Below are 144,179 nucleotides of genomic sequence, written 5' to 3'. Positions count from 1 at the left end.
CAAACCACACCTTTCAATCAGAATTCAATTCACTTTTTTCCCTTGTCAAATGTGTTACATTCACCTGTGTTTATTTTGTTTCCATGGGTTTGGGGTTTTTTTAATAATTTTTAAAAATATATTCTAAAATATATGTATGACAATTACTTCATTCAACAAGAAGAAAAAAAATCCAATCAGTTGTTGGACTGCCTGGCAAACATATGAAATTTTAAATACAAATCCCATTGCTCTTTTTTTCAGTTAACCTTAATGGATATCGTTTGACTTACTAGAGAATCAGGCATCAATAATTTCATGCTTTTCAGAACCACATCCCTGTCACTGGTTTAAGGGGAGTGTGAATGTAATTTTAAGCCTGCTTTATCTGAGAGGATTGTGTAGTGTCCTAGATCTGATGAGTTATTTTTTACAAGAAAAGGGTATTCAGTTCATATATTTGACTTCTGACAGTCCACATCAAGCTTCTCCCTGCTGTTAGCATGTAATCAGTGCAAAACATTACTCTGCAGTTCCCCACAGGGTAGTGTTTATTGCTTGTACTATCTAAAGGATTTCCAGGAGTGGCAGGCAGGAAGCTGCTGGTAGCTTCAGGGCTCCCACAATTCCATCAGATGCCAAACAAAGCCAGTTTGCAGGAACTTTTTCAATAGCATCTCCTTTTATGGAGTCTCAATGACCTGACTATCAATGAGGAATCTATTTTTATCCAGGCAACTTTTCTCAAATAACTGAACCCTTTGAATAGCATTACAGAGGGCAGATTTCTAATAATTCTTCTTTCAGGGATTTTTTTTTTTCTTTTTCCCTTTCCTTGTAACCCTGGTAATGATCACCAGGCAATAGGAAACCAGAATTCAATCTGATTTATGCTGACTTACAAGATATGAGAATGATGGCTGTAACCCTTGCTGCATGGAAGTGTCCTATTGACTTCACTGAAAGCAGTGATGTACCTACAGAGGAACTCACACTCTGGGGTTAAACTCATGGATTTATGATTTATGGATTTATTACCCTATGTAATTAAAGGGCCAAGGAGAAACTTCAGCACTAAATCCCTTCCTGTCCCCAGTACTGGGAGCTGCTCTGTCGCATGAAGGATACCACAAAATGAATATATTTAAAGAAGGAGGTTGGTGAGATTTGTTGTGTACAGTGCTGCCTACATTGTGCCCCCCTTCTTTCAAGGGATCTAGAAAATAATTTTTGGAAAAGGACAAGGAAAGAAAGTCGAAAGGGTTGGGAGCAATGGTAGTAAATGTATTACAGAAAATCTTAATCAAACAGAAAATTAGGGAAATTCCCATCTTTGTCAAAACTGCTGGAAATCCTGTGTCAAAAACATCTTATGAATCTAGACTGCCATCTAGGCTTTATGAAGATCCAACTTTCTTGCAGCTTCAAGAAAAAAATGGCCTAGAAGGCCTTTACTATTCTACTATTCTATAATAGAGTCCAATCCATTAATGGCTTTAAATAGAGATCATTCCTGAGTTAAGTTATGGAAGACAAATGGCACCTTAAAAGTGTCCTTTCATTTTTTGATCTACAAACACAGAAGTGGATGGCAAATAGTGTCCATTTTAGTATAAGGGTTTTTTGAAGCTATTTTGCATACTTCCCATACTGTTAATATTTCCTCTGATAAGCCTTCAGCCTTTTTACTAGAAATACTCTATATCCTCTGAGCAGCATTTAAGTTAGAAATTTTACTTTGTGAAGTTGCAAAATACCTTAAAGGAAAAAGATATATTATCTGCATGTTTAAGTCAATCCAAATTCAGGTGGACAGCTGAGATTCCCAAGTAGGAATGCAGCTGTTCAATGCTTTACTAACTGTCATTAGAAAAAGACAAGCATGTAACTGAGATTTAGTTCACCAAAGTACTGAATTCCCCTATTAAGCACCATGATGACAACCTTGGCAAGGTGTGTGAGTTTGAGATAGGCATCCAAGTCCCTGAACCCCTATGAATCACAGTGAAATGTAGCCTGTTTCATTTTATTTAGGGAAGATGGGATGCAGAATGCCTCTGCAATCAGTGTCACTTCAAGTGCTCACATGAAAGATAGGCGTGATTACTCATGCTTCTACATTATACCATCCTGAAAATTACTCTTACTTGAAACTGAATATTATGAATTTGAAATGTAATTGTTTATAACAAACAAAGGATCATACTCTTTCAGGCCTAAAGAAAGCTGAATTACTATGTTAAGTAATATTGTCACCATATCACTTCATATTAAAAATAATTACTCTAGCTGAGGTAGGAACAAAAGAACATTAAATACTATGACTATATAATCATACCACACTTTTTGGAAAAAATGTGTGCTGTCATAAGTTTTAGAGGCTGAACTCTTTTCATAACGTTGAGATACCTACAAGACACAAAAAGCCCATACCCCCAAAAAATTACTACATTTGAGCATTTTGATTATGCAAAAAATATAAATATAGTTACAATTGTCAACTGAAGCAAGAAAATTAGTAAATTTTGATCAGATTTTCAACAATTTAAGTAAAGGATGAGATTCTTATTAAAATGAGACATCATAATGTTGTATTGACCTTTCTACCTTTCTGTAATTGAGCCTTATTCAATGTGTCGTGAATAAATATTCCAATTTTTTACTAGCCATCAAGTCATGAGGTAAGAAAGGAGATACTTTGCATAAAGAAATGCTTGTGGGTGGATTGTGCCATTTATATTTTTCTGTAGAACCATAATGTTCCTGGGTTGACTTAGTGCAATAGCAGAAGTGCAATGAGATTAATGTCCAGTGAGTTACAAAAACAGAAAATCATTTCCAAACACCAGAAGAAGATGAGAAGACCAGGAGAAAATCAAAAATCATCTAAAAGCTGTGTCACTTCATGCAGTTAGTCAGAAATCTCTTAAATTACTCTGAATTATTCTCAGCCTGTGCCCAGCTGCCATAACAACAAAACAATCTCTTCATTAAGAAACTTACTGTGATTGATAGAGGATGACAGAGATATTTTGATTTTCTCAAAAGCTAATACCATTTCCCTAAGTTAAAAAAAAAAAAAGCCTGAAGAAAGCTACCTCCAAATTTCCTGAACTGAGCAGAGGATGCAAAGAGAAGGTGAATCCTCAAAAAACGTTTCTGAAGTTATACTTAGAAGATTATTATCATATGTATGAGGTTAAACAAAAACTCCACACTATAAACAGATGCAAAGTTAACCTGAAGTCAAAGAGATGGTTCAATTGATCACACAGACACTTAGCAGTTCAGGGACCTAATTTAGGAGTCTCCCTAGGATCTTTATGGAGTTAGTAGAGGCATCTTCAGAGGGTGACCCAGATATTAAGTCAGCTGAGTGAGACAAGTTCTGTGTTCGCCTGTACCTCTCTTTCAGCTACAAAGGACCCTTTCAGGCTCACCTACCTTCTAAGACTCTGTGGTTCTGCTGAGATCTCTGCTTGACATAATTTCATTTGCAACGCCTCTCATTCTACGTGCACTGTGTAACATTCTTATCAACAAATGTCATTGCCTGTTAGCCAGGCAATGGTGACTCACTCATGTTGGAAGGAGCATAAAATTCCCACTGAAAGGATGATGTTCCAGACTAACCCTTTCTGGGCCAGAGCTCAAAGAGATGACAATATATCCAAAAAGGTAATTAATTCAGGGCATGCAGAGAGAGTTCAATATGATTTCCCATCCCTTGTCAGTTCCAAAACCTGTATCTCTAGAAAACACTCTGACACACACTGTTTTTACTTACCCTTTCCTGCAGACTGACACTCTGGGAGCAGCCTCTCTGCTAACCAAGTCATTCCTCACTTCTACACAACCCCCAAGATTCCACATCCACTGCCCTTTCTGAGTTTCCTTACAAATGTCCAGGCTGACAAGCAAGAAAAAGAACTTTACATGGAATTTGTTAACCACTGGAATTTTAGCCCTTGAGGAAATGTAAGACAGGGTTTTGTTTAGTTTTTCAAATAGCACAGCCCATAATAACATACTCTTTCTGAGTATCAAAGCACCATCTCTCTGTGCATCTAACATTTTGTCAAACCAATGGTAATTGCATCAATGTTCATCCCTTCCCTATGTCATACCTTTCTGACCCTTGGCATGTTGCCTCCTTGGAAATGAGCCAGCTGCAGCTTCCCTTGATCTCTGACCCTTGGAACATGTCTCTCAACACGTTTTTGTCTTTTACATTGATGGGCAAAAAACTGGAAGTCAGGCATTAACTGGCCAATGACAGTTCATTCAAAATTTTCCAGAGCTGGTCCACAAACTAACTAAGCATTTTGGCAGGGCTTTTTGTTCCAACATTGAACACAGCCCCTACAAGATTAGAATGCATCCTCCTCAGTTACAGCTGGCAGAAGTCTACTTGCATTGTGTATCTTTGGCAGTCTTATCATTTATTACCTTCAAAAATCACATTTTTTCTTTTGATTTAATAAAATTCCTCAAGATCAGCTTTGTCTCTGTTTTGATTTCTCATTGTAGGAGAAGGCCAAACTATAATAATTCCTTCTTTCTGATTTCTATAAAACTCAGTTTATGTTTTGTAGGGTTTGTTTTATATTTTAGCAAGTATATCTTGAAGCTAAAATGGCTAAAGAATGATAAAACAATCATTGCATCACATGTCATTTTTCAGTGTACATTAATCTTTCCAATACTATCTCTTTTCAAATATTTTTTTATAAATTAAATGTTCTATCAAAATGGTTTCTATAAGAACTGCTACTCTTCTGTCAATTAAGCCCTGTACATAAATGTGCTAATGAAATTGTGCAAGTGAGACAGGAATAGTAACTATTTTAAGCGCCATGCACACTGTGAAGCTATTTTTGACATCGCACACTGTATACATTTAGTTATCCTTTACTAAAAATGGGAAAAATAAGCTTTCTATTTTCACTGTTCATGCAAACATCTTGCTTACACTATGAGTAAAACCAGAAACAAATTGCTCTATCAGTACATCATCCTACAGCCAAATTTCTTGCGATTATAAAACCATTATTACATATTCCTCCTACGGTCCAAAAACACCTACAAGCAGATGAAAATGAAACTTCTGCTGAATTGATTCCCACATATGCTCTGTCTATTCCTGATGTTTATGAATGTCCATGACTTCTGGAAAGGAATCCTCCATTTTTCTTCTGACTTTCATGCATTTCTTTCGCCGTGCTGATTCAACGACATCATTCTTTGTCAAGCATAGGGTGGGAAAGGGGTTTGAAAGAAGGTAACATAGGCAGTCTCTGGTGCTGCTCCAGATAGTACCTTTTGTAGCTTTAGGTTAGTTCCAAATGTACACGCAGATACAAGGAGAAACACTGATATTATTTCATACTACTGACATTCAGACTCAGAAGTCAGTTATAAAAATGGGAGTTGACCTGTAACTGGCCTAAGCTCTTTGAAAATTTTACCTAATATCCTTACAAGTTAGCTATAGCCCCTGACTGTTACACAAGGGACCCCTCCAATCATTCTTTCTTCTGTTTCCCACTTCCAAACAGCTATGCAAAACTGACCCAGTGGTTGACTTGCCTTGGACCGCTGAATGATTCTCCTAAAAAGAAAAAAATTTCAACTGAATAAATTCTCTTCCCAATTTCATGCACTTCTGTACTGGCAAATAGCATCAGGGCAGATCTGGAATTTACATAGGACTTCAAAGGGGTAAACAGTCAGGCTGCAGGAAAAATAAGTATGTCCAAACTGAAGGCAAATTTATGGTCTGAGATAAATATATGTATTTGTATAATGTTGTCCACAAGCTTTGTGATCTGGTATACCTGAGGGCAGAACATGACCCTGAATTTTAAGCAGGACTCAGCTGTATGCTTCTTGAATGTTTTTTTGTGCAGTATCATCTTATTTTTCCTTAGCTTCTTCCTGGGGGGAAAAATTGTATTTTATTTGTTAGAATAATTTAATGTCAGGTTTTTCAGCAGAATTGTAATTCAGTGCCATTTTGAAAATATGAGCATGAGGTACAGCTTCTGCTCTCTATCTCAACAGCTCACCTGCCTGGAACAGAGCAGTTGTGGTACAAGCAACTTAGAGAAGCAAAGCTTGAAGGCAGTGGTATCTTTTTCAGTGACTTACCTAAAATACAACTAGGCAGGGCCCTACTCATGTTGGTTCCTCTCTGATTCTTTAGAGGAAAAGAAAGAAAGAAAAGTGATGTGGGAAATACTGGTCCAGCCCTTGCAACAGAAGGGTGTGAGGAAGGTAAGCCTGCTAGAAATAGATAATGTTGTTTATGAATTTTTATAAGAAAAAATCTTCAGACATCTGTCCCACCTGCCTAAAATCATCATCAGGACATGCTTCTCCTTATGACCAGCATGGATAAACCAGCACAGAACCTGCCACATCGTAGAATTAATGCTCCTGTAACAGTACCATGAGAATCTCCAGCTCCTCTATTTGCAGGAAGATCCAGTGCACCAGATGCCCGCATGTGAACCCTATAGCTGAACCTAAGGTGCCACTGCACACCAAAAAGAGCACACACAGACAATGGACAAAGGATCAAAATACCCAGTTAACCAGAAAGAAAACATTTCTCACCATATGGGTCCTTGGGTACCAACTTCCCTGCTCTCAACACCAAGGGAGATGTCTCTCCTGTTTACTAAGTGCCTCCAAAAGATGGTCTTGGGAACTAAAATTACTAAATATTAGAAATCATGACTCTTGCAGAAACCCAATCTATTTTTCTCACATTCCATTTCTCACATACCACCATTTTTGACAAGTAATAAATTAACAACTTTTCTTCTTCACATTGGCTACAACTACTTTATCACATAATTCTATAAAATTTTATAGTTTTGTTCAGGGTAGTTGTTCTCAGCCTGTGTTTAAAGTTTTCTGTTTCCATGTCATATATAAATAAGGGATTACACGTCTGAAAGCCTGTCTGGTTTCCCACTTCTAAAAGCATTTTCTCTCCCTACAAACTTTGACTCATTCATCCAGGGATGTTGCCAAAGCAGCAACATTCCATGGTTTTGGGGCAAGCAACTCTTCCAACTCTTCCTTCTCCTTTGAACCTTTGTTTTTTTTCACATGAACTTACAATTACGCAGTGCTTGAGTGCTTCCATTTTTTCTAACATAGGATTTATAGGCAGTAAAAATCTTGACCTGTTTCTGTACATGGCTGCATGCCTTCCCAGATCAACCCTTTTACTCTGTTTCAGTGAAAATTTCCATATATGCTAAATTGTGTGCAGAGAGAAGATTTTACGTCAGGCTTTTGGGAGGACACAGCAAGCAGCATTTCCCAACTATGTGCTCTGAAGTGCTGGTAAATTCAGGGCATCAAACAAGACTTTGTGAAAGAGGATGCACAGATCTGGTCCATTTATTTTTAGCTTCAATTTTTTTTAGCTTCACTGAGTTTGCCTGAGTGAGACCCATACGCCAAACAAATCAAGTCTCATAGACCAGTGAGGCTGTTTTGATTTTCACTCCTGCATTAGCAATGCTGATATCAATGCTAATCAACCTGTAATTTTACAAATGAAATGTTATAAACCTCAGTAATAAACTAAAGGAACCTCAAAGTTTTGCTTTCTTCCTGATCCTTCCTCTCCCCATGCTAGTCTGTAGACAACATGAATCTCAGCAGTACTAAGAGAGTGGGAGTTGTCTCCTTTGCTCACAATCATGGTTTCAATTCTCAAGGTCCTTGCTGCAAGACTCTGCAGCAAACAGTTGTTCTACTAGACCTCCACTGTATTTGGACCTTTTGTTTTTCAAATGTTTATCTGCATGGTTCCCTGGCATCTGTGATGTGCCTGGCAATCTCCAACCGTTTTTATTTTCCTCCTTTTTCAAGGTAATAACAAATTACCTAAAGTCAGTTCTGTTAGACATTTTGGACACAAGACTACTCTCTTGACAAATTTTAAATTTCTGTTTCAACACATGGTGGTTTTAGATCAATGAAGACATCATCCAAATGGTGGGCTGTCACAAAGTATTTTTCTTTATGTTCATTTCTAGATGTAAATCACTGGGTGGCAACTGACACCAAGGAATTGAAAGAAGAGTCTGTTTAGCTGTCAGCTTGATGCATCTGGCTGGCTGTGTGGTTATAATGGTATCACAGTGACTTGGGGAACTACTGAATCACCCTATAACAGAAGGTTGTCTACTTCTCTTGTGTGCAAAGTAATAAAGCAGTACACAGAAGAAAATATTAGACAGCTATACTCCTTAGGCCAATTTGTCTCACAGCTATACTGCAGTAAATCAGAAATAATTCCTCAAACCTCTGCAGAGCTATTCCAGATTTATGTTTGCAGAGCTAAGAGCATAGTCTAGTTCTTTTAATCTCATTCTATCATTTTACATAGCCAGTACTGAAATAGTGACTATATGCAGAAGTTTTTGCAAAAATATCCATTGTAAAACAACTTTTATTTTCATAGTATTTCTAACATCCAAAGCTAAAATATGATGGAATAGAAATATTGGCCACTTTTGAACTCTTTGCTGGCTGTGTGTGAGATATATGTAAACTTTCTCCATGCATTTGATGTGTACCTTAAGCAGTAGTCTCCCTACTGATATCTACCCTGCCACTGTGCACACCCTGTGCATTTTCAGAAGTAACATTAGCTCTTTCTTTCTTTTTCTTCTGGGTCTCCCACAGGAAGGGTGTCAGAAAAAAAAAAACAAAAAAAAAACAGAAGTTCATATAAAAAGCATAGCCCTTTCCAGTTCTTCCCCACTTGGGCATGAGCTCAGTTCTTCTGGCCTTTCCAGAGAGCCAATGAACTACAAAGGTCCTTTTCCAAAAGTCATATAAGATAGCCATGGCCCCTGGAAATCTGTTAGGAAAGTCCAACCTGTGTTCTAATATGACAAATTTCAGAAGAAAGAACAACTTCTAAATGTTACCTGAAGTTACTATTGATTTTATATAAACCTAACCACAAACATTTGAAATTTGTTTCAGGACAGTGTATAGTGTGGTAGGAGGAAAAAAAAAAAAAAAGCCTGGTTTCTAGTTCAGAGTCATTGCACTGCAACCATAACAAGCTAACTTTAGTGCATGCCTTTGTACCTGGCATACCACTAAGACAGCAATCCTAATAGCTGTCACTGCCATAGATGTACCAGAGTCACTGAGATGCTTTATTTTCCAATTATTTTTCCATCAAGATTTAGCTGCTTTTTTTTTTAAACAACTATTGTAGGTGAAGATAATTTAGACTGAATACTGACAGGCAGAAGATAATTGTATGTCTGTGGGTGAGTGGGTGATCATCTGAAAGTGAACTTTTGAACTCATAAGCAAGCACGAGCTGTGAGTATGCAGCCTGCTAGCTGCAAATGGCATGGGGATTTGATAACACTGGGACTAAATAACTGTGGCATGTCCTGATTCCTCCAATTAATAATAAGATGTAAGACAGAACCACCAATTAGGAGCTGATCATGCATTTCCTTCTGCATTTAGATGGGGAAATCTGGGGGCTGCAAAAGAAGGCGGTGAAGATCACGACTGGAGAAAAGATCCTGGAAGTTGCAGGAGACCCTGGAGATCAGATCACTGCCTGGTGACAAGTGCTGGGGGATGAGCAGACACTCTGGATCAGAGACCTCTCACATCTGAGACTGGTACCTGTGAGCAGTGGCACAGCATCATCTGACTGGGCTTTCTGCCTGTCCTTCCCTGGCCAGCAAAAACACCTCCCTGTGCAGAGGGACACTGAGACCTGGGGAACACGGTGCTGGTGGGGAGGGAGAGTTTGAGTGCATGAGGAAATAAGGCAGAGCAAAAGCTTAAATCTCAGGGGATCCTAAATAAACCCCAATATCCAGATCCACCATGCATTGTTGTTTGCTCCATCTCACCTGTGACAATTTAAGACATAACTTGCACAACTGTATAATTCGATCCCCGCCAACCTGCATTGCCATGCATGCAAAAGGCAGTGGATGTATTCACAACAGAAGACCATGCTTCTTGTGCAGTGATCAATGACTCACCAGCAGTGTAGTCTTCTAAATTTAGCTCTGTGCCCTACTGAGGAGTTACTCTGACAATTTACCATGGTGATGCCACCCTTATGAGCTTATTATCACTGTGTTTGTCTTCTCTCTCTTACTGCTGCTGGAAAATAGGCACAAATACGCTACCATTGTCACCTCTTTTTCTTTCAAACTATAACTTCTAAATTGCACAGAAAGAATGGAAGGAGAGAAACTGAACAAAGATCACCTAATCTTGTTAAACATGGCAGGAAATCACATTTGTGTCAGAGTGGAGCAACAAAATAAAAGACACATCCCAATACCAACTCCTGTAAATCCACTACTGAATTATTTTCAAATGTGGTAAATCAAATTTAAATGCCAATATGTCTGTATGTGAAAGATCAGTCTCATTGAGAAAACAAGAAAATAGTACAGACTCATGTGAGCTGTATTTGAAGTGAGTCTTGTTTATAATGAAGTCATCCTTGTTTGCTTGGTTTTTTTAAAAAAATTTAAGAAAGGAACTGAAAACATAAGTTATTAATAAGTATTTTCATGTAATTAGTCTGTGGAAGTAGAAATTTCTGTAGAAATACTGGAAGCTCATTTAAATGCTCAAAGAGGCATTTGAAAAAAAGTGGGCAAAACACCACAGAAAAGTCTGCATAATGTTAGTTATGCTAGTAAGTAACTCAAAATGGCTGATGCCCTTTTTCAGACTTTTATCATAAAGCATGGGCTGACATTAAACTAGAGTCTGTTTTCTCATAAAGGAGGTACAAATATCTACTAATACCGGTAGTGATTATTGAATTTCCTTCTGCAAGTATGACATGATGCAGCCAGCACAGGAGATGCTAAAAAAAAAAACAAAGATAAGTGAGGTCAAAACACTGAACCGATGTCAAATATCATTTCCTCACCTCATCTGCTCTCCAAACAAACTGTTACTGCCTTCCTTTCAATCAGTACCTACCCACTGGCTGTTATCATTTCTCTATCAGCTCCTGGCCAGGCACAAAGCTTAGCTCTGTCAAGATAATTTTGGTGTCCTCAGGCTGACTTGATGTTTTCATCTGTCTGAATCCAGTGGTCTGAATCTGTATGGATTGTAAAGCCATTTTCTGCTTCAATTCTAGCCTTCTCCTTTTAGCTCCCCTTTTCTGGTTTTCCTATATATAAATCTTGTGTAATTGTTTTACTATTAGTTCTCCTTGGTTCAAGCAACTTGACAGAATTGGGCATTTATACATTTGTCCATCTGCCTTGTTGCTTGAAAATTTCTCTTGAACAACACCTTCTCTACTGGTACCAGTTTTTATTATTCTGACTTCTTAGCTAATATTATGCCATGCTCATTTTTTACAATAGGTATTTAAATATTCTAGACATTTTGTGGTTCAGCTAAATAAAATAAGCCTATACAGCTTAAGGATTCAGCCTGCAACACTGGCCTCATCTTTTTCTTTTCCATATAAATCAGCTTATTTCTTTCTAAGTACTTTCAAAAGCTTATTTAAATGTGCCAAAGTACTCACTGAATCTCATCTCTCATCTCTTTGGATTGGTGTATGGACAGAGAAAAAACCATTGCTCTTCACTGGAGTGAAGTGTGAAATTGTGGATGGTTGTACTGTACAATCACAGGGTAAGACCCTTTCTTAAAGAAGGTAAAAGTATTTCAGATGAAAGCAATTTTATAAAAGAGACCAAAATCCATAGGTGGGCCAGTTTTGTGAAATCCAGAGGACTGGATTCAAAGGCACTGGAGTGTTTAGGCCTTTTTTCTCCCCTTATCAGAAAACTCTTCTGGCAAAAACCTCAATAGCAAGAAATTAAACCAGCTGGAGCATGAAGAAGCAAGTCAGGAAATGTGATTAAGGACAGACACATCATGGAATATATGAAATATCAGGAATATTACAGGTATGCCAGGGAAGTGGGCTGAGAGGGAAGGCATTAAGCATGTCAGACAGCATTCAAGGGCTGAATATCTCTGTGGAGGGCTGGAAAGTTTGGGAAGGGAAGATAGATAACAGCAGCAGGTGGATCCATCAAACTGATCACTTAGAGACTGCAGTCCTTTGAAATAGAGAGATGGATCCTGACAGAAGACTAGCAAGACCCACGGAACACACAGCCAAGAGGAATAGTATTAAACTTAGTTATTTCCCAGGATTTAGTATAGTCTAGGACTGCTGTTTTCCTTTTTACTATCTGCAAACAGCTTTTCTGTATTCAATTTCTAAGATGCAATTTTCCAGCAGCTGCCAGTTTATTGGGTTTCTGGCATGTATGGTTGTTAAAATGTATAAATAATTTGAGACCTGCTAACCTGCCATTCCTGCTGGGGTCAGTTTTCATTCTGTGTGACAATAGTTGCAATTATTTGTGCTCTTTTTTGTTTTTTCTGGCAAGTTTTCAAACACCAGTTAGTTGGTGAGCAGAAAATGATAGCTTTTACTCTGTAAAGAATTATAAGCAGAAGTCTACAGAGCTTAGCTCTAGGATGTCTATTACATTACCAACATCCTCAGAGCAAGCTATGACAACAAGGATGTCTCATCTGGAAAACAATCCAGGATAAAGGAACAGAAAGGAATATGTTGATATATAATGTCATGACATCTCTGAGGAGTTTGAGTTTTTAATAAGTGAGGCTAGAGCTATTCAAAATGACCTAATGTAGTTTTGCTTTTAATTGGTTTCTTTGCCCTGATAGGCCATCCAGCTCATCATCTCATTGGTTTTTTGTTGCTGATGCATTTGAATTTTGGAGAGGCTTAAAGCTCATTACACTTTCTTCCTTAAAACAGAGAATAATGCAGAGACCACCACTGTCCCTTAGTCTTTCAAAGGGGACAGTTATTAGGTGCACTGTGATGCAGACAGCCTCCTCTATAATCACATAAAAATCCCAAATATAGATGTTTACATGGTGCCCATGATTGCATGGCTAAGATGGGTGATTACCTCTGGAAGGCAGGAGCTTGTGGCAAGTCAGTTGCCATATGTGAGGAAGATCTAGAAGGAAAAATCCTATTCAAGATGTTTGACTCCTTTTGACTCCAGGAATTTATTTGCTACCGTACACTGCCTAATCCCCAGAGCAACTTATTTCAGGAACCAGTGCACAAACAGGCATAGACTGTAGGTAAATTTAGTTCATTTCCATGAGAAGACTGAACCCCAGGAGAGTGAGGATGTATAGGTGGAGCAGATATTGAGTAGGTCTGAGTGAACAACTGCCTACAGAAAAGTAAAAGCTTCATTTAAAACCTCTTGTAGCATCTCAGATGAGTTTGAGAGCGCATAGGAATTAAGTCTGTCATACTATTATTAGACTTCATATTTATAGAAAGTATTTTTTAGGCTGCAAATTACTGATTGGGTCATTTTAACAAAATAAATTATCTGACCCTCATAGATGCAGTGTTAGAGTGCATAAACTGTTTGCATCTTACTTTATATTTCTCTTTATGTGATAGTTTTGTTTCTCATTTCTGCTGCTAAAGCTGACCTCAAAGTTGGAAGTGATCTGTGTAGGTGTGTTGATCAGAGCACATTCCTGGGATCCTGTGCTCATAATATGCAGCAGGATGTGAAGGATGTCTTCCTTTTAATACCAAACTGTTGTGTTGTTGAGTACATTGTTTGCATATAATCTGAAGAAAGAAGGTGTGTGAAAGAAATGTATTCAATCAGGCCTTTAAATTGTAAGTTTTTGTTTTCTCTCACACTACCTGAGGACAGAAACACTTTGTACCAGCAAAACAGGGTCAGATTGTCCCAGGAATTGCTGGACATCTGCATTCAGCAGATTCATGAACACCAGTACCTGATTTCCTATGGTGATCCTAGGAGCATCTCAGTGATGCACCAAACATCTCAATCTGCTCCAAAAAGGACTGAAGATTGAGCCTTGTATGTCATGGCTGAGCTGAAAAGTCAAAGTTCCCATAGTGTCTCAGAAAAAAAAAAAAAAAAAAAAAGGCAAAATATATTCTTGGAAATTAACTTGGAAACTTTGACCAGCATTTTTTTCTTTGGGGTTTGCTTGCTCACACAGGACCACTGATGGCAGCTACCATAGCACACACCCTTTCTGTTGCCCCATCGTTAACTGACTCCTTTGCTGCTCAGGTGTCTTTTCTTCTCATCTCCCTATTCCTAAGTTGAATGGGAGATTCACCAAGTAAACAAGCCTTTTAGTTACAATAACAAGCCTTTTAGTTACAATAACAATGACTAGGGGGGAAAAAGGTGTTAAGAGTTGGAACCAGTAAAAATGCATACACACTGAACATCAATGAATTAATTCCTCTCTTTAGTCTACAGAGTCAATTTTCTTCAGGCTTCACATTACAGAGCAGGCAACAAAATGGTGTCAAGTGTCCCCTCATTTACCTTTCTTAATACCACATCATGTTACCAACAATTGTGAATAGGTGTGGAGGAGATGAACTCTCATTTTATCCCTCCAGAAGCACATATATAAACCTCTAGCCACCTGCCCCCTCAGCAAATAGTTACACTACATGAAATGCCAGCAAAGCTTAAAACAGAGGGAGCAAGTGAGCACTTCCATCAAAATGCTCTGCAGTGAAATAGTTGGTGATGATGAAAGTTAAATTGCCAGGGCTAGGCAAATAGTTTCTACATATCTGCAGTGTTTTCACCATGCCTCCATTGATTTGGAGTTTGGGGCACTAGTAAATCACAAAAAATCAATTGTGGCAATCTGTGCAAAATGAAGTTGGTTTGAATGAACAGCTCTATGTTAGTATAAATGCATCCATATTGCATATTTGGATTAAATGAGCACCATTTCTCAGAAAGTATGTGAAATGAGAACACTAATGTAGAAAATTTTTCAATGTGAATTCAAAACTGGGGATGGAAAAAGCTTTAATGTTCTCACATAGTTCTGTGGTGAGTTGTAAAGTCTATGTGTCAAAGTGGCAGCATTTACAGGCTCTTCCTGCATGTGAACTCAGCCCCAGCACAAGTAGTCCTCTGACTTTTGGCATCTGTGTGGGCTGGGTGAGGATGTTGCTGAAGAGATCAATTTCCACCAGCAGGACTCTTGGGAGGCCCTTGTTCACTGGACACATTGTGCAAACAGAGTAGTGAAGAAAAATTTTTGCTCATTCTGCCAGTCCTACAGAGAAATTAATGCCTGTCATTTGTTCTGCTCTTTCCTCCATGATGCACAAGCAAGACCAGCCACCCAAGCTCCAGCAGAAGGTCAGCAGGGGATGGGGATGGTCCCTGCAGGACGACTGTGGCTTTGGCCCTGCTAAGTCCTCTCAGCACTACCTGTCCCAGCTCTGAGAGCTTCTGCCTACTGTGTCCACAGGTTGAAAGTGACCCAGGGCTCCCATCAGCATCTTGAAGGCAGTGCTGGGCATCTGGAGCTGGTATCTCCAGCACCTGGGGCTGTGAAGGCACTATAGCTGACATTTGTATATTGAGGCTGCTGTTAAGCACTGCTTCCAGCTGGGCTTTGGGGTGGGTTTCCACACAGACACACACAGGGTCTTCTCAGCCCCTAAACCATATTCAGCCTCTTGGCACTACCCCAGGAGACTGCAAAACTGGGAACTGGAGAAGAGAGAAGGGTTCTCAGCCCCCAGCTGGGAGACAGCAACTGAAGCCTAAGGAAAACAGTGAGCTATTACAACCATGAACAAGAGACTAACTTGTGAGATGTTTGTCCTTTCTGTAGCTACTTAGCACTACTGCCTGCAGACATTACTTTTTGTGCACAGCGGGATTTATCCTTCCCTTTCCTCACCATATCAGCTCATCCTTCTTTCTTCCTGATTAAGTTTCAATATTAAACCTGGTGAAAAAGAAGACAATCTGTTTTAAGTTATCAGTTACAAATGAATCTACAAATGCAGAACAGAAACACAAAATGTGAGGGTAGGAGGGAAAATAAGAGAAAAGGACCCTAAAGAAAACCTGCACAAGAAGAGCTTGTGCTGAATGATAGCATGCAAAAGCAAAATAAAATAATCATTGTTGCAATGGTACAGGAAATAAAAAGCAATAATTGAATTTAGAAACTTTTTAGTAGATCACACTCCTATTTATAAACACTGCTGGCCAGAGCTGTGCAAGACTGCAGCCAGAATTAGGTTAAGCCCCTGCAGGAGGATGTCTGACAGCAGCACAGAAACAGACTCACACCCGCTGTACCCTTTCACTCTATTGCCATACTTTTTCAGGCATCGTCACAACCTGCCCAGACTGCCAGAGACCCTGAATTATATGAAGACTGGCGTCCCAGCTATTGCATGGCATGGTAGCCAACACAGCAAAACTAATCTGGGGTCCTCAGCACAAAACTCTGACATCTTATGTACAGAGCTGTATTGCCTTCATGCCCTTAGAGTGTTGAGGGTGTGACCTTATGTTCATAATGTAAGCAAGAACCATTGTCTCACATGAATTAAGATTTTCTCTGTATTCAGATGCAGTTTATTCCCATTGAGAGGAACAAGAGCCAAACCACATAAACTTTTCCTTTGAAAAAAGGCTTTTTATGAAAAATCATTTGAACTGGAAGCATTTTCCTTTGGACAAAAATTATCTAAATTGCTAACTTGCTGTCACTTTGTTTGTTTAAGAGAGTGACATTGGCCCAGAAAGCCAAACAAGTGCTTGGGAACAGAGTGCAAAAATATCTCAGAGAAACTGGCTGAGTTTAACTGCTGATGTAAAAGGGTGTGAGACTGTTGAGCCCAGCTGAGCTGTAGTTCCTTATGAGAGCTGTAAATTTGGACTAATATCTTTAGTGAGTGAAGCTGGTTCACTGCATTGTGCAATTTGCCCCTTATTTAATATGAGTGCAATAGCTTTAATTTATCCCAGATGTCATCAAATGGTGGGACCAGCACTTTTGCTACTTTAGTATGAAATGCACTAACAGTGTCATTAGAGGAAGCAAATCAGCATGCTATTGCTCTTCTAGAAGACAGTTTCCTTCTGTTTCAGCCACTGTATATACCTACATTCCAGGTGCTCTGGCTTACAGCCTTCTCACTTGGAAGGTGTTTCAAAGTCCTCTTCTGTTCAGTAGGAGGGCATTTTGTACAATGATGCACATACTTCACCAGTTCTTTTAGCAAAAGTTGTTTCTGACAAAGCTCTTGGTGAATGATGACTTAATGCAATACAGCCTGATTACTTGAAATTTTCCCACTGGCTCACAAAAACCATTTGACTGGATAGGAATTTGTTGGGGATGGCTCAGGACATCAAAAATGCTTCTGAACCTCCATGCACTGTAAATTATTTGATTGTGTCATCGAGTCTTCAGATTTTAAAGAGGTTTGAGGGATGATATGATTGCTGGTTTTGAGTGGATATTTGTTGTCAAGATGATTTTGAGACACTTGTTCAAAACCACTACTGTTCATGTAATCATTTGAGTCCAGCAGATGTACACAAGCCTATTGCAACAGTAGCTAAAGGAAGAACAATGAATGAAGGAAGATGCTACTTACCATCTGATAGACAAGCACTGTCAGAGAGCATGGCAGATGAAATTCTCTACTTGGTCACATCTTAAACTCCTCTCAAATGCACTTAAGTCCTTCATTTTTCAAGCCTTCCATTTCTTCCATGTTTTGCTTCATTCCACATCTAGACAGAGCTACCAACCAAATGTGGATAACCTAAGACTTCATTTTGGAAAGCAAATGTCATTCCAACTCTTCTTGGAGTTCTTAATGTCTAAACATGTACAGGGATATAGACTTAGAAAAAGCCCCTTTTTACATACACCCAGGCTTAGGACCACAGGTAAATTATTCCTACCTTCCAAGTGAAGTAACTGAAACCATTGGAACAGTTATAAATTCCTGCACTATCACAGGATTGTATGGTGAGTTTCACTTCCTTGAAATCCTTTTCCAAAAATAGGAGATTCAGAGGAACAGGAACCAAAGACACCAAGTCCTACAAACAGGTTTCTATTTTCAGTTAATAGCTAGTTTAACTAGAAATATATATTTTATCACAAAACAGACCTCCATCCAGTTTATACATTATCTTTAAAGCCTTTGGCTTAAGGGAGTGTCCCCTACCCTGCAGCTCAGGAGGTGTTTCTTCAGCTGCCACCATCCTTCAGGCCCCAGTCTCATCTCACAGCCACACACATCAAGACGTGGCCTTGTAAAAGAAGCTCCATGGGATCTGGCTTCTAACACATCAGGATTTGAAATGGAAGGATTTTCCCAACAGAGTTTAACAGGAAGCTGTTATTTTGATTACAGAATGGCTTAGTGGTGCACAGAGTAAAGCCAATTTAAAACTTCCTAAACCTTCCTGAGGACAGTTTCTTTTAGATAACTTCTCTTGGAAGTGGCCTTTGCCACCCATAAATTTCAAAAAGTAAGCAAGCTTATACTGGGCCTAGTTCAATTTCCAAAACAAGACTGGTCACTGTTACTACAGTGGGGAAGAACTTCCAGAGGGAGGATGTATTCTCCCCTCTCAGCAAGACCCTCAGGACAGAGCTCTGAAGATATTGTAACCTCATCAGTGTGGAGTCTGCAGATACTGCTTGGTTTGCCTTGTCCTAGACTGGGAGGCAGCTGAATGTTGACATTTACTGGTGCAGAAGTGGCATCACAGTGAAGCAGCTGTATTACTTTTGAGACCTGTGACTCTCTTTCTTCATTACTCTTGCACAATGTTGTTGGCTCTTCTCACTATTAGGTTTTGACTTTATAAGGAAGGACATTACTGTGCTTTGATCCTTGAGCGGCCTGCCAAAGAACATGTATTTTACAAGACTTGAAGGAGGAACTTGGTAGCATTTCCTGATAGGGAGATTACTAAACCAAGCTTGTATGGGAGTTGATGTGAGTGAAAGGACTCAGAAGCCCATGGAATTTTTGTATGTGCTCTAGAAAGAGAGTTCAGGCAGTGGGGCCGCATTCATTGCACAATGTGCAGGGTACAGAAAGCAAACTTTATAGCATAGGGCATCCCTGTACCTCACTTTTAAGTTTATGCTATTGGCAGCCATGTCCAGCTGAAGCAAGATTCAGAAAAGAGGCCTTAGATTATTTAGAAATTTTCTACTCCATTTTCCATTCCTATTGCTTTGGCAAAGAAATACTTCTTCCATATTCAGCACAATAATGGCTTTCTTTTAGATACATTCTGCTTCTCCCCACCCTGCAAAGCCCCACTTCCTCCCTCCCCCTCCCAAAAATAAAAAAGAAAATACTTGCTTTATTATCACAAAGCAAGCAATATTCACATATCAAAACCAAACAGTGTAATTGGTTTATGAAATAGGTTATTTGGCAAAATAGACTGCATTTGCTAGAGATGGGATTTAGTGGTACAAAAGAAGCCCATTCAATTTGGTTTATAAGGTTTTCATACATTTTGGCTGCCACAAATCTGCTCTGCAGTCAAAGATACTGCTTTAATATATACTGATTGAGAATTTACACTGGTGTTTTAATATAAAACCTGTTCAAGGAATACCTAGAAACAGACTTTTTTTTTCTTTTTGTAGAGCTGATATGTGAGGGGAGCTGAAACTTTCTGGCAGGTGAAAAGAAAGAGGTGAAAAGAGGTGAAAAGAGGTCTCTATTCAATAAAGAGCAGGAAGTCAGCTTTCTTTTCCTCTTATACCAAGACATATTGACAGTGATTCTATTGCAGGTAACAAAGTAAAACCTTCATAAAAAATATGTAGGTGTGACCCTCCATTCAGGCTGGAATGAAACCCCAGCAAAGGCCATGCTCTGGCACAGCATTTTAGAGGAGTGGTAAAAGGTGTCTTGGCACCATCACATAAGGCTGAACCAGATAGATTATTAGATTACTATGGTTTTTTGGATTTTTTTAACATGGCATTCTTGTATCACCTCCATTTATTATTTTACTCTACCATTTATTCTCTTAGATTTTCCCACAGATGAAGGGAGCAATCATAAAGGCCAGCTGTGGCCAAGGGATGCTCTTTCCATCTACAGAAGCAGTGAAGAGCAAGGTCTGCTGTGCATGGAGGGTGAGGCAGAGAGGAAAAATGGACAAACACCACTATCAGGGCTTCTTTTAACCTAGGTCTTCATCATGAATGGAGAAAAGTCAAAGTCTGGCAAGCAAGGGTTGGTCTTTGGGCTCTAGTAACAGAATAGGAAAATTCAGAAAGAAACTTGCAGAAGAGGAGTTTTGGACAATAAAGAGAAGTAAGTGGGCTCCAGAAGGGCAACATGAGCAACTTTCCATAAAAGAAGATTAAGTTAGGTGCAGAAGAGGCTGTGGTGAACCTCTTGAGTTTGTTGGCTCTGACAACGACCCATAATTTCCATGCTGTGTCATTTTGAACCCAAGCCAATGCTTAAGTTGTATGACAGAAGCAATTTCAGTAGTGGAGCACTACAGTCATTGCTGCACCATCAGTGGAAGAAAAAGTTGGAGGGAATTTCAAGGACGCCCTAGATATTTCACAGCTTTTAGGAAGGTAATTTCCATACTGTCATCTGGGACAGAACATCTACAATGCATTACTTGAATTACCTGGTAGGGAACACCAGTTGTTTAGTTCCTCTTCCTGATGGAGGAAAACAAATTGATTTCTTCTTCATGCCACCGTTTGCTGAAGTGGGTTTAATAAATTAGATCCCAGAGAGTGTCTATGATGTGTTTTTAAACAAACATAGTGAAGTGTAGCTTTACTTCAGTGATCATTTATGCTATGTTTATTGAGCGTGACAGTAGACTAGATAATTACAGCCAAGGACTTCCTCATTTCACCAGAATTGTTTGCATTAAATTTGGGGTTTATTAAAAGGCATTCTTCATGGGGAATATGAAATCCCATTCCTTAAAGTTTGAATTTTGCTGGGTTTTTTTACGTTTTAAGACTAGCTATAGCAAACAATCTTCATTTAAGCCTCTTACAGTGTTCACTTTTAAAATTTTATTCAGCTCTGTACGTGGGAGCAGAGATGGTAATGAATAAAAGGTGTGGAGTAATGGGGGGGGACAGGACAGTGAGCAGAAGTCACATGAGCAGTAAAATAAGGAGAAACCTAATAATACCTAGCAACCTAATGGGGAAAAAATTGTGCATGGCAACAGAAAGGAAGGACTTAGCTGCAAAGAGAACACTTGTTAGGAGAGGCAGACAAAGAGAAAGAAAATTCATAACCTAACAAGCCTCAGAAATGGGAAGGAGCAAGAATGAATTGTTTAGAAACTTGGAAAAGCAAGCCAGCTAAAACTTGTCCTGCACAAAAACAGCAAAGAGCTTTACCACTTTACATCAGTAAGGATGTGCATTGACTTTCTATGATCAAAAACAAGAGACATAACAAATGTGTGGTCAACCTTGTCATTATACTTGGACTTTCAAAAGGAAAATTGAGCTCAAATAATTCTGTTACAAAAACATGAGGCCCATTACCTGAGTTAGAAGAATATATGCATTTCTGTTCCTCATAGAGCAGGACCTACCTTGCCTTACCAAGCACTCCAGGCTTCTGAGTATAGACAAAATTCAGCTAGTTAACAGCAGCAATGCACTATCAGAAAGTGGAGATTTAGATCAGCTGGCAGCAGAGGAGCATGAGCAAATTCATCCTGCCAATCAGGTGTCCTTGTGGGGCAGCTTAGCTGGGGGTTTAACTTGCTGTCAGCATCATGTTGTTGGAAGCAGGACAAGGTGCTGACCACCACAGCACAAGAGGGGACATTTGCCCCCAGTCCCATTTAGAGCAACAGGATTGAAAAACTTTTGGAAAGGAGAAGTTCTTTGATAGCCTCACTGATGGAATAGTTATATGCAGATGAATTTTTAGCTATGCTAATCTTGGCAGCAAATGCCATGCAATCGCAAACCTTTTCAAAATTCTACTCATTGCAGCAAAGGTAAGAGAGGTTAGCATAAGAGAATTGAAAATAAAACATCACAAAATGAAAAAGAAATTTATACTGCCCTGGGACTTCAGGCTGAGAAGCTTTAATCACAATCACAATCTTAATCATATGGCTATTGCACCATGGGACTATGGGGCAGAGCCAAGATTGTTTCAGTGGCCTAACTATATGCATGTGGAGATTCTTCACTATTTGGGATAACTGAAACAGAGATGATGTACAAGACAGTCAATTATCATGTGCTATTTTGGACATCTTGACTTTTTTGAAATCCTGTTTTAATTTTTCTTTTTAATTTAGCTGTGGTAACAGCTTTTTAAGTAGAAAATAATCTTGAAAAATTCCTCAGAAACTACAGTTATTTCTTCATTTCCCCAGGAAAGTTGAAACTTCAATATCCTGAACATTTTGAATGACACTTTTAAATGCAGGGCCGAGGAAGATGTTAGACCTGGGGCATAAGTAAGAGATTAGTAGTTTATATTAGCTCCAGATTAGTTACCAATATTTAAAATTGAAACTCCACTCCCCTCTAGCTGCTGGAAGGGAAAAGGAGCTTGCTGGCTTTTTTTCCCAAATTCAGGAGACTTCTTTAATTAAAAAAAAAGACTTCAATTCTTTATAGTCTTCCCCAACTTTGAAGTTGTTTGTATTTACAGCTTCACTGCTGAATTGAGTTTATAACCTACTCATCTGACCTAGATCCCAGGTCCCTCCTTTGCCATTATTTTATATGGACTTTGGATGACTAACGTGGTGCCCAGCAGTCTCTCTGTCTTGTCTGGTTTACTGCAGCTGGGTCTCTGCTCACTGAGTGCTGTCTGAGCTGTTTGTAAATACCAACTTTTTGCTGAAACAGAGTCCAGGAAGCAGAGGCTTGATTTTCTGACTCTCTGCAGAGCAGCAGTGCTGTGCATGGGTAACCTCTGTTCTTTGGTGGCTCTTTTTATTTTTCACTCCTTTTGTATGGCTTTGTGAGAGCCTTGGGAAGAAATAATGCTTTGAGAAAAACAATGCTAGTAATTTAAATGTAATGGCCTTTGCTGGTTTCTTATTTCAGACTCAAAGGAAGTGTATGGTTACAGTCATGATTTTCATTTTATGTATTATTAAGTTTTATGCAAAAAGATGGGCTCAATTATTTCTGTGTGAAAGAACTTTCATTTCACAGGTGCGGGAAGTTATTCTTCTGGATTCCAAGTAAATTTCATTTTTGGGTCTTAAGAAAAGTAATACTTTTATTCTTCAAGATTTCTAGACATTGACAACAACACAGCAAAGGTTCTTTTTTGAATTCTGCTGCAGCATACTGGAGCATTGTGAAAGAATTACACATCCTTATGGGCTTTTCAGTTTCCATACGCCTTCTGTTTCCTGGCTTCAGCTTCTCTAGGATAGCTCATGTTCCAGAGAATGGAGAAATAATTTTTGGCAGCACTTTTCTCTTGTAAAAACAAACTTGTCTGATTTTTCTGATAGGTGGGCTGGGAGTTCCAAAAATATTCTTTGTTGTTCTTGACTATTGTAGTCTTAACACATTTCATAAGGATCACTGAATGTTCATTCCCCAACAGTATCTTTATTTCACCAAAGGTCCTTTAATATCCTAGGCATGAATTATCTGTATTTACTGCCTCATCATTAATGTACATTGATTACCTTCCAACCAGTGACAGAATTGTGTCCCTATGACATTGTCTCCTCATGGATTGGACAGTTTGTGGGCATAAACAGTTTTCTTTTTCTTTCATTTGCCGAAAGTGATGGTCCTCAACCTAGAGCTTCTTACCGTAAGAGTGAAATAATTCAAGTATGATGTTATTATATTTCCCCAGGCACTTAAGAACCATGAAAATAAACCCTCTTCAGCTTTTCTGTCATAGGGACTACCCTTCCTGGATAATATTTGTCCAACAGTCTCTACATTATATTTTCCAGTGGTTTGTGATGGCTTAATACCATTGAAATAGCTAAGATTGAAAGACAGAACTGTTCCATAATGGAAAGCCAGCAACAAGCACCTCCTTTTAAATACAAACTTATTCTTCTCCTTTTTCAGGACCCTCATGACAAAGCTGGTTTTGTCAAGTCTCTTTCAGATGTATTATTCTCTTGCTCCAGCTGCTCCACAGCTTGGTGAAGAAGCTTGTTTAGTTTTGCTTTTATTGAAAAAGGCATTTCTGAGTCTCAATGCTGCCATCATGTAACATTTCAAAAGCAGAACATAACAGAATCTGAGAGATTCCAATAAAACCTAAAATCTGTCAGATCTCTCACAGCATCCCTAGGTCTTTCATTTATTTTGATCTAGATACCCCCTTGAAGTTTTAGTTTCCCTAGGGCTGTCCAAATTTCTTCTGAAGCCAATAAATTCCTAATTAAGAGGATCTAAGTTTTCTTGAGCTTCAGTATGCCTGTTTAGTCCAATATTCACCCCTGAACATTTGCTTTGCAGTGTTACAGCCTGCCTTGCTGTGGCATCACCATGTGGTATGGTCTTCTCACAGGACATTTACTAAATTCAAATTTGGTCTTTGACAGTGGGAATTCTGTTCAGAGATTTATGCAAATATCAGCTTCTGATATAAAACTTTGGTTGTACTAAAAGTTTAAAAGTTTTCTTAACATTTATAGGACTGGTGGTCTAATCATCAAACCTTTTCTTTGCTGGCTAGCCAGTAATCTCATTACTTCCCCATCATCATGTTCACATCAGCACCATGAAATACATCTTTATAATCTGTTAGAATTCCTAACAGGGCCTTAATTAACTCTACTCTTTCCTCTCAGTTTTGCTTTGCAGTAAAATATGTGATATGAATCAATGCATAGAAGAGCTAGAAAACTTCCAAAAATGTTTTGTTGTGAACAAGAAACTTGTGTTTTCCTGTTGGCACTGTCATAGTTGCACAGTGTCTCCCTAGTAGTTGCATTTCTCAAGTCAAACATTGCTTGCATCCTTGCACACAGCTCCACTGGATGCTTCTGCCACACACATGCCTTACTCAGCTTTGTTTGCTTCTTAATTAGATTTTATTCCTTGCTGTGAGTTTCACTAGCCCCCTGACCATATGTCTCATAAAGCACATGCTGGATTATAAAGTAACAGGCCTACTTATTTCTATAAGAAAACCCTTTTTCACTAGGCACAGGGAGCACTACAGCTAAATACAGTACAGCATGTTTTCTTGGAGACTTTTGCAAGTTGTGCTCCTCTTCCCAAGTTCTTTGAAAATTGCTCCTGTCTTTTCCCTGCCTATCTCTTCAGTGACTAAGACTGAAATGACAATTTCTTGCTCTTGACAGTACTAATTCTTGATGCTAAGTGATTTCTCACTCTAACTGAAAATAGACTTTTTTTTTTATCCCCACAATAGTTCAAGGGCTAGAAACGTTGTTGATTTTCACTGACATTCTCTTATAAAACTTCTGGCTTGGGCTTTTCAGCTATCTGCTTAATTAGTGAGTTAACCTGAGACAGAAAGTTTCTACCTCTCACATGAGAGTTTATCTCATAGGACCTGGTATCCTTATGTCCATTTTACAAGCAGCATGCAAGAAGACAAACAGAACAGATAACACCTGTTTGGTCAACATGAAATGTGGGTTAGATTTGTACTAGCCACATTAGATTTTTTAATACCTGCTCTATCATGGAGTCAGGAAATGTGACAACTTGCTGTTCCATGGAAGTACTCTGGTAAAGAATCAGGTTGTGAGAGCTGCACTGCAGTAATCTGCCCCCAGGATAAAATCACTTTTTTAAGTGTGGGTGGCTTTGTTCAAAGAACCATGTCCACTTCTTAGCAGCAATGGAGACATCTGTCAGAATTCAATATTAGACATTATCTTGGCAATCAGCTTTGATTAAAAAATGTTTTTCCATGTAAATCACAGCTAGTCTGTGATGTTTTTTCCTGACATTTCCCTCCTTTGCTCCCTTTTTAAAACCTTTGATATTTAGACAGACTACATATGTCATCCAGAGCTTATGCCATGGACAGAAATAACAACAAGAAAGAATAGATTGATCCCAAGGCACTGAGTCAAAACTAAAAGCCAAATTATTTAACTAAAATTACACAGATTAAAAAGTGAAAAATCAAAGTATTGAAATTGGAAATAGAATGGGCAATAAAAAAGCAAATACAAAATTGTATGTGAAACCAATAATCCCATCTACTCCAAGGATACCAATGACCGTCAGGGATATCCAGCTCCCCACAGTCTCGGTAAGACTTAAATATTGCTGGAAATTCCTGCATGCATCCTCCATTTCCAGCCTCAGGTGATGGTTTCTCTGCTGGTACATGTTCTTGACTGTGGCTTGACTTGCTGCAAAGCTGCCCTTGTTAAAAGCAGATTCAATCTATGAACAGAGCAGCTCTACCCTGCCAGTGGTTCATGGCAGGTACAGCTGATGAACAGAACAAGCAGAGCCCAGTGTTTCTTCTCCTGGTGCTCCCAGAGCTGCACAGCCACCCCCAGTGCTCAGCTCTGCCCCAGGAGAGGGCTGGCTGCCCTTACATGTGTTTCAGTCCTCGGGCAGGTGTGCCTGGTGTGACCAGGAGAGCTGGATGTTTGCATGGCACAGCCCTAGGAGGATTCATGTGTCTCCTGGGCTGGATGCAGGGGAGACAGGGCAGGAGCCTCCTCCAAAGGACTCCTGGCAGGGACACATCTGGATTACCTCACATGGAGGGGTGAGGAGATATCCTTTAGGGCTTACCTAAGCACAGTCTCCTCAGCATTTACAAGGGGATTTTTTTCTCTGCACTAGCCCTCAGCAGCCTGTTCTTTCCACAGAGGCACAAAGCCTTTAAAATGCCACAGCTTGCCCAGTGGTGTGCCCACAATTCTGACATCAGCGTTGAGTACTGTGTTTGGGAACACCATCATCAAAAGATGGGTTGTGAGATATCAGTCCACAGTTATAAAACCTTTCTCTTTAGTGAAATGGGACAGAAAGTGGAAGAGACAGAGGAGCAGCTATGAAAAGAAAGTTCATGCAGTTTCTCCTTGCCTGCACTCTCAGATACCCTCAATAGCTGGTCATAACAGTAAAGGAACTCATAGATACTTTATTTACAAAAATCTAAAAATAATCAAACCCCTCAGATAACTACATAAGCAGAAAAACAAAATTCATGTTTCTCCCTCAGTCTTAACTCCTGAGGACTTCACAGAGAAGTTTAACCAGCTCTATGTGGTAGTTCAGTAATATGTTTACCACTTAAATCAAATGACAACACAAATGGCTGGTAAACAGCTTAATGCAATTTCTCACAAAACTGATGGAAATAATCCAAGAATGCCTCGTTTTCTTTTTTTACTTTTCCATTGTGGTGGTTTGGGGGTTTTTCTCTCCTGCATCCTTTTCGGCAGGTTCATAATTTCTGTCTTTCTGCAATCTGCTTCCTTTTAGGTTTATTTTCCTCTGCTTATTTCCCTCCCACCTTTCATACCCTTTTTATTTTTGCTCCCTTACTATTTCTGTCCCTCTTCCCACCTCATGCATGTACACACACACACACACGATCAGATACTCAGAGTCCTTTTGATATTTCCTTTTCTTCCCTCTCATCCCTTTGTTTTTCCAATGAGACAGCCAAGCCAAAAATGCCACGAGAACAGCTTGTGCTCATGATATGTGAATACTACAAAAGCAGTCACAGTCACCACATTTTCGCCAAGAGAGACAGGGAAGATGAGTCTTTTTCCACTGACCACAGAGGTTTCTGCTTCCTAAAATTCAAAATGCTCTCCTGCTTCCTCCTCTGTCACTTAAAGTAGCACAGCTGCTGCCTAGCTGGATGAAGACAAATTTCAGGAGAGCTACAATTCCCAGATTCATATGTCCCTGGCACAAGCACAGGTTAAAAAGCAGTGATCCAACGAATGTTCACCTAATCATAACCATGGAACAAGACAGCACCTATCTGTCACAAAGTATTCACAATCTGAAATAATCCAAGTAAATTATGAGAGACACAATGGATACAGAGAGAAAGGGACAGTCAAAGAGAGCAGTGAGAAGCATTTGTCATCATGATGGGACCCAGGCTCAACAAATCTGCACTGTAAACAGTGTTACAGAGCCAGATGCTCAACTGCTTGACAAAATGAATTCCTCCATGATAGTTCTTATGTTTATAGGATACATAAAAACATTAACAAAGAGAGAAATGTCTGTTGAACTCATTCCTGGGAGGTTAGACCCTTTCTCTACCTCCTTTGCCCTGGGAGTCTCTCTCTTTTTGGCTGAAAAACCTGCAGACCTTGAGCCTGCAAGCTGAGCAACTTTTAGTTCAGTGCATGTATGTCTTCAAGATTTCATCCTGAAATCTGCTTCTTTTTAACATGGGAGAAGGATTTGATGATGCCCTTATTTTTTTGAACACACATTTTAAGTAAAATTTCCAAATCTGTTGTCCATATTAAATTTCAGCAACCATATTCCACTTGTAACATGCAAGTGAACAGATAATCATGTCTGACACCTCTGTTTACAGCACTAATTCTTTACCTTAGTTTACCTTACCTTTCAAAGAGATGCAGCTGTTCAGTCCTCCAAACAAACGTGCAATGACACAACCTCACTTTCTGGCGCAGATCCCTGAAAGTGGCCTGCCATGAAAACATGTAAAAGTGAAGTCAGAATCATACACCTGGGAACCATTTATGATTCAAGGGACCACTGGGGGCCATCAGGTCCATATCCCACTTAAAGCAGGCCTCTAACTTTGAAGTTAGAGTATAAAAGCTGATTTACAAGGAATACTACAGGAAGTTGCAATACAGAGAAAAAGATAGAAATGTAGCAGTGCTGCTGGATGCAGAAGAAAGTTAAACTACAACGGATAACAGACAAAGGGAAGAGTCTGAGTCAAAAGGGTGCAGACATAGCAGCACACTTATTTTCCAACAAGCCAGATATTTGTCCTCTCCAGCACCAGAAGGGAAGCTTTCTGCATACACTGTGTTTGTTGACACTTCTCTAATTTTGCCAGAAAGCACTGACAGGCTGTAGCATTGGGTTGAAGAAGGAGGGAGAAGGGGAAGTACTGAAAAAAGACTTATTCCCTGAACTGCCATCTCAAGAGATAAGGACTGTGCCCCATGCATTGGAGCTTCATCTAGCATGTTGCTAAAGCCTATTTGAGGCCTTTGCAGCTGTCCAGAGTTTTCTGCCATCATTTGGAGGGACATAATGCAACACTGGAAGGCAGGGTAGCAGGGCAGAAAGAGGTAGGAGGATGGGGATTGGTGAAGTCACTCCAAACAGGCCTTGGTAGCTGGACCCAGATACTCCTATATTCCAGGAATATCCTGCCACAGTAGCCAAGCACACTGGTCATTGGATATTAATTCCCACTGAGCAGGCAACTTCTGAGTCATTCCTCCACTTATTTCTGGGCAATGAATCATGTTGCAGTTGAGCAAAATTTTTAATTCTGTAATCTCACCCCTAGAAGTTAAACCTGGCCACAGCGTTGCCAATGATGCTCAGAAGAACTTGCCTCTGCTCTTTCCTCAGCCCAAAAGTTGCAGGTGAAAGGAGAGAGAAGGGCTACCCATTATGGCCCAACCTTCACCTCCTCCTCCCTACCTTGGATCAGCACTGAGAAAGGAGAAGAGGGGGGCATCCGTCTCTCTGGCAGCAGCCCTGATTGACTTCTTGTCTCCAGGAGGCAAGAACTTGCAGAAGGCACTCATGCTGGGATGTTACTTCCCACTTACTGAAGGCTAGAGTTTCTCTGTCACATCAAGACTGGCCCCAGCAGGAGCAAAAATGACATTCCATGTAGTGAAATAATGGATACTCTGCATAAGGTGGAGTGCTGCTGTGCCAGGTCAGCTCTAATCAGACCATTCTGCTACTGGCTTTGCAATGAATTGTGTGGTTACTGGAAAGGCAGAAATTAAAAGGTGTTTTTTGCATCTTTTTCTAAAAACTGCCCACATAGGAAACAGCACTACACAATGAGGAAAGGAGACCAAGCTGTGGGAAGGAGTTTGAAGCAGGCACCAGGAAATCCCTCTGTGCACACGGCTGAAAAAAATCTAGTTGCTGTGGGAAAAACTTTGAAAATTCTTGTTTTTAAGGAGAAGTCATTTTTGCTCAATTATAACATGGTCCTCATATTATTACCCAGCATGCAGCACATTAAAAAAAAAAAAAGGCTTGTATTTTCAAAGTATTTCTGCAGGGGAGATCAAAATGCTCCGTGAAGAAATGGGAGCAGATAATAGAGCACAGCAAAGCTTCTGAACCTACACTTTCAGTTACGTTTTGTGTCAGCAAATAATTTGCTTAAACTGCAGACTGTCACAGACAGAGAACAAATAAATGATTTATTCTGGACATAAAACTGCAAAAGCATCACTCAATTTCACTGTTTTCTATTAATGTAAATACATAAATTTCACAGGTGGTTTCTGTCTAAAGAATCTATGGCATCCTCTACTACTATCTGTGCTCTGCAAGGGAAGAATACAGAATACTAGTTATAAAGAACAATAACACCATAAAAATGGGAAATAATGCAAGGGCAATGAAGGAAATGAAATCAGTTTACTCAGTAAGCTCAGGCTATCATAACACCACAGTTTGGGTTACAGAGATATGCATTTCAAGCAAGAATAAAAAATGTCTTTGTAATAATGTGCATGAACTCAATCACAAAATTTTGGGAGAAAAAAAATCATCAGACATTGGAACTTTTCAAACTCTAAAGAAAAAGTCTTTAGAAGGTATTTCCTAGTGTTTGCAGAAGGAGTATTTTAAAGTACTCCTTATCATGGTTAGCTTTGCTTTTTGTGTCCTAGCTACCAAATTTTGCATTCTTGGGCATCTCCTGTCATAATACCCTAGAGGGTGGCTTGTAAATCTTATACAAATAGAAGGTTTTATTTTTAATCACAAGCTGACTAATGTTTTGCAACAAAAACCAGTTCTTTCTTCAGTTCTCTCAGCTCCTTTCTTTTGCCATATTTCAAGGAACAAATGCCTACAAGCTGAGCTACATACTGCTCATCCCTGAATGTTGGGCTTTACCTCTTCCTCTTTCTCTCTAATTGTTTCTATTTTAGTCTGGGTGAGTGGAATGAAACAAGAACTTCAAACTTCAGCCTAAAGGCCAACCTTCCACTTTTTAGCCATCTGTGAAATGTTTCCTATTTTAACTACATATGTTGGCCTTATCACTCCAGTGCCATAACTGTATTGAAGATTTTCAGCTCTGCTCTATCTGCAGGGATATACCCTGCTGCTGTCTGCCTGAGAACTCAGAGGAGGGCTTAAAAATTGTGACTTGTCCAACTTCAGGATGGACATTTGACTCGGGAACTGAAAATTCTCACAGCCTGCAGCATGGCAAGAGGGCAGCAGGTGCCCCAGTGTCACCCTGAGAGACAAGGTTGACCCCAACATGACACTTAAACTCTTTGTATGAGGCTGTTATCAGGAGAGAAGGGATACCCTGGCAACTCAGCTCCAAAGGTTCCCAGCTGAAACTGAAAATGACTGCAATTTCCAGCGGCAATTACACCCCAGTGCAGGGACACAGCATGTCTACATGTGGCAGAAAGGAAAGGCTGAGTACTACCTTTATTTTTCTGCTTGGTCCTTCTCTCTCTGATATCTGGGACCTAAAATAATCTGATAAATAAGATATGAGAGTTAGTAGGCTACCAGCTGCATGACAAAAAAGGTGGCAACATTAGCCCTTTCTGCCTGTTATCTCCTTTCTAAAATGTGAATACTTGACTTACAGTGTTTTCCATTATACTTTGATGCCTGCAAATCTATGTCTATGTAGAAATGTTTATTTGGGAATGGGGGGAAAAAGGAATATAAAACCAAAAAATGTTATTTTCTTAGGTTTTTGGCAAAGCCATGCAAAGGCTTTTTACTGACCAACAAGAGCAATCGGGAATACAAGATAAAACCAGTTCAGAAGAGGGAAAACCAAAAGATTTGATAGTTGATATCCAGTTTCCTGTTTTCCTCTGCTGTAACAGAATAAAAAAGGTGAATTTTTCTGAAAGAGTGGATAACATATAAGGTAGTTTGGCAGGTCAAGAATTGAAGGCCTGAGCAGTGTGTGTGGACATAGTAGGAGCTACCTTTGCATATTCTGATGTAGTGATGGTGTTTTGTATGTGATATACGCATGGTTAAATACACACATGCTGTGTGTGCAGATATAACAGCATGAAATTCTAATACCAAGAGCATAAATAACTGTGTATGATTGCACTGAAGATGGAGAAAATAAAGGTCAGACAAAGTGGATAACTACTGTCTATCTGTGTACACACTGAGAAAATTTCCTGCCACATACCATAGTGCTTTACCTTCCACTTCCTAGGAAAGTGTGGGGGTTTCATTCCCTGATTCTATTCCTCTGTACCCAGATGTTAACCTCATTCATGTGTTTTCAACGTGGCTGGAAACAACCATGGAAAAGGAAAGCAAAACAAAGTGAAAATGAGGTGGAGCTGACATTATGACAGATCTCACAGAATATTACAAACATTCCCAGTGCTCAAGGCATACCCGGGTCTACAAAGTCACATCCACTACAGCATCAACTGCTCTGAATTAAGCTCCATGTCTGTAAGAATGATTACACGTGCTTCCAAATCAGCATGGATTTTCAGTGTTGGAGTCACTGTGATTGTAAGAAGTCCACATATTTTAACTTCAATTTTCTGGCTTCAGAATGGCAGAAATTTTGTCTTTTGAAAGATTTTATTTTGAAAGTCAATGCAAAGAAATTACTGTATCAAAACAAAAGGGCAAATCATGTCTTTTTTATTTAATGCTGTAAACCAGATAGTAAATATGAAAAGTAGGGCTCAGAGTTTATTCTTTCTCTAGTCTTGGGCTTACTCCTGATTCCCTAATACTGGAAAAATCCTCAGCTGATGCTGTTAAGTCCTTTTACTGAGCAGAGGGTAAGAAGTGATGCTGGAGCACAACAGCCATCAATAACCTGGCCCTTACCTGCAACAGCAAGTGAAAACTGCTCCACTGACCTTTAGAACACAAACACATCCAATAAGAAAAAGTTACATGTACTCAGCTCAAAATGGAGGAGACAAAACAGGAATGCTGTGTTTCCACAAACAGAGACACACTGTTAGCATTCAAAGAAGGCTGCTGGGCTTTGTAAAAGCCTGGGCTTCCTTGCCAAGCAGAACGTGCTATCCATCTTCCATAAAGTATATAAATCTGTTTTCAGCCAGTCTTCCTGAGAGTTTTCCAGATTCCAGTGTTTCTGTAAATTATTTTGCACTAAAAATAAGGTTGACTTCAGTTATTTTGCATCTTTGTGTCTTACATTAAACTGACCCAAATCTTTTATAACTTTGCAGGATAGGGAAAATTGACTGAGGACAAAAATGCAAGATAACTCAGTTTGAAATCTAATGAAGCAAATCATGTTTCTTCACAAGTGAATTCACTGGTTCTCATTCTCATCAAAGACAAAGACATAGTAATGAAATTAGTTTTGGAGTGTCCTCTGTGAGTAAAAAACTAAATCCAAAGGTTATTCAGAGCTAAATTTTGGTATGAAAAGATGATGCAGGAAAGTTTAGCCTCAGCTGTGCATTTCGAAAGCATGGACTGAACAATGATTTTAGTACTCTATTTCCCTAAAATAATGAAAACTATTTTAATATTAGCACTGAAATTTATGGCTCCTGAATTTCCATATTAAGTTTTATTTTTTGTTTAAAAGTAGGTTCAATAATACACAACCTACTTCTGCAAAGCAGTTTTGGGGTAGAGGGAGGTTAGGATTACAAACCAAGTCAGCAAAAGTTTTCCTGGTCCCAGTGACAGAACACAAGATACATTTAAATGCAGTCGAAGACAATCTGCCATTCAGACAGAAACCCTCGAGTGTGTTGTAGCCATGGCAACACAAAACTTAGCAGCATCTACCCCAGACCTTGGGTGAGCGCCAAGGTGGTGTTTAACCCACGCTTAATTTTATCCTGCGCCTTCCAGATCCTAAACCAGATTACACCTGTCTTGGCTGTGTGTGGGTTTCCTACTGCCACATGGCACCCGTTTCTTATGATGAACACCTAGTCCCTGAAGGGGGAAGGAAGGAAGACATGCAGGTGCTGCAAAGCTGCCCCCACATGTGCAGGGAGGTTTTGCTCCACAAAGTGCTCAGCAGGAGCATCGCTGCTCCAGCATGGCAGGAATGAGTGAGGATACATAACTAAATATATACATAAACTTCTCAGGCAGGCAGCAACCACAGAGATTCCTTCAAGAGCTACAAGTGGCACCTGCAGCCTTGTCATGGCTTCCTTCTTCTAACAGTCATGTCTAGGATCAGTGAAGCCACTTGCTTGAAGGACTAAAGAAATAGTGAACAATATTTGGATGTGAAAACAAGAATTTTTTTGTGAGGAGTCTTGGCAGCTTGTCTGGGGAGAGATAACAGAACATTTCTCTCTTTCTCTCTAAACAACAGATCTTCAGATGACTTGTTACTACCTACTAAGGTGTAGCCACCAAGATGCATTTTTTCAGAAAGACTTGTCATGTGTAGGAGGCAGGCAGAAATGTTTCAAGAATATTTTTCCTAACACCATTGAAAACAGAATTTCTCGTCTTGCAGCAAGTGCAAAATAACCTTGTTAGACTTCTGATTGGTGAGACTGGTCTTTGAGGTCTCCTTTGGGGTCAGAGCTAAAAGTTACTTCCCCTGGGTATCAGAGAATGACATGATATCCACCAGAGCTGCTTAGAGCTGTTTTCAGGAAGAAATATCTAACACTTTCTTCAAAACAACCCTTGTCCACAGTCTAACAAATGTTCTTGTGCCTACCGGCCCAGTGAAAGTTATTGCCAGTGGTTTGTGGAGAATTTGTATAACAAATATTGAGGTATAAGATATACTTAAAGTAAAAAAATAAAGTTCTTTCAAAGACTGTTTTGAGGGTTTCTGGAGAAGAGGGACCATGGAAAGTTGTATCATTTAGCTGAACAGGAAATTTAAGACTCAAGTAACCAGCCCACTGTGCACCAAGCCTTGAAGTATCAAGAGAGCTCATTCAGACAGGTAAAAAAAAGCACATGACTGATACTTTAGTCTGTTTGAATAGCAAAGCAACAGAGAATTAAAAGCCAGTACTTGTGCCTTTTGCAGAGGTTCAGGAGAAACCTAGGACTGCTCTTTTATTATGCTGACTTTATTCCATCCAAATATAGAGTAGACTTTTTGCAAGTCTGCAAGAATATTTTTTTGCTGTCTCAAATGCAATGTGTCCTGGGAATTCTGTGTAAGCCTGCACTGAAAAAGACTCAGAAGAAAAATAATGCCTTCTTTCTGCCTTCCCACATATGACCACACCTATGTATCCCTAGGATAATGCAAATACATGTTTGCAGAGGCAAATGATGATTGATGAAAACTTTGTAAAAATCTCCATAGTCATTTATCTGCCAGCAGCAACACATTCATATATAACAGTGATGTGGGCAGTGTTTTCAATTTACATGATGACCTGGGGATGGCAAACAGTATTTAGTCAAACAGCAAACAATTTTAAACAGTGGCAATAAAAAAATTGGATTATATTTTTTTCCAGACGTAATCAGATCCAGGACAAGTATCCTTGAAGGATTTAGGATCTGCTAAGATTGTAGTGGGAATAAGATTTGTTCTTCTATCTTTTGTTCCATGGATTATGCAAAAGGTAGCAGAGCTTGCCTTACAATTTTGAGCTTCTGTACTAAAAATGAAAATGATTGCCATCTCCTTTCTTGGCTGTTTTGCTAAATACTGCAAAGAAAAGCTTCATGATTTAATTTACTGAACTTAACTTGTCAGGCTGTATCAGAAATACAAAGAAGACTAGCTGTAAAAACCTTCATTAAAGATAGGGAAGGGAAAGTACTGCCTGTAACACCACCTTGGTGTTTATGCTCAGCACAGAAAAGTCGGTGTACCTAAAAACTATATCAACCCAGAAGCTCAGAAGGCACTTCTTGTTTCCTGTTCAAGGGACTCACATAGAAAGAAGAGTCTAAATCCATGCCTGAAAATGGAAGAACTATGACATGAAGATCTTGAAGAGATCATTCCTGGTGATATGAAAGATTTTCCACTTTTTGTGCCTATTCAACCCAACAAAAATGCTTGACATCATGTTCCACAGAATAATGAGTAATCTGGTGCTTACTGGATTCAAAACACTTGAGATTCTCAGAAGTTTTTTCATTGAGCATATTAAGTTATCCTAGCCCTGATTTGGCAATAAAGGACAAGGATTTAGACAGCTTTAGTCAGAAATATAGCCCAATATCTGCAAACTTGTGTGTTTTAACATAGATCACACAGCACCATTCAAATGCAAAATGCACTTATTACAAACATCCTTTGGTAAACATCATTAAATAACTGCAAGCATCAAAGCACAAAATGAGATGCCTCATTTCAAAAGTTTTATAAACTGTGATATTACTTTCAAAAGTATGGTTTTAGGGAAAGTATTAGAAAATTACTCTGCAAAAGCTAATCTGCCCCTACTGAAAAAAAACAGCATGTCTATTTGGTGGGTTTTGATATATGTTCTGTGTTTACAGAGGCTCCTATTTTCATTAGTCCAGGAAAGAAACAAACTTTCACAGTATAGTGTTTATTCCAACACTGCAGCTGAAAAGAAAAAAAAATGCTGATAACAAGCATATAATTCCTCATTTAGATTTTTTAAATTCATGGTATTACAAGATTTTCTTTGTCTTTTCAGCCTATCACTCTTTGGTAACAAGTTTTGAGACTAAGAACTATGGATTCCTATGAGGGCTTCGAGGAATTGAGGGTACAATACAGCAATATTTAGGTAGGGAAGAGTCTTTGGAGTTTCTTCAGTTTGTTAGTTTCTAAGGGTAATCTAGTCTCCCTGTTTGATTATTCTGTGTTGCTGGTTGGTTAAATTAATTTACTTATGTATTAATATTTATGTGTCTGAGTGTTCACTGTTAGAGTATGTGAGCTGTTACCTTTGGCAGAGAGCTTCATGTTAAACTCATGTGAAATTTGGACAGCTGTCAAACTTTGTGGCTCTGCTCATACTTCTCCCTAAATCCTAAATTGTTTCCCCTGATACTCTGACTTGAAAGGTGCACCGTGAGTTTTTTGTATTTCACAGTAGACATGACATATAGCATTTTGTTAGATGGATGCCTCAATGGATTCATGGCATCCAATTGATTTCTTGGATGCCCCAGCAGGGCTGTTGGGGCTCTTGACACCACAGAGAAGCAGCTGATGGGAACTCTCATCTAGAGGAAAGTGATGCAGTTGAGTGCATTTGAAAGATTGGTTGCAACACTAAGAGACTGGGCAGGATGGCTGCTGAACTCATGGAGCACATGCCAATTGATGCTGCAGTGAATGACAAAAGTTGTGGAATGGAGACTGAAAAATTTGTTTGATCTAGAAACAGAGTAGAAAGTCAAGTTTAATCTGGTTTGATCACTGCTGATACACAGTCCTGCTAAGCAAGTGTTCAGAAACAGACAGTGGAACATTTTACCTGCCCTGTCAGCCTTTGGGATCCAGAACACGTGGGCATCTTGAAAAATGGAGTTGGCACTGACCTCCAGCCCCTGTGAAATGAGTGGTGGTCCTATTCAATGCATGTTGCTTTTACCAAACTTTGCAACAAATAGGAGAAGCCTCACTGCTAGTAAGAGGCAGAGCACTCTGGATCAGGACAGAATTCCCTCTGAAGGAGCTCCTGCTTCTGCCTCCATCAGTTCTAGGGAATAAACAAGCCACCTGTAATTTATGACCTTTTGTAACCAATACATTCAGATAAAACACATTAAAAGGAGATAAAGTTTTTTAACATCAGGTTAATATAAGAAAAGGCAGAACAGTTTGTCACAAGAGGTGTCAAGAGAAGAAGCACTAAAAGTAAGTAAGAATCAAACCCAAATATTCAAAGGGCACTTAAAATGTTGTGAGTTATTAATGCACATAACATAGAAAAACATGAAGGCACGGCAAGGAGTGATTATAAAAGCAAAGATGAAAACTTTGAAAATCTATTAGTCAAATCAACAGAGAGGGAAAGGCTGTGAGAATTTACATGACTGTTGTGCAAGCAATGTTGGCCAAAGTAAACCAACCTTCCTCCAGACTGGAGGGATAATTGAAGGCTTCTGGAAAGTACTCTCAATTGCTATTTTTCAAACAGCTATGCAATTAATAAAATTTCTAATGGAGAACAAACTTTCTTTGGTTCTTAATTACAAATCTCATGCCAGAAAGTAATCCCTAAGGCTGCTGTGTATGTACTGAACTACGATAGTCTTGAATCACACGGGTCATGTTTCTACTCTTCTACTCCCATGCCTTTCTAAAGGATTTTGACAAAAAATATAGACTATAAATGTTATCTGCTGACTTTATAACAGGTCAGAAGAATTGATTGAGTGCTAATCCTGTCCTGAATTATGCTTAATACATTTTTTTTTCCTGATTCTGCTTTCCTAGATTTCATTGATAAAATTCTAAAACAGAAAGAAACAAAATGCAAGTAAAATGAATCTAATTATGAAGTATAATGATAGATCATTCAACTATAGAGCTGCATCAGAATTTTTTATAAACTTAGATAAACAAATCCATTTGCAAATTTATCTAATAGCTTTCTGTAATAAGATCTCTGTTTACCCTCGCACTTACCAAACATTTTATCATACTGTGTGCATGTTATTAAGTCCCAAGACACTCTTTAGTGAGATTGATTTGCTAAATTGAGTCAATTTTGTTTAGGTCAAATGGAAGTGCTTTGCACCATCTAAGACAGAGCTTTCATCATAATGAAGATGGTGGCATCATGCACCATTCTGCACTAATTATGTACAATCCAAGATTGCATCAAATTGCAATTGCAGCTCCAGACTACTGTGATGTGGGGCTTGAAAATCCTTAATGGAAAAATTCACTCATCAAACAAATGAATAGCTATTATGTAAGTATGAAATAACAGTACTAATGTTCAATATTCAGCTCTTCTCAGAAGGGGTTCAAGTTAAATGTAAAAACATTTAGCTGAAAAGCAAAAAACCTTATACAAACCACATGACAAAACATTTCCAAGCTGCTCATCATATCTGGTGCTTTAGCTGATGGTAAACATATGGAGGAAGCTAAACTTCAGGATAAATGATGCCTGAAGATTGAAAAGATATGATGGATAATGTGTATTTAAATAAAAATACTTCCAAAAGCCTAAAGTGTAACTTGGAGGACATTTCCTGTCATTGTGGTGAATTTCTAAGTAAAAGCCCCTCTTGAAAGTTCTCTTACACAAACTACTCTGCCTGAAGTCGTCCTATTTTTTTAGGGTATCCTGCTGAGTGCCCCAGCTGTGCCATACACCAACATGGATGTTCCTGGTCACTCAGTGCAGGCTTAGAATCTTTCTTTCCCTAACTGTACGTTGGGCATCTTTTCTGTACTTTTAAAGCCAAGGTCTTTACAGGATTTCTATACAAAGCATGGAGAAACTGTGGACAGAAAATAGAATCCCACAGCTCTTGTACAGATTAGCTTTGTCTTGGTACCTAAACTGGAATCCACAAAAGAATCTTAAGGATTTCCTTATCAAGGAAACTGCACAATTTACTGTCAAATTGGACAGTCCTAGAAGGTCCAGAGAAAAGGACTGAGAAGAAGGCAGACAACATGCCCACTGAATGCAAAGCCTACTGCACCCTCTGGCCCTAAGCTTAGCCAAACTTTTTCCATGAGGGCTGTTTTCCAAGTGACTCCTCAAGTTGTAAGAAAAGGCTGACTTCTTTGACATGTCTCTTCATGGAAGATCCCCAAACACACAGATGCTCCCACAGAGCTGTAGGACTGTTCCTGCTTTCCCTTTTCTGTCCCTACAAGAAGTTGTGGGTGCAGACACACAGCATAGTCCTACAGATACAGCTGTCTGTTTCAGCTGGCATTGGACACAGTTGTGGGAATCTCCCATTTTAGAGGAGCAGAGTGGGTTTGGAAAGGGCTATGTAGAGACACCACATCAGCCTCATAATCTTGAGTGCCAACAAGACCATAAGATGAGATATATCCCTCTTTTTCCTCTTCTAGACAAATGTTATTGCTTTTGATATTTTCAATCTCACAGGCTACAATACTCTCCTAAGACTATTCTGTTGTCATTATATTGCAAAGGTTTCACATTGTTGTCTCCTTAGTGCAAGGGTTTCACACCTCCTTGATGTTTCTCGTAGGCAGCTCCTCTAAGCACTGACCCTTCCTTCCTCTTGCAGTAGCAAACTGACTCCAGTTCCCCCTCAGCCAACCAATCCACTTATTTTATAGCACTCTTCTTCTCATTGGCTACAGCTGTGGCCTGTTAAAGTCAGGCCTGCTCCTAATCTTTAATAATTAACCCAGCTGCAACTCTTTAGGGGGTAAGATTACTTTCTATACTACCTTTATTTACTTATATTCTATCCCCCTACACTATTCCAGGTCCTTTAAACCAGAAAACCACACACAAAATAATAATGAAATCTGCAAAAGCATCCAATGGTACCCAGGGCTGGAGCATTTTACAGCATGGATGTGGCTGGGTTACTGAAATGCAGCATAGCCCTGTTTGCAGCCCGCTTGTCCTGCAGACTCAGAATCAGTGTCTGGAGCAATTCCATTTGTCAGGATGTAATTGTCACCCTGCACTAGACAGGTGAAATCTCTATTTTCCTATTTTTTATTTCTGTATTCATGCATGTGGCTACCACCATTGTGTCTTTTTCAACTCCAGTACATATAAAGAATAACTCCATTGCAGTCAACTGGAATACAGTATTTTAAAAAAGATGCAAGAAGAGAATCAGGACTAGCCATGGTTTAACTTTAGCCAGCAACTTAGCCCCACACAGCCACCTGCTGACTCCCTTACCAGCGGGATGGCAGAGAGAATTGGAAAAGTTAAAGTCAACAAACTCATCTGTTGAGATAAAGGCAGCTGAACAGGTAAAGCAAAAGCTGTGCACAAGCAAAGAAAAACAAGGAGTTCATTCACACTTCCCATCAGCAGACAGGCGCTTGGCCATCTCCAGGAAAACAGGGCTCCCACGCACGTAATGGCTACTTGGGATGACAAACACCATCATTCCCATCACCCCCATCTTCCTCCTTCTTCCCCCAGCTTTATATGCTGACCATGACACTGGTCTGGAACATCCCTTTGGTCACTTGGGGTCAGCTGTCCCAGCTGTTTCCCCTCAAAACTTCTTGTGCACTACAGCCTCCTCACTGGTGGGGTGAGGTGAGAGGCACAAAAGGCCTTAACCTTGTCAAAGGGCTGTTCAGCAGTAACAAAAATATCTGCATTATCCCCTCTGTTTCCATCACAAATCCAAAATATAAATAGAAGAAGAAAATTAACTCTATCCCAATCAAAATCAGTAAAAGGTCCAAAGTCTGCATTATTTGCTACTCTTGCTCTTGACTGATTCTTTAATCCTTCAATATGATGTTTTAAACACCCCAGGACTTTCACAAGACAAATTAATGAATTATTATTTTAATACATATTAGCCAAAATTCCACTGATTGTTCTAAAGCAGGCAAAAGAAAATTATATCAAAAGCCAGCTTTTACTGGAACACAAACACCTCTAACCAGCTATATTTCTTAAGGCATCTTGGCTTTTAATTTGATTTTTTTGCAATTTGTTGCCTGCATTTCAGGCATCACTGGGCCACAGTTAGTGAATGGAAAATTAATCTGCCTTCTCTAATAGTCAAACCTCTTCCTCAGCTGAGTGGTTTGGAAGGGTTGGAACATGCAGCAAGTTCAAAACACTATAAAAATTACTTCAGTTATGAGGGTGCCTCAACTTCACAGCACTTGGAGCTCTATCTTGAGTCAAGTACAATCTGAGCAGCTCATTATATTCAAAATTTAGACAAATGTGCAGACATAAACCTCAGCTCTCTAATCACAGCCATATAAAGAATTTATGTTAGCAATAGAGCATTTTAAGAGGTTCTACACAAATTTTGACAGTTGAGATAAAAAATGAACTCTCTATTTCTTTGCTTTTTTTTTCCTTTCCTTAATCCAATCAACTCACTGTTATGTAGAAAAGTAGTGATGAAAGTACTCATCTAGAGCTTCATTCTCACCTATATTGGGGTTTTATCTCTTTTCTTCTCTTATGAGCACTGCTGATATTATAGTAGAGGTATCCACAACTCAAAGGCCCCCCAGAAATCTCTTAATAAGTTTCACAAATGTTGGAGTATTTTTCTTCTCTGTGAATACTGAGAATATTCAGTATTGTTTGAATACTGCTAACTCATCTAAACTGAAAATTATTTATAAATTAGTTTTGCAGAACAAAGTCTTTGCCTATAGAAAGGTCTGAATTGCTGTAGATTACAATTTTTTCTTATAGAATATCATCCAATGTGTCTATAGAGTCTTCATTTTAAACCTTTATTCAAATTATATCAATTGAACATGATGTTATACTGCAAGTATAGGGCAAATTTCATTTCAGGAATCCCATACAAAATTTTAATCTATTTTTTAGCAAAGAGCTATTTAATACAGGTTTTTTGCCCTCCTAGTTGAAACCATAAAAGCAGTCTTTTCTTAAACAAGATAAATAGCTAATTTTCATATATTTTCATACACATTTTCACACACATGTATGCCAAAAGAACTCAATTCTCTTACACTGCATTTCTTTTAGACAAAACAGTACATGTCTTCTTGCTTTACATTTTTTTAACTCTCCAATAACATATTTGGGGCTAACTCATTTTCCTTTTCATTTCAAATATTTTCACATTATAACCCCTAAAGACAGACTGACAGCTGGGATCTCGTAACATAAGCATCAAACCTAAATGACCTGACTTCTAACTTTAAAAATCACAGAGCTATAAGGGATTCCAGGTAGTCATTAGGTTATGCATCCTTATAAATAAACAAGTTTTTACAGTTATTAATTGCAGTCTTCCCTCCTATAATTTCATTAATCTTTCACCTATTCACTGTGGAAAAAAGGGACAAATTACCATCTTCTTTGCAACACTCACATGTGACTGCTGTCTTCATAGCCCTTGTCTCTTAATGATTAAATAATTTTTTTCAATCTTTCAGTGCAGGTCACATTTTACAATTTTGTGATCATTATTCATCCCTTTCTCTGAATTTGTCAGAAGCCTTTATTTAAATGCATTGTCCCAAACTGGGTTACTGTTCTGTTACCTTGACATTAACAAGCAGAGGGAAAGCAGTGTTTTGTGACTTACATATTATATTCCCTGAATGTGTAACAATCACTTTTGTCTTTTCCATTTGTGTCTTTCACTCACATTGTGATCCACCACAGCCCCAAGATCCTTCTCTGAAATAGTTTTGCTATTGAACTAGATATTTGTTTCCCACATGTGTCTAGTTGATTACTCCTGCCCAAGAATAATAAATGACACTTGTTCCTACTCAATTTCATCTTACATTTTCAAGTGGCTAAGTCAATTTCTTAAGGTCAGTTTTGAATTCTCTGCTCTTTTCATGCCACCCAACTCCATGTCACCTGAAAATTGAATGGGAGTATTCTTCAGATCATTAGGAGAAAAACTGAACAAAGACCAAAGAATCATCTCTGGTGAGCCATAACTGCTTTTGTCTTTGTTGAAAAACATTGATTTCATAGCTTGTGAAACCTCCTCAGTCCTTCTGTATCCACACTATGTCAGTGCTTTATAGAATTGTAGCCAAGAATGGGTCCTGCTGGAAGGGACCTTTGAAGGCCATCTAGACAAATGCCTAACATTAATAAAAATAATATTTTTTCAATTTGTTACATAGGACAATAGAGAAAGGCCTAATAAAGTCAAGATAAATCATGTTTATGTTCTCAAATTCTGTTTGCCTGCTGTGAAAGGAAATTACACAGATTTGATTATTTTGCATTGAATGTACTCATATCCTTGTTGTCTTCCAGTTCTAACTGTTTCAGTTACTTGTTCAAGCATTTCATGACAGCAGAAATTAAGTTATTGGCTGAACCATATCCTGATCTTCCTTTCTCCTTGTTTGAAGACAGGCACTGGCTCTCTCTTCATGAACTTTCCAAGTTTCAAGCCTATTACATGCACTTCAGTGCAACATGACTATCCAATAGTCCATCATAAAGTTGTTAAAATTCATTAGGACACTCATTATCCCATGCTGACTTGATAAACTCTAATCTTTAAATCGTTCCTTTTTCCATTCAAAGCTCATGTTTTTACTTTTTTTGTACTACTTCTCATTTTTCACTTGATCATGCTGGCAAGGACCAAGGCAAAATGTTATTATAAAATTTAACCTTCTGAGTATCATCCAGCAATGTTTTCCTCTCCACTGAACAGCTGACCAATTCACCCTTTCCTTCACCTTCCCTGTGTTACAATCACACTTTCAAATTGATTGATATCTCTTGGCAGATGCATCTTGTTTGGAGCTTTGACTTTTTAAAATTTTGTTCCTACATGTTCAGGTTATATTTATCACTTATCCTCAGCAGCCTGACCTAGTTTCTGCTTCCAGCTTTATTCTTTCTTGTGCTGCTTAAGGTTCATGTACACTCATGTTTTAATCAAGCTGATTTCTTACTGCATTTTCTCCCTTTTTCTTCACAGTGTGGTAGAATACACCTGTGGATGAATACTGTCATTGTGTGTATTACTGATAAGGCACTAAACCTTTAGCAGCATTTTTCTTCACAGGAGATCCTGCTTACCCATTCTGTGAATTTATTGAAGTTTACCTTCTATCCCTCAGCTGCTATTCCTCCTTCTTGTCCTGAACAATCATGAATCTTTTTCTAATGGCCACTCTTACATGGACCTCTCAGCCTCAAATTCTCATATATTCCTCACAATTGTCAACAAATATAAAATAATCTCTCCTTTACTTGGTTTCTGTACTTCTTGAATCTGAAACATTTTCCCTGATACAATCCAAAGGTTTTCCAAACAATCTGCTGCATTTATTTCCCAGCAGACATTCCTCATTGTCTCCAGTTACATTTTACTTAATATAAAGATCTTGCAACTTACCACATCTTTTTTTCCCTCCACTCTTTTCTGCTTATAGTACAAACCTTGAAAATAAGATGGAATTTAAAGCTGTATCTAGCACTTGAACACTGAGGTTTTGGAAAATTAACATCTAGCACGTGTTTCACTTGATGGGAATAAAAAGATCCATTCAGGATAGTATTTTCAGGATAGCTTCAGTCATTGACAGAGCCCATGAGCTCTGTCCTCAAGTGAGGGCATTTCCTGTTACCAGTATGGGATATGGCATTAGGGAGAGAACATGTCAGCAAGCAAACCTAGGTAGCCCATGTGCTTGTCCACAGCCCATCTGGGGTTTGTCTACAGGACATGAACTCTGGAAACCACTAGATTTGGAAGGATGCCAGGCTGCTAGACACTCATGTTTATCCTGTTTAAACTCATTATAATCTCACTGAATTACATGGAGGGAAGAATACTGAAGAGACCTGCTCCATTTAAAGCAAGTCCTTTTGAATGCAGCTGGACCTGCCCTAGGAATTGGAAGGTACTTCTCAATATCAAAGTCACAAAATATAAATAGAGATAATCTTGCTAGCTTGAGAGATATGGGAAGGAAGCGGCAGACGGAAGGAAAAGAAAGAGAAAGATGATGTAGAGACAAGGGAATTCTAACACACTAGATGTGAATTCCTCTCTTTTGTTTAAAGCTTATATAAAATACAGCATGAATATTAAATAGTGATCTCATAAGATTAAAATTGTCATGTACCAGCATACTGACCAAATATCCTTAGCAGAAGCAGACGTGGAAGGTGTCATTTCAAGTCAAATAATTACTCATCAAGCACAATGCAAACAATTAAATCCAAAGTTTGCAAGATAAAGTTACATCCTGAGTAGACTTCTTGTATTCAATGACATAAACACTGTCAGCATGAGTCTGAAATTACCCCACTAAGCCTAAGGAGCCACAGATACAGTGTCAATGGACAAGGTATTTCAAGGGAAGGAAACAATTCCTCTCAAGCAGAACATACTGATGTAGAGTTTTCCTTTTCTTACTATATATGTAGGACAAATTGGCTGTACAATGGAGCCCCAAAAATCCCTATTCTCTATCAGATCATACATAGGGCTTGAAATGATATCTTGTATTGTTCTAATAAGAAATGTTTTGGCATGCTGAGTTTTTTAAAAAGTGTTTAAAAACTTAACTTGAATTGACTTGAATTCTGTCTGCATCTGTAAAGTTCTGAAATGAATAGATATGGAAACACAAAAGGGGCCCATATATCATAATAAGGTCTTGTTTTCAAGAATGGTAAATCAAACTTTTTGGCCTTCAGCTTCTAAGTTTTAGATATAATAAGTGAAAGGATTTTTAAATCCTAGGTGCCACTGGCAACTATTTACGACTCGAACAGGACAGGACACTCAAAAATCAGTGTCTTGAGCTGGTTTATTTCAACATCAGTCTCAACACTTAACAATGGAGACACTTGATGTGAACAGCTCACTGATTTAAACAGAATGCTAAAGAAACATGATGTTACAACACAGCATAAAGCAAAATCTTTCTAAGTTTCAGCCAATCACATATAGAGCAAAAGCATATTGACATTACTCCTACTCAATTACATGGAGCACACGTAGCTTCGGTTAAAACAATAGCAGCCTATTTTCTAACACAATGGCTCGTTCATGTTAGCCTCCTAAAATATACATTAAGTAAATTTGATGCAACAAAAAGGACAAACCACATAGGCTTATTGTTCTATTTCTCATGTCTAAGCTGCAGCCTAAAACTCTTTCTGCTATCTTGGCATTTCTCTGTCTTTGCTGACTTTTTGGGGCCTGCTTTTTTACTATTTTCTCAAAACCCTCTAACTTTATGGATTCCAGCACTAGGTACCTTTAGGGATATAAAACTTTAGAGACTACAACCACGCGCACCATAAAAATCTCAACAGCTGGGGGACCTCAAGAGCCTGCGGGTAAACACTCCTTGCAGGAACCAGAAAAATGGGGAGGATGCAAGAAATGAGCCAGTGTTTCCCAAAAACTATTTAAGACATGTCAGTGGTAAATAACAGGTATGTGCACTTGTCTTGGTGATGTGAAGTTTCGCTTAGTGCTAAAATATTAGAATGCATCAATCTAAAATGGCTCCTTCTGTACTGAACACAGAGAAGCCTCTGCTTGTAAGTGCCACCAGGAATTTATAAGAACTTAAGTTAACTTAGATTTATCTAAGCTACCAAAGATGTCTTGCATCAGTAACAACCTCTTTCCTTTATTTGCACTGAATTATGCAGTGCATAATTCTTCAGTAACTGTTGAATCATGTCTCTGTACGTAAACTTTTAACTTCTGGGTCATGGACTCTTGGTGCCTCCTCTACTGATTTCTGATACTCTAATGGTCACAGAGCAGGATTTAGGGTTTATCTGAATGACTACAGGGTGTTGAGAAGGTTTACAGAGACTGTCCTCAGTGCATGTGTGAGAAGAGTCCACCATAGCAATGCAGTGGGACTTACACAGCCAGTTAACTGTGTGTCCCTGAGGTGAGGGTGGCCTTCCTGTCCTCACAGAGCACCCCCTGGTCTCATTGTCATGGAAAGTAATGGCATTGAAATTGTTGTTCTTCCATCAAATAGGTTACAAGACCTCCGTCATGGTTTATGAGGCCTTTTCTCTTTGTCGTAGACAATAGGTGCTGGTTAGACATTTTAGTCTCTTTCTCCTGGAACCAATTTTAATCACGACCACAGAGCACTCCTTTATTTTGACCTATTACTAAAAGGTTCTGAAAGTGCTGAAAAGTGGTTTTATCACACAGTTTATAATTTGAAACACCTGTAGCATATCCAGCTCCTTGTAAAGCTCCCCAAATCACACCCTAGTTCCTGAGATTAGATTCCTTCAGCTGCTGTACTTTTCCAAGAAAAGTGCTCCTTTTAAGAAAATCCTTATCCCCAGCCCTAAGCACTTCTGTAACCTTTCCTTTTTTTTAAAATTATGGTTTAAGGACAATAAAATGAAGTCTTTTAAGGCCAAGAGTAGAAAGTAGAACAATAGGTAGCTATCTACCTAGAGGAAAAGCAAGCAGAACTGCCTGGAAAAGAAGCTGTACAGCAACAAGATGCATAGTAAAAGCTATAAAACAGCTAGATAAAACAGTTAAACACAGGAAAGGAAGCATAGGAGTCAGCAGGCAGACTGTATGCACAGATGTTTTGTCAAAAACACTTCCCTATCAGAAAAATAAGGATCAAATTCATCCTTCTGTTGGTATACTCAGAATCCTACAAGTAAAGAGCTTATAAAGCATAACTTTTCTATAAGTAGGAAGTCAAAGCAAGTCCAAGTCTATTAGAAATGGAGCCTTGCTCGCAGGTGCTCACCTGCCATAATGGCCCCAACTCCACATCCCCAGTGGGCCCATAAAAACAAGAGTCACCAGTGCTGTGATAGCCTGGACAAAAGCATGTGCTGAGGCACTAGCCAGATCCTTCACTTTCTCCTAGTTAGGCCATTAGCCTGGGCCCCCTTTCTGCCCAAGCATCAGCATTCATTAGAAGGATGGTAACACAATTTTCTTTTGAGCTCCCGCTTGTCTTCCAGTTTGGCTTGTAGTGGCTCAATAAGCCCAAAGCTTAGCAGGGAGAGAGAGGTCACATCTAAGAATATAGTTTGTCTATTTTTCTTTTTAAAAAGACATAAAATGTTCCCTAAAAGCCTTAGTGTTCCCAAAGCAATATTCTAATATCACAGATAGTAAAAATATTCAGTACACAGGTAATACACATAGTACAGAATAAAAAGAATAATAATTTTGTACTGCCCAGGGATGGTTACCCCCAGGTAATGTATCAATATTAGAATACTGCTGTATGGCTGTTATTAAAAATTATACTATCAAAAATTTTCTTTCATTCTTTCTGACTGTTCAAGAGAGAGAGAGAGATCACAAAGCACTTAAGCACTTAGGATGAAGACCCAGGTGCTGGAGATACAAAAGAACAGGTACCCTTTCTTTGGTAAAGCAGAATTGGGGAAAAGTTTCTGAAAAAAAACTGGAAACAACAATCTGGCACCATTGTGCAACAAAATAACATTCCATTCCTTTATTTCTAAACTTTCTTGCCACTGGAGATATCTGTAGGAAGGCAGCAATGAAGGTAATTGGTAATTTCCAGTGTTAATGACTGATAAATTAGGTCTGTATTAAAGAAAATGGCTTTAATATATTAATTATCTGAAGTTTTGCAAAACTTCTCATTTCTTCACCTATCTGCATGTAAGGGAGCACATTAATTATTTCCTGATAAGTTCCCAAAGCTTTGTGTTAGTGTATACTACAAAAAAAGGAAGAAAACTGATAAGTTAGCGGGGCTAGAGTACAGAAGCAAAGAAAGAGCTGATAAACAACCACTGTGCCCTGAGGCAGCTTCTGTAGTGAAAAAGAAATGCTTGGCCTGAACTCAACTATACAGATGTAATGCCAAAAATGAAGTAACTCCTGGCTTTAAAGCCCCTGAGAGTCACTAGAAAGCTTCTCCAGACTTCAGATTACACTGTAATTTATTTTCCAGTGATTCTGTAGTGAGTAAATCGCAAACTGCCATTAAGGAAATGGAGCTGGTTTCCTGTTCCTGACACAGATTACTCACAAGACCCTGGATCAGTCACAACACAGTAATGGAAAAAATAAAATTATTTCTTGAGTGTCCACATATCAATAGTGGAATATTAAGCCAGAGGATAGTGGTGGTACCAACTGAAGGCTGACAGTAGAGAGGTCATAAGTAAAACATGATACTTGTAATACAGGAAGGATGCGTGTAAGTTAGCCACATTTAAGACAAGAAATAAATGTTTCCCAGTCCACAAAAAGAAGTTATTGAGCCTCTTTAATCATCTATGAAACAATTAAAAGACCAAACTTCTTCCTGAAAGTACTTACCAAGGGAAAAAGAATAATGCAGAATGCAACAGGAACTTCTAGCCAAATATTGGCCTGAGAGTATATTTTTTGTCATATTATCCATGAGCTAGTTATTCAATAAATAAACCTTAGGAATTTACATTTATTCTATATTAGTTTAAAGCATTTATTCCACACCTTAAAATTAGTTATCAAATACAGAAATCATCTGATATCTGATAATCTGAACCAACCAATGTTTCTTCTGGTTTTGGAATCTCGTGGTTCTTCTGTTGTTGCACCTTATCCATCTCAAACAACTTTGTATAACAGGGTATATAAAGTCATTTTTAGGTGCTATTGCTAGATTGTTTGTGTTACAAGCAGACAGAAAAAAAACTGTATTTATTCCTGTAATACATAGGAAGTATGAGTTTTAAATCTCTCCTCTCAGAGTTGTCCTTATAGTCTATACACTCAGGGGCCAAGGGAATGCTACCCATGGCAGTGACTGTTTTACTGTACTGACAACACAGGAAATTCAGGAAAACTGTCTTCCCCAGCTTAAAATCATTTTCTGGAGGTAGAAGGGAAAATGAGGGGAAATTTCAAAAGGTCCATGCTTAACACAAAAGCCATTTGTAATACTGGATATAAAGTCCTTGTTCATAGATCTTACAGTTCTAGCAGCTGAGATGGTTGGACTTGCCAAGAGCAGAAACCATAATGATCCCTTAGAGTAACTAAATAGAGGTTGGAAGTTCCCCTTCCAGGCTTTTAGGACCAGCTGAAACAAACAGAAAAAGACACTCATGGAGATGTCCTTTGTGACATTCTGGCTGGCTCTGAGAGCCCAGAGTTGGGGGTTGTGCAAGGGTGGCCCTTCTGGTGTCTGAAGATCTTGTTAGAGCCTGTAAACTTCTCATAATCATATTTGTACTCAGCATTTCCTACTTCTCATGTCCTTCCTTTTCTACAGGAAGAAATTTAACTTGTCTTTTGAAATTTCATTACCGCAAAAATTTCTCCTTCCTGCGTCAGCCAGGCCTTACTGGCTGACAAGGAGAAAAAACAAGTTTTTATTAAAAAGTAGGATTATTAAACTGGAAGTTGTTTGCACACAGACTGGTGTACCCAAGTTAGAGCGTGCACTGCCAGTTGCCCAGCTGCTGCTCTGCCATCAAGCTCTGTGTGTGCCAATTGCCCGGATTTTGGGGCTAGTAGGAGATCAGTAGGAGATAGTCTGGCAGGTGATGAAATGCATTGCAAGAAAAAGGAAGTGGTGGGGTGCCACAGATAAAACTGTAAGTGTGTTAATGTAACAGAGCAAGCAAAATAAGCTTAAAACCACAATACAACACAGTGTGTAGAAAGCTTTAGCTTCACTCCAGCAGAAAGCTATTCTGGTTAATTCATGCAATCATTTTGCTGTCACTTGTCATGCCTGCTCCTAAAAACAGAAAGGCTGAAAGTATTTTTTTACATCTCTGACAGGAGATGCTGAATATTAATAAGAGCAACAACAAGGGACCATTCGGCAAGGCATCTTGCTAGCTGGCATTTCAGAGATTCCCCTCTTGTTATCTTAAGCAAAGATATCAGCTATATTGAAGATTTTTATCTGACGTGTTGTGCGTGACATATGCATGACATGGAAAGAAAATACAGGGCTCCTCAAGCTCAAGTGTTTGCTGAGGAAAGGATTGCCATGCATAACTGATGGCATTTTTCTGCAACTAGCCTGTCTTAGTTTGCTCTCCTTCATGTACATTGGAAATGAAATGTAAGGAGGCTGATAATGGGAACATGAAATCAAACAATATAGAACAACTTGATCCCTCAAAAGAATCATGTAGGAAACATAGTGTTTGGTTTCTTCCCAGCTTTGTTGATTTTAGCTTATTACTTATAAGGCTAAAACTGCTTCTGGGAAGAAATGGAGATGAATACACTGTCAACAACCTAAGGATTATTCTCAGACTGACTGAAACCCAAAAGGGTCAGAGATGTGAGCAACACAGTCTGCTTTTCTAAGACAAACTGTGAGTTGAGTGTTCTGGGAAGAACTCACTGAAAGAGAGGAGAAACATGTACACAGAAGTGCTCAGATTTGGTTTTTTTCAAGGTAGATGTACAGAGGAACTGTTTTCTACGGGGAAGTTAGGTCTATTTGTTTACCAAAAACAGTGAAGTCAAAAACTGATACAAAGAGCACACTTTATGTTATATGGATTTAAATTTGTTATACATACATCAAATTAAATCCATAAATACTTGTTTCCCAGAGAAATAAGACTTTTATGCCTACAGAATATATGGATTGTAGGCATTATCTTTGTTAATTAGAAATCAACAAGACCTTACATTTGCATTTAACTTCCTGTGGCTTTATGACTTCAATGGGAAATTTGACAACAAAAAACCATCTATGATTTGATATAATGGTGTGTACTGAAAAAAGTGGAAAGACCTGATCTGTGAAATTCTTTAGCCTTTTATAAAACCCTTGCATCCAGAAAGATGATGTTCAAGATATGAACCTACCTAATTAGGTTTATGCCAGTTAAAACAAATTACATACACAAAGAGGCACTGAGGCGAGCATCTACTGGGCAATAGCAAAGGCAAGTAACACTATCTTGGCTCATCCTGTAACCATTAAAACTGTAGAGAGTAATAGTTTTCAGAAGAATTCATATAGATAACTCCAGCTCTAAGTGAAAGATTAAGCTCTTCAATAAATCATCTTGAAGTTAATTATTCCCAAGTGACTTCAAAGATCCATGCTGAAGCAGCAGTTTTTAATTGCATTTTAAGTGATTCATGCCTTTATAAAGTCATTACATGTATATATGATCAGTTTCTTAGATGACCAAAATGTTAATTAGTGAAGGTTTTTGAGTTCATTAGAAGGCCTACACAAGGTGGGCACTCAGTTTGCCCACACCACCACTGTATGGTCTGAAACCAGGCTTCAGCAAGGATCTTCTGCAGTCAACAGTTCACGATCTGCTATGTTAACTGCATTTTGCAGCATTCTGTATTTATTTGTTACTGCAGAACAAATTCAGAGCAGAGCCAGCTTCAAATGTCAAAGTGCTTTTTTTTCCCCCAGGAAATTACTTTTCAGGGTGAATATAAGAATTTTATTCTTTCATTAATAGTTATGGCTGAATATTCTGGGCCTGTCTACTTTTCAGGACTTTTTATAATGTAATGCAATCTCTCAAGAGGGAAATCTCTTCCTGTTTTTGACAGACACAACAGAACTTGCAGTCAGTAGACTGAACCACTTTTTTGTTGATTACTGGACAGTAGGGGTCAAAGCTGGGGATTGAAAGGGTTAAAAACTGTCTTGTGGACAAGTCTAAATATTGCACCATTTGAAAATGGTATGAAAAACAACTTGCAGTTGTTTAAAAGGTTTAAAGAACCTTTGAGGCTCTTCTGGTCTGATCCAGTTCAGCTCCTCACTTCCAGACCATAAATTGCAGGGGTGTGTATAAAGGAATAAATGTAACTACATTCGTGTTGCTTCTACAAGCAACAAAGAGAACATGAGAAACCACACTGAAGATGAAAATAGCATAAGACTGACCAGAGAAAGGAAATGGCAAGGAATAACTAACTAGACAGGGGTTCTTAACCATGAGAAAGTGAAGACTTAGGAGGATAATATGACAGAAAGCTAAAAAATAGCCATGTCAGGGAGAAGGTGAATGAGGAATGATTCTTTTTCTACATAAGAACTAGCTTGTCAAATAAGTTCTCAAATAAAATTGTGTGGCAGGTTGAAAACAAAAAGGGGAATGAAGCCCTTTAACATGATCTTGCTAGTGTCTTAGAATTCTCTGCTGCAAGATGCTGAAGATGGCATAAGTTCACAGATGTTTGAAAAGTAACAACATAAAGTCATGGACTAGAAATCCACCAAGCATTATAAGATATAAGGACAAAGCTACTGGTTTAGAATCTGAAAATGGGAGTAGGAAATACCATTACAAGTCTGCTTTATATTTGTGTGCCCCTGCAGTTTTCCCTTAACTTCTCCCCTTCTTGCCTAAACTTCTTTCTTGCTCACTTGGAGAAGGACAACACTGGGCTAAATGAATCTGTGACCTGACCTGGCACACATTTCTAGAAGTCCCTTGTTCCACTCACATTTCTCTTCATTTGTTTTTCCCCTGAACTACACAAGCTGTTGAACAGTTGAGTACTTAAAATTTCAGAAGGTAAAAAGTGTAGCATCCCCTTCCCTGTCACAACACATTTGGAACTTTCTCCTCAGCCATTGTGTTTCACCTCTAAGAATCCAAAAATTGTAAAAGTTGTGGACAGATGAAAAACTGAAAGATGTCAGTGGTTGCTTTAATATTTAAATAAAACAAATCCACTCAAAAACCCCAATGTCCTTAACCTAGTGCCAGGGATGTTGATGAAAACTCTATGGTACCTCTCAGTCCTGCAGCTCCTAATCAGATCATTGTCAGCCTAGACTGTCCTACCCCAGTCTAGGCTCAGCTCAACATCTCTGCTGGGATCAGAGTTGACTTTGCCAAGCCCTGCAGCGTGGTTGGTGAATGCTGCTCTGGGGTACAGGGCTCTGGAATGCATCACACTCAGCAGCAGCAAGGCCCCAGAGACTCTGCTGGAAATGTTGGCTTCACTAGCGCTGTCATGAATGAAGGCAAAGGCAATTAGGGTAACCCTGAGCCCCACAAAGATCACTGGTAGTGATGTTACTGACAATTATTGGAGATTAAACAGGACTCAGAGTGAAAGTATCACTGGCAAAGAGCTTGACTTTCTAGCTATATAACAGAATGGTTCTGATGTTAAAAAGTCAGAATAAATTCTGATTTTTAATGCTCCAGTAAATGTTTATGTACTGTAAAGGTTTATAAAGAAATAATTGTGTTAGTGTTCTTCCTGGTTACACACCTGCATCTTATAATGAAAAAAATAGATTATCATGTCTTTGTTGTACTACATTGTTCTATAACTGAGAATTAGGTTGTGTTTCATTTTAAGTATTTCCAAAAGATACAGATAATTACAGCTTTTACTAACAGCAATGAAGCAAATGTGAATTCTCAGGTGGGCTTTTAAGCCTCATCTCTGCATGTTTGATGTAGAAACAAATATTAAAAGTACTCTAGTATTTTTTGTCTGTGCTTTCCTGAATAAATTCTATTAAAAATACAGATTATTTTGGTCTTTCATGCAGAAAGTATAATGAAAACAATTTTAATCTTAAAATGACTCATCGAGATGCCAAAGATTAAATTAGAGATATCAACTACCAATCCTTTTCCCATTTACTTGCAGTTGGTCATACCAATCTTCAGACAGTATATGCAAAGTAAGTCATCTCTACTATTTCCATTACTGTGTTATGACACAACTTGGCAGATTTTTAGCTCAGTTGCAAAAACTAATGGTGGGCCAGACACATTCAGAATGACATGTGATCCCCAGTAACTGTAGGGCAGTAATATATTTTTAAAAAATATTTTCTTCAATAAGTGAAGGAAAACTGCATGCATTATGGAAGTGAGAATTTAGTGCAGTATTTGACTGACAAGACAGGTCCAGTTCCTTTTCAGCTACTTCAGAAAGCTATACCACCATATGGAACAATATCTAAACTAGACATTTTTGAGCTGAAGAAAGGGCAAATGAAACAGAGAAGAGAGAACTAAAGTCTGTAGCAAAGTATTGTCTCTACAGGAAGATTTTTTTTTCCATCTGCATAAACACTTGAATAATTACTTATCAGTTCTTCAAACTGTTTAAAAAAGCTGTTTTCAGTAGTATAAAGAGCTAATTACATCCTTGAAGGAGCTATAAAAAATGAAAACATGCAGATTGTTCCAATCTGTGAGAACACCTTCATTTACTACTTATTTGTCAAATGGAATAAACTACCAGTGATGACCATTGGAAAGTTTTAGATAAATAAAATACACTCAAAAGTGGGAAAAAGATTTTACTATCAGGTAGCTGCAGCTTTGCTGGGTGAGCTAATTATTCATGTAGAGACATTTTCTAAATCTGTCACTTCAGACAGTAATGGCTTCTAATTCTAGAAAGCCATTTGCCTAGAGCAGTAGTTGCTATTGCTCTAACTTAGCAACAAACCCAGTGCAACCTCCACTTCTTCAGCTGAACAAAGACACAGCTCTCACTGAGTATCTCCGTGTCACCAGCACTTTTTTACATGCCTCACATGTAGAGCACTTAACCATGGAATGGTTGGCTCAGAACACTATTAGGTTAATGTCAATTTACCTTCCCTGTCCTGGTAGCAATCTTTTCAACAGAACCAGGCCAGAACTAACACCTGCTATACAAACATGCCTGGTTTTGCAGCTCCAGCATAACTCAAGTGTTATTCATTCTTATATCCTTCATGCTTTAACACTTCAGAAGCATAGACTATTCAAGGAAGTCTTTGCAATCTACTTTTCACAAAAGCACCTTTCTTTAAGCTGAGGTCTAACCCCCACTATACCCAGAGTGGATTTTAAACCTAGGCTTCAGAATAAACATGTCTGCACACACTTCCTACATGGAGATGAATGGAAGCTGAAAATGGAGTTCAGCAAAAAGGATAAAGATGGCATTCTGTGGAAACCATTTCTCTGCACTCTGTCACCAACGCTCATGCACTTTGTTGCTGTCCCCTACCCAAAGAGAGCTTTTTGAAGACTGGAGTGACATTTACTTTCTTCCAGTCCTCAGACACTTCTCCACCATGTCCTTCCAAAGATGATCATGAGTGACTTTGCTATGGTATCCCCCAGCTCTCTCAGCACTCATGGATTCATACTCTCAGGACTTATGGACATCTGTTTTACCTGGGTGTTCTCTAAACCAAACCTCCTTGGCCACGGGAAAGTCTTTCACATTGCTTTACCCTGGTCTCCAGGGTCAGAGATTCCTGAGGGCTGGTCTAGCCAGTGAAGATGGATGCAAAGGCTGAGTTCAGTTGCTCTGCTTTCTCTGCACCCTCTGTTACCAGGGCCCCCTCTCCATTTAGTAACCACATTATCCTTAGTTGTCCATGATGTATTTGAAAAAGCCCTTCTTGTTGTCCTTGATATCCTTGGCTGGATTTATTTCCAAATGGACTTGGCCTTCCTTGTCTCATTTCTACTTAACCTGACAAACTCTCTATATTCATTCTAAAGGGCCTGACCCTGCTTCCATCTCCTGTGTATTTCCTGCTTATCCTTGAGTAATGACAGGAGCTCCCTGTTCATCCATGCAGTTCTTTTGCCCCATTGCCCAATTTCTTGCTCATCAGGATGCATTTTTCTTGAGCCTGGAGGAGGTGATCTCTAGACATCAACATTCCTTGCAAGGCCCATTCCTATGGGATTCTTTTAAGAAGATCCCTGAAGAGGCTAAAGTCAGCTCTCCTGCAATCCACAGTGGCAATCTTACTTGCTGCCCTGCTTCCTCCTCACTCAAGACTGAATTCCACATACAGTCACAACAGCTAAGGCTGCTCCCAACCTTAACATCTCCAAGGCCTTCCCCATTGGTTAGTATGAAGTTAAGCAGCACATCATTCCTTGTAGGATCCTCCACTACCTGGGACAAGAAGTTGTCATCAGAACTTTCCAGGAACCTTCTGGACTTTTTTTCTTCTCTGGACTGTGTAGTTTCTCCAGCAGATGTCAGGGTAGATAAACCCTCCCTCCGCCAAGAACCAGTGCCTAGGACTTTGAGGCTGTTTCCAGACCTCATGCACTTCCTCCTCCTGCTCTAGTAGCAAACACCCACAACAGTGCCACCCTTTCTAGTCTGCCCTTTTATCCTAAACCACAAGCTCTTTTTATATTAAAAAACACTAGTACTTTGTAGGTTTTCCTTCGTACAAAAACCAGAAGAACATTCAAAATGTATTTTTTCTCATGACCTTTTCTTAGAGAAGGGAAATTGGCAAAGCTTATTGCCTTTTCACAGTTACAGCATACAATTCCTTATTAAACTCACACCATGTTGCCATTATATTGCAAAGGTTTCATATTGTTGTCACCTTATTACAAGGGTTTCATACCTCCTTGATGTTTCTCACAGACAGCTCCTCCAAGCACCAACTCTTCCTTATCCTCACAGCAGCCAACTGACTCCAATTCTCTCAACTAACCAATCCACTCTTTTATAGCACTCTTCTGATTGGCTACAGGTGTGGCCTGTTAAAGTCAGGCCTGCTCCTAATCTTTAATAATTAACCCAGCTGCAACTCTTTAGGGGGTAAGATTACTTTCTATACTACCTTTATTTACTTATATTCTATGCCCCTACAACAGCATGCTTTACTACATACTTAAAAATGGGTTTACTCTGAGATGCTCTATGGGCTTTACTGGGATTTTTATTATTTTCTTATTCTGAAATTATTGTCCTGTTCTTGAGAAATGTTTGTGGGTTGTATACTTTATCTTGAGGAAAACATTCAGTATTAAGCAACTGCTGTTCCAGAAGAGAGATGCTCTGATCACAGGAAAAGTTTCTTGCTCGACTGAAACCAGTTTATTCAGAGCTACCTCTTCTGGTATTCCATATAGAGAGAGTGACTTGCTGATTTCAGCCAGTGACTTCTTTATTTCCCTTTGCTGCTATCAAAATTAAAAGTAATTTCTTCTTGTCTGAGGATGATAATCTAAAGAAACATTTTTTCCTCTAATTCCCTGTAATTTAATGCTACAAATGAAAAATTGGAAATTATTTAAGACAATATCAAGGGAGAAGAGGAGATTACAACTGTATAGTTATAGTGAGGGAATTATAGCCAAGATCAGGTTTAAAATTACAATGGGGCCTTCTCCTGCAGAGTAACCTGATGAAAACAAAGTAAGAGAAAAGCTACTACAACCTCTTGCTTTTAATGTTAAGTGTTTGCTGTTTATTTACACAGAATCAGCCTTCACACACCATGAATTTGTGGGGTGGGTAGGTAAACCTCCAGGAGCTGAGAGGTTGTCAGCAATGGCACTCTTACTTGGCCACAAGCCTTTAGCACAGCTGAATTTCATACTGCCTATTTGATTTCCATACCAGTTCATACATACTGGAAGCAGGGCCTCAGGAAAAAGAAAATATCGACTCTAGTGAGTGCAAGTCCAAGACAGAACAAAGGAATGACCTGTGTGCTATGTGTGTAATACTCCAAATGTGTATCAGTAATGTTCTTGGGTAACTCTGTAAATGGAGTTTAGGAATAACAGTATTTAAAGAAGAAGCAACTTCTAAATGTATTGGAAGAGTGCTAAAATCTTAGACAATACTCCTCTGGTATCCATCTAGGTATTCTTTGTACATATACCACAACAGATTGTAAGAGATTAAACAGTCAAAACACAAAGTAACATGATGGTATAAATTCACACTGACTGCATATTAAGACACCTTTAAAAATACTGAATTTCTAAATCCTAGGTTACAAGTTCAAATAACTGCACATGCAAAGTCCTGAAAGTAAAAAAGAGAATACTCTTTTTGTCTAAGTTCTCATTAGCATCCTGTAGTGACAGCACATTTTGTTGAGATCAACAGGAGGTAACAGTCATCCAGTACATCCTGGGACAGGATCCAGATAGCTGCTATTAAAAAGTCATAGATATAAAGTCTAAAATGGAAAGAGAAGGCTATACCAATCTGTATAAATCAAAGCTATAAATTGCAAATACTGTACTAACTGCATTGTATAAACTTAATAAGGTAAGAAAAAAGAACACAAAGAAAGTAGTAGTCAGCATGATTACAAATGAAATTATTTAATTCTATTTGGAACAATGTGAAAAATTGTACAGATTCATTATTAGATGGAATTTTAGGCTCTTTAGCTCAGGAGAAGTATAAACATTTTGCTGTTCAGGTCTGTTAGGAATAATGATCAATTTCCCTTCCAAACCTAATCAAAAAAGTATGAGCAACAAGTATTTTTTTCAATCAGGTCTGGCCAATCTGGTATGTTTACAAGCCTGAGTATTTACTAATGCAGCTTTCTCAAAAATCTCAGATCCCTGCAGAAGCTCCAAAGGACTGGGAAAAAAAAAAACGTGGACTGTTTGGACTATGGTTAGAAGAAAATTGGGTAATTTAGGAACTTCAGGCCTGCCAACCTGTCAGTAAATGCTTAGCCATCCATTCATGTGGTTGGAAAACTACCTATCCAATGTAATAACCAGTGAAAATGATACCAAGAATTCGTGTCACAGTGATGTCCATCAAGGCTGATGTGGAGGAAATAGGTCCACTTTTACTGGGCTTTGTTCCTTGGTTGTTTCAAGTTAAACTGTGGCATAACGTTTAATAAGAAAACATCTTAGTCACTCCCATGCATTTTGACTTAATTGGGACAGAATTCTGGAGACATAATACAGGTGCTTGTTGTCATTGTTTACTGGACATAAACTCCAGAGACGCTTAAACCCCTAGGCCAGCTAATTCAAACCTTGAAGAAATGAACAGAAAAAAACAGAGGCTAGGACAATATTACTTTTTTTTGTGAACTCCTTTATTAGAATGAGAAGCATCTGAAATCAGAAGTGCAAAAGGCATTGATAAATGGAAGAGGATTTAGAGAAGAGACAGGAGATGACTAAAGGAGTGAAAAACATGCCTTACTGACAGATGACAGGAGCTCATTCTGTTTAGATATCAGGCTCCTTCACCCAACACTAATAACTCCATTATGCTGTGAGCCCATTCTGGGAGCTGATCCAGCTGAAAATAAGCCTGCTTTCTCCTATTTCCTTGTTCTAAGGTTTCCATCTACACCAGCTCCCTGAACTGGTCCACTCCACGGCCACATCAGCAGTGCCAGCGAAAAACTGGTTACAGGGGCAAGTGGCAGGGAACCAAAGGACACCACAGGACAGTTCATCCCCAGGTCTTGATCAGGGGAGCTACTTCTGTGCATACCCTCTGGCAGAACACTTGCTACAGCCTCAGGATGTCAATGAAGAAGACATTGCAGACCCTTCTGGGTGAAAGCCAAAGCTGGTGGCATTCACAGCCTAACAATTAACCAGGCACTGTGATGTCTTCTTTTGCACAAGCAGTATCATCCATGAAGTTAGATGACAATCCAAGAAATTTCACTGCCTGACTCTGTTAGGGGAAGCCCTACAGTGTATGCTATGTTGAATGGCAGACCATATGATCTGGACATTTCTTTCTGTCCTCAAACCCTAGGAGGTGATGTGTTGGAAAACATCCAATCTGATAATTGTCAAGCTGAAACTTCTCTTCTAGAAAAAGAAACACTGGTGCATTTGTATACATATACCTTAACCTAGCATTTTCTAAAGGAATTGGACTGTTTGGCCCAGTTACCTGCAGGTGAGTGCTCTTCAGCCTCTAAAATGATAAAAAAAAGTCCAAGAGGATAAATATGCTAGTGCTTCAGCAAAACTGATTAAGTTATCATTCTCATCTTAAACAAAAAAGGTGCCTTTACCCAGTGTTATTATAGTTTATGCAGCACTTTCCATGGTTTATTTAGGCCATAAAATTTTAAAGAACTATAAAATTCTTTTTAAGTGAGTTGTCCTCATTGTCCCTCTAGTGCCATGCCAGATAAGCTATTAGACAGACTACTGTAAACAGCTGAACCTTTCCCATATTCCAACCATACCTCGAGACGGCAGATAAAGTGCAGACTGTGAAAGCAAACCCTGGAAATAAGTGGGTCAGAAATCTCCTGGAGAAGAAGTGCCAATTCGTGGCTGCTGGGCTGCATGGAGTGCACCAGAATACAAATGCTGCCCCTTTATTCACACAAGGCACCAGCAGCAGGACCGTGCTGGCTCAGGGAGTGCTGTGCTACCTTGGTTGCGGCCAGGAAGGAAGCGAGGCACAAGGAGAAGCTGTGGTCAGGGCCACTGGGTAATCCTGGGACTCAGCTGCCCACCCAGCTTGTTCTGACTGCACAAGGGACCACAGCAGGAAGGGATTGCTATGGAACAATTGGGAATCACTGCAAGACCTCCTGGTACTTCCAGCTTTCGGAAATATTCACACCTTGAGCGGTCAGCCATAGGAAGACGTGGAAGTGAATTTTACAAGGTGGGGAAAAATTAAGAGTGTTTGTACAAGACTACAGATTTGGAGGGAAAAGTGCACCGTTTGTATGCTTTCCAAAAAAAAAAAAAAAAAAAGTCATTCTTGGTACAGTCTCTGCCCTTTTAAAGGGAAAAACTTTAACTTCAGGCTTCTAATAATCACAGACTTTTCTGTAATATGAGGACAAAGATTGTCACTAAGCTATTTGGAAAATATGAGTCAAAACCAAACTCTATCAAAATTTATGGAAGTGGAAGTTTGAATATATGCTTATACACTTATGAATATATGCTTTTCTAAAGGACCACTTACTAAGGGTGGGTGTGACCTTAAAGTTCAGCCAAGACCAGAAAAACGGACAGAATTGAGATGGCAACATTGTGGGTTATTCCAGTTATCTCTGAAATTGTTCTCATCACACCAGCACTGCATTCCCTCCTCAAGAATATGGGAGAGGACTGGAGGATTTTCCCTCATTTTATTTTATTTTTAATAACAGCCTGCTCCTTAACAAATTAACCAAGGCTCTGTCTTTACCTCAAAATTACAAATTAAAAACAGCTCACATGGTCTTTATCAATGGACCTGTTTTTGTCGTCACAATCTGGATATTCTGGTCTCAACTTCTTTGGCTGAACTTCAATGAATCCACACTTACTTAAGTTCGAGGTTGAGAAAGTTGTTAAGTTGCAAAAGGCAAGTCAGAGGCTACATGGAACTAAGCATTCTAATCCTAGTGATTCCATGATTCTGTGATTCCTATATGCTCCCATGTGAACTTCTCTACCTTTTGCATTATGTTGGAACAAAAAGGATGATGAAATGTTAACTCAAAGCAAGGTGTACTGCTAACATTGTCATTTCCCAGCTGCTAAACACTGAGCTTTTTTGAAGGAGAAAAACAAAATAATTTCCTTCATCCAGATGATACAAAATAAAACCTAGAGCAAGCAAATGTCATCAAGGACTTTAGCTTTCCAGGGCAGCTTGGGTTTGCATGATGGGTGTAATGTGTGAGTGTATTACTTGGGTTTATCTTTAATTTCCTGTGATACCAAGAATTTTTCCCAAATTACTTGAAGCTGCTCCCACTTTGTGCAAGAATATTTCCTAGCCTTTATTTCCTCATAAGTAAACAGACCTACTTCAAATCCCTGATTCACAGTTGCCCACAACTTTGACAGAAGTATCAAAAGCTCCATAGTGTGTGTTAAAAAACTTGCAGAGCAAGAAGCATGTAACAGAGCTTAATTTTATTCCAGTTTGAGCACAGTGGAGAGTAGAATGCAAAGAAATGTGATAATTTGACCAGCTATGGTTTTGACTGTCACAGCAGTTGTGCTGCATATTTCCAACAGACTATTTGCAAAAAAAAAACAACTTCAGCAGTCATACACAGGAGTTTTGTTTAGCAGCAGGGGAAAAACACATGCCGCTCATTTTAATGAAAAACAAAATTAGCATTCGGATTCATAAAACTAAGTACTTTCTAAATAAATAACACATTAGTGCTAATATTTCATTGAAAACTCTACTGAAGGGTTCTTACAAAAAAAAAAGAACAAAAAATAACCCTGCCCTGAGGCAAATCAAATCTTCAGAAAATGTTTTCCTGCTCACGTTTGATTCAGCCTTGGAAATGCTGCAGAAATTAGGAGTCTAAGTATTTTTAAGACATTCTAGCATACCCATTAGTTTGACTGGCTGTCCAGACCTGCAAAAGTAAGAGTGACCGCCTGCCTTCTCACTCTATAGGGATTTAGTACACTCAGAGTATATAGAGAGTGGCAGGTATAAATCACACTATTCTGTCAGCCTTGTTTCCTACTGAAATAAGGCCCGTGGCATTTGCATTGTCCATTTGGGTGGATATCTGTCCCGCTTAACTTCTGAGTTGATGGGTAATTTAAACACAATCAAAAGAACTGAAAAACCTCACAGCTGTTACATTCTTACAAATTCTATGAATACTGATGGTGGGGTAAGGGAAAGGAAGAAGAAAATCTGTAGTTCATGGGGGTACAAAGCCAAAATTCAGCCGTAACCTTCAGCCTAGCAGAAGGTGGCTCTGTCAAGGAATGTGCCTCCTTTTTCAAGTAGAAATTGAATAAAATTGGCAGGGATGAGCAGAAGGAGTAAGACAAAGAAAATGAGGCCTTCAGACACAAAGTTTTGTTGCTCATAGAATGACCTCCTTTCTTACATTATTGCATGATAACAAAGCACTCAAATACTATCAAGCTGTCAAATTAAACAGTTGATTAAACTTCCTTCAGCTGGTTCCTTTGTAGTATAACCATGATACCCAAGAAAGAACTATTAAATGTACAGGCACTTCACATGTGGATTATACTAAAAAGTCACTACTAATTTTCTATGAAGCTGACCACAAGTTTAGAAGAGTTTGCTAGATACCACAAAGCAGCTAATTAAAAATTCTAGATGCAGTTCTCTCAGATCATGTATTACCTTAGGCATTAATGTTTCTTTCATTAAATGAGCATTGTATCCCATGTCATTATTCTCTAGCTTCATAAAAAACATCAACATTTGACTTCAACAATTCCTCAATGCTATTCAAATTAAGATGTTCAATCACTATTTCTTCCTGAGGACTGACTTACCAGTACTACAAAAATTCTCTGTGATGCTTAAAAGGAAATGATGCAGTCTGAGTACTATGCATTTCTGTTTATCTTGCCATAGGTGTTACTAGAGGTCTCTGTATACATAATTTTTTCTGTGTTTCTGTTTAACACATTAGTTTAGAGTCTTTGCTGAAGTTACAAATATGATACTGTGGGAGAACAAAGCTAACAACATCTGCAGAGAGAATAAAAAGGACAGCATAAACCACACAACTGAGTTAATATTTAAAGAACAAAAATTTAATTTGGTATGCAACTTTGTCCTAGGAGGATCTTTATTTTCAATGCTATACATGTGAAAATAAGAATGAATAAGTGGCTCATTATCTACATGTATAAAAATATAAACATCCTATCAAACATATGCAAAATCACCCTTCATGATATGCATCACTGAAAAGACCTAACTGCCTTAACTTCTAATTAAAAGAAAGACTGCCCTTGTGGATTTTTTAATAGCACTTGTAAATGCTACTGCATTCATCCATAAGTACATGAACTGTGAACAGCAACAGCTACAAAACGTAGACAGGACTCCAGTATTGTGCCTTTATATTTTTGTATGTTTTCATGTCAACAAGTCAGCAGAGTCGTTGTGTTTATCCATTCTTCAAGCTCTCAATAGAACAGACAAGTAAAACTCATTGAATTTGCCTTGAGCATTTTTCCTTTTAAAAAGTTTACTGCCATTACTAAGTAATGGTTCAGAAAAGTGTCATCTTCTGTGGCAAAGCATCAAATGACTGTTATATTTATGGCACCATCATTTTAAGCCTGCTGACGATACTGATAATGAGTTATCAGTAAATTAAAGGCCCATTTCTTAAGACTAATAACACTTAAAATTTTTAGCACAAAGACTAGAAAAAAAATCCGGTTTATATTACATAAATTTTTACGCAAAAAGTGAAAATTACTAGGTTGTCTGCCAGGAAAGGGATAGGCAACAATTAATCAAAAGACAGGCAATCTTTGTTAGAGATGCATTCAGCCACCTAGAAGATTCACATTCAAGCAAATATGTCATCAATTTCAGTTCTACAAGCTGATGATACTCATATTCAGTTTTTTCCATTGAAACAGGTATAAGAAACCAGTAACACATTACCATGTTATGTACATAACATAATGTGAAAATGCTCAGCTAGATACATTATGAAATCCTGTAGCACTAAAATTGTTAAAAAAACTAAATGATTACTGTAAAATGTTTATATACTGTATATATGTACACTAAATCACAAGGTCAATTTAAAACTGCCCCTATACATAGCTCCTATGATGGATTTAGTAAGCTAGCAGATTCTTAAAAAAAGAAAGCTATCTAGAGCAAATTTGAACACTTTACTGAAAACTGATTTTATACAAAATCTTAAAAAACATACTTCAGAGTTACTTAACAGAAACTAGAAAAAGACGGTCATTACTCTCGAGAAGTGCACTGTAAAGACCTAGTAGCTGTGGTGATCAATGTCTTTTCACTTGTGGTGAAAGTTAAGCACAAAGAAGACATCTCAGAGTAAGGCATAGGACAAACAGACTTCATTCCATCCTCAGGTGTATTGGCCTCTCACTGATTCTTATTGCTCATCTAGTTTGGCAGGTTTACATTTCTATCCTTTTAAAAATACTCCATAATACAACTATCTACAAATGGACAGTATCCAGCACTTTCATATGCACATCTTCAATCATGTTGATATACAGCCTTGGTAATATTAGAAAAAAGAAGCCATAGTGATGCAAATTATTTTCAGTTGTATGTAGCTGTGCATGCACTTAATGAAAGACCAAGTGAACAGAGACTGAGCACTGAAACTCAATAGAAATGTAGCTATAGCTGTTTCCAAAGGAATTTGGGTTTTTTAAAAAAGCCCTACTGTGAAATTCTTTGGTTAGAATACAGGTGCCAGCAGTATTTCTAAATTTGGAGTTAGACCTAGAACTAGCTAGAACTAGAATTATTGTTCAAGAGTTTTAAAAACATAACTTCAAGCCTTTAATATGTACTGCTAAATTCTTCAACACTTTAGGTATATTTAGGATATTTTTCTGTCACGGTCTGAACAGGCTATACACATTCTTAAATCAAGTTTAGGTTTTTAAAGGGAAGTGCTTTTATACTCCAGACTTCAAGAAATTTATTAGAAAGAGCTGCTGAATCTCTGTAAAACCTGCGGTTCAGATCATCTGTTCCAATGCAGACTCTGACTGCCTCCTCTGGGAAAGACTGTTACTCAGCAGTAACAAAATACAGCTCAGAAGTAATTTCCCCTGAAGAAAGTTGGCATCATCCTTGTTTTTCTGAGGACAGGGCTCAATCCTTTCTAAGCACTAAGTTTGTCTAGGAAGAGGTACAGTGTCAGTGCCCAGATAATACTGCTATGAAAACTAAGGAAATGGCTCTTTAAAACGTGATTTTTGTCATCTGCTGGCTTCAGAGTTTTACAGCAGTAACACGACAAAAAGTAACAAGGGTGCTCTTGATGACAGTTATAATGTACATCTTGCACTAATTCAATGTACATGATTTCAGCTTCCCAGGACCCAGGCCCTATTTACTCAGGCAAGCCTGGCTTCACCTCACTCCCATAGTTTTGAGGGTGTTTAAGGAAATACACATTGAGATTTCTGTCCATATTAGAGACAGTAACTTCAAGAGAATTATAAGGACTTCAGACCACCCATGGAAGTTACAATTCACAAGCACTTTAATTTTTCAAAGTGTCTTTGTTTTACCTCTCAAGGGAATAAACACATGTCTCTGAGGACACTTCATAGTTCAAATGGTTGGTTATCCAGCAAATCTGTCCTTTCACATCAGCCTTGCGTGCTCGCTGTGCAGGCCCTGGTCCAGCTTAACAGAGAGGAGTTCAGAGACATGGGGAGCAAAGAGGGGAGATGGGAGCAACCACTTGTGAAGGGCCACATGCACGCCTCCTGCAAAATTGCTCATCTCAACAGATAAAGTATGAGCCAGTGCAAACCCCTCACAGTCAGGCTTCCTTTCTATGTGACAGTCCTTCACAGACAGGCATCGCTTTGATGGGTGGGGAAGGGAGGAGTTAAAAATGGACAATTTGGGGTCTGCCCACCAAGGCAAACTCCCTCATAAGGGTATTGGGATGGGAAAAGACAGGCATTTGTCATGCCATCTTCAACAGAAGTTGCTCAAAGCAACTTCAAGCTTCTCAGCCCCTGCCTGGATGATTTTTAAAACACTCCACCCTGCCAGAGCTGTACCTCAGCTCTGAGTGGGGAGAGGGACAAAGACTGGGTGCACATGCATGCTTTTGTGGGACTGGCATTTGTCTACTCCCAATATTTCTCTCCTCCCTTGCTACCAACACAGCTACTGGGAGATGCAGGAGGGAGGGTGAAGGTGGGAGCCAGGACATGGCCAAGCAGGGACACGACAGCCGAGGCACAACACGGTGACCTCCTGCCCCGGGGCCGTCAGGAGGTGCTGCAAGAGGGGTGGGGGCTGCGCCGGGGCTGGCCCGCCTTGTGCGTGGAGGCAGAAACCGGGGTGAGAAAAGCACAGGGAGACACAGCCCCGCTTCACATCCTCCTTCCTTCGGGATGCGAGGGGACCGTAGGTGCGAGGGTGTGCAGGGCCGGCTGTCTTGTCCCCACGCCACGGGCTGGGCGGATGCTCAGTCCCGGCAGAAAACGTACTCGGTGTAGCTGGTCCAGATCTTGTCATCGGCGGGACCGCCCTGCTCGGGACCGAAGGCGCAGGTGCCGGTGGAGGAGCAGGCGGCCATGCGGAAGCCGGCCTCGGAGAGCCGGTCGAAGGCTTGCTCGAGGAAGTTGAACTTGAGGTAGTAGCGGGCGGTGTAGCGCTCAGGAGGGCGGTCGGGGTCGCGGCTCTCGTTCAAGGTCTCCCCGAAGACCTCTTTGGCCAGGGCCGTCTTGCCGCAGACGGTGATGCGGGCCACCCGCCGGAATTTGGCATCGGCCTGCGCCTCCCGCCCGATGGTGTAGGAGCCCCGGTAGCCGATGGTGATGTAGCCCGAGCGCCGCCCGCCCGCCCCGTCCAGCGACTGCGAGGGCGTGAGCAGCGGCCCGCCCGAGGGGCTGCGGCTGGCCGTGGGCGACGGGGCGGACGCCACGGCCCCGCCGCCGCCTTCCAGCGGCTCGGCCTCCAGGTATCCGAGCAGCGGCGGCGGCGGCTCCTCGGCGCAGATGGAGCCGTCGCGGTGCAGGACGGCGGGGCGGGCGGCGACCGCCCGAGTCTGCGCCAGGCGCCGAGCCAGGTCGGGCAGCTGGAAGTACTCAGCCTCCCGCTGGAGGCGGCTGCGCTCGGGGAAGTGCTCGGGCAGCACCAGCTGCAGGTCCCGCAGGTAGTCCAGGATGTAGCGGAAGAGGAAGCCGTCGCGGTCGAGGAAGAAGCGACCCTTGCTGTCCCGGGGCAGCTCGCTGGGCTGCTGCTGCGAGAACATGCGCCAGAGCAGCGAGTCGCGCACCGAGACCACGGTGCAGCGCCGCGTCACGTACACCTGCCCGCCCACGTTCAGCTCCACGATCTCCGGGAAGGAAGCCCAGCCGCCCGTCGCCGCCGCGGCCGCCCCGCTGCCCGGCGCCCCGCTCCCCGCCGCGGGCGACACGCCGCCGCCGTTGGGCAGCCCACGGGCGCTGTCCGCCAGGGCCATACCGGAGCGAGCCCGCCGGAGCCCACGCCCTTCCTCCTCCTCCTCCTCTTCCTCCGGCCGCCTGGGCTACGGCAGGGCCGCCGCCCTCGGGGGAGCGCGCAGCCCTCCGCTGCTGCTGCCCGCCGCAGCCTCCCGCCCCGTCTGGCGCCGGAGCCGCGCTGCCGCTGCGCTCCCCGCGGCCGCGCCTCTGCCCGCTGCCGGACAAACTCCTCCGTCGGGCTGCGAACGGAGAGCCCCGGCTCCGGCGGCAGGGCCGTGTTTATGTAGCGCGGCCGCACCTCGCGGGAGGCGTGGGAGGCTGGCGGGAGGCAGAGCCGAGCGCACGGGGAGGAGAAGGGGACGGCCCTGCACTGACGCAGGGTCCCCCGTCGTCGTCCGTCCCCCGTTCCCCCCCTCCTTCCCCGGTTGCGGTGGGGAGCCTCTCCCCGCCCGGTGCGCGCCCGCCGGGCTCCCGTCGCCGTGGGCGAGCGCCGTGGTGCGTGTCCGGCGGGGGTAAAACCTTGGGGTCCCGCCTCTCTCCCTGCCTCCCCCTGTGCCCCTGAGCGAGGCTCCGGCTCCGGCTCGCTCCTCGGCTTCTGCGAGGCGTCTCGTTTTCCGCAGGCAGGAAAAGCCCTCTGTTTGCCCCGAAGTGCAGGAGCGGGCAAGCGGCGGGACGGTGCTGCTCCCCCGAAGGCGCTGTGCTGCAGCCCTGCTAATCCTCCTAAGGCTTGTCCCAACCCTCTCCAAATGAGAACCCCGGCGAGATAACTGTGTCCCCTCCCTCCGGGAGAAAACGCAGGAGAAAACGCGAGCCTGCGGTGCTGCCCGCTCTCTCCTCCCGCGGCTCCCCGGCCTGTTTCGGGCTTGCGAGACACCCCCATGAAGGACTCCATAAAACCCCCCGCCGATCCTCATTCCCGGAGGCAGACGCACGGACCGCACCGTTGGGAGGCGCCGGGAGCGCCGTCCCAGGGATGCCCCGGCGGCGAGGGACACCTCGGCGCCCATGGGGTCCCCTCCAGGTGCCTGACAAGCAGCACTTCAACCGTGAGAGCCGGGCTCCTCGTGTCTGCGTGCATATTTGTGTATTTAGGTGCCCTTACAGCTCAGATTTAATTAGGATTAATTAGGTACATCGGGATCTGCGTGAAGCATAAGCACCTATTTAACATGCGTTGGTAGAAAGCATTTGTTTCAGGCTTTTGCTTGAATTTAATCTACGCTTCTGTGTCTCTCTGCAAGCAGCGGTAAAGAGCTGCTGCCTCGATGCATTCAGCTGCTCTCCAGTGGCAGTTCACGCGTGCTTTCTTCCTCGAGAGAACAGCTCGGAGGACAGGAACGTCCGACGAGTGTGAAGACAATGGTCAGTGCTCTCTTTCGTAGGGGGGAGCGAAGCCCTCTCCAAACTACCCTGCTGCAAGTGCCCCATTGCAGTGGTCGGTGAAGTAGAAATCAAAAGATGTAGAGGCAGGGGCTAGAAGCCCTTCAAAAAGCGAGAAGTGGAAAAGGAAGGAAAGGCAAGCTAGTTCTCGAGAAGCAAGATAAGTTTGCCCAAGAGAAGAAGAGGAAGAAGAGGGGGAGTTGAGAAACAGAAGTTTTGAAAAGGGAATGGGTGGTAAAAATAATGTGTCAGGGGAGAGCTGACAGAGAGATACTGTGGTCTGGGGAGAGTGGACACTCAGAATTTACAGGAGTTTCATCTGAACAAGACTAAGAATATGGTTAGAAAGATGTGGACCACTAGTTTTTCCATGTTGGAAATCCAGTTACCAGGGTTTTGACCAAGTATTTTCATTTGTGGGAGTGGAATGGCAAAGTAGGTTAATCTGACGCTTTGCTGACATTTTGTTACAAGAGCTTGTTTCTATTTTCTTTTTTTCTTTTTTTCTTTTTTTTTTTTTTTTGTTTGGTTTCGTTTAGGTTTTTGTTTTGGTTGTTCATTTTTTGTTTGGGTTTTTTTTGAGAGAAGTAGAAGAGAGGTTAAAACAGTTCTGAAAGATGAGGGAGGAAATTAAATAATCTTGAATTAAGTTGTTTTGCCACCCATTTAAACACCTGAGTTTGTTGCTGGAGGAAAAAAAGGGGGGAAATAACATGACATGTACTGCCACACACAGAATTTTTGTTTTCTTTCTGTATACTATTTCAGGGGCAATTCACCAGAGTAAAAGCACATGAAATTTTCACGTGGTGGTTTGCTGGTGACAGTTTTATGGAGTTGCTTTTACCTCTTGGTCTCTTAATGTGGCATCTCCCCCCACATCACCCTGCTCCCGGCCATACTTAGCAAGAAGCCACCTCAAGAGCCTCCCACAGATTCGTATTTTAAACTCCACTTCCCTAGTGTGGGCTCTCTATTGAGAGCACTGTGATTAAACTGTGCACCCAGAGGATGAGATCATATAATGCTTGAGCAGGCGCTTATTCATAGCAGAACTTGCAGTGGAAGATTTTGTACCTTACCAGCAGGTGAGTCTTAGCCCATATTTAAAAAATGGGATCTTTAATTCATCTGTTAATTAAAATAATTTCATTTTTCTGGCATTAGGTGAGTATCAATGCAGGTTAAGAAAAAAAAAAACCCTAACATATTCATTAGACTTGACTCTGTTTGTCTTGAGCTTTGTTAGATTTGAGACCAGACTTGATAAGACCTGAGCTTAATGGATTCTTCCAGTGCATTTTTTCAGAAGCTTCAGAGATGAGTAAGTTATGCTGCTGCTGCAGCCACTGGCTCCTCAGAGCTCCTCTGCCTGCCTTCTGTCTCGTGGGAGATCAGGTGACAAGGACCCACCTGCTGCTGTGCAGCACCCTGGGATGTCCAAAGCCATGCACATCAAAGGGGTTGGGAGGAGCACAGCTGACACAATAAGGTATTTGGCCCACTGTCCCAGGTTTTTTTTGAGGGCACAAACCAGTCCATCCCACTGCTTGTTCTCTCTGTCAATGTGAAGCTGACTCCAGCCTCCCCTTCTAAAAGGGAGCAAGGAGCCTTCTCAAGACACTGTTCATACAGCCTGTTCAACAGCCCTGGGCAAAGACCCAGCTTGCAGCGTTTGTCTCTGAGATAGATGTCATTTTCTGGGCTTAAAAACATGCCCAGCACTGAAATAACTGTTTTGAAGCTACGTCTCTTCAGAGAAATGATATTCTGTGGGCATCTCACTGCTGCTTTATGCCTTGCCTGGCTGCGAGGCTTTGGTTATTGTGACTTCTTTCGTCAACAAATTTTTCCTCTTTTCACAATATGTTCATCTAATTTCTTCTCCATTTCCCATCTCTTTTCATTTGGCAACGTTTGTCTCAGTGAGGAGGATTGGACCTCGTCTGTGGGTATTACAATGGGTAAATATATCAACAATTTTTTACTTATGTGTCAGTCATTGGGTTGCGTAACACAGTCGTAGTGGTTTATTCTTGTTTTGTGTGGGAGACAGTGAAATATTGGTACATGTAACATTAAAGGCTGCCACAGAATGCCTCCTGTAAGGCATACAGCCCCCATAAAGGCTGGTAAATATTAAATATGGTCTAGTGAACAGACAAGGCTTTATGACAATAAACATGGAGTTGAATATCTCTGACTGTGCAGTGTTGGGACATTTCTGGGCAGTAGCTCTTACAGGTAAGACAGTCACATGTCAGTGTTTGCTATTAGCTGCTGACCAGAACTAGCTACAGGGACACTGTCTTAACCTGTCAGGATACAACAGTTTTTCTTCTTTTAATATTTTGAGACGTTTACATTGGTTTGGGGGGATTAGTTTAGTGGATTCGGCGGGGGGGGGGGGGGGTGACTTTTGTTTGTTTGTGGGGGGTTTTGCGGGGGAAGCTTTTGTTGTTTCCATGTTTACAAAGATACTTCCATCGCGATGGGCCCCTGTTTTGCGTTTTGGGCGGTACACCCACGGATGAGCCAGGTTTATTCAGGGAGGACAGTTTTCTTCACAAATGGAGGAAGGGTAACACCTAGTGGCAGTAAATCCACATTGCTATTAAGAAATACAAAGGGCTCCAAAGTATTGCCAGCGTGACCCAAGGCAGATAAAGAGAAAACGATACTTTTTTGGTAGATGTAAACTATTACGTCTTCAGCTTCTTCGTGAGAAACTTAGTTGGGCAAGAGCATATTTTATCCCTGTTCTGAACAGAAATTGGTGTATTATTTCTTCTAGCAGTCTTCGCTGTGTGAAGTGGTATAATATTGCTTAGAAAATACCTAATTACATATGACTGCATTGTTTGAATTTTAATACTGAGTTCAGTGAAATATTTAGCCTTCTGCATAAAATCATCAAAAGGAGGTAATGATCTAAACTGAATTGGAGGTTCAAATATGCTCATTCAAGCTTCACAGTCTTGTTAAGACAGTGCAAGAAAAAGAGTCTACTAGTCCCACTAGTCTTAGCATATTGCCTAAGAGTCAGAAATCCTTTGCTTTTTGGGGACTTACATGCTCTCTAAAATGTGTGCAGTTTCATAGGTTTGACTTTGACAGTCAATGGATGGCTATTAGGCTGAAACCTTTCCCATTTCTGAGTCATTGTTCAGAGTGAACTTATCAGCCTCAGCATTATGCTCAAGTGATACCAAGTAATATCTCCAAAAACTGAATTATGCATTATTCCACCCAATGACAGAAGAAGAATTCAACTCCTTCTAAAGAGAGGCTGCCTCTCTCTGCAAACTCAGTTTCACAGGCTGTATATAGTTGAACACAAATGTATACATTCATAGATTTCAATATTTCATGTGAATTGTAATGAATGTTACCTGTCAAGTTACATCTGACAATATCTGTTCATAGAAATTGTTTTGTCTGTGTTTGCATTTACAGCAAGATGCATTTAGCTGGAACTGCATGTCCTAGGAAATCCAGCTGCTGTGGAAATCTGCACATTCAAGCATGAAAGATGTTGAAGAGCCAGAATAACAGAGGCTGTAAGGGACCTCAGAAAATCATCAAGGGCTCATGCACTTTCCTCCTACCAGGGTGCTGCAGACATTTCTTTGGATAATTTTGGGAGGGCAATGCTGTGCAGAGTGTGGAGAAGAGGGAGGGAGAGAGGGAGGACAGACATTAGCAGTGTATTCTGTGTCCTTGGCCAATACAGAGCTACAGAGTGTGACTGAGAAACGTAATCAAGTGAGCAATTAGTGAAGGTCAGAGCTGGGTTAATTTCCTTCGAGCACCTTTGTGAAAATTAGCAGACAAAAAGCAGCCTCTCAATGTTGTGGGGACATGCAGGTGGTTTCTGCCTCAGTGAGCAAGAACACTGAAGGGGACACCTTCCACACACGTCTTGAGCATCACTGAATTTGGAGAACACAGGAAAAGAGCCTGTGCACCCTATGTCAAATGGGGAAATACTCCCAGCTGCTTCTTTTCAGGTGATCTCTAGGAAAATGTGATATTTGATCTCCTGTTTTGGTTAATTATAAGGAAGTTACAGCCCTGTCCAATACCAAGGGAGCAGAGGACAGCTGTGTCATTTTATAACATGCAGTGGTATTTTACATGCACAACATCTGAGGCTTTTCTCCTATGCTAAATTACTCACAACCCCTATGGAGCAGCTTTAAATCAGAGTTCTTTTTGTGAGCCCTGGCTCTCTGAAAGTAATCTTCTGTATCTCTGTGAAACATTTCAGTCATGTCTTCAAATCTTCTCTCGGCAATTCTCCTATCTGTGAATAAATAGCATTCTGACCTGGCTTCTACCACAACAACAACAGAAACACAATCAGGCCTCTGCAAAACATGAGTGGAAACTACATCTGTCTTCTGCATTACCATCAGTGTGAGTCAAGAGCCTTAAGCTGTCTCTTAGAACTTAACAGTGTGAGGATTCAGCAAAAGAGCTCTCCTAATAGGGAAAATACAACTCATTATCTAGCTAATTAGGATAAAAAAAGCAACTTCTACTCCCCCTTCTTACCAGCCTACCTTCCTGTAGGGTTGGACAGGCTTCAGATAGGTTTTAAAGGGGTAAAACCACATTTTTTGGTGCTTTTCGATACAATCAAAAATAAGAGCATTGATTTGCAGAGGAGCAAGTTAAGGGCTGTACCTAAGTCTATTCTGAGAAGTTGATCACAAGAATGGTATCATTCCTGGGTAGGAATTCTATCCAAGAAAAAATGCCTTTTAATGGAATTTTTTAAATTTACAGGTCTTACTTACACCTTTTTCTTAAAAAAATGTGTTTTATAAAAAGGAATTTAAAATGTATTGATAAAATTATTATTTTTGACAGAGTGATCCCTCAAAGGTAGAATAGTTAATAATAATGACATTGGTGATTGTGCTTCAAATTTTTGTATTAATTTTAGCTGTGATTTGGAGGTATACTGTTCACTAATTGAGCATGTTTCAAAATCATAACTGTGGTCAGTGAACAGTAATTAATGCATTTGTTTTTGCTTTCTTCCACTATGTACCAATGCAAGCTGTGCTTAACTAACATTAACTCTTTAAGTTAGATTAAAATAAGCAAATGAAATGCAGACTTTCATTTCAACAGACTCAGACATTGAATGTGCTGCTTTGTTCTCTTTGCTTCTTTTTCTGTTGAAAACAATTTAAAATTCCCATTATGTTTAATAGAAGAAATATCAAAATCCTTAGCAGGGGTGCTTACAGCATCTGCAAAGGTATGAAGGGAGTGAAAGCTCACAGCACTCTACTATAGATAAGTTGGTAAATTATTTTTTTACTACTTTAGGTACCTTGCTTGACTACCTGAGAAAAACATGTTTGCACTAGTTTAGTTTGCTCCTCTGCTGAGATGCAAGTTTGTATCCCTACTGGCAGAACTGACCTTAGTGCTGTCCAACCCTGCCAGGCTTGTGCAGTGTTTCACAGTCCCCTGCTTGCTCCTGTCCCCCCAGGGTACCAGTCCTGAAGGATGCTCTGAGTAGAGGTGGTTCCAGCTCTCCACTGTGCTTCTCAGTGAAGTGTCTCTCCACCAGATTTCATCATCTCTCAACAACAGCTGAAATGAAATTAATAAAATCTCATTAGAGAATTGCTATTCACTTCCACAGAAGTGAAGATTAAAAACTATTTCTGTAGACATAAAGAGAGAGAGAGAACCTTCCATGTTAGCATACTCACACTTGTTTCTCCTTCTTTGGCCCCAGAGGCTCCTACATGGTGAGTGCAGCTCCACAAGCTCTTAGCTGCTCCAGACAGCCTGGAAAATGTCCATTCTGTCAAGAACTTGCCAAAGCACATGTCACCAATGGCTACAACTAGAGTTCATGCCAGTGAGGACATCTGTGAGTGAAGGCTGTAATTACACACTCTTAGCTCCTGCAGGCAGTGTATCTCAGCTGTTCAACCCGTGCCAGAAAGGGATGCTGGAGCTCCTATTCACTGATACCCTTCCTGACCTGCTATGTAAAATAATGTGTCACAGAGAATATATTTCAGTTACTTGGCAGGGGAAATTATTCGCTCCAAAACTGCCAAAAATCTCTGCCTAGAGGGTGAGATAGCAGACAGCCTTCTGTTAGGGCCAAAATTGAGTTTGCCAGCACATTTCCTTCAGCCCTTATCCTTAGCGGTGTTTCCAGGACTTCTCCTACCTGTTATCCACTGCATAAACCAACCTGATTTTTTCTTTGGACTGAGCCAAGCTTGAAGAAACTTGGAATCAACTTAATCAGGCATAGCTGATGTTACCCAGCTTGCTGATGTGCTGTGCTAATGAGATGTTATTGCCCAAAGTAATGAAAAGCATCTGTTTCTTACCTGTAAAGAAAGGCTAAGGGTTGCTTCTACTTGCTTGAAAGTGAGTTTGACAAGCTTGTCTTCCTTCTTAGAAAAGTTCACTGCATGTATTTTGCTCTTGGCCTCTTGGAGAGGCCCAAATAGAATTCAGTTCATGTGTCTAGAAAATTCTGAATGTGCTTTCCTGTTGCAAGTGTTTACATAGAGGAGTTACTACTCTGCTTTGTAGGGATTTCCTGTAAGATGTCATCTATGTATGCTCCATGTTTGTATATGCCAATATATTATCACTAAAAATAAATATATCAACAGAATAAATGTTTGAGAGACATGTAAGAGATATATGGAATGAAGAGTGTGTTTAGATTTCATGAACTTTTAATGAAGTAAACATCTGGATTTACAGAAGATCACAGCCAGTTAATTCCAGCAGCCTACAGAGTCTTCAAGCCGTTTGAGAATGTAGGAATTAGATTTTCAAGAGGCTATTTTCTTTTTGTATACTGCAAGCTGTTAAAAAAAAAAAAAAAGATTATTTGTTAATTGCTTATGAACTAAGCAGAGGAATTATCTTTTCTGTATCAGCAATATGACAACAGCAGAAGTATATGCCCCAAAGTTTTGCTAGCCTGGAAAGTGCTATGCCCATGCAAAGCAAATTGTTTATTTGTTTTCACCTTTTAATTTTTCATGAGTATTGTGTTTGTATGGTTCTTGCCAAAATGCCTTTCTCAGAAAATGGAAAGCTTTCTTCATTAATGCTTGTATTTTTTAACAGAATGCCAAGAGTCTAGATTGTATCAGAACTGAGTCCCTTAAATAAAATCCCTTCAAATAAAACAAGCAGAAAAAATCTATTCATCTCAAGGAGGTTAAATCACATATAAATAGGTTGAGATTATAGGATGGATCTTAGTGAAGGGGAAGCTTATCTGAGGAGCAGGAGATAAGCAGAAAGCCTGCAGTCATAGTGACAGTAAAAGGCTTCTGAAATAAGAAAAGATCTCTTTTTAAGTCAAGATACTGGTTGTGACTGACAGTCTGAAAGAGGGAAAAAATTAAAACTACCAAGTATAAGGATTGTTAAGAGGGAAAAAGAGAAAGGAAGAAACTAAATATATAGCTAAGGAAAAGCAAAAGAAGTATGGAATTATTATTTCTGTATTTTATAAGCCCTCTGGCACATCTCTTCAGTGCTTATGGGGAGTAGAATAACCATGTATTTAATACTGTGTATAATACTGATATATATATAATACTGACAGTAAATGTGGTTATTCAAACCTGTTTGATAGGGGAGTGACTTGAAAATACTCATCAGTAACCTGCCCAAGTGATGTCTCTTCTTAACCTCTCAGCCTCTGTCCCCAGGTCAAGGCTGATGTGGCTCTCTGATTTCTAGTGGACAAAGATGGTGTCCGGATCACTACCAGCTGAACACAGCAAGGCTCATACTCATAGGGGAGGTCCTCATCACTTTTTCCAAGAAACCTCTACGTTCATCCTTTTACTGTGCTGTTGCTTTTTTCCATCATCCCCATTGAGTGCTCAACACACCAGCTTTGGGGCTTTTTTGCTTTGTAGTAGAAAGAAAATGTTTGTGAAGGCAAAGGAGGTGCTTACCTATAACCCTAAGAGTCGGCGTGTTTGCAGGTACAAGAGGGCACACCTCAGCAGTGCCAAGTTAGCTACACGTCATGCATCCAGAACAGGGCTCAAGAGTAGGATGGAGGGGAGGAGCAGATTCATGGAATGGAGAGGATCTTCTGGTAGCTATAGGGAGGAAAAATATTTTAAGCTATATTTATTATGAGTAATCATACTACCCACAGGAGCTCTTCAGAAGTGAGCTGGGCACGTTCCAGCAGTATGTATTTGATATACAGGTTGGGAAACATCAAGGTAACCTCATCTATACGTACTACAGTGCCTGATATGCTGTAAAACTGACTGTAATATCTGCCCAAGTAGTTTCTCCCTGCTTCATGTAATTTATTCTTCTACACAAACTTTTTCTTTTCCCCCATACATTGAGCAAAAATGGTTTCTCTGATATTGCTATTCCTCTATGAAGAATAACATTTTTTTTACTAATCTCAGCTAGGTATTGTCAGTAAGCTTATTGGGCATTTAAACCTTACAGACCACACCAGATTAAGCTAATACCTGGTTTGTTCCATTCACCATACCTTATTTTGAGTGTTCTTGTAGAATTTAAGCAATTTCTCTTCTATATAGAATTCAGCTTACTCAGAGCAGAAAATACAAGGTTGTATAAGAAAATTTTATGACATTCTAAAGATTTTTGGTTGAAGACACAAAGCTTATTAGAGGTCTTAGCCACACAACTTACATTAATTGGAGCTGCTTGTCTTAGTCTTGGACTAGGTGATCATTGTAGGTCCCATCCAACTGAAATATTCTGTTCTGTTTTCCTCAGCTGTGGGTATTTCAAACCTTGTTATGCAAATCACAAATCCATCCACACCTCTTCTGGCAAATTGCTGCCCAGGAAAGCATAACTAATTTAATGCATTAATCCCTACCCCTGAAGCACAAACATCTATCACCTGAGCTAGGAAGACTGTAGTTACGCTTATGGATTTCAAGTCACTGTGTCGGAGTGAGAAACAAATATACTGTTAAATGCACATGGAGCCTGAACGTGTTTTGTCTGCTGACACAGTGTGACTAAGAAAATATGTACAAATTTACCCCATATGTCTTTCTTAACTTCTACTTTCCATCTTTACTTAGGTTGAACTTTGTAGTAGCTAGATATATATACAACCCCTAGTTATATTCAATGATTTCTTGATTATTTGAAGTAGTAGTAGTATTTTATGTGTTGTGCATTCTAACTAGTCTGGGAATATCAGGTCCAATGTTTGTGTTAAGATTCATAGTAGTTTTCCTTAGAAAGGACTCTGAGTACGTTCACAGTGCTTTCACTCAGAAACCTCCTAGCCTGATGCATCCAAATGAGGACCCAGTTAAATACACCTCAGCTGGGAAATGCCAGGCACCTGGCTGCCCAGGAGGTAAGGCTGTATTAGTCCTTTTCTCACACTTGAGAATCATGTCTGGCTGGGGAAACATTCCTTTGCTCCACTCTTGTTCAAGCTGCCAGTGCTAGAAGCTAACCTGCCTGAATTTGCACTGCAGGAGGAAAGAGATACATTGGGATGCATTTGTTTCTGTCAGCTCTTTTTTGACATCCCAAAGAGTTTCCAGGCGCAAATAAAGATTACTGAAGGCAGCAGCAAAGCAGGGTTCAGGCTGAGGGATTTGAATGATTCATGAGCAAGGACTCTAATAGGGAAGAAGAATGGGCTTACAGAGTGGTGCTCATGCACCTCGGCAGTGAAGCAGCTGACAGCTTGACTTGATAAGCAAGGATGATCCTGATTCAAAGCATTGCAAGACAAAGCATGAGCAGGTGTTAATGCCACACCGTGTTCCAGGCACTGTTTTTAATATGAAAAGCAGATTTCTTTAGAATCTAGCACAAAAAAAAAAAAAAAGTGGTGTTCCAAAAGCCAGGAAGCAACTCTCTCCCAGTGAAATCAACATTGCAAATGTAAATATAGAAGTTGAAATGTTGGCCTCTCTCAACTTGGTGGCTGCAGTTCCCTGCAGCTTTTGCCAGGATGCGTGACTGGCTGCACAGCATGCACTGTCTTTCCAGATGCACTTCTGTATTTCATCTAAATGCTTTCTGGGGGAAGATCTGAAATTGAATTTCTGAAATAGTACAGTTACTTTAAAATTTACATAGGCATTGTTGTAAGAAAAAATCATCACCCTTTGTCAGTTTCTGGCAGCTTTTGCAACTCAGTAGTTAAATCACAGATTCTAATCTAATTCTTTATTAAGGTGTCATCAAAAGCTTCAGGGTCACAGGCCTAGCTGTTAAAATTCCAATATAGTTTCATCAGCACTGACTTTATAGTAACCCTTAGATATCCTTCACTATTCAGTCTGTTGTGTCTGAATTTATTTGCAGAAACCACAGCTCTTGCCAGCTACAAACATCTGTGCCCCATTTCCACAAAACTTTATAGCAATTGTAGTAGCTACTGTTTTTTAACAATAATGTACCATTTTAGCCTGACAAATGTGATGATTTCTAACATGACCTTAAATAGTGTTGCTTTAAGTGCAGTTCTGATAGTGTTCATCAAAGACAAGGTGTGTAAGACTCAGGCTAATCATTTCATCTGTATAGGACAGGTGATGCAGAAGAGGAGTAAATACATTAACACTTTTAGGTCATGCATGTCAATAGGATTTTGCCATATTTTTCTTGCATATTGTTCTTACGTCTATCACTCTTGTCTGTTGCCCATCGTGCCTTTCTTTAAGGACAGCATTGTTACTATAAAGCCTCAGGCTGGTGAGAGGTTAATTGCCTGCAGTTTCAGTAAATTCCTAACCAAACTCTCTACACTGAACTAGCCAAAGACAACAGCATCAAGGGTGTGACTAAACTTCAAAACAGGGTGGCAAGGCAGCTTGCTTTCTTTTTAGGACTGTGACAGTATAGTAGAGGAAAAGTATTGTACATGAATATCTGTATAGAGGCTTTGCCCCGGGGGGGTCCTGGTTGCCCTTGATGGGCTGCAGCTGCGATGTCCTTAATTGGGCTGCAGCTGTGACCAATGAAGATAACTGGGATAAAAGGGGGCAGGTTAGCCAGTCAGGGAGAGCCTTGAACTGAGAGACAGCAATATGCAGAAGAAGGAGTCTGTGCTGTGAAGATTTGCAGCTGTAAGAATATGCCAAGGAGGTATGGACTTTAGAAATCTGATAACAACAATATGGGACTCCAGAAATAGAACAACAATTGGTAGCCCTGATGTGATAGTTGGTAGAAGATGAGACAGTCAAGAGCTGTTACAGGCAAGAGCTGTGGTGATAGCTGGTAGAAGATCATACAGCCAAGAGCTGCAAAAGAACATAGCCTTTGGGTCAAGGAGCTGTGAAAGAGTATGGCCTTTGAGCAAGGAGCTATGGGTGTTGTACATGGCCTTTGAGTCATGGGAAAATGTATGTATTGTACTTGAAGTATTGTATGTAAAACCTGGTTCTGTAAGTAAAAGAAAAGGGGGAAATAAAGTAGAGGAAAAGTATTGTACTTGAATATCTGTGTATAGGCTTTGGCCTGAGAGGTCCCGGTTGTCCTTGATGGGCTGCAGCTGTGATCAATGAAGATAACTGGGATAAAAGGGGGCGGGTTAGCCAGTCAGGGAGAGCCTTGGAGGAGTCCTGGCCTGAGAGAGAACAACATGCAGAAGAAGGAGTCTGTGCTGTGAAGATCTGCAGCTGTAAGAATGCACCGAGGAGGTATGGACTTTAGAAATCTGATAACAACAGTATGGGACTCTAGAAACAGAACAACAACATGACAGGACCATAGTGGTAGCTTATGTTATTACCTGAACCTTTGCAAAGATCAAAGTTTGGTATTTAATTTTATGGTGAACAATTTTTGACTATAAACTTTAATTTTTTTTAACATTTACTTTTACAGTAAATACCAACTTTTCACATCCAAGCTTTGAGAATTCGACTCAATTACATTTGTAGGTCCCTTCCAGCTCAGAATTTTCTGGGATTCTACAGGAAAGCTTTGATGCCCTCGGTAAGCATGAGAGCCATGTCCCTGGGAGCAGCAGGTGGCAGCGCTGTCTCTGCTCTCTGTTTTTAAGCACTGCAGCAGCACAGCCAGAAGGAGCCATTTCATCAAGAGTGTTTAATAGTTCAGGTTCCTGCAAACAAAGGCACTTCTGCCTATGGGCAGTGCCAAATGGTCTCATCAGGTGGAGTGAATTTATCCTCCAGACTGTAGCCCTCTTTCTCCACGTGGAATTCCTCCAAGTCATGCATACGGTATTTGCTCCAGTTTATGTAGCAAGGAGTAAAGGTCTATAGCAAAGTGTCCAAGTGACTTTTCTGTGCTTTTAATTTTAACCCAAGATTTATTTGCCTAAAAATGGTTGAACTGTATATCTTTACTGATTTTGTGGGCAGCATCCTCTGGCAGGCACAGTTCCATCCATCCCTAGAGGTTCTCAGCAGTAGATTCAGTAGCAGTGTCAGGGGCAAACACTGCTCCTGCAATGAGGCTTCACCACATCCTAAGGGCTGGTCAGGAAGGCAGTAGATCGATGTCTGGCCATGCCTTTGTCTTCTGTAGCTGCATTTCTCTTCACAGAGAAAAGCAAGGCACAGCTTCCCAAGGATATTGCTGGGATTCATGTTCTCTGGATCTCAGAGAAAATAAAAACCAATTCTTATTTACTGCTCCTGTGTTTTGGAACAAGTGGAATGCATTGAGGAAGATTATTTACCTGAAGGAATTTGCTTGATTGGATTCTGGTGTGAGTGTTTTGATTCATTGACCAATTCAATTTGTGTGTGTGTCAGGGCTGTCAGCTGGTAGTCACGAGATTCTGTGCAGTTGAGTTGGGTGCTTGTGCAGATTCAATGTAATATAGTATTGAATAATATAGTATAATAAAGTAATTAATTAGCCTTCTGAAATCAATGGAGTCCTCCTTGTCATTCCTTCTGGATGCCAGGGGTTATCCTGATTTACAACAGTCTTCATGTCTGCAGACTCTGCTTGTGGGCCATGGCTCTGAGATCACACGAGTGTGCTGATGGCTCAGGAGCAGGTTGTCTTGCAGACAGAGAACTGAAATGGTCCATGACTCAAAACACAGAATTAAATTTGGGCAATGTAAGTAACCAGGGGTCCAAAACCAGTGCTCGCCCCCTCATGCTCTGCTGTTTATCAGCACAGACATACCAAATAGGACATCTGCTACCTGCAGGGAGTGGGGGCAGGACTGAAGGAGGAGCAGGGACAGACTGACAGCTGCTGCCTTAGCTTGTTGGAGAGTGATGGGGAAAGGAATGACTTGTTACAAATGCGTGATGAGAGTAAGCCACAAGACCAGGCCATCAAGATTAGTGTGATCAAGTGGCATTATCCTTCCTTTTTTAAATTCTCCTTTTTTTCCCACTGTATTTTTAACCACCAAGACAAAAACAGAACAAATGAAAACAAGAAATGTCTTCTGTGGTCTGTTATCTCAAGAGGATTCAGATAAAATATGAGTTAGGTCACAGGAAGCAAGATAAAAAGCATAACTATAAACTGAGAAAATAAGTGAAGTAAAGAATTTTTCTTTGAAAGGATGAGATGTGAATCATTGAGGTCAACAGTTTCAAGACATGTTGAACTAGATGTTTGCCAAATCACCAAAGCATTTCTGTCGGCTTCTTTATTACATAAATATGGATCTGGTTTTGTTTTTAATCTGAATTCCTTAAATGGGACATCTGAGTTATTTGATGCAGTGTCAGCAAAATAAAGAAAACCCTTGGCCTCTCTCAAAATACATATCAGTCAAAGTGGAGACATTTGAAAGTTCCCCTCTGAGATAATCTCTGAAATTTATTCCCATACGGGTCATATTCCAATATACGGGTGTCTTGTGAAATGCTTTTTCAGTAAGGGCTTGGATAACTTGGTGAATCAGCTGAGAAAGGCCAGGGCAGACAGAAGTGGGAAAAGGAAATGAGCAGAATATGCTGACCCAATGTTCACTGCCAGGACTGAGAAAGGTGATATAATTTGTCCATTGTCCTGCTTTGGACTGAAATGGGCTGCATTTGGCAATGGGTAAACTGACAGTAGTAGCACAGAGCAGCATTATATGAGTGAAATTAAATTAAATGAACACACACATACAAAGGTTTGTAGGAATTACAGACCCATCTTCAGAATTTTGTTAGCATTTTCAGAGAATCACAGAATAGTTACTAAGATTATTATTGAGTCCAGCTGTTAACCATATTTTGTCCTTTCCTATTGCATGTGACAGTTATTACTGCCCTTCCCACTGAATTATTTCTTTAGTACTCACAGCCATGTATCACACTGCTGAATCAGGATCACAACAAAACTTCCAAACAAAAAATACACGAAGCCCAGTGGGGAAAAATAAGGGAGAGTCCCAGCTGAAGTAGAGGAACTGTTCATTTTATGATGTTTCTGCAAGCTTCACATACAAATGGAAAGAAGATGCTAATGTTAAAGGGCAGAATAAGGAACAAGTCAAAAAAAAAAAATGATGGTAGATGTCATAGGAGGTTGTCAGTGCAGTCTTGTGACTGGTTAGCTCACAGAGGCAGTGAGGTCTTTTGAAGCTTCCTCTCCCTCTTTAGTCAGTCCCTTTAGAACAAGCAGATCCCAGCTTCAAAGGCTGCAGGGCTTGTCAAAGAAGAAAGCTGCCTGCTCCTCAAGCCGTGGATGGCAGCTCAATGTCCCACAGTGGTGGTGGTTCCCATGTGAGGCTGCCCAGCTTGGCAGGGTGGGAGTGGTTACACAGCAACTCCTGTGCTCAGATGGCTTTGAAGGGTTTATGTGTTCTCCCTGCATTAGTATTGATCCTCTCCGTTTGACAGGACTTCCAAAGACTTGAAAAGATACTTGGTAAAGCATTTTTCTTACTTGATCCCTCCCCCAGAAAGTCTAGGGGAATCCACAGGCTTCCTGCATTTGAGCTAGTTTTGTCTAGTTCTTTAAATAATAAGGTTTTCTTAATTAAAGTGATTGTTATATTTTCTTTAAAACTGCCTCTACTTTTTCTTTTTTGTCCTACCTACAAAGACTTTTCCCAGAACTTACTGGCACTAAAGTAAGTAGAGAATTTTGTACAAGAAAGCTGCAGTGTTTATTTTGTCCATAAAACACTTCATTAGAGAACATCATTAATAATGACATTTACTGACTCTGAGGAGACAGAAGGTTAAATGCATTTCAGTATTTTCCAAGTCTGTGTATATCGATCTTGCAGCCTGTCATTTCTGGAAAAGATTTTCAAAGGAAAAAAAAAAGTCCCTAATACAGCATCTCTCTTCCTCATTTGATCTCCAATTTCCCATTTCTGCACTAGTGTATTTTAAATCTGAACACCAGTTATATTGCAACAAAGCTTTACTGTTTGCTATACTTTTCTTCTGATATGTAATGAAATTGTATATCTCAGCATACACATTTCCCTGCTGTTGACCCTGATTCCCCTATTTGCAATTGGATTTCCATTGAGCTTCAGCAGCTACTTGCAAGTGCTGCATCCCCATTTGCAGCACAAGCCTTTAACCTGGAAATCACCTCTGATGTGTGACTTGTTCTTATGGGTTTATTTTCATGGGGTATTTAGAGACCAGCTATGCCAGCCCAGGAAATTTTCCAGAATGCAGAGCAGGTCATGAGCAGAGTGTCTGGTAATGTGTCCATGAACAGCATATTCACAGATACTTCTCTGGTCTTCAACAAAATATAAATCAAACAGCAATATTAGAATCTGGCACTGTTCTTGTTATAGCCATTTTTCCAAGTCCTATTGAGTTCAGTTAGAGCTAACTCGGGCAGGATGGGTGAACTTGGCAAATTGTGAAGCCTGAAAAAAAAGGGATAGAATGAATCTCAAGAGATCATTCTCAAAATCCATATCTGCACCAAGGCAGAAAAAGAAACCTTGAACTAATCCTGGCAGATTGGGGTAATACATTGGTAATGATTCCAGTAAAGGAAATTCCACAAAATTCTTATGTACAATATTTTAATACCCTTCCTGTTATAAAGGGATTTTATCGCATAAGTCAAGAATCTGATAAATATTTAACAGATTTCTTTTTGTTTTCTTTCTCAGCAGATAGAGCAAAGTTGTTCAACACTCTCTCTTCTAAAATATACAGATTGTATTTTTGTATTGTGTACAGAAGTACACTTCCACATTAAAGCTATGCCAATCTGAAGGTCAGATGCTGCAAAATGAACCACCCTACATTTTTCTCCATTCAGCCAGCCCTCATGTGATTGAGATGAACCAGTTCAGAGGATAAAGTGGAGAAGCATTCAAATAAATAATAAAATTTGTTTCCTAGCAATTTAGTTTCCTGGATTAAGCCCGAGGGAGGGCATCAGACAAGTGCCAGTGGTCAGACTGGCTTAGCTGTGATGTGAAATGGAGTAGCTTCCCTTTTCTAGGATAAACCTCCTCATATCTCTTTCACAGACCATTATTTCCAAGGCTGTTATTGTTCTTAGGCCCCTCTGAATATTTTCCAATTTTTCTGAATCTTTTTCATAAATGGTATATTTAATGTATTTCTTTATCCAAAGAATATTTAAAATGTATGACCAAGTTGTGAGTGAGCAGGCCATCAGAAGCATAAAAGAGATCAGTTTTTCCTCATATGCTCTTCTGCCCTAATTTGTGTGTGCTGTTACCATGACTTTGCCTGCCTGTGTAATAACTGTTCTCACAAGATGGATGGATAAACACAAGTGTGTCACCCTGTTCGAAGCTTTTTCAATTTAAGAAATTCCAATTTCTTAATTCAGTGCAGTCATTCCAGTCTGCACCTTTCCCTATGTGGTCACTGCTCATGTGGACATCTTATCATGTTCCATTTTAACTTAAGACATCATCTAAATTCCAGAAGAACTTTAAGCAAGAGTTTCTCTAGATGGGGTAGATAATTTTCCTCAAGTTTCCTTCTGTTTTGCTCTGTGTGTACACTGACCTACATTGAGAGTAGGCATATGACATATTCTCAGTCTTTCCTGTAATCAGAACTCTTTTGGGGTTAATGGCTTCATGCAAGTATAATTTCGTGGCACTCTAAAGGAATAAGATGTTAAGATTTGCTGTATTCTTTTAGATATTTATAAATTTAGATTTTTATAAATAATGTATATTTCCCATTATAGATTAACTCTTGATTTACATTCATATATTTCTCTCAACACATGATCTAGACTCTTGAAGAATTTTTTTCTTTTAAAGCCATCACCACCTGAAGCCATGTAGTCAACTGGGAATTTAAGTTTTCACTCTAACAGTTTCTCACTGTTATCACTGGAAAAATGGGAAGCCTGAGGATACAGCAACAGCAAAGTTAAAGCAGTAAAAAAAATATATATGCAGCCTTATAAATCTCACCAATTGTTAACAACTGTGAGGCTGGAGTTTGTGCTAGAGAGTGCTGTGGGTGAAACCCACACTGTAAATAAGGTGCAGCAATTATGGTTCCATCACTGACTTGTATCCCACCACAGGCTCTGGTAAACTCTGTGCTGCTCCATCACTTGTAATCAGGTCTGGTCTGAGATGAGCCAGATTGTTCAGAAACATTCCAAAATGCCTGATCTGAAGCGGAGGATTGCCAGGCTTTCCTGGCCTTCCTGTCAAGGCTCTTGTGTGGCTCTCAGAGTGCTGGAGTGACCAAAGCCCATGGGCAGACTGGATACACTGCCCTGCAGGCTCAGAGATGATGTGGGAGCTTTGGGCAAGCTCTCTCCCCTCCAGGCTTCTTTGTGGTGTAGTGACATGGAGGAAGGAATCCCACTCACCTTCATGTGCTCCCTCCCCTCTGGTGAGACCTCAGTGAGCTTTTGAAGCCCATCTTTCCATAGCCTTACAGGAATTTCTCAGGATGCTAGGGAGGGAGGGAGAGAGGGAGGAAGGATGGAAGGACATGCTGAGGGTGGACAGAGACCTACCAGTTTTGTTCAGCTGGACTCAGGAGCAAGCTCACCACATATTTTACTCTGTCAGAGCACAGGAATGTTTCTGGGGCCTGGGAAGAGAAGACCTATGAGGAATCAGGGGACTTTACTGGATGGGAATATTTAAGGGCTTGGGTATCTTTCTTCTCCTTCCTTTCCTTTCCTTTATTCCTCTTCCCTGCCCCACAAAACTGTGCTTTTCCAGTGTCTTTGTGAGACATGTCATGTTTTATTCCCACACAGTCATATATCTTCTCTTTTCTCTCCTCCTTCACTGTCTCCATCCATCTTCACTAATTGACCTTGACTGGAGGGGCTTCCCAAACCTGCACAGAGTAGACAAGCATGGGGAAATATGCCTGGCCCTTGCTAACACAGGAAGAAAAAAGGCAGTGCAGAGCTCAGCTGGGCTGCACACGTGGGGGAAAGTCCTTTTGCCAAGGGTAGTAGGGTGAGACAGCAGGAAGCTGTGGGGAGAATCTACTTCTCTGCATCAGTCATTCCCTTCCTCCCTAGGAACCCTTGCTTTGGCAGCAGCAGCTGAACACAACAGAAGCGCGAAGCAGCAATGGGTAGGTTGGGCTAAAAGCCACTCAGATTTATTTTTTCTTTCACAGGCAACATAGACCCCAAACTATCTCTTACAAGCTGCTACCAAAGGCAGCTTCCTGCTTTGCTTTTGTGGTGAAATAGAATTGCATTGGCTCTGCCCTGTGGATGGCTGGTGGTAGGGGGATTTACACCCCACTGCAATTGTGCCGGCAGCCCACGATGGGCCATAACATTTCACTGCTCCTTCATTTGAGACTCATTTAATTCAATGGGGAAAAGAATGTACCTCCTGTCTTTTTGGACTTCCCCAGACACCCCTCCTTGAGTTTAATAAAATATCATACCAAATCAAGGAAAGAAAAAGGAAAATAAATGCCCAAAGAAAGCATAGACTTCAAAACAGACTTCAAATCTGCCCAATTTGATAAAGAGTGGCAATAGCCAGATTGCAGAAATAGAAAAAATCTTCTGACTGTGGAAAGGAGAAGTAAGAATGGTTTATTTCCATATTATATAAACCCCAAAGTCATGGTGATGGCATTGTGCCATGCAAATAAATCACCAAAGTCAGGATAAGCTGTGTGAGCTGGTGGTACCACTACCACCATCTATTCTCACTGAAAATGACCTTTTTCATAAATAAATGCAAGACTCGAACATCACATTATTTCCCTTACAGCTAACCCTAGGGCTCCTGCAATAATTCAAGACCATACAAGGAGGGACATCTTCCAGCTTTTGCAGGGAGGGAAAAGGTAAATAAAATGCTGTCCTCTGCATGTGACAGTAGGTTTCATTTTTAGGTGAATAGTTTTAAACCCTGCCAAGACTGAAGCATCAACATGGTTGATCATTCCTATCATTTTGTGAAAGTAGTTATTTTTTCTTGATTTTTAATTCTTCCTGCATCTGGTTGAATCTACTATGCTGAAGATGAGTAATCATAGGGAAAAAAGAGTGTCATTATAAATTCTAAAACCCAAAATTCTTCAAATGCTACTTATGTAAAAAGGACCAATTTAAATCAAATCATTAGCTTCTGCTTAGATGCTCAATTACAAGTGCAATAATATAAATGTTTTATGTATTCACAGCTCTTGTGTTCAAATTTAACCTTTCTTCCATTTTTGCTGTTATTTCTCCCTTTTATAAATGTTGGTGTAATTAAGCCCATTTCCTCTTTAGAGGTGAATACACAATCACAGCTAGAAATTCCTCAGTATGTTTTACAGTCTGAAATATGTGATACTCAATCTCAGAGCTAATAACTACCATGACATGTTTTATAATTGCACCATAAATCAGAGACTGCTGCATTTTAAAGTGTAATTTCAGGCTGTTTTGCAATATTTCTTGACACTTTTAGAAGTACATCAGGGTGGAAAATGCATAATCTAGCTGGGTACAACCACAGATGAGGAAAAAGCTTTTTTTTTTGCAGTTCTTGGAGTGCTCCAAAAGAGCAGGGACATATTTGTCACTCATGGGATACCCAGGCTGCCTCGGGGATCTCAATGAAAGCATGATGTCTGATTAGGTGTCCAGCAGCTAGGAGGGAAGGGAGGAAATTAACTCATGGCAAGAGCTTGAAAAATGGGCACTCCATTAGCAACAAGTACTGTGTGTGGATTTTGTAACATGGCTCATTGTTTAAATCTTTCCAGGAGGGGCCATGTATGGGAGGGACAAAGCTGAGAGCAAGAGAAAAAGCATCTGCCCTGAAAGTTGGAGGAACAATTCTGTTAACTCACACAGCATCTTCCAGCACTTGTCTCAAGCCTTCTGCAGCTGCTGCCAGGTAAATTATGGACTCCCACAAAATTAGGTGATTTTTTTTTACCTGTTTATGTTTGAAGAATGCTGCTTTATTTTTCCTTCTGGTTCTGCTATATATTCTATAGGTGTTATTTTAGCCCTTTTAGTGCATACAAAAGTTTGTAATGAGTCTTGGATAATTTCTTAGGGATTCCCTGAGAACTAGTATAGATGCAGAGAGGCTCTTTTACCTTAATTAATGGTTAAGCTTGTTGTATACTAGATTTTGATACTGTATTGGACCACCACCACAGCCTTGCTGGGGCCCATTATGTCCTGACATCTATCCTTGCTCTGAAGTGACCAGGAGCATCAATTTTCTTGGTGCCTTTCTGTGTATGATGCACAGCCTAGCACAGTGGGTAATGCCTCATTTGCACCACTGGAGTTCTGCTGCTAATTTAATTAAAATTGCCACATCCCTCACATGTGCTCTCCCTAGTTTGGTCTTTGCTCATGAAACTCTGAATTTATGCTAGCCAAGTTTTATCTTCTCCCCAAATAGCACAAGTCATGTAATGACATCTGGCTGCATCTTGGTCACATAATATAGACATTGTGAGCTGCTCTTTGATTAAGAGAGCAGAATGTGCTACAGGCTGCCACAGGCTGCCAAAACCAAAAAGTAGTTATGGGAACTGCAGGTACACAACACCTATGTGATGTCCCACACCCACTGCTATTATTCCTACTGGTGATCTTTGGGAGAGACATTAATGTCAATGGCTCCAACATTTGGCCACTTGCAGAGGCAGCAGAGTGCTGTGCTGGGGCAGGGATTGCACCCACCAAGGGGAGGAGATGAGTTTTGGGGTAGGTAGTGGCAAAACCTCTGATCCAAATTAGACAGAGGGGAGAACACCCACCACCAGATTCTGGGGTTTGAGCCAGGTAGGATAGAAGGTCCATAAGAAGCAGGCCCTGCAGAGGGGGAATGGTGTTTTTTATCATGCCAATTGTCCTTCCTTACACTTCTGACTTAGATGTAAATCCCCACACCTTGGGGAGGGTCACATTCACACTCAGGCCTGAAGGTGTTTATCCCTTCTGATGGGGCATAACTGGCTCAGCTACATGAGGTGCAGCTATCCTATCTTAGAAGGTGTCATAAACTATCAAAGACCCCCCAAAGCACCCCCAGACTCATCTCCTAGTCCTTCCACTGAAGGACTCCATGTGATCCACAGTGGTGCAGCAGAGCCTGAGGGTGCTGCAGAAGACAGGGTAAAACTGAGTGCTGGCACCAATAAAACAGGTAAAGCTTGTAGCTCTGGTGAGAGCTAAATTGGTTCAACAGGAATGTCATGGAGCTGCAGTGTCTTCTCACATTGTTACAGACCAGGTCTCTTCACACTACTCCATAAATGATGTGTCTTGAATGTGATCCTGAGGGAATATCCCAGTATGTCTGGTGCCTCTATCTTACAGCTCATTTAAGCAAACCAGCATCTACATTACAAGTTAAAATGAGCCTTGAGGTCTTGCATTAAGGAATAGCACTGCTAATTTAGGAAGGCAAGAAGGGCAGTGTAATGTAGTGCACTGATCAGCACATTGACTCCTAGCAACCTTTACCAGAACATGGCTGGGAACTTCCAAGATTTGTTGTGGGAACTTTGAAAAAAACAAACAAGGGTGATAACTTAGAGATTTCACTGCCGCTCCCACTAGTTGTGCAAGTAAGTGAATAAGAGAACTACTGTAGGCTGGAAATTTCCAGGATGATACATTTCATGGTGCAATCATTGCCTATTGCATTTGCTGTGTGTTATTGCTGTCAAAGATTCTCACCTTTTCACTGTAATTAAATATCCCAGTAGAGGGAAAAAGAGAAAGTTCTGAACTTGTAACTTGTTTTCAGACAGTCAGCAACAGCAGAGTCTCTGTAAACACAACACACTGGCTGGCACCTGTCTCCTGTTTTCTCATCTAAGCATAGGCCATGAACAAAGTTACTTCTTAAAAGCTGGCTTGGAAAATAGGAAGCCTGGGCTCTGTATTTTGTCATAATTTTTAATATTTCCTTAGAACAAAAGGAGCATAAGGCTAGGGCCAAAATTGCTTTCAGTAGCAAACATACAGTTTGCAGGTGTGGGCAGAGTTTAGCCTAAAATAACTGGAGGCAAAAGAAGGGAAAAAACTGCTTAAAAATGTGGTGTCAGCAGGAGAAAATAGACTCTGTGGGGCACTGGTTTTCTAAAGCCTTGTTCTGTAATCAACACAGCTCATTACTGTAGCTGCGTGCAATGCTGCAAATGACATTTGGATGAACACATTCTGTCTTTCCACCACACTTGCTAGTTAACAAATTGTCTGCCCAAATTGCTGAACCATGAGTATTGTGTCAAAGAAGAGGAAAGCAGCAGACTCCCTTTGTCAGGGTGCACAGGCTGTACCAAAGTCTCAGTCACTGATTTCCAACCTTCTTCAGTTCAGACCCCTAGGAATTCTGCTGTGGAGGTACAGGACTTTGTATAGATGCCTGTTCCCCCTGCAGTGATAATCATATTGCTTTCTTTTCCCTCACAGGCCACAGTGTACACCTGAGCCTGAGGTCTGCAGAGCACAGTTTGGAAATTGGTTTCCCAAGCAAAGGTACTGTTTCACTTTGTTCTTTTTTAAACAAAAAGTCACTTTCTCGTAGTATCTCAGTTCAGTCCATAAATATACTAACATTATTACTGCAATGCATGGGACAGTCCATCCTGCAATCAAGATCACAGAAGGAAGTGACCACATATCTGAGATCAGCCAGCAGCATGTGACTGCACAGCACACTGCAAGGCACATCACAAGTTCTGGGTCCCATCCAAATTCACTTTGGAGTCTCATCATGGGATTAAGGCAGTGGAACTTCTATCTCACTTGAGGAGGAGAAAGAAATGAGAAACAGAATGGGTTTATAAATTATATCCCAAAGGTTTTGGGAAAGAGGGTGAACTTTAGGGTTTTGAATATTTTTTATTTAATATTTTTTGTGGTTGCCCAGGGTGGCTGAGGAGTCTCTGTCCTCAGAGATATTCAGAACCTAACTGAACATAGCCTGCTCTGGGTAGCCTTGTTAGAGGTTGGACAAGATGGTGTCTGGAGCTCCCTTCCAACTGCAGCCAGTCTGTGATTGTATGGTTCTGAAATTTAAATATTTTCTTCCAATTTTCTGAGAGAAGAATGAGCTGAAAGAACAGAAGTGAAAGTCAACAAAATCTTTCCCTTTATCAGCCCAATAGCATTAACTTCTATTAACCTTTCCAACCACTGCCAACCTTGTCAACCTGAGCAATCCCAATATGTCAGTTGGATTTTATCAGCACCAAAGATAATTCTTTAGGCTACCTCTGAGGTTTTCCTCAGTGAGGAAATATGGGGGGCAAGGAAGAAGCACAGATGCACATTCTATCCCTATGGGGTCAGGATTTGGCAAAACAAACCCAGGACCTAGGACACGTGCTGGCATGTTTTATGTAGATGCAAGTTATATCTGCATGGGTAAGGAAACTGTGTCATACTCATAGAGAAATATGTGGGAATAGGTTTAGTAGCCATGCTGAACAGCTGCTCATATTTAAAAGAAAGGACAAGGGTTTAAATGGAACCTTCACATGATGCAGGTTAGCCTGTACAAAATTATGTTTGTGTTTGTAAGGCTGGGTTTTAGGAGTCCCAGGCCTTTGGTTGTATCCATGCACTGACTCATCACTGCTTCTGTCATTTAAGGCCCTTTGTTACCCAGTGCCATTTTCAGCATCAAGCTATGCACCAGCAGATGATACCCAAAAGCAGAGCTGGCTACAAGCACAGGCAAAATAGGCAAATGTCTTGCTTAGAGCTTGCTGGGGAAAAGCTGATGCCCTCTTCTCTCATGTTACCTGTCTGTGCTCTCCCAAAATTTCACAGACTACTACTAGCCCTACTCCTCCCTCCCTCTGCTTGTGCTGCAAGATTTAATTTTGCATTTCTGAGGGAATGAAACTCAGTTATGCCTGACTGCTGAGGATCATAGAGCTAGCTCTGGAGACAGGCTGGACCAGCTCAGAAATGGGTCTGCTCAGCATCAGGGCTGGCCCAGGGAGGAGAAGGACCATGTACCCAGGGACAGGAGAGGGGGAAGGACACAGCCTGAAATAGGACCTTTCAGTAGTGGTTAGAACCACTCAAACTGATGTTTAGCTTCACCTCTAGACCCATGTTGTTATCTACCTGGAAGCACTCAGGAGTTAGATAAGGCTTTACAAAATTATTTGGAGGTATTCTCAGTAGAGGGCTGAGGTTTCTAGACTGCTTTAGGCAGCACTTATCATGTAAGTGCAAGGCTGCAATTCTGAGATTTGATGCTTTGTTCCCTAACCCAGGAGATTTCCATACTTCAGACATGGTTACTTATTTACTTCAGAATTATTCAGTGGCCCCTAGTCATGCTCCTGTGGGGTCTGCTCCCTTCCTGATGGGCTAGGCAGGGATTTGTCACTCACTATCTATTGCTAACACACAGTGATTCATGCTGTTAAAACACTGCTAAGTGCCAAGAACTGCCTTAATCCAATTTATGGTCTAAAATTCTTATGGCACACATTTCCGAAGTCTGAATTGTATGTGTTAGAGAAGAGACATATAGCAAAAGAAGAAAAAAACAAAACAAAACATATAAACAACAGGTTGTTTAAGCTAAAACAGCCTTTGCCATCCTCTAGCCTAGTACTGGACTTTTCCAGCCATGTATAACTGTGGTTCCACGCAGCTCTCCATGCTGCCAGATGAATCAGCTCCTATCTGGTAATGAAGTATTACATGTATTACATTTACACAACATGTAAACATGACTGGCTAAGTCCTATCACATGTGTCCCAGAGGTTTATAGTGCAATTAGTCAGAGGAAAGTTGAAAGTGAAGCAAAAAAGAACATTTATAGATGGAAGAGGAAATGGGCAGGACAAGATGCAGAAGTGGAAAGGCCTAATATTCCTTCCCCCACCTCAGACAGACACACATAAATAGTGAGAGAGTGAGTTCCCCTGCTCACTGGCCACCACTCATTTGCTGCATCTCTCTGGGACGTGCATCACCCCTGCAGGATGTGGGCAAAGGTACTGTCTTGTTTCCTTGCACTGTAAGATGCAATTCTCTATTCAAGCTTTTGTATCCTCACTGCAAATGTTGCAGTTGGTGACCACCACACCATGGGATATGGGGTTCACCTGCTTTAATCTGCTTGTAACTGCTCCCTTGGGATAATCTTAATGCTTCACTGCAAGTGTGAGTGAGAACTTGTTTGTAATGGTGGGTACAATTCTGGTCACTGTGGTGGTGTTTGCAGGGTGAGGGAAGAGATGAGAATCTTGACTCCGTGTTTCAGAAGGCTGATTTATTATTTTATGATATATATTATGTTAAAAGAAAATTATGTACTAAAACTGTACTAAGAGAAAAGAGAAAAAAGACACCAGAAAGCTAGCAAAAGAAAGGAATAGAATGATAATAAAATCCTGTGACTGATCAGAGAGTCTGAGACAGCTGGACTGTGATTGACCATTAATTAAAAACAACCACATAAGACTAATCAAAGATGCACCTGTTACATTCCACAGCAGCAGATAATTACTGTTTACATTTCATTTCTGAAGCTTCTCAGGAGAAAAGATCCTATCAAAAAGATTTTTCATAAAATATGTCCATGACAGGTCACCATTGCTAGAGAAAGAGGAATGCAGTGTGAACAGCGCAATGGAAATATATGAGCATGGTAGGGGTGAGTCCATATTGTAGAGGAGAGAACAGCAGAGTTTGGGTTGTTTACCTCAGCTAAATGAAGGCCAAAAGGCAATACCATCACTCTGTGTGGACATGTACAGGGGAGTAAAGGAAGGGCAATGAAGAGTGGAAATGAAAGGAGACAATTTCCAAAGAGAGAGAAAATCAATATTCACTACTGCCAGTAGAAAAAGGAAACTGTTTCTTTTTTAGGTTGTAAATAATCTGTACCTCTACACTTTATTTCTAATGATCCAGGAAGTGGGACATTTCTAATGGTCCAGGAAGGGAAGTTTGACATCATTTTCTGAAACAGATACTAACAGCAGCTCACAGCCAAGAAGCAGGTTGAATTTGCATAATGGGTCATTGCTCAATAGGAGAGGAAAATAAATATATATAATTCCCAGATCAGTAGGATCCAGGAAGAAGGAGACACTGCTTTTCAAAGAGGCAAGACCTTGTCTTAGAGAAAAGCTGGGACTCCAGCTGAGAGTGAATTCAATGGGAGCTGGGAACTATGAGCAGTATGTGCAAGGTAGGGCTGCCAATTCCTGCCTCCTACTGAGCTCCAAGCTCAGCAAGATTTGGGATAGTAAGGCTGCCAATCAGGGAGATTAAATCTTGCCTTCTTGTGTGGTAGTGGGTGCACTGGCTTGAAATGATTTCCCACTGATTTCAATACCAACAAGTAGGTGCCATGGGAAAGACAGATGTTTTTACTTCTGTTTGGGGGATGTGTGTGTGAATAGTCATTAGAGATGGAGATGAGATGGGGATGAGATAGAGATGATAATCTTGCATAGTTAGAGCACCTGCAGTGCATACTCTCAAGGGCTAGGGGAGAAAGCAGAAGAAATACAGAATAGAAAAGGATAATGATGAATGCATAAGTAAAATATAAATAACACAGTGGTGTTTCTCGGAATAAAAAGAGGAAGAACTCAAACCTTGGCTTTGCTGATGCAATTTAGGGCAGAAATGGCCAGTGTGCTACACAGTAGCCCAAAAACTGAAAGGATAAAAAAAGAGGAAAGAAAAAAAAAAAGAGGAAAGAAAATAGAGTGTTTACTTTAAATATAGAGAAATATCTACTTCTTCTTTATTTTTTCCCTTTCCAGACAGTTACAGGAAATTTTGCCAAGGTGATTCATGGTTTGAATGCAAATCAGTTGACAGATCAAGTAATTCAGAGAAGTAAGCGAATGATTCTGGATACTCTTGGAGTGGGGCTTCTGGGTACCAGCACTGAGGTCTTCCACAAAGTGGCACAATACAGCAAGGTAAGCTGCCTGGCATTCATAGCACACCCTAAGGTTTAGCTTTAAGAAAGCAAGGGAAAACTTGGGCAATGAAAAGGAAATTTTGCCATGGTGAAATTCTTTCATGGATGGAAAGAGAGAAATCGTGTTCTTCCCACTGGAGACAGTGAAACTTCAGTGCTTAAATTACTTTTCACTCTGGATGGACAAAAGTCTGTGTATCAGTCTGTATGCTAAGATCCCCCTCTACAAACACAGTCAACTAAGAACCCCTTCCTTTCTTTCACCTGTGATATCTCATTAAAAACATCAACAAAGTAAGCATCACTTATCACCAGCCTTTCAAATCAAGGAACTGTTAAAGAGATGGGGAGTTAGGAGTGGGTTACTTGCAGTCCATAAAACATAATTGTCTGAGGTGTATTAGCCATGCTTCTCCTCCCAGTCTTGCTCTCCTCAAACTAGCAGAGAAATTGACCCTGAAAAGAAGCCTTTCCCAGCACAGGAGTGCATCAGTGAGGAGGAGTTCAGCCCACTGTTTTAGCATTCAGGCCTGCCTGGGTGGACTTGTGCTCCAGAGCTCTGTGTGCCAGTTAGTCTCTTCCCACAGAGAATTCCCCTTTCCAAACCAGGGTAGTTTATGCCCTTTTATTCAGTTTGCAGCACCAGGAGGCCATCTATCGTTTACTCAGGCTCTTACTAAAACACAGAAAACAAAACCCTTTAATGAGACATCTTCCCCAACAAGATGATGACAGTCCCATATAATTTAGGTTGGACTTGATGATCTCAGAGTTTTTTTCCAACCCAACTGATACTGTGATTCTGTCAATGGGTGGTGAGAAGGGGCATCAGTGGCCAGGGGTTGTGTGAAGGTACTGAGTACCAGGTGGGTGGTGTTGGTCTGCCCCCGAGCCCTGTTTGGGTGGGATAGGACATAAGCCAACAGGAAATTTACTTCCTTTTCAGACTTTCCGAAAGAATAATATTTTTCTCATAAAAGGGAGCAGTTAGATCCCCAGAGGACATGGTCTGCTCTCAGTTACATCAGAGATACAATGCACATTTATCCTTAGGTTCAGGACTTTGAATTAATTTGTGTCAATTTGTTTCAGATCTACAGCTCAGATTTATCCAGTACCATCTGGGGCCACTTGGATTTCCGACTGCCTCCTCTGTATGCAGCTTTTGTGAATGGAGTGGCTGTAAGGGATGCTCTTTTATTTGCTCTGAAATCATACCAATTGATGCCATTCTTGCTCTATAGAGAACAAATGTCCCAAAAATCATAGCTTATTCTGAAGCCTGCTACAAAACTTTTCTAGACTATTGTCCTAATGTGCTACAACTTCCTTCCAGCGAGTTTGAACTTAAGGTATAATATATGTATGATCCAACTCAACAGCATCCCTTATATTTAATGTGGGACCTGGGGCTGTTGTCAAGTGTCAGAACTCTACCTCTTACAACCTGGCAACCTTGTAGCAAGGCTACAACCTTGCTGTAGCTGCTTAAAAACACACCCTCTAGCTCATTTCACTGGGATCCGAATTTCTTGCCAGCTGGCAAAGTACAGTTACAGAAAAACACAGATGCACATATAGATACATACAGACATAATATCACAAGGCAACTTAATCTTCAGTTACACAGTTTCCAAAAGCCAGTGATATATTTTGGACATGCACTTTGTCATTAAAGCAATAACTGACTCCCCAGACGTTTGTCTAAATTCAGATTGAGGCTGAAACTGTTTGAAATTGAAAGATGCACAAGAGGTGGGGTAGACAAATTTGGCAATTATGCAAAACTAGGAAAGGTGACCAACCAAGGAAATAGTAATATTAAGCCTATTTAAATTAGTGTGACAACAATATCAGAGGTCCAATTTAACAGCTCATTTCCAATGTAGAGAAAATTACCTTGGAAATGAGATCTGGTACTGCTCCTAGCAGCCCTTATGATATTCAGATCTGGCTGGTAGCATATATATGATCAGTTTATATCTTGGTCACAGGTCAATTTAAGCACTTACTGAGGACACCAGAAACACAGCTTACAGGGTATTGGCCACAACTTTCCTTATCCTGCACTGCAGGGCATCTTCCCAGATGGCATCAAAGGTTTTCAAGGGAGACATTGTGTTTTCTTCTATCTGTTTAGAAACAGTCCTCAAAAATGCAGAATCACAGTATAACAGGGCAAAACCTGACTGCTGGGGAGCCTGACCAGCTTCCCAGTTTGCTCTGAAGTTAAAACATGGGTGAACAGATGTGACAGTTCAGGTTTTTGAGGTGTTTTACTATGCTATATTAAAAAAATGCTGTCCCTGATGCTCTCAGGTCTTTGGGGGTTCTCAAAACTTTGCAGGAGGAAGGAATGTGTGTTATAAGCAATGCATCACAGACACTGACTGCACTTTTGGGACAATCTGCTGCCAGATCAGCAGCCATATGCCATGCTGGGAACACCTAAAACCTTCCTGAGCAGCTGGGCTCTGGGCATGAGAAAGAGAAGGCACCTCTTGGGTTACTCTCTTGAGCCAAGCAGCTCGTTCAACATTCACACTGTAGCTTTCTCCTACTCCCAGCAACTCCAGGAAATCTGGTTTCTTGTGTGACAGGTCTAGTTTCAGTGTGCTTAAAATTCACAAAATAAAGCCTCCTGTACATTTTCAGGCTTGTGCCTCTTTACAGTAGATGGTTGCAGCAGAAAAATAGCTCTGATGATATAAATTCCATTTAGCAGTATTTAGCTGCTACAGTTTTATGGTGTGAGTCCTAATGGCAGCATCGGTTGCAGCACCGGGGAAGGAATTTCATTGTGTTTATATTTCATTATGTTTTGGAGAAAGAGAAAATTCATGTTCACATGGTAGACCTAGAATAGCTGCTTTAATTATACCAGTCTAATGAAAGCAGCAAAAGCCAACTGCAGAAAAAAGGAATCACTGTCACACCAGTTTCAGGCTGGTACAAGTTGAATTAGAATTATTCTCCTCTGAGGAAAGATCTCTGCTGCATTGCCATTTCTCAGACAGCCATGTTGGGAGTAAAGGTCTTTAAAAGACTTTTGAAATTTTTGCTTTCTAAGATCTAGTTCTTTGGCACTTTTTAATACCAGTTGCAGTAGTTTCATTTGACTGAGGCAACCTTGCAAAGTCTGAGTTTATTTCTAACATACCAATGCTTCTCTTTCCATTAGGTGCACTCAATGGACTTTGATGACACCTGGCATCCAGCCACACACCCATCTGGGGCTGTGCTCCCTGCATTGATTGCACTCTCAGAGGCCTTCCCTCAGAAGAAAAAAGTCTCGGGTCTTGATCTGCTCTTAGCTTTCAATGTGGGAATTGAAGTGCAAGGCAGGTTGCTGCACTTCTCCAGAGAAGCCAGGAATATTCCAAGAAGGTACATAGAAATGTTTAAAGTAGAAATTGGAGTGGAGGTGTTTTTTTTATCAGTGCTAATATACATAATTAAATGTCAGTTAACATACAGGTGGCACAGTTATTCATATTTCCTAAGCTCTTTGTTGGAAATTTTGGGAAGGCTCATCTTACACATAAATACATTTGATTCCTAACTCTGTAGCTAATAGATTTTATTTTTAAAGCATCGACTAATTCAGAATGATGCAATGATCTCCCTACTTTGCCTTTTTATAGATTTAGAATAATATATTAATTTAAATAATAATAAATATAACTTTATATTTAGACTATAAATTTGCTTTAAACTATGAGCAGCACTAATGTTTCCATTGCTTTCTGGGAAAGACTTACCACGGCAAGCAGCACTATTCCAGTTTTACTTTTTCCTGGGGAAATGTGACAACTCTCAGTTAGGCCCACACATGAATGCTGAATGTATGTTTCTTTATGGTCCAATCCACTTCCCATGGCAATGAGTGAAAAGCTTTTGTAGATAGTGAATTTGGTTGAGTTTTTGAAATCAGGTAATGAAGATACTTTTGTTTTCTCAGGTTTCACCCACCAGCTGTGGTTGGTACGATGGGGAGCGCAGCAGCTTGTGCTAAACTGCTAGCTCTTGACCAGCTGGAATGTAAAAATGCCTTGGCTATTGCTGCCTCCTATGCAGGTGCCCCTCTGGCTAATGCAGCAACCCAAATAAAGCCTCTCCATGTTGGGAATGCTGCCAGGAATGGACTGGAAGCAGCTTGCTTAGCTTTACAGGGCCTTCAAGGAAACAAACAGATCTTGGACATGGAGTCAGGGATGGGTGCCTTTTATACAGATTACAACCCACAGACTCTGCCAACCTTGCAGTCCTACCCATGGCTCTTGGACCAGCAAGATGTGGCCATCAAACGCTTTCCTGCTCATCTTGCAACACACTGGGTGGCTGATGCAGCATCTTCTGTTAGGAGGAAGCTCGTGGAGAGCAGTGAGAACTTGCTCCCCCTTGATAAAATCGAGAAAGTCATTCTCAAAGTCCCTGAGGTCAAATACGTGAACAGACCCAGCCCAGCCTCAGAGCACGAAGCACGACACTCCTTCCAGTTTGTTGCGTGCTCGGCTTTGCTGGATGGCAGCATGTCAGTCCAGTCCTTCGCCAGTGAGAACATTCACCGGCCCGCCTTGAGGGAGCTCCTCTGCAAAACACAGCTGGAGCACCCTCCTGACAACACGCCCAGCTTTGACAGCCTGTACTGCCAAGTGAGCGTCGCGCTTCGGGACGGCAGCACCATCAGCGACCGCTGCGCTACCTTCTACGGGCACTGGAGGAAACCTCTGGAAAAGGAAGACTTGGAGAAAAAGTTTCAATCCAATACGCTCGACATCCTGCCCACAGAAGCCATGGAAGGCATTATAGACACTGTGTACAACCTGGAAAAAGTAGAGGACTGTTCTGTATTAAGTACATTTCTATCAGGACAGTCTGCTAGAGTACTTCCAGAGAAGCTGCGCTTCCTTTGAGTGTTCCAGCCAACAGCTACATGCTCTTCACAAAGCCAATGCAAAATTCAGGACAAACTTTTACTTTGTGATTCAAGCACTTTTAAATAACACAAGAACATAATCCTGTAACGCAAGAACCATATTCAGTCCAATATTGTGGGTTTTGATTAGGTAAATAATTTGGTGTTTATGTGCCCAGCTTACCAGGCTGAACAGAAGATCCTCTGCTGGCACAGCTGACCCCAGCTCTCTTTGTACCTCTAGAGGCAGAGCACTCACTGCTTGCTCACGGCACAAAAATCTCCCCGCTCCTCTGCCAAAAATCTGTGTTCTGCTTCTCCTAAATAACTCCATACAGAAAATCCAAATTCTGGAAGAGTATGGAAGTGCTGTGTCCATGAAAATCATCATGGTTAGAAGTACAAAGAATGAAAATCTTTTAATATTTATTTCTGTAGATTTATCTCTACAACCTCCTTGAAGAGGGAATCTGTTATGTCTGAATGTTGACATTTGTGTTAAAATAAACACAGCACATGTAGGGAGGGGTAGCACTCCCTACTCTGCAGCACGTCAGGTGTCACTGTAGCCATTGCTCTTGCACTGAGGCAGCAAAGGCCTGGGCCCAACCTGATCACACGAGTGCTGAGCATGAGGGACAGCTCCACACTCCTCATCATAAAGGCATTACTGCCCAGGTCCAGCTGCTGGCTCCTCTGTGGTACAGGTCTGCTCCTGTTTCATTCCTGCCCCAGTTACATGAGACACTGAGCAGGTGATGGCAGTGTAGGTTACTTCAGGCCCAGCAGAGTGTGGGCTGCACCACACTGGGCAGGAGTGACAGACTTGTGAGCACCACAGCACCTCTTACCAGAGACAACTCAGTGAACCCAGATCATGAATTCTGGGAATTTTTGGTTCCTCCAGGAGTACAAAGCCTTGCCAGACTGAGCTTCTAAGAGAAGCTGCCAACCCTTTGTTCACATTTATTAAATCAAAGCATGGTTTCTAATACATATAAAATTATCTTCCTCGGGACAATAAACAATGTATGCAAAAAAAATTTTACAAAATAAATCTAATTCGTTTTACTAAATAAATCTGAAATTACTTCATTTATTAGCACAAAACTTTAGTATTTTCCACTGGCAATGCATTCATTTGTGCTGCATCTTGGTTTATAAAGTTGGTTTACCTTGGGGCTCTTCAAAAATTTTGGAAGTCCATCAGTAATACTTGCTTGAAGACTTGCAAGAGGAAAAAAGAATCCAAATAACCACATTCTTTTATTTTTCTCCTCTGATTAGAAATCAGAATTGAATTATTCACCTATACTGATGATAAACAGACTCATTTACAGCTACTTCACTTGTAATTGCAGCTGGGTACATCGCAATTGCAATTGCAGCTGAATACATTTGGATTCATTAAAAAACAAAACAAAACAAAAACAAAGGAACTCCTCCCATCACCTTCAATATATGGTTTCTATTTTAAAAGAGAAATAAATAGGTTAAATTCAGCAGTAACCATCTGATGTATTAAATATTAAAAAACACCCCACCACACCAAACAAACCAGGAACTGTGAAGTTTAGCAGTTGCATTATTTTATTAATTCAATCTAAGGAAGCTAAATGTTTATGCTTAGCTACACTGATTTCCTTGGAGAAGTCTGTACACTTCTAGTCAGGCAAGCTTCAGGACTTCTTGTACCATTGTTCCAATTCCATCAAAGATTTCGTGCAGAGGAGCTTTGCACATGAAAGCACAGGTAGTAACTATTTTATTGGCTTTATCCACGTGGGATTCATTTACATTTTTGCAAATGTGCTTACATCCAAGCTCTGCTATAGCAGATGCCGTTTCAGCATCAGGAAATCTGTAAATAAAAAGACTTTAATTAACATAAAGGAATGATACAGCCATAAAATTCTGCATACATAACTTGAATGAGAGAACTACAATAATATCTATGTGAGTCTTTAACTGATGATGACAAGGGAGTTAGAGACTGCTACTATCAGATTTTCCTATCCCCTATGGACATATCAAGTGATCTAATACCTTCAAAAACAATGTCTGAAATATGGAGCCACAATATGTCAGAAGGTACAATACTTTTTACTAATCTTTCCCTAAGTTTGGAAGATGATACCAAGTGCAGTTAACTGATCTTTAAAAGGTTGAGAGAAGCCAGCTGAACTTGCAACCTTTTCCAATACCTCCATGTAAGGTGTTCCTCTGGGATCTCTAGAGATTTTGATTTTTTTCCCCCTTCTGATAAAGAAGGAACAGATTGCAATCTGTTCTGAACAGAATCCCCCACTACAGCTGCTGATACATTTAATTCATAAGTTTTATTGGGAGTTAACAGTTCTTGAAGCAGTACTGATTTCTTCCAGGCCCTGTTCTCACCTCCATCCCCTAAAGTGGCCCCAAACCACTACCACTAGAAAAACTTTACTAAAAATCCCTGAGTTAGCAGTTGGAGTCGCCCATCCTAGAGGACTTTTCCAACCTAAACAATTCTATGTTATCACAGATCAGTGTATATCTGGTTGTAGCATCACAAATCACCTGACCTCATGGATTCACTCTGCCTGCCCTGAGAGTTCTGTGCCTATTACTATTATTCTAGTGTAAACTGTCACTAATTTATCTTAAACGTAACTAAGTTCCCCTAGGTTTACTGCTACCAAAGAAACTTTTGCATAGAAGCCTGTCCATTTCCTAATCTTAATTCCAATGAAAATCCTCGCCATCCGTTTCCTTCTTACCTTCCATCTACGTTTTTATCCTGACCGACCGTAACCTCACAGCCAGGAAAGACTTTGGCTGCCAGAACTGGTGATATGCAGCACAAACCAATGGGCTTTTTAGCACTGTGGAAGGCCTGGAGTGTGGAGTTGACGTGCTCGTTGACAGTACAATTCTTGCCATCTACAGCCCAGGAACACAGATTCTTTGCTACACCAAAACCACCTAAGAAAAAAAAACAAACCAAAATCAAAAAGCTCAAATATAAGGCACTGCTAAACGCTATTAAATTTGATAATAGCACACACCAAACAGAAGCTCTTTCTTACAACATAATCTTGGTATCAGTGGGACTGTTAAGTAACTGTACTGAAAGCCTTACAATGTCACTGTAACCTGTAAACAATGGGTTTACAATGTTAAAAGTTTAGCTGTGCAGTTTTTTATACCATGCAGGTCATATACAGGCCAGAAAGCTTAACCTTGTTTCAAAAAGTAACAAATAGACAAAGAGGAAACCTCACATTCGCCTGCTAGTCACTAGAACAGCTGTAACATCTGTTGTGCACTCCATAAGGAGGAAGAACCAGAAGACCACTACTAGCTGAAAGCACAAGTATGGAGTTCATGGGAGTAATGCAAACAGTGATTTGACCCTCTATAGTAATGAACTCTCAAGTTTTATTTTGATGCTTAAGCAATTATAGAAGAGCTTTTCTTCTTCCCTAGAACTACTTTTCAAATTAAAAAAAGCCATTAGCACAATAAAAAACCACTGGGGATTTTACATAAAATGGACATTATAACATATGGTATTCTAAGACAAAAAAACTTGTAAATGATAACATAATTTCCTATTAAAATTAGTGCTGATTTGTCTTTCTATAAATTAGTTTTAACAATCCTTTAGATACATTTAATCGTCATTTAATTGTATAAGCAGATTGTATTTTACAGCTCCTTTGTCTGCTGTATTTATAGCCATCAGAATAATCAAAGTAAGGTTATTCCACATGGAATGTGCACAGCATCAACTTTTCTCCAATAAGCATAAGGAAATTTCCACAAGTACTTCAGCAGACATCAAGAAGCTTTGCATTTTTAATATTTTCCCTTTCCCGGTTTGCTCACTTTCAAGTGTTATCTGAAATCTCTGAGGTAAGATTTTAATTTTCAAACTAAATAGGGTTTATTTCCCTCTAACAGTTATTACAGCAATCCCCCCGGGCCTGGGTTATAACAGCATGAAATTAATGTGGAAAACATCTGTGAGCCTCTACTCGCTCCTGATCAGCCCTGACATCAACTACTCACAGTGCAGGCAGAATTGTTTCTCTGTGTTATACACACGCTCCCTCTGCTGGCCTTACAACAGTGTGAAAACTTCAAAATTAACAGGCCCAATCATGAAGGCAGTATTTAACAGTACTGTGAATATTCTGGAAACAGATCTTCAGTCGTGATTTCCTCGTGATGCTCCAGCTTCCTCATTTCTAAAAATGATTACAATTACCTCTGTCTGGAATGAAATTGTGTGGTCTCTAAATGAAAAATTATCCATAAACATGTTTAGTACAACTTGATCAGCAGTTGACTGGATACATAATTAAAACAGAATGTACTCCCATCTGACATGGAACATCATCTATTTGGAAACCTGCTATTCTGCCAACATTTTCAGAGGCCCTGAAATTAAGACATTGCCATGTAACTGAGTTCTGACCCTATTTTTGTACTCTGGTCAGGGTTCTTGTCCACACATAAGTAGTGAAGTTTTCACAACATTCAGTAAGAAGGAATGGCGGGATGCATAACTTAATACCAAGAGAACACTCTGGCATTTTAACTTAGTGAACTATGAATCAATAAATATATTGAGTTTAAAAAAATCACAATTTTCTTTTGAAAGATGAGCTCAGCTGGTCACAGCATGATGTTAACAACCCCAAGGTTGTGGGCTCAACCCCTGTGTGGGCCATCCACTTAAGAGTTGGACTCAATGATCCTTGTGGGCCTTCCAACACAGCGTATTTTGTGATTTTGTGATACCTACCAGGGAAAATGACAGCATCAAATTCACTAGCTTTAAGTTCAGCCAAATCCTGAATGTTTCCCCTTGCCAACCTGGCACTTTCAACTAACACATTTCTCTTCTCTTCTGCAGGACTTCCTTTTAGGTGATTGACTACATCCCTTTGCTCAATATTGGGGGCAAATATCTTCACCTAGGAAGAGAGATGAAGCAATTTTGTGAATGTAAACAAAACTCATACATATTTGTCACAATAAAGATCATTTAATGAAAACAGATTTTGTCCCTGAAGCCTCTTATCTAAGTTAAGCAAATTCCACAGGATGAATCTAGCACATTAAATATCTAAAGCAACATATGATATATTAGGATGGGTAAACACAGGCATCCTTCCCATCCTATTCCTGCAGCATTTTGACAGGAGAGTATTCTTATGCCAACATCAAGCTTACTGATTTTGCCATGGCAGATAAGGCCAAGGACAAACAGGACACCACAATTTATATCAGCAGCCCAACTGGACATGCAGCTGACTTTGAAGAAAGGTTGCTCTTAACTGTTATGGGATGAAAGTGATAAAAAGTTTGACATAAAAAAGTTAAAGATGCAAATTTTACAAGCATTTCTAGAGCAAACATTAGAGTTACCAGCTATCCTAAAACACCAGCAGCAGAAAGGAAGACCAAAACCAGCAGAACCGATTTTGGTTAGACACAAAAGGAGGACAGTGCATCAGAATACAAAGCCTTGTGACAGGTGTACCACAGGACTGTACCACTGTGTCTGTTTTGAAGCTTCCTTTGCAAACTTCTCAGAGATGACAATTTTGTGCTAAATATGAGGGTGCTGTTGTTACCATCAGACACCTCAGCACAGCTACACACAGACAGTGACCAGCTTCTGCCATCTGAAGCCACAGATGGGACCAAAGCACACCACTACATCCTGGCCCAGGCTTCTCTGACAAGTCCCAGCTTACCAAAGAGAGCCCAGAAACTGTGAGCAGAAAGCAAACAGGTAATCCCCAGTGAGGGCTGCAAAAGCAGTTGGAAGGATGATAAAGAATTTTAACCCATCCTCAGCTCCCTGTGGCCAGAAGAGAAGGGACAGGTCTCCAGCTTCTCCTTGCTCCTGGCTTCACAGGATCAAAGAATTCTAAGGGTTGGAAGGGACTTCTGGAGATCATCCAGTCCAACCCCCCCTGACCATGCAGGCTTTTGCATATTTTCACAAACCCACATCCAGGTGGGTTTTGGATATTTTCACAGACAGAGACTCCACAACCTCCCTGGGCAGCCTATTCTCATGCTCTGACACCTTCAATGTAAAGAAGTTCCTCCTCATGTTGAGATGAAACTCCTTGTGGTTTAGTTTATGGCCATTGCTCCTCATCCTGTCACTGGGCACCACTAAAAAGAGTCTGGCACTGTTGCCCACAAAATTGGATTCATTACCTTGTATGTGACAAGCAAATAATTACACATCAAGACAGACACTGATCATTTACTTCAGAGTTGTGCAAGCCTGGGTGTTTGGTGGTATTCCACAAATCAAGCACACCCACTGGAGTTTTTGTGCCATTGTCTATACACTGAAATCCAGAGAACTCTCCAGGTGAAGCCCCTCTGTTACAATTGGCTGGTCATTGCCACACAAGTTTTGTATCTCCAGTTAACTTCTACACAGGCTCAGGGGAACGGCCCTCACCTGGGCAGGGGTCTCTCTGACCTGCAGGCATGACTCTTAGTATAATAACTTAGTTGTATTAATGAGACCTCTTTTCAGTTTTGTGTCCAGCTGCCTGTGCAACCTGAACTCCTGTCAGGGAGCCAGACAGGCCTTTGGAGGGTGTGAAAAATGCATATTTTATGATTGGCTTTTTGCAAATATTAAAATGAATATTATATGTGTTATGTTAGAAAGTTACGCTGCATTAATTTTCTTAAGTAGTGTGTTAAATATAGTTTTAGGTTACAACATAATGTTAAAAAAGAAACTATGCTATGTAAGATACTTTTTTTAAAGAAAGGACTTGCACCAAGATAGCAGCCACAGGACACCTAAATCTTTCAGAGAAAAAGAATTTATTGCTCTCTTATCAGAAGAAACGAACTTCTTCCCGCCTCACTCAGGCCTGAAGACGCTGCTAGGATTAAGAAGAAGCGGCTGACACTGACTAGACAGAATCCTGTGTTTGAATGGAATTCATGCATCATGTATGAATATACAACAGGCTATTGTTTTTAAGGGTTAATCCTCTGTTAACGGGTGTCCTTTTTCGGGCTTATTTTGCCCAGAAAAAGGTACCCGGACGTCCGTAACTGTTTGTTTTTATTGTCTCATATCGTCCTAATCCAAATTGTCCCAAGTATTATTACTCTAATTATGTCACTATTTTTATAACCATTTTATTATTATTAAACTTTTAAAATTTTAAAAACAAGTGACTGGCGTTTTTCACAGATGGGGATGAATAAAACGGGGAGGGGGGGACAACATAAAAAAAGAGGTTATGGCTGAAAGGGCTTTGTAGGGTGCAGGGGCGGCGCAGGGAGCACCGCAAACCGGGAGGGGCTCCTGTCCCACGGAGAGGGGGACGCTCGGCTGCTGTGTCGCTCGCACGCACACACACAGACAGACACACAGACACAGACAGACACATACACACACCCCACACCCCGCCGCCCCCCGCTACCTCCGCGCCGCCGCGGCTCAGGTGCACCAGCGCCGCCGACGCCTCGTGAATCTCGCTGCCATCGAAGACGCCACAGCCGGCGAGCACCAGCGCCACCCGCTTGCCCATGGCAGCCGCCCCTCAGGCCCGGCAAGGAGCTGCGCCAGGCGGCGGGCCCGGGCCTGCCACCTCCGTCCCTGCTCCTCCTCCTCTTCCCGCCGCGCCTGCGCTGCCGGCTCCATCTTCCGCCGGCGTACGAGCGGGCGGGGCGGGAAATAAATGAGGAAATCTGGAAAGCAAGGGGCGTGTGTCTCTAGTTTTAAACAAAACTTATTTTAGAGCTCGGACATATTTTCGGCCTCAGGGCTGGCCCGGCTGCGCCCCGCAGCGGGGCAGTGACGGCCGGGTGCCGCACGGTGACCTCGGCGCGCTGCAGAACGCGCCGCCCTGTCGCTGGTCCCGAAGGTGCCCGGCCTCGCTGAGCCGCAGGGGGTGCCTGTGAGGTGGGCTTTGTTTGCTGGGTTTGTTTTGCGCGTAAGGCTATAATTGTGTAATGAAAATCGGCTTCCAAATTGCTTTGAAAGCCGAAGAAAAAAAGTGGAATTTGGTAAGAGGCCTGCGGTACTGCTGGGTCCTGATGCTGTTTGTTTCAGTGACCCCACCTAGGCCTTTTTTCTCCCTCAACCTCATGACGGGTTTCAAGGAGCTGCTCCACTTTATCAGGGAAAACTGAGGTATTTGAGCAAACGAAACTTTCTTCCCACTTAGTTCCTTAGGGCATTGCTTTAATGAACCAAAAGGGAAAGAATATATCCCATGTCTCCTCTTTAGGACTGTGCACACAAATGCTACACCAGGGATCAGCTGCATTGAAGTTCAATAAGATCTCTCAGATCTCAATAAGATCTCTCAAATGGTTCTTCATTTCTCATGAGCTGCCTCTCTTATAAGAAGCTTGTGTTTAATAATGAAAACTTACTCTTCTACTGAACCAGAGAACTGAAAAGCTGGATTTTGTAGAAGAATTTAGTGTCTTCCAAAAATTTGGAGTATGGGTTTTCTGCAGAGGATATGAGAGTGGGCAGTCTGGGCAGAACAAAAACAACATTTGAAAGCAGAGCCTTTTCCTGCAGCAAAATGCATTCAGTTGAATACTGATTGGGAGTCTGTGTGGCATGATGGACAGGGAGATTCTGGAACAGGACAGGGCCAGGATAGAGAAATTCCCTGCTGAAGGGCAGACTCCTGTCTGCTGGGCAGTGTTTACTCCAAACGGGTGTGGGGTTCAGCTCAGTCTACACCACAGCCCACACTCTGCCTCTTAGGATTGAGCATTACAGCATAGCCCACTGAGAGTCTGTAGAGCTAGAATCCCCCTGGAATCATCTTTATGCTTGAGAAGGAGTTCTTCTTTGCATCTTCTGCGTGGAAGGAGTTTAAGCTCAATGCATGTTTGGAGAAATGAGTGTTGTCCCAAACTCTGCTGTGTGTTAGGGCTGGGGTTAATGTTAGAGCTAGGGAAATGAGCACGCTCAGGACTACAGTTCCCTGCTCCTTTCTGACCTGACTTACTGGCTAGTCTTTCTGGATGGATCCTGGACCTGAATTGTCAGTAACCTCATCTCCAGTCTTGTTTCTGGCCCTGTCTTTTAGATGGATCTCAGATTCATATTATAGGTGGTCCTTTTTCCTGGGTGGACCCTAGACTTGACTGGGATATGATAGTCCTATCCCACTTCAGGTTCTCTATTTCACACCTCTGTGCCAGCTCTGTTCCCTGATCCAGCTCCAGCTTGCTTGTGCCATGTCCCTGCCCTGCCTGTGTGACCTTGTCATGACCCTCTGTGTCTTAGGTCTATGTTTTCATCCCAGCTCATGACAGGGCCTTGCCCTAGCTCTCTGTCACCCCAAAGTAGCCCTAAGAGGACTCTTCTCCATCCTGTGTGGGTCACTCTTCCTGCACATCCTATAAACTGCCCTTGGCACAGGTAGTGTAATCCCAGCCTCTACCCTGCTATATCTGGGGCTGCTGCTGGATCCAGCCACTACTATGGGCCTGTTCCCTTCCAGAAACTGAACAGCAGTGAGGTTCCACCAAGAGTCTGATCACTAGAAAAATCCATGGTGATGAGGCAAATGCAAGGCTGGAATGATCAATGCACTGGGTCTGCATTGGTGGGGTACACAGCTGGGTTCAGGTGTGGCTGCAGTGTAGCTCAGGTGGGAGGCAGGAGCTTTGGCTTAAAAACAGCTCACCAGGAAAGGAGCAGGGAGCCTCTTCTGAGGTGTCTCAGCAGAGCAGAAGCAGTTTCTGACTTTTCTCACAAGTTTTTATCAGACCTTGAGCAACCAGCTGCACAGCCTGAAGAGAAGAGAGTAGGTACCGTCTCCTCCAGAGTTCAAGGGATTGAATTACAACTCTGCCCTAGACCCCAGCCTTTTTCCTCCTGCCCAGGATTGAGAAATATGTTTTCTCTGGTGGAAATCCTGCTTTGACGTGCCTTAGTTGCCTGATGACAGCTGTTAGCTTAAATTTGACTTGGACAGCTCTTTGTATTTCACAGGCACTCAGCTGACTCATCAATTCGCTCATTCCTACCCTGCAGCAAATCCCAGAGGGTTCATCTCAGTTTAAAACTCATGATGAACTTCCCCTGCATCCTTATCCCAACCCTCATCCTATCTTTCAGGCTTCAGCAGACCCCCCCTAGAATTCCAGCTTGGAAAGAGATAATTTCCATCACCTGCCCCCTAAGCTAGCAGATAAAGGAGAAGCTGCCCTGTAATCCCAATGTTTGCTGAACTGCACATCTGCCCCAAGCACAGCTCCCATGCTAGCTGCCAGGGTCAAGGAGATCCTGAGGGGAACTCTTAGCAGTATCTTACAAAGCCCAGTCATTCCCCCTCCTGTAGAAAAAGACATGGCTTTCTCCCAGCCCAACTCACAGCTCAGGTGGCATCTCAGGCTATGTAGCAAAGTGTAGAGCCCAGGAGCTCTGTTTCTGACCCCTTCTCTCAAAATTCCTTTCTTACCCCTCAAAAGCAGAGATTGTGCCTCTGACTGATGAACTCCTGTCTTTCAGAGCAGCTTCAGCATGATTTCAGGTGATGTTTGTATTTCTCAGTATGTGTCCAGCTGACTCAATAGCTGACATATGCCAGTGTGAGTGGGGAAAAAACCCCCTGTGATTGGTAAAGCTGCCAGATGTGTAGCTTTATCTGCTGTGCTTTCAGCAGATAGCTTTAGCTTTATCTGCTGTGTGTTGTTTTCACTAATCAAAAAAGAAAATATTCTGGAAAATGAGAAAAATTTAGGAATCCTGTCAGGTCTAAAATTTTGATCTTTGTAGCCAGTTTCAGTATTTACTCAAAGCCTGTTACTGGACAAAGATGCAGATCAGCTCTGTGGGATTATAATGGAGAATTTGACATGTTTCTGCATAATAAACTAGACAATGTCTTTTTAGCTCAAATATATTTAGTCATAAATATATTGGTGGTTTATTTTCTATGTTTACAGCATAACTTAGGTTGCATGAGAAAAAAAAGAACCAAACCAGTTCCTCGCTGCAAAAGTTTCCTGTGGGATGTGATGAAGTGAGATATGAAAATGCTATTAAAAAAAAAATCAACCCCTTCAGCATCTACATAGTGGAGATTTAATAGTCCACACTGCAAACATATGCTGAGTGAGGTCTAAGAACCTGTTCACACTGCATTTCTAGTTTGGCTAGTGAGCAGTTATGGCACCTTCATTATGCCTTTTTACTTCCTTGCATCCTGATTTCAAAGAAGGAATAAATTAGCCTTCCTTCATTTCATAAAGCACTTCCAGAGTTACACATCTAAATCTCTAGCACTAGGAATTACGGCTATATTCCAAACAAACACATATCTTTTTGAACAGATTAAAGAGCTGGTATATTGCACTACACTCAAGGTATGAAACATGCATGATTACTGGCACACTTTATTTTCTAACAAATAAGCCCAGAGATTTTATAAATCGGACACAATTAACATGCATGAGATTAAAATGAGATATGGATTGATTATGTAAGCATGCATTAAATTAATGTATAGTGCTGAATGGCATGGGATTTTAAAAATAAACTAGAGAATCAGAGAGCAGGGAAGTGAGATAAGGAAATGTTGCTGAAATTTAAAGTTTTAAGGTTTTCTGAATATCTTTAGTACCCCCAGCATTACTGAAACTGATATGCAGCTGCCTATCCTGCACTTTTATGAAGGATGCAGGGTTTTCCACCTGCAGTTTTGTTTGAACATACAGCCTAGCACAGTGCTGACTAGAGAACTGATTGTTCTTTAGGGGCTCACAAGAAATGAGCAGGGATATTTTTCTGGCTCCTGATGGTCAAAAGTCCACAGCACAAGTTATTATTTACCCAGTGAGTAACACACACCAGTGTTTTCATCTGGATGCCAACTACTAAACTTAGCCTCCTGGACTCTGATACCAGCATAGCCAGTTTTGGACTCTACAGAGCTGGAAAAAGCTATGTTTTCTGCAGGGATGCTGGTGACAAACCTCTCTTCACAGTTTCTCTTAGTTCATCTGCAAGACAGCTCTCACCATTACCATAAAGATGAGAGAATAAAATGCTATATGAGTCCTGTAAAGTGTTGTGATTTGAAAAAGTGTTCTGAAATGGGTGGCAGATATACAGACTTAGCTTGAAGCCCTGAAAAGTTTCAGATAAGACATCTGGGCAGTCTGTGGAGGCTCAGGGTTACAGGGTTTATCACAGCAAAAGCCTGTCTGCCATTTGGTGAACCCTCACGTCATCATCCCAGGGCCAGGCCCAGAGGTCACCCCCTCAGGAGGTTCTGGGTGTGAGGATGGGCACTTGATGTGCCTTTTACAGAATCACAGAATCAATTAGGTTGGAAAAAACCTCTGAGATTATCATGGGGTATGGTAACACCCCATGTCAACTACAACATGGCACTCAGTACCTCCTCAGTGCTGCATCCAGTCTGTCCTTAAATACCTTCAGAGACAGTAACTCCGTTAGGCAGTCCATTCCAATATCCAATTACCCTTTCTGTCAAGAAAATTCTTCTTGATGTCCAACCTAAATCTCCCCTGGTGCTGCTTAAAACTATGTCCTCTCATCTTGTCACTGATTACCTGGGACAAGAGACCGACCTCGACCTACAACTTCCTTTCAGGGAGCTCTAGAAAGTGATAAGGTTTGTATGAAAGACATTCTGCGCTGTTCTTGTGAGCCAGCAAAGGCCTCCTGAAGATAGAGGAAAGCCCTGTATCTCTCCTGAGGAAGACACCAAGATTCTCACCATGGCGACGTAATGAAGGAAAGAAAGTTAAAAGATACGGACTCTTGCTGGCTCACAGAATGACGCGGCTCCTTGGTCACCTACTGAGAACTTTATTTCTTTCTTATAACCAATGGGCAGTGAATGTGTCTGTTAAATAAATGTAAATATCTTGAAAAAGTATAAAAGCAACATGTTGCTATAATAAATCTCTCTTGCACCCTTCTGATGGAGTCGTGGTACTTTGTGCTGTGTCGCGCTCGATAGCGACAAGGTTCCCCATGAGCTTCCTTTTTTTTTAGGCGAACCGCCCCCACTTCCCTCAGCTGCTTCTCGTAGGACTTGTGCTCCAGACCCTCCACCAGCCTTGACGCGTCTCCAAAGCAATGCGTGAAAGGACAACGTTCAGAGGATCCCTGCTCCATCCGAACGATAGCGACATGTAGTTCCTTGGACCTCCAGAAAACTCAGTCGCAGTTCGGCCGGGTGACGTTTCTCACGGATGATTCTGCACCCTGCTGGCTTCCCTCGGGAGGAGGAGGAAAACCACCCCCGCTCGGTCAGGCCCTGCCCGCAGCCCGGCCTCGGCGGGCACCGCCGGCCTCCCCGGCTCCGTGGGCGGGCGCGGGGGCGGCCCCTTCCCGCCCGGCCTCCTCCGGCCCCGCCGCTTCCCTGGCGGCTCTGGGCCCGGCTCTGCCATGGGCGCCGCTCGCTGCTCCCGGCTGCTGCCGCCGCTGTGGCTGCTGCTGCTCCTGGCGCCGTGGGGGCCGCGTGTGTCGGGGGAGCCCCGCTCGGCGCGGCGGCGCTGGCCGGTGCCCTACAGGTGAGTGCCGCCCCCGGGCCTCGGCCGCGCCGCGCTGCTCCTGCTTCTCTGCGCCTTAGACTGAGAGGCCGTGCGAAGCTTCCCCTTTCTGATCTCGGGGTGGTGGTCACTGACACGGTGTTTGGCGTGTTCGGCTTGCCGTGGTGCCGTGCCAGGCCAAGAGCTGCGCTTGGTCTCTGCAGCGGGAGGGATTGGCTCCCCGGGAATACTGCCCGCTTTAAACACGCTCCTTAATGCCCACAGGAAAGGTGGTGGTGAGGAAATCGGGGTACGGGTTTGTTTTTTCTTTTTAAATTTAACTTAACATCATGGTTCGTGACAAATGAAACGGTACAAAATCCCGTTCGCTGCTCCAGAGCTGCCTGACCTCCAGAATTCCTGGTGGTGTTGGGCCACAACTGCACGTTGTGTTGTGAAAACAGCGATTTGGCCGTGCCGGGGAAACGAGCCCCTTCAGAAGAAGCATTATGCTTAAATGTGTATTTTGTGCGGGTTTGCTGTTTGTAAAGGGAGTAGTTATCAATGTTTGACTGCAGCTTAATAATGCACACCTGAAATTTTGAGAGCTTGTTGTGCAATTCCCAGCAGTTAAATTTGTGTCAGGTGATGCCTGAAGGAGCTGGTCTTGCAGTCATGAGTTGCTGGGATTTTCCAGCAAGTTCAGGAATTACAAGACTGGGCCTTGGGATGGTCAGATTTGGAGAACAATCCTGTTGGTGTGAGATGCTCAGAAATGTGGGGTTTCAGTGTTTCTTAACATGCTCTTTACCTTCTTGTCACATGCAGTGCAAGGGGTAATTGAAAATGTAAGGTGTGCAAGCTAGAAATAGGACTTGAATGTGTGGTTGGCCTAAGTTTTTGTTTTCTATATGTTTTTTTCAGACATACTTGTTAGGATTGTTTTTCCCTTCTTTTTCTTTTCTTCCCCCCCGCCCCGGCTAACCAGACAAGATCTGGACAAGCTGTGCATGTTACAGTGGGTTGATCCTGGCTGGATGCCAAGTGCCCACCAAAGTCACTCCCTCCTTCCCAGGTTCTGCCTCCTCCTCCTCGTGCTGCAGGGAGATGGGGAATGGGGGTCAGGCTCATTTCATCAGATGCTGTTCCTGCAGGGAGAGGAGTCCTTCCCCTACTCCAGCGTGGGGTCCCCTCCACAGGAGACAGTTTTCCATTAAGTTCTCCAACCTGAGTCCATCCCACAGGCAACAGTTCTTCGTTAACTGCTCCAGCATAGGTCACTCTTCCATGCAATCCTTCAGGCACAGTCTGTTCCAACAGGGGTCCCCCAGAAGGTCACAAGTCCTACCGGGAAGCCTGCTCCAGCATGGGCTCATCTCTCCATAGGTCTGCAGCCTGCTCTGTGGGGTCAAAGTGTCCTTTTAAGGGATCCACCTGCCCTAATATGGGCTTGTTCCACAGGCTGCAGGGGAATCTCAGCTCCAGCTCTTGGAGCAGCTCCTGCTCCTCCTTCTTCACTGGCCGTGGTGTCTTCAGGGCTGTGCCTCATACATATTCTAACCCCGCTCTTCTCTGGCCACAATTACATTGGTGCAGTAACTTTTTTTTACTTCTAAAATCTGTTATCACAAAGGTGTTGCTATCATTCCTTAATTTCTCAGCCCAGTCCAGTGCAGGGTCCATCCTGGAGCTGACTGGCATTGGCTTTGCCTGACAAGGGGCAACCTTCTGGCAGCTTCTCACAGAAGCCACCCCTGTAGCCACCCTGCTACCAAAACCTGGCCACACACTCCCCCTACACTTGTCAAAAAGGTTCTTTGCTGTTTGACTATAGTGTGATAAGGAAGTGAATTGGGTCTTTGGTTTTTGAGGTTTGATAGGAATGAAATAGAAACAACGATTCCAACAATGTTCTTAGACCTCTTTATCTAAATTAGCATAGAGGGATTAATTATTTTTCTGGACTTTGCAATATTGTAGAGTCAAAATAGCTGTTTTGGGGACCTCTTACTATAGAATAGCAAGAGCAAATTGGTCAATCCCCATGTAAATAAATTGCCAGGAGAATGTTTTTGAGGCAGATCTCAAACTATGCATTACTCAGCATCTGTGTATCTCTAATCTGGTGAGTATGTCACCCTTTGTAATCCACATTATTTCCACTCCTTCACGATCAGTACAATATGACTTCCATTTGTGAGCGTTAAGTCCTGAAGTCCTGTTTCTGCAGATGTGCACCCCAGCAGCCCTATGAACTTGTGTACTCCAATTGTTGCAGAGTCTGGGTCACAGAATGTGTCTTGAGGGGTGCTGGACATGTAAGCTGTCCCCCTCAGGAAGCCATGACAGGTACTCCAGCTGTGTTTGTCATTCTGTGTGCTTCTCTTTCTCAACACAGGCGCTTTGATTTCCGTCCCAAAACCGATCCTTACTGCCAAGCTCGCTACACCTTCTGTCCCACTGGCTCTGCCATCCCGCTTATGAAAGAAGAGGATGTCATTGAAGTTTATCGACTACAGGCTCCAGTATGGGAATTCAAGTACGGGGACCTGCTAGGACATTTGGTAAGGTGACTTTTTAACAAAGTTAGAATGACAAATTCAGCTGAATTTAACAGGAGCTGCTAAGAGTGGGAGCTGTAAGGTTGGGATAGGCTTGTATGGAAGAATATTAGAGCACACAATTAGAGCTGGGCTATCTGTAGGGCGGATATTCAAAGACCGCTGAGTTTCAAACAAAATGTACAGGATTCAGCTCAGCTAAAGACAAGAGCATGACCAGCATCGTTGGTGGGTTTGAACACATTCCCACTGTAGCTGCATAATGAGTGCTTTGTATGCACCCCATTATGTCTTGGATTATTCTTGGATTATGTCTTTTCTTCTGTGCTATCACCACATCAAGAAAATACCTTTATTTGTCCCCTTATATCAGGTAAAATAGTTGCTTAGTGTTTTAATTTTTCTCTTGTTAAAATCTCACATATTTGCTTGGACATTGGTATCTGTCAGGAGCAGACAGCCAACGGTCAGAATGGTGGATCATGAGAAGTTGGTTCCTTTTATAGTTCTTTCTTGAGTGTTATGATGAGTATGGGATTGAAGTCTCCATTCATGGAATCATGCAAACATGAAGTCTCAGCTTTAGTAATATTTATAGTTATAGCAGTAGCAAAATTAATCTTCAAAGCATGATTCCTAACTAGTAAAGAAATGTTAGTGCATCAAAACCAAGCACAAAGAGTTAGACATGGGAATAGATTCAAATACTGTTATCTCAATTGTTAACTAAGTTTGGATTTATGTTTTTCTGTGCAGCTTTTAAATGAGGTATTTATATCATAGTTTTATGGCATTTATTAGAAAGATCTGGTTTTGGTAACTTGGTTCTGCTCTTTATTTTTCTGATACCCCCATGAAGTTAAGGATTCAAAAGACAGCTTGAGTCTTGATGATGAGCTCCCACTGAGTATCTTCTTCCAACTGACAGAATTTACAATGGATGGATAGACAACCACTGAGACAGCATGATGCTCTGAATAGTAGTGTGTGTGTGTCATGCAATCTGGTGTATTGTGCTTCAGTGTTACAGAATTCAAGATGTTATAGGAACTCCCTCTTCTCACCCTGTTACAGAACAGCTCCTGAGCATCTTACCTTCTGTATAGGTCAAGCTGAAGTTGTTATGAAATCAATGTTTTGGTTGTTTGGTTCTTTGTTTTTTTCTATTTTCCAGAAAATTATGCATGATGCTGTGGGTTTCAAGAGCTCTCTAACAGGCAAAAACTACACAATGGAGTGGTATGAGCTCTTCCAACTTGGGAACTGCACATTTCCACACCTGCGGCCTGGCATGGATGCACCATTCTGGTGTAACCAGGGAGCTGCCTGCTTTTATGAAGGAATAGATGATGCACACTGGAAGGCAAATGGAACTTTAGTTCTTGTGACCACAATATCAGGTACATTTTAGAGGCTTTGGATAATGTTAATACAAAACATAGAGTCAGCCTTGTCTTCTGTAAAGCAGTATCTTTTAATTTATGTTCTGTAGGTTATTTGCAGCATTAGTCAATGATGCTGATTTCAGACACTCTGTTGAATACAGAAAGTAGCATGAGGCTGCTGCCTTTTGAACAATTCACACTGGAGAGTTGTTAAGTGAGAGTCATTTGGTGTTGCTGTACAAAAACACTTGAGTCTCTTGAGTGTAAAAATAGCAAAACAGCTTAAACAGAGTCATTATGGGCTCTTTTCAGATGGCTTCACCAAAACAAAATCTTCTATTGTGAAGTGGCAGATGACTGCTGAGATGGAAAAACTGTTGAAAACATGTTCATTATTGAGCAAACCAATAAGGCATATTTAGAAACAATCTCAAAGATATAAAAATATTAATCTCTATTTCTGTACCCTTCATTATGTGTCCTAAAAACTGTGAAAATGTCCCCAGTAATAGGTCTCTGTCATATGTTGTAGAACAAACCTAGGCCTTACACTTCAAAATACATAGGTGATCACCAGAAGAGTTTCCTGCTGTATACTGATCACTGCAATCCTAAAATAAAAAGGTCATTCACATAAATCTGATTGATTGCTCTAGCAATAGAGTGAATGACTTACAAACAAAGTTCACTGAGGACTTGGGGAGTTACATTTTGGGTGATGAAAACTGCTTAGTTTCTGAAGTTGGTGCAGTGTGAAAGACATAGTGGAGAGTCAGCTTACAGCTTTGTGTGTGCCCACTTCCACCCTTAGCAGCTTTGCTGGCCTCAGTCTCCGCATCATCTATCCAAGTGCTGCTAAGACATCGTAGGCAGTTCTTTAAACAAGGAAGTAAAGTGGAGCTGCTTTCCTATGAGTTTGTAGTTTGTGACTGAAGTATTTGATGTCTGATACAGTTGGATTCTTTTGTATGAATACCAAATTAAAATTTTTCAAACAGCTAGGAAACTTGTCATGTTTCCTCTCTCTGTGGATTATTGGATGCCCAAGAAAGGGGAGGCTATACTGGTACCTCATGGAGGCATAGTTACAGTCTTCCTCACCTTTCTTGCTTTCCATTTCCATGAAACTTTCAAGGAAGTAGCATTTCTGAGAGCTTTCAGTTGTCTGAATTTCACAATAACTGTCAGATTTCTAGTCAAAGAGGGTGAGTGGATGCAAGCACAGATGAACAGCATCATGAGCTGAACTTGCTCCCTTCAGAGAGCTGGCAAAAAGCATCCCATCTTAGTGGTCTTACATCCCACCCATAATTTGGCTCAATTCAGCTTTTCCAGCTGTGCTAAATCAGCATGGTGTCTCAGTTTGCATCTCTTTTGTGAAGAAACATGAAAATTTCTGCTCTGAATTTTTGAATTTAGTTAAAACTTGAAGTGCAGAAATGTCTATTGTTCTGGTGAGCATTTTTCCAGCATCTCTTGTAGACTGTACTACCTCTGTCCTGTTTGTCTGCATGGATAATGCAAAGTGAGAAGTGTCATGTTCTCTGGTGTTAGAATGTTCTGGCATAGTTGCAGGAAAAGTATCAGGAAAAGGAATTACAGTTTAAATAATCTGCATGTAAGTGTAGTTTATTTAGTGGGTTTTCCCTTGCCCCTCTGACCTAAACCTTGTGTCTCTGTATGGTGAGGTAGTGTAGGTAAACTTTTGCAGTGGAGGCAGGTGAACCTTTAAACAGATGGAAAATATTTTGAATTCTGCATTTGTTACCTGATGTCTGCAATACTTACTTTCATCTCTTACAGGAACCATGTTTAATGAAATGGCACAATGGGTAAAATACGACAATGAGACTGGCATTTACTACGAGACCTGGACAGTTCAAGCAAGTCCTGACAAAAACTCAACAGTGTGGTTTGACTCTTATGAGTGCTCCAAGTTTATACTGAGAACCTACCAGAAACTAGCTGACTTAGGAGCTGTATTTAGGAAGATACAAACAAACTACACAAGCATAATTTTATTCAGTGGAGAACCTATTTATTTGGGGAATGAAACATCTATTTTTGGACCACAAGGAAACAAGACACTGGCAGCAGCTATAAGAGACTTTTACAATCCATTTAAACCTCATCAGAGTGTCAGAGAGCTTTTTGTGGATCTTTTCAAAATAATTGATCGTGTTATCTTGAATCATCAGTTTTACCTCTTCTACAACTTGGAATACTGGTTTTTACCTATGAAGTCTCCTTATCTCAAAATAATTTATGAAGAGGTCCCTTTGCCTGTTGGAAGCAAAGCATCCTCTGGTATATGATGGTCTACTGAAGAACAAAACTTGCCTTTATGGCAAAAAATTCTTAAGGATTTTGGAGCGCTACCATGATGATGTGAAAGGGTTGTATGTTTCACTGCCGACTGTAAAAGTTGTGTTGGGAAAGCTTTGCTGTACGAAGTGAAAGACTCAGCATTTTTTTTCTTACTACCTGTATAACACATTCATGAGTGCTTCAGCATCTCTGACCTGGCCAGCTTCTGTGTAAGCATGGCCCCTGCTGCCTGAGGGGAGACTGCAGTGGCTCCTCTGGCTGAGCTGTGCAGTGCCAGAGGGGGAATGGGGAGGCAGCTGCCTGCTCTTGGCTCGGGGACTCTTTGCATGCATGGCCACGTGGCAGCAGATGGCATCTGGCCACCAGCAGAGGTGGGACACAAGTTACAAGGACTAACTCGCTCAACATGAGTGTCTGGATGTGTCCAGTTCCTTCAACATGTGCCTTACACTGCTGTTCCTGTAGTTCTCTGGTTTGTACAGCTGGGGCCTATGAACTATTCTCTGGTATTCTGGGGCAGTGAATGTACTGGAGGATGGCATGGGTGATGCTTTTTCACCACTTTGCTTCCTTCAGCTGCACTGGAAACACCATACAGATGGCTCTTCTTCAGTTTCATGTGTGTTCTGTGACACAGATAAAAGCCAAACTGCCTGCCTTGATGTTGACTCATGCATAATTGCAGTGTTCTACCAGTCTACTATCTTGAAGTCTACTTGAGGCTTCAGTTGGGTCAGTTTTGTAGAACTTGCGTATATTCCTTTCAATTTTTTTTAAAAGCATAGAAATCTTAATATGAAAGAGATAATGACAGCTTGTGGGGCAACAACATTGGAGGTAAAAATCCATGCTTGTCACAGAGCTGCCTCTAAAATGTGACTGCAGCCTCTTGCTGGCAGTGATGTTTGCAGTAGTGGTGCTGTGCCAGCTCTGCTGTCCTTGAGTCCTGTTCCAGGCTCAGCTTAGAGCACTTTGGCATCTACTTAGTTCCTTTTAAACCCAAGGGACCAAAGTGAGAGGAACACTGGCTTTCTGCAAACTACTGAGGTGCCTGCACACTGAAAAAACCACAACTGCAGCAATGTAATCATCTCCAAGTGTTCACTGCTCACTTGGATGTTTTTTTTTTAAACTAGCTGTGGGATGAATTGTGCTCCTTGCAGAAGTTATTGCTGCCTTGTGGCCAAGCAGGAACACAGGAACGAAAGTCTGCAGTTTCATTTGGCTTGAGCCAAGCAAATACCCTGCTGCAGCCAGAGAGGAGAGTACACAGTGCTTGGATTCAAATAATAAGAATGGCAGAAAATTACCCTTGTATTCAGAAGGTCACTACAATTAATTAGTTGAATTGCATTATCATGTAATGGGATGAGCATGAGAGGTAATGGGAGAAGAATGAGAGGATGAGCACACCTCTCTTCAAGCTGCTACTTCCGCTGGTAGGTGAAACTTCATCTTTTACCACAGACTGAAAGACTTGAGTCTTTTTAGCCAAAGTCACAGGCCCTTGTGACTGAGCTCAGCTTTAAGATTAAGACACTGTCATGGTTTCACCCCAGCCAGCAATCAAGCACCACCCAGCACCACCAGGAAGGTAGTCCAGGAGGCTCTAGGGAAGTCAAAGGGGCTGCAGCAAGCCCATCTACAGCAGTTACATTCTAATTGATGCATGGTTTTATGTCTCTGAAACCCTCAGTGTTGTTAAACCCACTTTTGTCTTCCCAGGAAAAAGCCTCAACATCACAAACCACTGTTCAAAGCTCTGAAGGGGAAATAGGATCACAGAACCAAGCTTCTACATCACACTGGCAGTGATGTGGGGATTGCTCCATGCCACTCACATGTCTGTTTCACACTTCGAACACTATCCTCACTTTAAAGGTATTAATTGCCAATGCAGGAGCTGCCCTTTATATAACATACATGAGTTCCTTCTGAGGCCAGTATTTATGAGAGAGCTCTCACTTTCTTTGCTTCTCTCAGCTGGGGGGGTTTGTGTGTTAATTAACTGTTCAGACTGAATGCGCAGCTGGCTGGGAATAAACTCCACCAGTACAAACTGCAGTCCTGAAGGAGGTGCTGTTGTTGCAGTTAAACTGGAATGACTGCACTGGAATGAGTGTAAGTTGTTGAGCGCAGTGCTGTCTTGTAGGTAGAATCCACACTCCTTGAGTTCAGCCTACAGAGTTAGATCCAAAAAAAACTAGAGAGGTGATAAATAGGCTAATTCTGCAAAGTTTAGACAAGCCCATAATAGATCCATAAAAATGACACTTTTAAAACTTAAAAAGGAAGCATTAGGTGTCACAGCTTCTGTGCACCTGATGATCTGCTTGTGATGGAAAACCACCTATTCACCTCAAACACTTAAGGATGGCCTCCTCTTGAAAGTCACACAGGGAGCAATAGGTAGGATCTCACCTATTTCACTCACAGGCAGGTGGTATTAGCACTTGCCCAACAGGAGGAACCAGGACACTGTCCAGACTGCCGGGCTCAAGGATAAGTCTGGCATTGTGTCACTGTCACTCTGTCTTTACTCACACTTTGAATACATGGCTTGTTCATCACTTTAGACTCTGCTTGGTCCTGCTCCCTGCTCTGATGCACATTGCACTTGAGGGCAAAAATATACAATCATTCTGTACTACAATGATTTCCAAGTCTGCACACTGGTCTTGTGTAAAACTGCTGCATTGCCACACCTGCGGGCTGCTCGGGGTTGTAAGCCACACTTCATTCCAGGAGGGTTCTCCAGCAAAGCAGATCCTGGCTCCTCATCCATCAAGGTCAAACGGAGTGTGCTGCTCCTGTTTCTCAAAGCACTGTGCAATGGAAGTCACTGGTACCAATCTTCTCTGCCTTCCCCCTCACAAACCCACCCCCAGATGTCCTGGATTAGGAGAGCTGCTGCCTTCAATATCTTAACTTGTAACCACTTGGATTTAGAGGTAAGATCTGTCACTGCACACATTAACTCCTACCCAAAACTGGACAACCAAGCCAACACCTGAGTTTTGTTATTCTGATAATATGAAATAAAGGTGAGCTTGGGAAAAATGATACATCTATGCCACTCATGTTCCTGTTTCTGGTGAACTTTGTGAGTCTGTGGTACTTGTGCCATGATTTTTATGTATTTGAATTGTTTCAACATCTAGAAGGCAAAAGAAGACATACTGAATTTGCTCAAAAAGCATTGTAGGCTTGCCTGGCAAGTTTATGTCATAGCTTGAATGAAGGATGCAGTAACTGATTCAATGTATAAAAACTGCTGACCTCCCATGGAAGAGGGAGACAACTGCTTTTAAGCAGTTTTCTTTTGCTGAACATCCTAATAACCAGTATAATATGGTGTTGCCTTCAGGAAGGACTTTTTGAAGTCAGTGCAACAACACAGGCTTCTCAGAGCCAGCCAGTTACCTTGCTGGGGAAGCAGTTTTGCTACAGCCACCCCTACCACCTTCAGCTCCTAATACGTTCCTCACACCAGGGTCTGACAGAGGCCTCTCTGTGAGCAGCAGAATCCTGGGTTTCCAAGGTGTGACTTCCAGGAGTGGGATCTGGTACTGAGGTTGTGCCTCGCCTTTCAGTTATTCCCACTACCAACATGTTGGCAACTTACCATGCAGCATCGGGACACCTGCAGTCAAGGTCCAAAGAGCTTTTGGCTCCATTACTAATTAGTATTGTTCACATTAATTTAGTGAAAACTAAATCCTGTCCCCAGACTACAAGTGATACTCCACCTTTCTCATACAGGCAGTTCTGAGAGTCAGGTTATAAAAGACACAGAGCTTTTTTACTTTTACGGACTAAATATATTGACACCTTTTGTACAAATAAAAGCAAATTATAGTATTACATTAATTTAACAAATTCTAATACAAAAACCGGAGTTATTTCATAAAATGCAATTTTTAAATCAAAGCTCTACAGAAACATACAACTCCCCTATAAAGATGTCCAGTCCGCTGAGCATTGTTTGCTCAAAATATAGTTATGAACTTAAATACACTCATAAGTGTATTACACTAAATTATACATTCGGATAAACATGACTGAAATCAGAGATGAAGGAAATCTACTTACGACAGAAGGAGCTGTACAGCTCAAGTGAGAAGCAGCCACCAGCTAAGCTCAACCCAGCCCGTGGGGGCAGCTCTGCCTTGCTGAGGGCTGACCACATCTCTCAAACATGCAGCTCTCCGGGCAACACTTCAGTGTTACCATCAGCAACCTCAAAGAGAAAATAACTGTTGGCAGTAAGAAATGAAGTCACAAGCCACGTCCAGATCACAGGCAGTGTCTTGCCTACACCACTTACAAACTAAAAACTTTCTTTAATAAAACTGATTTATAAAATGTTCGAAACAAATTTTTGCCTATTGCTCTACTTCACCAAGTCTACTCCTTTTGAATTGTTAAATATTATGAAATTACAGAACTAGCTGAATTAAAGGAATACAAAAATTGTCATCTATTAAACATCCACTTTATACATAAACATTTCTGAAACAGATTTACAGTATACAGTTAGTTTATACAGCTTAAGCAACTGTTCCAATGTCATTTCTGTCAAACTGAAAGCAGCCAAAAGGTCTAAGGTTTTGTGAAAAGGTTCTTGGTCAACATTCAAATTTTACCTTTCTCGCACTGCTCACACCCACATCATCAGAATAACATTGCTGGGTTCATTTCACAAACCATACATTATTCCATCTCACCGTATGCTGCCAAACCGGGTAATGTGCAAGAAAAGCTCATTAACTCCAGTGTGGTTTTAAATACAATGTATCTACATTTTTCCCCAGAATGCTTTCGCTTCCTGAGCTAGACATAAAATACCTTAAAACAGGTTTAGACGCAGATCTGAGACCCCATAAGCAAACTACATTAAAATGCATAGAGCGTGGAAAAAACCCCACACCACTTTTGGTAGCTCAAACTACTGGCTGTTAGCGCTCTAAATACATTTTAGATGGATCTAATAATCTGTTGAATAAGGTGGTAAACTTACTACTTTAGTTGTCTAAATTTATTATTGTATATTGCTCTTGCCTTTATGACTTAACAGAATGTGTGTATTTCACAGGCTACTAGACACTCCTCATAATCGTCATCTTGTCATCGAGGTGACTGGATTTAGAAATGCTACAGTCTGCAACAAAAGCATGCAATTTTGGTGGGGTTTCACTTGGCTTTTTAAGATCAAATATGATTGTGTCCAATACTACTAATCTAAATCAAAGAAAAACACCATATTAAAACTGGTGTTTTGCAAGTGCATTTCAATATTTTAAATAATTTTTATTTCCAAAAATATTTAAAGTCACCTTTAATGACAAAGACTAAATATAAAACAGGAACCTGAATTTTGTTTGGATGAAAACAGGTTTTGGAGCTGTGAACTCTTTTGGTTCTCAAGTTCCAAAATATTTTTGAAAGAAAAATTAATTTTCTAATCAAACCATTAATTAACTTGCAACAGAATCTATATTATTAAATAAGCTTATACAGGAAATTGCAATTTGGTAAGCTTGGGTTTAAGGTGCTACTCCATTCGCCTTGGAGTCTTTTAAGGACTTTACCAAGTGGGCATCATGTCTGGGAACCAGACTCTACCAAGATGCTTTGAAACCTCCCAATGAATCTGCTCTAAGCTGTATTTCTGATCAGGAATCAGAACTTCCTCCATAATAGAGAGCTGAGAGAGGCGACCGCCACACATCTTCACGAACTCCACAAAGGCACTGCAGGAGACTTCACATTCCCCGAGGCCCACGGCCGACAGGTACTTGCACCGCTCGGCGATGCAGATCAGCTCCTCGTCCAGCGGCCGCAATCCATTGGCACACACCACCAGCTCGACCAGGCGCGGGCACGTCATCCCCACGCGGCCCAGCACGTCCTTGCTGACCGACCTGCCGAAGTACAGGTGAGTGACGGGGATCTCGTAACGAAAGAACGGGTCAAACTCCTCCTCGTACAAGAAAAAGTACATGACTAAATTTACTTTAGGAGAGTGCTTGATGAAAGCGTCCCAGCTGCTCTTCTGAATGGTGTGGAACTGAGTCTGTCCGGGATTCTCACTGACCACATCGATGCGCAAGTGTTCTAACCTGACGTGTTTCTCCGAGGACAGAGCCAGCAGCAGCTCGTCGCTCAGCAGGTGGTAGTTCAGCGCCAGCTCTCGCAAGCCATGGCACTGGTCAGCCACACAAAGGATACCTGTGAGAGGACAGCACGATGCAAGGCGTTACACAGATAAAGGCACTGATGACTGAACAAAAAATGGGAGGGAACTGTTTGTGTGTGGCAGGAGGGGTGCTTTGGGCACCTGTTTCAAATGTGCAACCAAGACCTTGAATCAAAACCAAATCAAACTGGACAACCAGAACACTACTCTTTTTCACAGGCAGGATCTTGTGACTTTTTTGTACCTACATGTGAGACAGACAGACACACACAATGTGACTACATCTCTGTTTTGCTGGGAATCAGAAAGAAGTGAACAAACACATAAACAGAAGTGACAAATACATAAATAGCATATTCTGACTGTTCTGTTGTAAGACTACATATACTCAATCTCACTTTTGTAAAAGGTGCTTACTCATGATAAAACTATTTCCTTAGCCAGCTTGGAAGAACTGCTGAGTGCTCTGTGGCTGACAAAGCAACTGTGAGTGAAACTTGTCATCTGAAGAAAGCAAATGTAAAGCAAAAGTAAAAGGAATGTTATATTTTAATTCAATAGAGAGGCTCCTGCTGTCATATTTATTTTTTCTAGGAAAGTATAAATGCTTAAATTTGGAAAAGCTACAGCAAAAAGAGGCAAAACAGTAGAAATTTGGAGCAGTAATTTCTAAAACAGCAATTTTCAGATTCTCTTTAATGATTCAATATTCAATGCAGCTCACAGAATATTATTCAATATCAAATATTAAAAAGAGAATCCGGGTCAGTCTAAGGTTTCCACTCACACTATTTGTAGATACAAGCGATGGTATTATACCGGTAACAATACTGAAAAAAATAAAAAGCACTAAGAAGAGCATTCAGTCCTCTGCATTTCATGTGACCCAGAAAACTGCATGAAATGTAGGATACAGCCTTTCCATTAAGAGAAGGGATGAGAACATAGCATTTAACATGAAACTGAAAAACCTGAGCTCAATACACTGAACCAACAGGAAGAAATTCAGAAAACAGCAGTTATTTTAAAGTGCAGCTATTAAATTTAGGGAAGCCTATTCTGAGCATAGAAACACTTTCTTAAAAAAATCACTGCAAAAACATTGCATGAATCAGAAGGGTCACTATGATCACTCTCTAAGGAAACCCAGACATGCTGCTTCAGAATACCTAGGTCTGTTGAGATATATAGTATTTTAGGCAGTTTCAAGATCCAGATACATTTTCTCATCTAAAAAAAGCTTGTTGTCCTGGCTGCCATCCTTCCATAAATCTTTGTTAACTTTTGGGGTACACTATAGACCAGTGCAATGCAAAAAGGGAAGAGCTGGGGTACAACTTACTGTGATTTTTATGGGTCTAAAACTGGATATACATGGTCTGTCAATGCAACTATGCATCCTATATAAAGAGCTGACAGTGTATACAGTGTAGACAGCTACTGGAATGCCTGCCTGGAGCCCATGTATTTCAGAGAACAGCCCTAGGCACTGCCCACACCTTAGTGTCACTGAGAGGTAAACAGCTCTGCTCTCTGATCTTACTGCGGAGCTGCATCAAAAAAATCCCTGACTCATGATGCTCCTGATAAAGCCACACCTGACACCTGCTCTGCTTCCCAACTCCCACCCCAAGAGAAGCAGCCCTCCTACCCCATGCCACAGCACAAATACCACCTTTACAGGAACACTTTCCATTCCCTCTGTTCCAACAGTTAGTGTTTCAGAGTGGGAACACCAAACAGAAGTAACTTCAGATAAGCTCACAAAGATTAGAAATACATCACTGCCTTTGTTTCTCCAGCCCAAAGTCAAACGTGTCTCTTTATCTTTACACAGTAACTTAGAACAATTCACTGTTTGATATCAACCTTTTTCCTTTATCCCTGCAGTAGTGGAGTCTCTCTTGCTCTACTTTCATTACTCTTCTCTGTCCTTCACTAAAAAATTTCTTGAGAACTGACCTAGTAATGAACATTCCCCCCTCCTCCAATCTGAAGACATTTTAATTGCATCTCTAAGTAATTAGTTTTGCAACTCACAGCCCTTTTGTTTCCATAAAGTTTTTCTATATTTTTAGCAGCCTGCTAATTACAATATCCCCATTACAAAAAAAAATCCAGGTCACTTTTTCCTTCAACAGTTTCATTTTTGCAGCCTGCCTGCTCTGGAAGCCAGCTATCCCCACACCAGCTTCTTTCTTTCTTTGTTCCACTTGGTGGGATGCCCCTCCCTGGACACCAGGTGCCCACCAAAGCTGTGCAATTGCTCCCTTCCCCAGCTGGGCAGGGGAGAGAGAATACAGTTAAAAACTCAAGAGTGAAGATAAGGGTGACAGGGAGAGATCACCAATTACCATCATGGGTAAAACAGACTCAACTTGGGGAAATCAATATATTATCACTTGAATCAGAGTAGGGTAATGAGAAATAAAAGTGAATCTTAACACACCTTCCTCTCACTCCTTTGTTCTTCCCAGGCTTAACTTCCTTATTATTTTCTCTACCTCCTTCCCTCCCAGCAGCACAGGGGTTCAGGGAATGAGGGCTGTAGTCAGTTCTTCAGACATTGTGTCTGCCACTCCTCCTCAGGGGGAGACCACCCCTCACTCTTTCCCAGTCCCTCACATGGGAGCAGTCCCCAATGAACTTCTCAGTGGGAGTCCTTCTCAGACTGCAGTTCTTCACAAAGTGCTCCAGCGTGGGTCTCTTCCATGGCATGCAGTCCTTCAGGAACAGACTCCAGTGTTCCACACAGGGTCAATTCCTGCCATCAAACCTGCTCCAGCATGGGCTCCTCTCTCAACACATGCTTCCAAGAGACTCTTCCAGCATGGGCTTCCCAGAGGGTCACAGCCTCTTTCTGGCATCCACCTGTCCTCCATGGGCTGCAGGTGGACCTCTGCTCCACCGTGGCCCTCCATGGGCCGCAGGGGCACAGCTGCCTCAGCATGGTTTGCACCATGGACTGAGGGGAATCTCAGTTCTGGCACCTGGATCAGCTCCTGCCCCCTCCTTCTTCATGGACCTTGGTGTCTGCAGAGTTGTTTCTCTCATGTATTCTCACTCCTGTCCCCAGCTGCAACTGGTCTCCTGCAGTACCTGCTCCCCCTTCGTAAACAGGTTATCCTAGAGGCACTACCATTGTCACTGATGGGCTTGGCCTTGGCTCTGCTGGACAAGGGGAAGCTTCTGGCAGTTTTCACAGAAACCACTCCTGTAGCCCCCTCAGTGCCCCACAAAACAAGTGCCATGCAAACCCAGTGCATTCACTTTTTTTTCTATCTCAAGGCACACCCTTATCTGAATTAAGCAGTTAAACTCTCCTACTGTTTGCTCAGCACTCCCTGGTTTTGTTACTAATGCATCTTACCCCGATCTATTCATCCTCCATGAAGAACATGGAGGATGGAACATGTCCTTTAACAGGCATGACCACTTCTTACCCATTGTTCCTTCAATTTACAACCATGCAAGATACATCAATCAGAACACACCCATGTCTCCTCCCAAATTATCAAGTGTATGATGTTCCAATGAAGCCTTCTAGCAAGGATTATCCACAAACGAGCCAACTCTGCTAGAGCTGACAGGCTACTCTTCGATCCAAGTCCAAGGAAATGACTCTCCCTGCCTAGCTACAAATTACTGCTGAAGCCTTTTCCTCTTAACAGACACAGCTGTTATGGCTCTTGCACTTCTCAGACACAAGGATTCTCAAAAAACAATTTTAGGCTGGAAAAGCCAGTCCCTCAAGCCAATTTAAACAAACCCCATCTATGACTAAAAAGCTTGGAGGAGGCAATTATGCAGTTAATTCTGGGAACACTTTGCTGGACCAGGCTGCTGCAAAACACCACTCCTGCATTTTCAGGACTTCTTTACACAAAGCCAAACAGGAGGCCCGGTCTGAGAGCTACACTTACAAAAGGTATTAAATTTGTTTTGTTTGTTATCACTACAGTAACACACCCTCTGCAACAGTACTGCTTTTCCCTTGTAGGAATCCTGCTGGTGAATTTGACAGATAATAAATCTAGCATTTACAGCTGCAATGTATTTGCATGGAGAAAGTTATGGTGTTATGGTTTCTATAGTTTCTACTCATCCTCAGAAGACGAATCACACTAAATTGCCAGCACTTCATTTACAACTCCTCTTCTCTTTCTCAGTAGAAAACTGTAAGTGTTAAGCTGATGGTCTGTGAATAAATCTTAAATTCGCTGTGTGTTGTGTAAGTCTATCAGAAATGTAAATTCTGTGAACTTCAACAATCTTGAATGATTTTGTTCTGGTATGAGCTGGCTTCATTCTTGTTACAGACACACTTAAGAGTGTTAGAGAAGTACATTTGGTGACTGCAGAAGTTTTGCACAGCTCAGTCTCATCTCCCCTTTTTGATGCTGTCCGCAGTTTTTCTCCAGCGATGACTTTCTTTCAGAATTACTAAACCAGCATCTTTCTAAGCCATGGCATGGCAACAGTCAAAACCCACACATAACAAAGTATGGAAAAGAAACCTGTATTCCAAAAAAGCTTCATTATATTGGAATACTTTGTCATTGCACAAATAGAGCACAATCAATTTGATATGTTCTCATTAAGTTCCACATGAGGTTAACTATTTGCCCACAGCAGACATGCACTATTTTATCATTAGCCCAGTAGTCACTGTGAAGTGGTAGGATAGATGGATTGACCACCAGCTGGAAGTACTTTATTCATGGACAGTTGCTGGTAAAACAACACTCATCTTCCCTCTTACCCCACCCCTCTGTTTTCAGAGGTGTACTGGTTTCAGACAGAATTTATTGCATGCATTAAAAAATCCCAACCAACCAACCAAAAAATCCCAAAGAGGCTAACCCCAAAACCACAGCAGCTTACCAGCTGGAGAAACATGAGGACAGCTGCTCATTTTCAACAGTTTGAGGGTGTCACTGTTGTTAGCCACCAGAACCTTGAGAGATGGATCATCCACGGGTGTGTCATCAATTTTAAGTGAAGAGAGGGATTTGGAGTTCACAAACACCACTGTCAGTGCAGAAATAAAGTGAGACTGAAAAAAAAAAAGGAAATTTAAATGAAAGAGTAGTATGTTAAGTAAAGATCTCAATGGTTTCACAATGTAAACAGCACTCCTAGTTTTTAGTTCTTGACATCATTTGTTGAAAAAGCATTCTTTTGATATTGCATAATTTAAAAATTATACTAAAACTGACATTTTTAGTAGAGGAAGTGTAATAATCTTTTGCTATCTGTTTATGTATTGGGCAAATCAGAATGTATAACATTAGATGTTAATCAAGAACCTGACCTTGGACAATCCACTGCGCAAATTTAAATCTGCAGAAAGACCACAAGCAAAGGGAAAGCCTAGAAGCCCTCATTTTGAGGATTTGTTTTAATGTTCTTTGAACAGATGAGACAAGTCACACTCTAAAAGAAGCATCTTGTAGAAGAGGAATTCCCTCATGGCAAGTTGTGCTGCATACATAGTCAGGAGTGTTTGTATCCAAAGACAAATGACTGCACTGCCTGCCTACCACCCACATAGAAATATTTAGGGTTTGGACAGGTTTCTTGGAAAGCTAACTGGAGTGGTCCAAACAGAGCCATGGAGCAGGAAATCTATGAACTACTGGATAAGCAGCATAGATAAGGCAGGACAAGTGCTCAGCATTTTTGCATAACCACTGAAACTTATCATTAAAGACAGAGCCCTGGGAACCTGAACTTGAGAAACACAGACTAAGGAGCAGATACATCAGTGATGGTAAAAACCACTGGTGGTATGAAGTGAATATTTAGTTCATCTTCATGATTTCTTATCAGACTGACCAAATAGACTTTAAAAAAGAATTTTCTCCATGCGCTACATTAAATATCTTTAAAAAACTGAGCTGCTGCTTGGATTTCAAGCCTGTTTCACTCTGAGCCACAGGAACATACCCTGAATACAGTTATATAAGAGAAGGCCTGGTAAAAATATTTGTTTGTTCATAGGTGATATATTTGTGATTTTTGATAAAACTGCCACACAATGAGATTTAGAGTAGGACTTCTTTCACGTTTACACAAACTTTCAAAGTCAGTTCATGCAGATGGAAACATGAAGTTCAACTCAGAATCTTTACACACTTTGGCTTTAGGGACCACTCCAACTATCCCAACAGTATGCTCATATGTGTTATGTACAGAAGAAAAGATGCTTTAATATTATTTCAACTCTGTATTATGAGAATGTTAGCACTGTGTTTTTATTCTCTGTATTTAGAAAAAGGTTGTTAAATAGAAAGGCAAAGAAAGTTAACCACACTTATTAAAAAAGGTAACTTGAACCTTCTAGTTTGAAGAGCTAGCAGGAAACAGGCAATATCCCAACATGTAAATGCTGGTCTTTTCAGTATTGCCATATCTGTAGTCTGTAGTATGATTCTTTAAAAGATTCTACACACCTAAAATGTACTTAGTGAAAAGACAGGCAACACAACTCTAAATATGAGTTAGAGATATTTGCCACATGTCAGGTCACTTGACAACAAGAGAGCACTGATGAAGATAATTCCAAGTAGTTCAGACCTCCTATACAGTCTGATAAAAATAAGACCCGCACCACCCCCCAAGAAATCCAAAACCACAGCAAAGTATTAACCATTTCCCAAATTAATTCAGCTTTGTCTGCTTTTCATCTAATGGACCTGTCACTAACAGCTTCCCACAAGAATTCAGTCACAGTCAAATTAAATTCTTTAGTTTCACTATTTGTCCCTTATGCAAGTGACAAAACTATTGAAGTCATAAGCACCACAAGGCAAGTTATCCTTAGAGCTAATTTTGACTTATTTTGAATCTATTTTTTTAAAGGCCAAATGTGAACTTACTGAGAAACAAAAAAAAAGGAAACCCGTGCTTCATAATCCTTGAAGCTGAATAAGAACATAGCATGAACAATTACAAGTAATTACTCAGCAAGCTAGACATGACCCTAATATATCCCTCCAGTGAAAACTAAGAGATCTAAAGCAGCATTCAGGTTAATAAAAAAAAAGTAAGAAAGAGCTGAAAGGACAAAGTATTTTTAACACACTGTGGATTGTTGTCACTATATTCAGGTTTTCTTATCATCACACCTCGAAGAACATCAGAAAAGGAAAAAAATCAGAGCAAAACTAATTAAATATCTGAAAAGCCTCTTTGAAAATTATCAGTTAAAAATACATATTCAAGAGAGACATATGACATGGCAGTGACCACTGCAAGGATAATAACTGATAACCCTTCTGTAGCAAACCTCACCTGCAGCCTACTTCCCTTTCCAAGGCTGTCTCTAGTTCTTCTTTGTCCTCACTGCCATCAGCAGCCAATAGTCTATTTGTATCTGCCCTTCACAACCACTCCTCTGCTCCTTCCACCTCACTAGCAGGAATGCTTCTCTAGAAGCACATCTAAGAGATTTGTCATCCAGATTAAATGCTTTCGAACAAGATCTGATTTTTGGTAAACGTGCAAGGTAAAAATCTTGACTGAAAATTTCAGAAATACAGTGCACTTCACCAAGTATGTTAACGCTTGACTGCCTGAAGTGAAGCCCTGCAAATCATGATCCTATTTCTTTCTGAAGAGATTGTGTAAGCCCTATGGCAAGTCCACATGGATAAAACTCTACCAATCATTTGATTGTCTCCTAAGCAAACCCCACAACACAATTACACAGACCTGAACTGTCTAGCCTCTTAGCTTGCACCACACTGCTCAGCACTACATTGAGGTCAACAGACAGGAGGACTTGAAAGAACAAGGTCAGGCCTACGCTCTCATATGATTCAGAGACTGAATGGAACTTCATATATCCATCACTGTACATATCAGCTTCTCCCTTTATTACAGGCTAGACCACTAAAAAACTTTTCTTTATCCAAGATTCATATTCCCACAATAGAACTTTTCATAAAGTTACAGAAGTACTGTATGAAACACTGCAATACTTTGCAATAGAAAATATACATAACAAAATACCTTTGGTAAATCCATGAAGCTTGGCCGGGCAGTTGAAATTAGCCCAAGTGTTTTCAGAGAGCAATTCACAAGCTGTGATAAAATATCACAAGCTGCTTCTGCAGATTCCTTGCTACTGTCCACCTTAAAACAAAACGAATTTCGTGTTCAGAATGCACTGCAAATACACTCTTTAACTTTTTTTTTTTCACTTTACCTTCTGAAATGTGATGTAAAAAAAAACTCTCATTGTGAATCCATCAATGTTATTCTTTATTCCCCCAAAAAAGTATGAATCAAAAATCCAAGACTATTTGCTCTAAATTTACTACTCTTCTAAACAGTTTGGTAAAATATAGCATGGTGAGGGGTTAGCTAAACAGTGTGTTCCAAGATCCTCATTCTACATCAAGTAACAAGCCAGTGGAGGGTCCAGAGCCTATTCCACTTCCTCTCTACATTCCTCCTTACCAAAATGCAAGAATTCTATAAATCCTCTACTATGTAAAAAGCCATTTCTTTTTACAGTGGCTCAGTTCATAAAACTGAGCTGCTGGAGAGTTAAGTGCATTATCATATAAACCTGAATGACTGGCCCTTCACTGCTAAACCACAACAGACGCAATGGATACTCTAAAAAAACCAAACCAAACCAAGCAAACCAACACAAATCCCAAAACCTTCATCAGTCAGCTTGCTACCCAACCAAATCACTAAGTGTGTCTCCAGGGGACTTCCCCCGACCCTCAGATGTGCTTTCTGAATGCGCAGCAGCCATGAGAGCTTCGCAGACCTACAGAACAGTATAAAGCTTGATCACAGGATCAAATTTAACTCCACTGTAAGCCGTGCTACCTTGGCAGCAACAGATTAAGTCAAATGAACATTCATTTTCTGCTCCAACACAAGCTGAAAAACTTTGATTTTCAACAATTCATCCTTCTTTGCCTATAGAAAACACCTCTCTTGTTTTCAGCCTTTACAAAGGACTGGTGAGTGTTACACCCACTTCCTTGTGTATTCTGCAGCACTGGAACAACTGAAGTGACACATGAAAGAAATGATGGATCACCCTACAAGCAAAGGGCACCCAAAATTCCTTGGGTGTAAAGCAACACAGACAGGAGATAAGACACTGGGAAGTCACTCCACTACAGCCCCAGGTTTTCTTTATTTGGATGCTGATAAAAGCCCTGAAAACCACGTGGTAACAGTTTGTATCTGGTACTGCAAGCAAGCAGTAGCAATACATGTGATCAGTTAGAGGTGACTCAGCTCCTCACATGCTGATGATTCCAGCTTTAGAACTGCCTGATCTCAGAAACAAGTATGCTGAACTTGCTGCAGAACACACTTCCTTTCCAAATTTCTCACACAGCTGATGCATATGCAGCCAGGAGATTGACAGCACCCTTCCAAAACACACTGCTATGTAAGCCCACATTAGAAGTTTTCATGTACTGAAAATAATTCCACAATGTGAAGACATGCACCATCCTATGCAAACCACACAAACTCTCTCAGTCCCCTGTACGCAGCTGCACTGAGTACAGACAATCCCATACAATTTAAGATTAAAACTGCTAGTTGATGACTGGCAGTACTGAAGTCCCTCTCTGTGCATTAGATGTTTTCTAACCATGAATATTAGAGCCAAGTACCTACAGGATGTGAAATGGGGAAATGCTCAACTTAGGTATTCTGACTGAACTTAATTCTGAGGCAGTAACCCACTCATGCAGTCGTATCAGAACTATTTCTGTCCACTTCACGAAGCAGAATTTTAAGCAGCTGAACTGCTACAAAAAAAACCTCAAAAAACCAAAAAAGCCAAAACCAACCAAAAAGCTCACAAAACCCCCCCCCAAAAAAAACCCAACAAAGGACCCACAAAAACAAACAAAAAACCACAAAAAAACACACCACCAGCCAAAAAAAATCCCATCTGACAGAAATAAGACAATGAAAAGGTATGTTCAATACTGTTATTTCAAGTTTTGGTCCTCAAAATAAACCCAAACAAATTAATTGGGAGGTAATCTCCACGTCTACATGTCCATTTAGACAATCCATTTCCTCCACCTATTCAGGTGGCCTGAAAACAAGGCCACCTACCACACTGACAGCTGCCCTATTCCTTTTAGGATAAAAGTCACTTTAAAAAAGCCTATAAAGTACACTACCTTGAAGCTAACATACTGCAGGTGATTGGAATGCCTCTTTATTATTTGCTTGATTAGTTCAGGGTGTGTAGTCCTCAGGTTTGACGTGGCTGGTTGATTCAGCTCAAACTCAAAGCACCTCCAGAGATCAGGCATATGAAACACTTGGTTCCAGCTCCTGCAGACCTGGGATGCATGAGCACGATCCAGAAGTGGCAAGTACTGGAACACCTGCAGGATAATGTCTTGGAGCAGATTTGCCCAGTCAGGACTCTGCACAACTGTGGTTTTCTTCTCTACAATCTTGTGTCTCTTGGATTCCTTCTCAGTTGTGTCTTCAGATGAACTGCTGTTGGCCTCATTAGTTGTCCTTCCTCGTTTCATTCTACAGAAGTAATTAAAAAAAAATATTTATTTTGTAAATGTAAGAGCTGAGAACAATATTAATAGAAACCGTGGAGTTGAAAAGGGTATTTTATGCAACAACACCTTGGCAGAGTTTTTTTTCCTGCCATATATAAAGGAAAAAAACCCCAAGTAACAAACCAAAATGGCAGTCCAGAAATAACATTATCATCTAAGCTGATATCTTTACTATTACTTCTTTAATCATTAACAGTGCCAACCCATTTATAACAGTCACCCTCCTTTCAGTGTTTCATTTGTGTGTTTGAGAATACTTTGAACTAATTTGTTTTACTGTGTTGTTGATTATTACTCTACTGTTCTACTAATGGAAGGAAAATCTTCTAAACAATTTTTTGAACACTGACATAAATATTCCTGGCCCAGTCCTATTTATTAGGAACTACACTTGAAACTGTGGAGATAAAAATCAGGCAAGGAAGTAAATAATTACTGTATGTATGCTTGCAAGCACTGCATATTGCAATGCTGCATCAGACCAAATAATTTTTTTCTGAGAAAGGAAGAATATTTTCTTTTTAAATTTATTTATTTAAAATACATTGCTTAAATAGACATCTGTTTTAAATCAGTATCCTTGAAAATATATTTCATCAAGTCCATTGGTGTGCTTTCATTTTTCCAGCTAACTAGTAAATAGGCATTACAGAAGACTTCCAGTAACAGTCTGGAAGTTTCAACCCACAAAAAAAATTTAGAGAAGGGCCAGAAAAAATTCTTCAAAATTGTATTAAATTCAGCAAGCCTGCAGCAAAAGGTTGTAGCATATGCTTTTGCCATAATTACATCACCTAAACAACTTCTACCTTATATTACATTATTGGAGAGAAAAAGACCCTTACCACTACATATATCTGAAACACATCCAGGCTCACTGGGTTTTAATCCAAGCATGTTCTTTTGTACATGCCATCTTACAAGTGAACTCGGCATCTGATCATTTATTTTCAAAAGCCTCAGTGTGATGCACATCATGTCCTAAAGGGCTCTACTGCCTCATATTCAACTACAATGTGCTCAATTCCAGTCTCCAGAGAGCTGAGAGAATCCAGGGGCAGGGTGAGCCTGACACATAAAGCACCCCCAGCCTCCCCAGAAGATAAACAAGGACTTCATACACAGCAAAATCATCCTGGTTTAACATTCAAGTACAATTACACGTCTAGGGTTATCACATGCCCAGATCCCTCCTGGGATCTGAAAAGTTACATATCCCTGCTATGTACTGCGACTAAGTCTGGAAGTACTTCCTGAAACAAAATGCCAGCTAAAAATTATACTGCTCATAATCCAGTGCATCACAGATTACTTTCTCAGAGGCAGCACCTCCCTACCTACCTTTAAAAGGCTTTAATCCTAGCTACTCACATGACAGAAGCAAGCTATCACTTAAAGTCTAATGCCACTCATAAGATGATGCAGACAAACCTGAACACAGGGTCATGAAAGACTGATGAAAAAGAATTTGTCTTGACTATTTTAAACTCCTGTTTTTACTCCCAGCACACTTGGAGGCAAGCAGAGCATGAAAACAGTACTGGGCAAAAATCTCTAGTTGCTTCCTGAGAACTGTTTTCCGTGATTCAGTTCCCATCTACGGGACTATGCAGAACACAATTCCTGTGCTGGAACAAGCTTTCTGCCAGAGACAGAGCTCTGGTGCTGAGCCACTTCATCAGTGAAGAAAAGCAAGAAAACTGAACAGTGACTCAGAACCATCTGCAACTAACAAAAATATAAAGGAATTGGATTTTGCAACCGTGAAAGTGGAATTCAACTTAAAATTAATCAAGAATTAATTGGCAAATCCACTGCAAGCCTGTCGTGTTTCTCTTAGAGATAATAACTCAGCATAGTGCAAGAACAGTATTTATAATAAGTTAGTCTGAAATGCAACATTGGTTTAAGCTTTAGGCTAAACAGATATTCCAAACAACTAGGTTATAAGGAGCATTCACCACAGCCAAGCTATTAACTTGCCAAACTCAGGCTTGCCTGTTTGATGTCCAAGTCTTTCCAAAGCCATCTGTAAAAAGCTACAGAAGGTACTGTTAGACTGGGCTCTCCAAGTCCTCCTTTGCAGAGATCCTGTCTCATCTTCTGCTAGCAAGGCAGTAAATCTGCATAAACGTTCCAGTGAGGTAGGCTATTGTTATCACTGCATTAAGGTAGGGTTTGGGTTTTTTTTTTTTCCCCTCTTCTTTGTCTCCCTTTCAGAGAAGACCAGGAGGGAGCTGCCACTGACAAAACTGCATTCATTTTTCTTCTGGAAAAAAAGCCTCTGGGATGTGTTTATAGGAGTGGACCAGTTCAATGACAGCTCTCACGGTGCACCTCTGAGCTAAATGGGATGAGCTCTAAGTAGTTAATACGTGCTGGTTACAGTCCAAAACCCACTCATGGAAGTTGTGGGATACTGTCCCATATTTTTGTAAACAGCCAACTTAAAAAATAAAAAGACGCCACAGCCATTACTTAGAGGTATACTGATATTTTCTTCTTCCAAGAAAATAAGAAGTTATATGTACTAAATGCCATGACTTAAAGCAAGGGATGGGAGAAAAAAAAACACCTTTCCAGACAACTTTTTTTGTTACTGTATTTAAAGAGGTCAAGATTAAGATTTTTGAAACCTTTCAAAAGTATTTCCTTAGCAAACTTTTTCCAAACGTCGCCTTTTTCCAAAGGAAAAAAGTGCCTAAGCTCAAGACTAAAAAATATTATTTTAAGAACTGCGTGACCGTTTTGTCATCTGATTTTTAACCAATTTGTTCATCTAATTTTTGGATTCTCATTTTAGAACTTGAAGTATCAAAATAGTTTTTTTAAAAATATAACTGCTTTCAACCTCTTAACGTGCCAACAATAAAACAAATATGAAATTTTAAAAATGCATATTTGCCTGCACAAGTTTACAGAGCTATCTAAAAATATATTTACTTTTAAAAGGCCACTTAAAGTAAACCTTTCTGAACATTTAACATAAGAAAAAGGCAATGCAATTAGAAGTTCAATTCACTTTGCTTTATGTATCCAGTAATTTAAAGATCCGACCACTTGAAACCCAAAGCCAACTTTTCAACAAGGAAGACATGGATGCAAAATTCCATACTAGCAAATTACTCTATGAGTAAAACCTACTTTTCAAGGAATGATTGCTTATCACTTCTTAGAAATGCACGAACCATCAATCTTGCTTTTATCTCTCTCTGGCGAACTCAGGACACACACATATCATTGTTTTTCAAACTGCTGCTATAACCAACTTTGCTTTAGCAGCTAAGATTTTGCCAGTAAGGAAAATAAATCCCAAAAACCAAACCAACAAAAATACCCAACTCTATGGGGGCAGAGAGATGGGTGAAAGACGGGTGCGTGCCTAACTCCTTAAGATTTTCCAAGCAAATTTCTCCACCTATTATAAGGACTCGTTTCTGAACTCCGCACCTGGGCGCAACCCAGGCTATCTTGTTTGCAATAGTCGTGTCCAACCCTAATCACACAGTTCAGTCACCGAGCAGCAGGAGGAGGAGCAAAGCACGTGCTTAACATTGTTTTTATTGCCGAGTAAGGTGCAGCCAGAACACAACGGCAGTTAAAAAACAAAACAAAACAAAAAAATCCCACAACCAAAACCAAACAAAACAAACTGTGCAGAGCTGTTTGCACCCGACTGATAACGCTTTCCCAAGAGCCTGTCCAACCGAGCTCGCTGTGCCTCAGCCCCGCTGTTCATGCAACACCAGGAACGCGCTGAAGGGGAGCAGGGGCTGAAAGAAGGGGCGAACCCAACCCCTCCCTGCCGCAAACAACCTGCTCCGCTGGACACAGCGAGGCTTCCACGACTGATTACCGTTATCACGGGAAAGCCTCGAAGCAGCAACCCCAAACACGGCGGAGTAGGATTTAAGGATCTCTCGCTACTCCCGGAGAAGGCTCCCCTCAGGGTCGGTTCCTTCCGGCCCAGCCCCGGCCCGGGGCGCGGGGCTCCGACAGCCCGGCAGGCCTCGAGCTCCGCCGCCCCCGCTGCTCGGAGCCCGCTCCTGGGGCCTGGGACCCCGCGGATGGTCCCGCTGCGCCGCCGCCCGCCCGTTCCTGCCCCATCACCTGGCGGCTCCCTGCTGCGCTTCGCATTAACCGGGGCTCGGGCCGCGCTGGCGCCTCCGCTCCGGCCACATCAGCTCTCTCCGCCAAAGCCGACCCCAGCGCCGCCTCCGCCGCCCGACCGTCCGCTCCGTCCCGTCCCGTCCCGCCCGCGTCGCTGCTTCGCTCCTTCCCTGGCCTCGCTCTCTGTTTACTTCCAGCGGCGGAAGCGACGCGAACCAGCCAAAATGGCGGCGGGCGGCGGCCCCACCTCCCCTCAGCGCCCCCGCCCGCGGCGCCTCGGAGCCAGGGACGGCGCCGGCTCCTCCTCCCGCCCGTCTGCACTACGGCTCGGGGCTGGGCGCGTCCCGCCTCGGGCAGGGAGGGAGCCGTGCAGTCTAGAGACGTACCGGGGCTAATCCCAGAATCTGTTAGGTTGGAAAAGTCCTCCGAGATCATCGAGTCTGGCCTGTGATCGAACGCCCCCATGTCAGCTGCACCATGGCACTCAGTGCCTCCTCAGTGCCGCGTCCAGTCTGTCCTTAAATGTCTCCAGGGAT

The 144,179-nt window shown here is 41.0% G+C and overlaps 5 protein-coding genes across 10 annotated transcripts; 2 read left to right on the top strand and 3 right to left on the bottom strand.

Annotated features, from left to right (window-relative positions):
- Window positions 1–64,900: 64,900 nt before the first annotated feature.
- Window positions 64,901–69,340, bottom strand: KCTD12 (potassium channel tetramerization domain containing 12). Its single transcript, XM_071431047.1, has one exon. The coding sequence runs from the start codon at window positions 69,335–69,337 to the stop codon at window positions 68,339–68,341; it is 999 nt and encodes a 332-aa protein (XP_071287148.1). The 5' UTR covers window positions 69,338–69,340; the 3' UTR covers window positions 64,901–68,338.
- Window positions 69,341–70,490: 1,150 nt separating this feature from the next.
- ACOD1 (aconitate decarboxylase 1) lies at window positions 70,491–104,032 on the top strand. 4 transcript variants are annotated; one of them, XM_071431046.1, is made up of 11 exons: window positions 70,491–70,679; window positions 72,624–72,661; window positions 74,154–74,257; window positions 89,157–89,212; window positions 89,872–89,947; window positions 90,857–90,990; window positions 93,537–93,602; window positions 97,875–98,036; window positions 99,131–99,220; window positions 101,220–101,425; window positions 102,000–104,032. In XM_071431046.1, the coding sequence occupies exons 8-11, from the start codon at window positions 97,959–97,961 to the stop codon at window positions 102,952–102,954; spliced, it is 1,329 nt and encodes a 442-aa protein (XP_071287147.1). In that variant the 5' UTR covers window positions 70,491–70,679; window positions 72,624–72,661; window positions 74,154–74,257; window positions 89,157–89,212; window positions 89,872–89,947; window positions 90,857–90,990; window positions 93,537–93,602; window positions 97,875–97,958; the 3' UTR covers window positions 102,955–104,032. The 4 variants fall into 4 exon arrangements, with proteins under 4 accessions (XP_071287147.1, XP_071287146.1, XP_071287145.1 ...); XM_071431045.1 differs by having other exon boundaries at window positions 70,491–72,189; XM_071431044.1 differs by lacking the exon at window positions 89,872–89,947 and having other exon boundaries at window positions 70,491–72,661.
- Window positions 104,033–104,523: 491 nt separating this feature from the next.
- LOC139591865 (glutamine amidotransferase-like class 1 domain-containing protein 3, mitochondrial) lies at window positions 104,524–110,651 on the bottom strand. Its single transcript, XM_071431048.1, has 4 exons — window positions 110,423–110,651; window positions 107,749–107,920; window positions 105,716–105,920; window positions 104,524–104,817 (listed from the first exon to the last, which is right to left on the bottom strand). The coding sequence occupies exons 1-4, from the start codon at window positions 110,528–110,530 to the stop codon at window positions 104,625–104,627; spliced, it is 678 nt and encodes a 225-aa protein (XP_071287149.1). The 5' UTR covers window positions 110,531–110,651; the 3' UTR covers window positions 104,524–104,624.
- A 5,348-nt stretch (window positions 110,652–115,999) lies between these two features.
- Window positions 116,000–123,416, top strand: CLN5 (CLN5 intracellular trafficking protein). The gene is made up of 4 exons (XM_071431042.1): window positions 116,000–116,522; window positions 118,879–119,044; window positions 120,216–120,441; window positions 122,230–123,416. Exons 1-4 carry the CDS (start codon window positions 116,398–116,400, stop codon window positions 122,739–122,741), a joined length of 1,029 nt encoding a protein of 342 aa, XP_071287143.1. The 5' UTR covers window positions 116,000–116,397; the 3' UTR covers window positions 122,742–123,416.
- A 4,623-nt stretch (window positions 123,417–128,039) lies between these two features.
- On the bottom strand, window positions 128,040–143,784 carry FBXL3 (F-box and leucine rich repeat protein 3). 3 transcript variants are annotated; one of them, XM_071431038.1, is made up of 5 exons: window positions 143,644–143,784; window positions 139,132–139,495; window positions 136,970–137,092; window positions 133,838–134,009; window positions 128,040–128,985 (listed from the first exon to the last, which is right to left on the bottom strand). In XM_071431038.1, exons 2-5 carry the CDS (start codon window positions 139,492–139,494, stop codon window positions 128,342–128,344), a joined length of 1,302 nt encoding a protein of 433 aa, XP_071287139.1. In that variant the 5' UTR covers window position 139,495; window positions 143,644–143,784; the 3' UTR covers window positions 128,040–128,341. The 3 variants fall into 3 exon arrangements, with proteins under 3 accessions (XP_071287139.1, XP_071287140.1, XP_071287141.1); XM_071431039.1 differs by lacking the exon at window positions 143,644–143,784 and adding an exon at window positions 143,390–143,530; XM_071431040.1 differs by lacking the exon at window positions 136,970–137,092.
- Between the last annotated feature and the right edge of the window lie 395 nt (window positions 143,785–144,179).

The sequence above is a fragment of the Agelaius tricolor genome, unplaced genomic scaffold, assembly GCF_023055355.1.
Source record: "Agelaius tricolor isolate 1412-34295 unplaced genomic scaffold, bAgeTri1.0.p SCAF_7, whole genome shotgun sequence".
In the NCBI taxonomy this organism is placed as follows: domain Eukaryota; kingdom Metazoa; phylum Chordata; class Aves; order Passeriformes; family Icteridae; genus Agelaius; species Agelaius tricolor.
The sequence above is the reverse complement of the archived record's forward strand: the minus strand, read 5'-3'. Positions and strand labels throughout refer to the sequence as shown.

Coding starts and splice junctions, on each gene's coding strand:
- KCTD12 (XM_071431047.1), bottom strand. CDS start 69,337: ATGGCCCTGGCGGACAGCGCCCGTGGGCTGCCCAACGGCGGCGGCGTG.
- ACOD1 (XM_071431043.1), top strand. Junction 98,037..99,130: donor AAGTGGCACAATACAGCAAG/GTAAGCTGCCTG, acceptor AATTTGTTTCAG/ATCTACAGCTCAGATTTATC. Junction 99,221..101,219: donor CTTTTGTGAATGGAGTGGCT/GTAAGGGATGCT, acceptor TCTTTCCATTAG/GTGCACTCAATGGACTTTGA.
- LOC139591865 (XM_071431048.1), bottom strand. CDS start 110,530: ATGGGCAAGCGGGTGGCGCTGGTGCTCGCCGGCTGTGGCGTCTTCGAT. Junction 105,921..107,748: donor TGATGCTGTCATTTTCCCTG/GTAGGTATCACA, acceptor TTTTTTTCTTAG/GTGGTTTTGGTGTAGCAAAG. Junction 104,818..105,715: donor GATAAAAACGTAGATGGAAG/GTAAGAAGGAAA, acceptor TTTTATTTACAG/ATTTCCTGATGCTGAAACGG.
- CLN5 (XM_071431042.1), top strand. CDS start 116,398: ATGGGCGCCGCTCGCTGCTCCCGGCTGCTGCCGCCGCTGTGGCTGCTG. Junction 119,045..120,215: donor GGGACCTGCTAGGACATTTG/GTAAGGTGACTT, acceptor TCTATTTTCCAG/AAAATTATGCATGATGCTGT. Junction 120,442..122,229: donor TCTTGTGACCACAATATCAG/GTACATTTTAGA, acceptor CATCTCTTACAG/GAACCATGTTTAATGAAATG.
- FBXL3 (XM_071431038.1), bottom strand. CDS start 139,494: ATGAAACGAGGAAGGACAACTAATGAGGCCAACAGCAGTTCATCTGAA. Junction 134,010..136,969: donor GCTTCATGGATTTACCAAAG/GTATTTTGTTAT, acceptor TTTTTTTTTCAG/TCTCACTTTATTTCTGCACT. Junction 128,986..133,837: donor TCCTCATGTTTCTCCAGCTG/GTAAGCTGCTGT, acceptor GTCCTCTCACAG/GTATCCTTTGTGTGGCTGAC.